Source organism: Mesoplodon densirostris, chromosome 19, assembly GCF_025265405.1.
Source record: "Mesoplodon densirostris isolate mMesDen1 chromosome 19, mMesDen1 primary haplotype, whole genome shotgun sequence".
In the NCBI taxonomy this organism is placed as follows: domain Eukaryota; kingdom Metazoa; phylum Chordata; class Mammalia; order Artiodactyla; family Ziphiidae; genus Mesoplodon; species Mesoplodon densirostris.
In genome coordinates, this window is record NC_082679.1 from 303,571 (window position 1) to 447,749 (window position 144,179).

At 44.6% G+C, this 144,179-nt stretch overlaps 1 protein-coding gene, 1 long non-coding RNA gene and 1 pseudogene across 8 annotated transcripts; 1 reads left to right on the forward strand and 2 right to left on the reverse strand.

The window, feature by feature from the left end:
• The first annotated feature begins 20,035 nt into the window (after positions 1–20,035).
• On the forward strand, positions 20,036–110,541 carry LOC132480645 (uncharacterized). Of its 7 annotated transcripts, none has more exons than XR_009530666.1 (7): positions 66,260–66,776; positions 68,661–68,737; positions 79,985–80,095; positions 83,094–83,170; positions 96,590–96,663; positions 108,860–109,049; positions 109,642–110,541. It is a non-coding gene; the product is annotated as an uncharacterized LOC132480645 (long non-coding RNA). The 7 variants fall into 7 exon arrangements; XR_009530669.1 differs by lacking the exon at positions 109,642–110,541 and adding an exon at positions 109,406–109,613; XR_009530664.1 differs by lacking the exons at positions 66,260–66,776; positions 96,590–96,663; positions 108,860–109,049 and adding exons at positions 20,036–20,226; positions 21,604–21,700.
• LOC132479815 (dipeptidase 2-like) lies at positions 56,841–58,552 on the reverse strand. Its single transcript, XM_060083430.1, is given in 5 exon segments — positions 56,841–56,986; positions 57,201–57,330; positions 57,635–57,761; positions 58,088–58,167; positions 58,412–58,552. Coding segments are annotated over 5 exon segments (624 nt in total).
• LOC132480644 (probable ATP-dependent RNA helicase DDX28) lies at positions 59,712–66,829 on the reverse strand (annotated as a pseudogene).
• Positions 110,542–144,179: the final 33,638 nt, after the last annotated feature.

Sequence of the window (144,179 nt, forward strand, 5' to 3'; positions counted from 1 at the left end):
TCACAAACCCAGAGGCCTCATCCGGAAGGCAGTTCTGCTGTATATACTAAGTTTGGAAATCCAAACTGAAATGGAGCCAAGTGTCTCACTGTATCTTCTCTAAAATTGGTTAAGGAGCAATTAATTACAAACCATATGTAATGAAATGAATGTAGACACAAACATTACAACTTAAACCAAAATTCACTCAAAATTGCCCATAGACAAATTTAAATTGCCAAACTATAAAAATCCTAGACAAAAAAAAGGTAATCTACATGACTTTGGGTCTGGTGACCTTATTCAGAAAACAGGAAGACAAACCACAAACTGCAAGAAACTATTTCCAAAACACATATCTGATAAAGGATTTGTACTCAAATTATGCCAACAGCGCCATTAAAATTTAGTAAAGATTGAAACACACACCTAGCCCAGGAAGATAAACAGGCAGTAAATAAGCATACAAGAATATACTCAAGATGCTGGTGGAATGCATGTACAACCAACTTTGGAAGACAGTTTGGCAGTTTTTTCCAAATCTAAAAAGTCTCACCTTAGGATCCAAGAAGTGTACCTCTTGTATTTAGACAACTGCTTTGAAAAACTGTGTTCAAACCAAAACTAGCATCAAGTAATGCACAGCAGCTCTATTCATAATGGCTAAAAACTTAAGATATCAGGATGTCCTTCTGTAGATGAATTCATAAGCAAATTAGGGCACATACATGTCAAGGGGAGCAGAATACACCACCCCAAAATATGCCCATTTGACAAAAGGATTATTTTGGACTGGTTAATTTAAGAAACAGCAGACCCAGGAGAATCTTTCAAAACCAAGTAGATGGCTTCCCTGGTGGCACAGTGATTGAGAGTCTGCCTGCCGATGCAGGGGACACGGGTTCGTGCCCTAGTGTGGGAAGATCCCACATGCCGCGGAGTGGTTGGGCCCATGAGCCATGGCCGCTGAGCCTGCACGTCCAGAGCCTGTGCTCCGCAACGGGAGAGGCCACAACAGTGAGAGGCCCATGTACCGCAAATAAATAAATAAATAAATAAAGTAGAAAATGCCCTTTTAGGAGGTAAATTTTCATTTATTAAGGATATCTCCATTTGTAAGGGTATGTCCCTCTTTGGACCAGGAATTGAAAGATGACTAAATATCAAGAAAAGTTTGTTGGGACTTCCCTGCTGGTCCAGTGGTTAAGACTCCACACTCCCAATGCAGGGGACCAGGGTTCAATCCCTGGTCAGGGAACTAGATCCCACATGCTGCAATTAAGGGCCTGCATGCTGCCACTAAAGATTACACAGGTTGCAACTAAGACCCAGTGCAGCCAAATAAATAAATGTTTAAAAAAAAAAACAAAGCTTGTCAATGAAATAAGCCTGGATGTAAATCTGTGTAACAACCATACCCTTGTTTACTGGGCTTTGACTAATAACATCCCTTAAATGGCTTCCTCCATTCCCTAACATCTTTCTTTTGTTCTCAGCAGAAGATAGCATTTAAGGTAATGGCTTGGGCCATTTCAGGGAGTGACTCAGTTTTCCTGGGTATCTTTCAAGTATACAGGAGGTACGCATGGTATATATTAAACTTCTGATTGCTTTCTCCAGTTCGTCTCTTTTTCATTACAAGGGAGATCTCAATAAAGAACATAGAAGTGTAGAGGGAAAATTATTTTTCCTCTCATATACATGCAGTGCAATAGTATTCAGAGATATAAAGGAATGGATCATCAACCCATGCAAATATATATAGATGCAAATAACACGTACATTGCTAAGTGAAAGAATCCAGTCTGAAGTGCTACACACTGTATGACCTCATTTATATGACATTCTAGAAAAGGTAAAACTGACACTGGTAAACAGTTTAAGGAATATGTGGTAGAAATAGTCCATATGATACTTTAGTGGTGAATACCTGTCACTATGAATTTGTCTACACCCACAGATTTTTACAACACAACAAGTAATTTACAATCTATTCAAACTTAGCTACTTAGGACATGGGAGTGTCAAAGCCTGGAATACAGAATGTAACAAAGAATCTAACTGTTTCAGAAATGTATGGAAAAACTCACTGTTGGTAGTGGGACAAATGGGCTGACCTAAGTTAACTTTGGAAATGTACAGAATCTGTAGGCCAAAGACAAAATGTGCCATACATACACAGTGGACTCTAAGTTCTTTCCCATGACGGGTAGTAGCTAACAGTACTGAAACTACTATCAGTAATCGAATGCAACAAGCACTGAATTTAATAAATGACAAATGGTGGAAGCCAGGTTTCTTACCACTGGAGTGGGATGTTACAGTCAAACAAAGGGAAAAGGTTACGATATCCATGTCATAACAGATCCGGTTGGAGACATCGGTATAAACTATCTTTAGCCTACACATAGTTCCACATGGATATCTTTATAATTATGTGTATATGCATAGGCTGGGATACATGCATGTATTTCTATGTACTGTCAGCTGAGCATATTGAGCTCCCACATGTAAGTTTTTAATACCATTCTCTAATAAAAGGAACAAGGGCTCTTTGAAGAAAGGGCTGATGCTAGGACTGAGACAGTAAATATATGAAGCAGCATAATCTTAAAATATCAGAAAGTAAAGAAGTACCCAAAATTTTAAAAACCCACAAAAGGAAAATTATGTAAAATGAAAACAGGGGCAAATGGAAAAAGCTCTCAACAGCCAAAGCAAGAATGAACTAAGCAGTCTAATAATGTAGTGCTGGATTATAAACAAAAGTTTACAGTAATCATTCACGTGTCCAAACTGGTAAAAATAAATTACATAGTTTTCGATGAATGGTGTTAAATAGAAATCTCCTATGCACAAAGCTTCTAAACAATTCATATAGACACTCAGCTGTAACACCTCTCTCCTCAAGTGTGGCTTCTGCATTATGACTTCCTCCTAAATAAGACACACAGGATGGACATGGGAAAAAAATTAACCTGTGGGAAAACTTGACAAACACTACTTCAGCTAGGTGACCAAAGTTAAGAATATAAGTGAGAAGTTTCCTTAAGAGCCTGTCCTCTTGATATATAGTGAAGAGGAAGCACTTCACCTCTGTGATCTGCTTTTTCAAAGCCAAGTCTAACCACGACAAAAACACCAAGCAAATCCCAGTGCCCGGCAGTCTATAAAATACCTGACCAGTCCTCCTCCACACTGTCAAGGTCATGGAAACAAGGAGAGTCTGAGCAACTGTCAGAGCCCAGAAGAGACTAAACAGACATGATGACCCCATGTCCTTTGAGACCCTGGAACAAGGAAAGGTATAACAAAGGGAAAGTGAATAGGGACTTCAGTTAATAGTAAAGTATCAGTATTTGTTCATTATTTGTCATGATTCTGTAGAAAATTAGACAGGAAAAAGTAAACGTCAAATAAGAGAAACCTACTGTAACAAACTGGAAACCTAGAGGAAAAGGGGGATTTCTTTGTAAAAACACATTACCAAAATGGTCCGTAAATTAAGGAAAACACAAAAAGGCCAATTAATCACTGAGGAACCTCTTCCTCTACTGGTTATCCTATCACTCTTCCAGGGTTTCCCTCTCCTGGGACAGGGAAGGAGCAGGGACAGAGATGTCTGGCAGCTCCCCTAGTATATGACCCCACTCAGTGTCTTCACCTCCCCCAGCCACGCCTACCCAGTGAGGACACCTGAGGAAGGATCAGGGATTATTGACTCAGATGTATCAACTAGGACTTTTTCTTTTCCCAGCGACTGGACACACGGAAGTAAAATAAATTAGTATTTATTGTAAGGGTAGAAATACATTAATACTTGCAAGTGACAAGTTGAAGAATGGGTTTGGACCTGGCAGTTCCAGCGGCTCACACTGTCTCAGTGTGATCTTGCTTCCCTCCAAACCTTTGTCCCACTCAGTGCCTTTGGGGGACCCCGTTCACAGGCACAGGCTCTCTCACTGCCCTTGGGCCAACAGCAGTTCTAGGCTGACAACCACTCACCATCCATTTTCCGAGAAAGAGTTTCTCCTTTTCTTGGATTCCAAAACGTCATGGTTTTAAATGCCTTTGATCTGGCTTGGTTTGCATTCTCATCCTTGACCCAACACCAGAAGATGGAAAATGGGACTGGCTAGATGTGGGTTGTAAACCCTTCTTCGAGCTGGGTGGAACATGGGGTCATCCTTCTGCAACTGTTTGGACTGGAAGCAGGTGAGATGTAATTCCCAAAGGAAAACTGAGGCACTTGGGCCTGAGAACAGATGTTGGCTGGGAGAAAGCAACAGATTCTAAGTCAATGACAGCTCACTGCACAGCACAGAATCTGACACAAAAGGAAGAAAGGGGTTCACTTAGGGTCAGGGGCTGCAGCTATGTATCCAGTGCTCTTACTGTCCCTCCCAAGACTGCAAGAAGTTCTTTCACTTGCTGAAAAGTCAGGATCATTGGTGGTGGTAAACTCAAGTCTCTTTCCTTGGGCATCAGGTCCTCACATCTCAGAGGCTGGCCCAGGACAGCCCATGTGCCCTCAGAAGACCCACAGGCCTCATTCCTGCCCCTGAGATGTGGGATCCCGTGAGTTATGCCATCTCCCTGGCCATATTAACTACCCATCCCTGAAAAACAATACTGCTCCTTTTCCAGTTTCTTCTCTCTCCTTTTCTAAGGGAAGAAACCAAATGCTAGGGTGGTAAGGAAACTCTTGTGCAATGAAGTAACGGGAAGCTCAAGAATTATTCCATGCCATGGAACCCATAATTGTCAGGCTTCCAGAGGCCACATGGATGCATATGGCTCTCCAAGACAATGGCAGTGTCACTGTAAACCTCCCACTGGGCGGTCCAGGTGCTTCCATATCTTTGATTCTTAATGAATATGCATGTCAAAAGTTTCTAACGACTGAAAGGACAAAGGATTGCAGGGCCATGGTCTACTGTATGGGTGTTGTGTCAGGGACACACTCCAATGTTTAGAGGATTATTACTTCTCTTGGCAGCCTATGAGGCTGTGAGCAGGAGGCCTTTTTCTCAGCCACATGCATGTTAGTAGTTGAAACTTCTCAAAGAAATGTCTACACTGCCCAGGTAGCTCTTGAATTGCCCAGCATCATGGTCAGCTCCGTAACTGTACATGAGGGCCTGACAATGCCCAGGCTGGACTGAGCTAGAGGACCACAGATGCCTGCCTGGATAGTCAGAGGTCAAAGGCTGTCCTGCCTGAGACTTGATGATCTATTCATGCCCACTCAGATGGAACAAAGGATGCCTCCAGGGCGAGGAGGGCCCCACCAGCCCTTAAGAAGGCGGCATCTGGGGGCTGGCAGGTCACTACCCCCAGTCCTGTATAAATCCACACGTGTCCGCTGAGTGCCCTCCTGTCTTGGCTGTGCTGGAACCTGGGGCTGCCCAGGCAGAGTAGGGCCAGCATCACCCTTCCCAGGTAGGAGGGCAGAAGGAAACCATGCATGACTTCTGACACCCTCCCCAATCCTTGACAGAGGTTGAGTTGGATAAGAAACAGTCCGAGACAAGAACAGACATTTCATTCTTCTCTCAGAGCCCAGGACTGGGGGAAGGGATGCCAGAAAACCAGTTATTGACCTCAGCTCCCTGACTCCTGTTTGACCCTGGGCAAGTCCTATCCATTCTGGAGGCTTCAGAGAGAAAGAGAGGGGAGGGCAATGAGGGCCAATTGTGCTTAAACCTACCTCTAACCTTTACCCTAAGAACCCTAACCTCTAACCATAACCCCCTAACAACCCTAGCCCCAGACCCCTAGACCCTTGCCCCGACCCCTAAACTCTAACCCCCGACCCTTTAGCCACAGCCCTCTACCAGGATGCTCCAACAATGACCCCTAACCCTAAACTGTGACCCCTGAACCCTCACACTGACTCAAACCTAGGCCTAAAACCTGGCCTAGTGGGTACCGAGGGATGACTGTATGAACTCTCAAATAAACCAAGGAATTAAATCTTCCTGACCATGAATTTAGCAATGGTTTCTTAGATTTGACAGTAAAGCATAAGAAATGAAAGAAAAAAATAGATAAATTGGATTTCCTCAAAATTACAAACCTTTGTGCATCAAAAGAGGCTATCCAGAAAGGAAGAAGACAGTCCACAGAATGGAAGACAATATTGGCACATTCTATATCTGATAAGACTCTTTACCTAGAATATACCCAGGACTTTTCCAACTCATCAACACAAAGACAACAACATTTTTGAAACAGACAAATGGCTGCATGGACTGCTCTCCAGGCAAGACATACAAATGGTCAACAAGGACATGGAAAGATGTCAAACGTCAGTAGTCATGATGAAAATGTAAATGAAAGCCACAGTGTGATGCCCCTTCACACACACTAGAATAAAAATAAACTTTAAAATCAATTTTAAAATATATAAATAAAAATAACAAATGGCAGCAATGCAGAGAAATTGGAACCCTTAAAAGTTACTTGTGGAGATGCACAATGGTGCAGTCTATGCGTACAAACCTTTACCATTTACTTAAAAATATAAAATATAATTACCATGTGGTTCAACAACTCCACTCCTAGATATATACCAAAAAAATGGAAAACAGGCATTCAAACAAAAACTTGTACACCAATTATTCATAGCAGCACTGTTCACAATAGCCCAGGGTAGAAAAGATTTAAATGTCCATCAGCAGGTAAACGGATAAGCAAAATAAGGTAGATTCATAAGCTACATTATTCTGTCATATAAAGGAATAAAGTAAAATTATACAGCCGCTGTGGAAAACTGTATGGTGGCTCCTAAAAAACATGGATGTGATCCCTTGATTCCACTCCAGGGTGTACACCCAGAATATTAGAAAGCAAGGGCTGGAACAGACATTTGTACCCCATATTCATAGCAACGTTATTCACAATAGCCAAAAGGTGGAAGCAACACAACACATCCTTCAACAGATGAATGGATAAGTACAGTGTAGTATATACACAATGGAATATGACTCAACCTTTAAAACTAAGGTAATTCTCACACATGCTACAATGTGGATGAACCTTGAAGTCATTATGCTAAGTGAAACCAGCCAGACACAAAAAGGACAAATGTTCTATGATTCCACTAGTATGAGGTATCCACATAAGTCAAACTCAAAGACAAAGTAGAATAAGGTTGCCAGGGGTTGAGATGAGTTCGTGTTTAATGGTTACGGTTTCACATGGGGAAAATAAAGCTCTGGAGATGGATGGTGAGGATATTTTTACAACAATGTGAATGTAGTTAATGCCACAGAACTGTGTACTTACAAATGGTTTAAATGGGGCTTTCCCCATGGCACAGTGGTTAAGAATCTGCCTGCCAATGCAGGGGACACGAGTTCAAGCGCTGGTCCTGGAAGATCCCACATGCTGCAGAGCAACTAAGCCCGTGAGCCACAGCTACTGAGCCCTTGTGCCACAACTACTGAAACCTGTGCACCTAGAGCCCGTGCTCCGTAACAAGAGAAGCCACCGCAATGCGAAGCCTGCACACAGCAACGAAGAGTAGCCCCGCTCGCCGCAACTAGAGAAAGCCTGCGTGCAGCAACAAAGACCCGACACAGCCAAAAAATAGAAAATAAAATAAAATAATTTTTTAAAAAGTTTTTAAAAAATGATTTAAATGGTAAATGTTATGTGTTTTTAATCACAATGGAAAAAATGAATGAAATAATGATCAATGTTACAATGTGGATAAACACTGAAAACATCCTAAGTGAAAGAAGCCATACAGAAAAACCACCCAGATCATGCTCATCTTGTACACTTTAAACCCAGCAAGGTTTTTTAAGTGAGGAAAAGCCCCAGTGATGGTTCCAAGAAAAGAAAACTGGATTCAAATAGAAAAATACATTTCCACAAAGTTGGGGCAGCTGGTGAAAGTTGAAGCAGGTCTGTAGATAGGATTATAATGTGGAAACCATAATTATTCCTCATTTGGGGGTTATGTGCTCGTTCCCTGGGAGAGTGGCCCTCCTACTCTCACAGGATAAAACAAACTGGAGTATTTTGTGAATGTGGAAAACTTTATACTGCTATTTAAAGTTTTTTATACACTTGAAATTTACTAGAAAATAAAGTACTTATCAAAACAGCCATGTCATACCATGCCAGAAATACAGACAGAGCTATAGGGACTTGCCTGGGGGCGCGGTGGTTAAGAATCCAACTGCCAATGCAGAGGACATGGGTTCGAGCCCTGGTCCAGAAAGATAACACATGCTGCGGAGCAACTAAGCCCGTGCACCACAACTACTGAGCCTGTGCTCTAGAGCCCGTGAGCCACAACTACTGAAGCCCGAAGCCTAGAGCCCATGCTCTGCAAGAAGAGAAGCCACTGAAATGAGAAGCCCATGCACTTCAACGAAGAGTAGCCCCAACTTGCTGCAACTACAGAAAGCCCACGTGCAATAACAAAGACCCAACACAGGCCAAGAAAATTAATTAATTTAAAAAAATAGAGCTACAGAGCATACAGCACTTCCACTCCTGGGTGTGTATCTCGGGAGAACCATAAACCCATAGGACACAGGCACTTCAACTATTAGTGCAGCCCTTTTGCAGGAGCCTCGACTTGGAAACAATATAAATGTCCTTGGAAGGAAAAAATGGATAAAGATGATATGGTACTTATGTACAATGGAATATTACTCAGCCATGAGATCAATGAAATAAGGCCAGTTGCAGCAACTCAGGTTAACTTAGGTACAATCATTCTAAGTGACATAAGTCAGACACAAAAAGACACTTAGCATAAGATATCACTTATAGGTGGAATCTAAAAATGGCTACACATGAACTAAATTACAAAAGAGAGTCACACATTTAGAAAACAAACTTAAGGCTGCTAAAGGGGAAAGGTGGGGTGGGGTGAGGCATAAACCAGAGGGTTGAAATTAGCACAGATAGGGTTCCAAAGACCAAATAGGTAATTGACAAGACCTACTCTATAGCTCAAAAAACTAGACTGGGCACACTCTAGTCACCATAAAAGAATATATACGACTGGTAAGAATCTGAAAAAGAATTTATGGATGTCTCTCTGTAAGTGAATCAAGTGGATGTGCAGCAGCAAGAAAGACAGCATTGAAAATCAGCTATACCCCATTATAAAAATAAATTACAAAAAAAAAAAAAAAAACAAGGAGAAACTGTTACAAAATTCGTTCAGGAGCTGTGATGAAACCTGCATTGACCCCATCTAGATCCACAGTTAAACGGGACAAGAGCAGAGGGCTCCATCTCTGTCTTTACGTTTACAGTCTAATGCGAGCTCAAGTCATTTTACCTCTGTTCATACACTGCTGATTATTTTCAACAAATCACAAAGATATCGGTGTTTTATACTTACTATTTGGTGCTTGAGCTGGAGTAGCAGGCAGCGCCTTGAGTATATTAATCCTGGCTGAGCTATGCTAACCTGGAGCGCTACTTGGAAATGCCCAAATCTTTAACGTAGTCATAACAGTCCCTGCACTTGTAATAATTTTCTTTATAGTTGTACCCATTATACTGCAGGGTTCAGAAACTGACTTGGGCCACTAATAACTGGGACACCTGAGGTAGCATTTCCCCAAATAAATCATGTAAACTTTTGACTACTTCCCCCACCATTCTTACTCCTACTCATATTACCAATAGTAGAAGCTGGTTCTGGTAAAAGTGGAACTGTATATTCAGCTCTAGCCTGCAATCTGGCCCACGCAGGAGCCTCTGTCGACCTAACCATTTCCTCCTTACCTTTAGCAGGTGTCTCTTCAATTCTTCGTGCTATTTCTTGTATTACTATAGTCTTTAATCCAAAACCAGCAGTCAAATCCCAATACCAAACACCATTATTTGTTTAGTCTTCCCTAACTATAGCCATATTACTATAATTACCACTCTCAGTCCAAGCAGCCAGAATTGCCAGACTGTTAAGAGATAGAAATCTCAACACTACATTCTTTGACCCTGCAGGAGGAAACCGAATCCTATAGCAACACCTAGTTTGATTCTTTGGTCACCCTGAAGTGTGTATTCATGGCCTACCAGGGTTTGTTATAATTTCACATATCATTACATACGATTTAGGACAAAAACTGCCTTTCAGCTATTTGGGAATATTATGAGTCATGTCCACTGGCCTTTTAGGATTTCTCTTGTGGGCCCATCTTATATTTACCATAAGGATAGCTGTCGACTCAGTAGCATACTTTGCATCAGCTACCATAATTACTTCTATCCCTACAGGAGTAAAAGTATCTAGCCGATTAGAAACTCTTTATTTAATTTTTTTATTTTTTTATTTTTGGCTGCGTTGGGTCTTCGTTGCTGCGCACCGGCTTTCTCTCGTTGCGGTGAGCGGGAGCTACTCTTCGTCGCCATGCACAGGCTTCTCATGGTGGTGGCTTCTCTTGTTGCAGAGCACAGGCTCTAGGCATGTGGCCTTCAGTAGTTGTGGCTCACGGGCTCTAGAGGGCAGGCTCAGTAGTTGTGGCGCACGGGCTTTTTGCTCCGCGGCATGTGGAATCTTCCTGGACCGGGGATCAAACCCGTTTCACCTATATTGGCAGGCCAATTCTTTACCACTGCATCACCAGGGAAGTCCCTGATTAGCAACTCTTCACGGAGGTAATATTATATGAGATCCCACTCTATTATGAGTTTTAGGCTTTATTTTCCTTTTTACAGTAGGTGGTTTGACAGGAATCATCTTAGCCAACTCATCCCCAGACATTGTCCTCCAGGATACATACTACGTAGTAGCACACTTCCATGACGTAGTGTCCATGGGAGCAGTCTTCACTATTATAGGAGGCTTCCTACACTGATTCCCACTATTCTCAGCTTACACAGTTAACTCAGCAGTAGCAAAACTCACTTCACAGGTATATTTGTAGTAGTAAATATGACTTCCTGCAGCACTTTCTTGGCCTCTCAGGGAGGTTACTACATTCCTCTGAGGCACACACAACATGAAATATTTTGTCTTTAGGCTCATTCGTCTCAGTAGCAGCAGTAATGCTAATAATCTTCATACTGTGAAAACCATTCGTGTCCAAACGAGAAGTCTCAGCAGTGGAAACTGCTGCTCCTAACCTAGAATGGTTGCACGGATGCCCTCCACCATATCCTATATTTGAAGTCCTACCTATGTAAATGTAAAATAAGGTAGGACTCAAGTCCTTTTCAAGCAGTTTGAAGCCAACAGCATAACAATTATGTCTTTCTCAATAAATGAGATAAAAGTAAAAAGTGATGTAAAATTTTCAAAGTGAAATTATAGGCTAAAATAGTGTATATCACGAAGGCATATCAATTTCATCTAGGCTCTCAAGATACAACGTCACCGATTATGGAAGAACTTTTACATTTTCATCACACACATTAATAGTGATTTTTAAAAGAAGTTCTCTAGTCCTCTATATTATTTCACTAATATTGACAATTAAACTAACTCATATGTGTACAATAGATGCACAGGTAGAGAAAATTTGAACATTTTACCAGCCATTACTGTAATCTTAGCTGCTCTATCATCATTGTGAATTCTTTACATGATACATGAAATCAATTACTCTTCCCAAAGCATAAAAACTATGGGTCAGTAATGATACTGATGCTACAAATACACAGATTATGAAGATTTAAATGTTGACTGCTCTGTAATCCCCACATCAGAGCTAAAACCAGGAGAATAGTGATTAATAGAAGTCAACAACCTAGCACTATAGAGATAGTCATTGAATATTAGTTTCATCTGAAATTGTTGTACACTCCTGAGCTGTTCCTTCTCAGGCCTAAAAAGAGCTGCTCTCCCAGGACGCCTAAATTAAAGAATCCTAATACCGACAGGACCAGGCCTATGTTGTGGACAATGATCAGTAGAGGTCGTTTTCCTGAGGTCAAAGACAGGACAGAGGGATATGGCTGAGATGTGGGGTGAATCTGGAGCCCATGGGGATGCACCCTCCAAGCTCCAGGCTAGGAATGGGGCCTCTGGGGTCCCAGGCCACCCACCACGCCCTCCCGAGCAGCATCTTGGCAACATTCCCTGTCGGTGATGGGGCAGCCCCAGCACTTGTCACGCCCCAATGCTGTGTCCTATGTGGGTCCCCTGCTCTTGGGGCCACACCCACACTCTGCAGGTCCACGCTGCAGGGTCCTTCCTGCCTCAGGAGTACAGACCCCACAGCAAGCAGTTTCCTCCCCAACCAGCAGGAGGAGGGGAGGAGAGCAGGGGCACCAGGGGAATCTCACTCAGACAGCACCCCAGGGGTGCCAGCGGGAACAGTGATGATGCAGATGAGGCACAGACCAAGAGATGGATCCAGAGGACCCAAAAGGCAGCTGGTCAGGTCCTGGCTCATCTGCACCCCAGACACCTTTGTCCCTCATACAGCCCCTTCCTCATACACCCTCTCCTTAAATGCAGATTCTTCAGATGCAAACAGGCAGAGCTTCAGGCTGAAATTCAGCTCTTCCAAAGTGACCCCTCAGCAAACACGGCAGGATTCCACTCCAGTGGGTGCCCTGGAGTCCACAACTCAGGGACTGAAGTGGATATCGGTGCCAGGGGCAGTGGGAGAGAATGGGGAGTGAGACGTTCGTGGTTGTGGAATTTTGGTTTTGCAAGATGAAAAGTCCTAGGAATGGTGGTGATGGCTCCACGAGAAAGTGAATAGATCTGATGCCTCAGAAACGTGCACTTAAAATGGTGAAGATGGTAAAGGGTATGTGACGTGTGTTTTATTTCACTTAAAATAAATTCTTAAAATAATGTCTTGTTCGCTGTGATTCCATTTCGACTCCCCTTCATCACAGATGTCGGAGGCCCAGACACAGTCCCCTACCTTAGGGGCCATCACGGTACCCTCACATGGCACATGGGAGGCCATTCTTAGGGGGGGTTAGTCTGTGCTCACCTGACCTCTGTCCAGGGGGACCCAGGCAGTGGTGACCCCCATAGATTAGACATATGATATGATATGTTATTAATATGATACTACCAAGCATTGTCACTCACCAGAACACAGAGCAGCAACCCACTCAAACATGCCTGACCTCACATGAATGTGAGAAGACTAAGAGAAGAAAAGGTACCACAGGTTAATCAGGTCAACACCCTTAATGCAGAGGTTGGAAATCTCAAAGGGGAAAAGACACACTGCAGGCAAAGAGCACATATGGGCTCTCCCCGTACATGTGATCCTGACCCATGCAGATGTGGTGAGAGCCACACAGTCCCCACACCCTTTACCTGGGGTCGCACGTCCACACTCACCACGGTGACCCCACCTCCCTAGACCCTGCGCCTAAAGTCACACGTTCTCTCTCAACAGGTGACCCCTCCTACCCAGACCTCTCCACCTGAGTCACATGTCCACAGTCCCAGGGTGAACCGCCCTCCCCAGACTCCCCCAACTGGGGTCACACGTGCACAGTCTCCAGGGTGACCTCACCTCCCCAGACCCTGCACCTGGGGTGACATGTCCCCTTGGTCAGGACACCATGGCTCTGCTGGTGGATCCCCTCATGTGGAAACAAGCTGTGTTCCTGGGGCCTCCTGGGATGGGAAAATGTGGCAGGTGGGTCTCCTCTCCCCACACTTGTACCAGAGAAGTCCTCCTCTTTTCAGTTTGATTCTGTTGATTTTACCTGTTTTTAAAGCTTTCATGCTAAAGTTGAACACACTACTTGGTTCTGGCAGGCTCAGTCCTTTCTTGTCTCACACGCTTGTTGAGATAACTCACAGGACAGCAGGGCTGAAAGCAGAGGGGCAGCTCTGGACGCTTCTGAGTAGGGACGGTAGAATGGAATGAGAGCTCAGCAGCAGCCTCAGCTGTTACCCATCGGGCTTTTGCCCGATCTGCGTGCCCTGCAATCAATTCACCAGCTAAACCTGCCTCCCTACGCACCATGCACATGCTGGTGAATTGGAATTATTGCCAGGTAGCCCTCCTGTGGATTCTCCACGAGCCCCAGGGAAGGTGAACCTTACAGGGATTAAGACTAAGGCCCCGACCACAGCACTGACCCTTGGGAGGACCAAGTAACCACACTCAGAAGAGAGGCTGTTACTTAGAGAAGCCCACCTCAGTTCCAGACCCCAGACATTTAAGCACTCACCTTCAGATGCAGGCACGGAGCTTCCCACTCCTGAGGCCAGGCTGGGTTTCTACCCAGGTTCCCATAGTCCTAGCGTACACAGAACATGGTCAGGCCTAAATCTTCTTCTTATAGACAACACATGGTCAGCTCTGAACATAATCAGTAGAAAGGACATGCAGAGGTCTAAATCTACTGTGTAGACAGAACTTGACCATGTTTAAACTAGCTTAGGGCTGATCTCATAGGAGGTACAGATCACACACATGGGTCTCTTATCTTTGGACACCCACATCAGGAAACTGAACAAAATCTTTGTCATTAAACATTTCAACAGGCAAAACCAAAATGTTACCAATATCTCTGGCCACCTGATGGTCAGGATCCATGGGTGAGCCATGAACTTCTGAGAGTGCAGCCCCGTCTGCTGCCAGGACAGACAAGAAGTGGCCTGATTCCAGCCTCCCAAGCTTCCAGAAGGAGGCGGCCGCACTGGAACCCAGGCAGGACAGTCCTGCATGGTCCAGGCCGGGAGATCCGGTCTGTCCATTCCACTGGCCGATTCCGGGCGGGGCGCTCAGGGCCACTGAGAGCCCTGCACTCAGGTCCTGCTTCCCTGCAGCGTGTGCATGTGCATGTGCGTGTGCATGTGTGTGTGCATGTGCATGTGGGTGTGTGTAGAGGGGGCGGTGGCTGACGGCTCCCATGGCTCCCATCCCGGGCACCGCGCTGTCTTCGAGGGGAGTCACGGGGAGAGGTAGGGGCACAGAAGCTGTTGGAGAGGAGAACCCACCGCGGAGCTCCTTGCACACTGGCTCACCCCACCTTTTGACCCGCCTGCCCATCGTGGGCCGCATGTCACCCCCCCAGCCCCCACCCCCGAGGGCAGGGCGCCTGCTCTTTCAAAAGGACAAGGTCTCACATGAAGGAGACCCAGTGGGGACTGTCATGCCCCCACTCCTGATGCTGACTTTGGGAGAATGAACCCCCTTGACTGGGCAATGGGACACTGTGAGGAAAGAGGTGGCGGCCCCATCCAAGTCGGGGCCTGGCTGAGAGATGGGAACACAGGAGCCAAGTGCAGGGCCTGGAGGCCAGGCCAACAGGAGGGGCATCCCCAGCCTTGGCCGGGCTCTCCAACTGTGACATTGTAGCTTTAGGGGACCTGGGGCAGGTGACTGAATGTAATGGGGGTCTAAACTGCACCCTGAATGGGGCTTAAAGAAGGTGTGAAGGATGTTACTGAGACCGTGACAGTCATTGGAAGACAGACTCTGTGTCAGGACATCCTGCTCCATCCATTTAAATCCCTGAGATCTGTGACCTTTACGTGGCTACGCAGGATTGTTAGAGCAGCTGCGTGTGGATATATCTGCAAGTGGTTCCAGCAAACACACAGTTGTGCACACAGGCGGGCACAGCACACACATAAACATATGTAGGTGCACAACACAAATATATTCACACACTAGCATATGAACACACATGCACGCATATGCCCATGCACACACTAACGTGAGCAAGTGCACACTAACTAACGTGTGCAAGTGCACATACCTATGCACATGCACAGCATAGGTATGCAAACAGGCACATGCACACGCATGTACATAGCACACACACAGGGAATAAAGTGAATCCATAAAGTGAGTCCGTAAAGCATTAAGTCCTGAACACAAGTGAAGCTGACATGTATTTTTCCCTTTTCTTAGCTTTGATGTTTTTCACAATAAAAAGCTTAAGGAAAAAGTTAATGGCAAATGACTTTTGATTCATAGGACTTTCTGACGTTATTCCACAAATATTATGACAGGAGAAATGAATGTAGATAGTACATGTGTCCACTAATGGATGAATGGAGAAGAAAAACATGGTCCATCAATACAAGGGAATGTTGTTCAGCCTAAAAGGGAAGGCAATTCTGACACAGGCTGCAGCAGGGATGAACCTTGAGGGCATTAATGCTCAGTGATGTAAGCTAGACACAAACAAACAAACAGTGCTTGATCCATTCATACAAGGCCCCTAGAGCAGTCGGAAACATAGAGACAGAAAGTAGGATGGTGAGTGCCAGGGGCTGAGGGAGGGACAATGGCGACTGAGTATTTAATGGGGACTGTTTCAATTTTGCAGGATGAAAAAATTCTGGAGGGCGATGGCGGTCAAGTTTGCACAACAGTGCGAATTACTTCTGGACCCTGAAATGTGCACTTAAAAACGGTTAAGATAATAAAGTTTATGTTTTGTGTATTGGACCACAATTTTTAAAACTTTTTAAAAAAAACAACAGGAAGTAGTCCGTGAATAACACAAGATGCACAACTTCACTAACAACCGAGGGATTAAAACCATAAGAAAACTACTGTGCACACACCTACCAGAATGGCAGACATGAAGACACAGTATCAAATATCAGCAGGATGTGGAGCAATGGAAAGCCTGGTGCGCAGCGGGGGGTGCAACCACTTCTGAAACAGTCGGGCCTCAGAGAGCGAAGTCCGTGCACACAGACCCACAGTGTTCCTCCCAGCTGAACACAACCCCCCCAGCCCTGCACCAGGACACACGGACATGGACTCTGCAGCCACAGGAGCCAAACCTGAAAGAACCTGAAGACCATCACAAGCAGATGCAGAAATGAACCATGCATGCTCCTATGAAGGAATATCCCACAGCAATGGAGTACATTTTGTTTAAAGGCAGTAAAACTATAAAAAATTATTTTTTTAAAAAAACTACATTCACAAGATGAAAGAATCTATAATTCTGGCACCTAAGGATTGTCGAATGCTCCTAAAAATAGATTGTTGTGGAAACGTTTATTATAAGGAAATTGACATATTCTCTAGGAAGGACGGGGTGAATGGGCCTGCTACATTTTCTACATTGAAGACATATACAGGTTTTGATTCTACTTCTGTTAACTCAAGTGGGGCTTCATTGGATTTCTGCTACCGCGGAGATAATCAAATTCTGGGTAGGGGTCAGGAGAAAACTAGTCATAGGCGTTCTCGTGTAATAATTACTGTTGAAAGTGTAAATGATCCATTTATCAGTAAGACTGAGAGTAGAATAACTGCTACATTACTTCATATGAGAGTGTGTGTGCTACTGTCCCTAGGGCTCCAGTGAATGAGTATTTTGAATGTGAAGCTCATCCAGATCTGAGAATGGAATAAATGGCTAGGGGTGATATGGCTAATATAAATAATATGCCAACATTTATATTAATTAGTGGGTAAGATATGGGAAGAGGAATTCATGTTTTGAGAGCCAGGGTTAAGGTTAGCATTGGGGCAATAATATATAAATTGATGATGTTGATGGACATAGTGGTTCTTTAAGAAGTAATTTGTATGCCTCAGCAATGGTTTGTAATCATCCATGGGGGCTGAGGATTGTTGGCCCTTTCTGGATTTGTATATAGCCTAGGATTTTCCATTTAATTAATATGAGGAATGCTATGGTGAATTAAATTGGGTCATTTGTGAAAGAATGTTGATTATAAACATATTCTTAGGAAGAGGACTTGAACCAGTGCAGATAAAGGTTTCAGTTTTACATAATTACCGGGCTCTGCCACCTTAACAAACATGGTTCTACAGTAGGGTATGTATAAATTAATTGAATGTAGAGTATATCATCATTTAGTTTCCAGACATTTTGTAAAGTAAGCCGTAATGCTCTTGTCCTTTCCTACTGGCAGAAATCTGCAATAGACAGAAAGCAACCAGGATGACTCCAGTCTGAACTCAGATCACGTGAGACTTTAATCGTTGAACAATTAAAAGCAGTTATACCATTGAAATGTCGTGATCCAGCATCAAGGTCATAAACCATATTGCCGCTATGAACTCCAGAATACAATTACACTGTTATCCCTAGTAAAACTTGTTCTGTTGATCAGTGTTTTAGAACAGGTGATAAAGCATTTTGACTAGTTGGTCTAAATTTTGATCACTCAGAGGTGGTTGCTTCTCCAAAAAATAAATGACACACGGGCCCAAGGCGCACCAGCTTCAGTAGTTGTGGCACACAGGTTCAGAAGTTGTAGCCCACTGGCTTAGTTGCTCTGTGGCAACTGGGATCTTCCCAGACCAGGGATCGAACCCGTGTCCCCTGCATTGGCAGGCGAATTCTTAACCACTTCATCACCAGGGAAGTCCCAGAATCGCAGTCTCCCTTTTAGTATACCTTAAGCCCAAAGAATCCATGGAGAATTGTTACAGAAAATAAGACAATAAAATATTGTAAGGACTCTAACAGAAGCATATAGTACACAGTTCATGTAGACACAGCCCAAGCATTTACAAAGTATATTAAAAGGGAGGCTGCAATTTTATTTTATTATTTTTATTATTTTTTAACATCTTTATTGGAGTATAATTCCTTTACAATGATGTGTTATTTTCTGCTTTATAACAAAGTGAGTCAGTTATACATAAGCATATGTTCCCATATTTCTTCCCTCTTGCATCTCCCTCCCTCCCACCCTCCCTATCCCACCCCTCTAGGTGGTCACAAAGCACTGAGCTGGTCTCCCTGTGCTATGCGGCTGAGGGAGGCTGCAATGTTAAAAGAATAAGATAAATTATACCCACAAACTCCCAATCTTTCCTGAAACGTTGCAATCTGGAACCCTATTGTAGGAAGCAGAAGATTCCAGGAGACATTCTACAAATGAAGGACTCTAAACCCTGTGGTTGGATAAGGAATTCTGGAAGGAAGGTATCCTCACCCGAGGAGAGCAGGTTCCTATACTTGTCTAACATCACATACCTGGACAGTTCCCACTGATCTTGGTCCAGGCATTGCCTGTCCTCTTGAGAGAAAACTATGGCCATATCCTGGAATGTCAGCAGTCCCTGAAATTAAAAGTACACATACCGTGTGGCCACGGGAAGAGTTCATAATGTGACCCAAGAAGAAAAGAGCAAGTTAAGAGAACTGGTTTTAATTTAGAAGAGTGTCTTCAATTACCCACTAATATATATGTGTATATATATATATATATATATATATATATATACATTTTTTTTTTACAAAGTAAGTTTCTCTATCTTATTTCTAACTACAAGAAAAGAGTGTGGCATGTGATCCACAAAACCAGTATAGAGACTATACTTATCTGGAAAAGAAATGATAAAATGATGGTTTCAACACAGGCATATGCATTTTTGAGTGTTTTATTTATATCAAATTGGATAAAATGTGTGTATTTCTCAGACACAAGAGACACGTCGAGGCAGGAATGTAACTTTCAACTATTCATGGGTACACAAGGACACTGGGGAGATTGTAAAAGTTCAGATTGTGATTCAGTAGGTCCGGTGGGCCTGAGTTCTATTTTTTTTTTTTTTTTTTTTCTTTTTGCGGTATGCGGGCCTCTCACTGTTGTGGCCTCTCCCGTCGCGGAGCACAGGCTCCGGATGCGCAGGCCCAGCGGCCATGGCTCACGGGCCCAGCCGCTCCGCGGCACATGGGATCCTTCCAGACCGGGGCACGAACCCGCATCCCCTGCATCGGCAGGCGGACTCTTAACCACTGCGCCACCAGGGAGGCCCTGAGTTCTATTTTTTTAACAAGCTCACTTTTAACTAGTGATGCCACAGTCTCTGATTCATTAACGACAATTGTGAATAGCAGAGACATAATTAGAAAGGCAAAAATTCATATTTAATTTTGAACTTAAAGTGTTTTATGGATTTTACACCTTTAATAGGATAGTAAGCACAGCAGCAACAATCATTTGTGAATATTTACTATAGACCGTGTATCTTTCTAACTTTTTAATGTAGGACTCCAGGAAGAAGGCCTGGGCTGCGGTCACAGTGGGCGGGGCCCTCAGGCCGGGCCGCCCCTCCAGGACCCCCGACGGGGCCCTGTGCTCCTGGCGGCTCCCTCCCCCGGCGCCTCCGTCCCTCCCAGAAGGCCTCGGGGCAGAGCGGTCCCACCCACTGCGCCCAGAACGGAGCCCGCGTTTCCGCAGAGCTGGAGCTCCCGGCTCGGGGTCTCTTCCCTCCGCCTTCACGGAACTGCCCCGGAGCCCGCGGCGAGGGCGGCCTCACTGACGCTGCCGGCTCTGGAGGGGCCCCGGAGGCCGAAGCCGCGACAGTCATGCGGACGGCGGGCCGGGTAAGGGGGCGCCGACCTTCCGCCTGGTACGGTGCCCTGGCGGCAGGGCAAGACCAGCTTCTGAGGGGCAGGGGTTCGCTACCACCCGCCGCTGCTGTGCAGAAAGGGCGGCCCCCAGCGTCTGGTCCCGGGAACTTCGGTCCCTCCTCTCGCCCCTGCCCTCGGCCTGGCTCGCGGGGCCTGGGGGGCGTGGGGAGGGGGTCGGCCTGAGTGTCCTGAGGGGAAACGGGGCAAGGGAGGCGCAGGGCCCGGCTGCAGCGTCAGCGCGCCTCCCCCCGACTGCGGGGAAGGCGGCTAAAAACTCCTCCCGAGGCTCGCAGGCCCCTTATTCAGCGGAGTCCCTCTGCCCTCCTTCCTCCCTGAGCTAAAGGACCGGGGGGAGGGGACAGGGCAGGGCACTGGCGCAGGTAATGGGGACCATCAGCAGGTGATTGTTAACTAAGGAAAACCGGCTCTCCCCACGTGAGGAATGCAGCGCTTTTCTTTGTTTGCGGAGATGCCAGAGTCTGGGCTCCCTGAATTCCTTCCTTTCATATGCACCTCAGCGCTCTGGGGCCTGCATTCTGTATTTGCATATCCTGAGATCCTCAGGGCTCGCGGCTCACACTGGAGGGCTGCAAGGGCTGATGACTGTGATATCCTTTGTTTACTGAGATGGCAAGAAATATTCCATTTCTCACAGGCTTGAGGGGCACAGAGTGAAAAGGGTAGGAGAATCTCACTCGGCATGCACTTTGGTTTACATATAGATAATATTCACACTTAACTGTGCTACTAGAGGTTCTCAAGTGTGATCAATTGTACTACTGCCCTCTATGTATTAATTTCATGAATATCATAAGATACATGCCTATAGAATTGACTTAATCCATTTAAATAGGATCATGTTTTTTGTTTTTTGTTTTTTTTTTTTTCTTTTTGCGGTATGTGGGCCTCTCACTGTTGTGGCCTCTCCCGTTGCGGAGCACAGGCTCCGGATGCGCAGGCCCAGCGGCCATGGCTCACGGGCCCAGCCGCTCCGCGGCATATGGGATCCTCCCAGACCGGGGCACGAACCCGTATCCCCTGCATCGGCAGGCGGACTCTTAACCACTGCGCCACCAGGGAGGCCCAGGATCATGGTTTTTAAAGGAAACATAATAGAAATATGACAACAAATCCCTTACCACTAAAGGCTGGGTCTGGAGCAACCTAAATGTTCCATTATTAAAATATTGAAAGATGTATTCAATAGAAATATCAACAAAAATGACAAATGATGAGGGCAGCAGAATGTTGAAATGTTCTATCTTTATCCTTAAAGTGGCAGAACATCATGTATTAGTAGGCGCTGAGGGCAGAAGATGCCTGATTTATACCTTTGTCATATTTGTACAGTTGTTTCAACAAGTAACTTAAAGACCAAATGGAAAAAAAGGAGGTTTGTGCCTGAGATCATGTTGATGTGAAACCAGGGATGGCCACCTTGTCCCAGGTGAGTTAAGTTTACCTGGCAGGTAGACCACAGAGCTCCTGAGAAGCAAGGGTTGGAATTTTTCTGCTGGGTGCCCCTTAGGTTCTGTGACTTGACTGATTGTGAGTCATGTTTCGGGAAAGACCTGATCACAGGAAAAGGGTGGGGAAGAGTGATTTGGGGAGCAGCTAACAACATGCATCACGGCTCATGGCTTGAATGAATTTTAAAGAAACAGGAAAATAAATGCTTCTTATGGAATCAGAGAATGTCCAGCCGGACAATCCCAGAAAATGAGGAACACCCATCCCATTTTCCAGATGAGAAAACAGAGACCCAGAAAGGTGAAATCCCTCACCCAAGTTGCACCCGTCTCTCCTCCCCACTACATGGTTCATGAAAGCACGACTTTTCCTGTCGTGATCACTGCTGAACCCCAAAAAGGACCAGGCATCTAGCCGCTGCTCCAAAAATTTTGGTTGACTGTAGGAACAATGCTATTTCTTTCTTTCTCACTCTTATTCAGGATTGTGCCAAGAACTCCCCAGGCTGCAATGTAATTCGATAAATGTAAATATTAATTGAGTTTTGTTGTGATGAGGACTTAGGCTTTGGAGGTAACAGACTTGGTTCAGATCTTGGTTCTGCCACTCAATAGCTGTTTGGCTTTGGGAAAATTACTAAACCTCTCTGAGCTTATTTCCTCCTTTGTAAAGTGGGGATAAATGTATCTGAGCCAGCAGAGCACCTGCATGAGAGATGTGCACTAAATATTGGTCTTTCTCACTCTCCCACGCCATCTCTGTGCTTCCCAGAGAAGTTGTACAGAAGGATATAGTACTTTTTAAAATTAATTAATTAATTAATTAATTTTTGGCTGTGTTGGGTCTTCGTTGCTGCGCGTGGGCTTTCTCCAGTTGAGGCGAGCGGGGGCTACTCTTTGTTGTGGTGCGCGGGCTTCTCATTGCGGTGGCTTCTCTTGCTGCGCTTGTTGTGGAACACCGGCTCTAGGCACACGGGCTTCAGTAGTTGTGGCCTACAGGTTCACTAGTTGTGGCACATGGGCATAGCTGCTCCGCAGCATGTGAGATCTTCCCTGACCAGGGCTCGAGCCCATGTCCCCTGCGTTGGCAGGCATATTCTTAACCACTGCGCCACCAGGGAAGTCCAATATAGTACTTTATAAAGAGGAGTTTTAATTGATTTCAGATAGTGTACATGTTTCTTGTAGAAAAGATTTTTCCACTATAGAAACATTAACATGCAATACCACTACAAATGCAGTATTCTATGGGTTAGATATTATCAGTAAATTTTATAAGTAATTGGGCAAAGGCCAAAGCACTAGGTACTGGGGAGTAAGAAGTCTCAAGTCTGGGGTGCCCCCCCACCCCAATTTCAAGAGCAGGGTGTGTTTTTCAAATCCATATTTCATCTGGTCTTTGTTTCTCATCCATCCTCTGTGTCTGCCTTTCACAAAAGGCTCAGATCCTCCACTTTCACACCCTCCTGGCTGGCTGTGCTCCAGCTCCCGTCCTGAAACCTCTGCACGCATGGGTGTGTCTGCTCTCCCTGGGCCTCACCAGCTTTGCCAGGGAGCTGCTGTATCGTGCACTGCTAGCTGTACCCCAGAGTGCCTAGACTGTTCTGGTACATGAAGTACACCCTCATCACCATGAGTGCACGCCCATCCCCTTACCTTATATTCTGCCTCTAAGCCAGGCTTGGGGGTGACTAGTGTGCCTTCAGCTATGTGAGGTGCTGGGATCAAAGTGAAGTTCCCAACTTTTGAAGTTGCAGGCTTGAGGGGCACACAGTGATGTAAAGTCGGGTCACCTGACTTAAAGGGGGGGCTGATTGCTTTAAAGCCAGGGCAGCTGGCTTAAACCCTGCGTCCCTCCGCTGCAGGACGAGACCAACTTTGGCGCTGCTCGGGTTTGCTCCAAGCCAGCACTGCTGTGCAGGAAGAGCTTCCAGTAGCGCCTTAGTGCGGGGGGACTTGGTCCGTTGTCTTGCCGCTGCCCTCAGAGCGGGACCACCTGCTCTTCTGGAGGAGAACCAGGGAGGGGGAAGTGCAGAGTCCCGGCTGGAGTTGCGGCACCCCTTGTCTGATGGCAGGGAAGGGGGGCGGGGCTGTGTGGTGTCCTGGGGCTGGACTCACCAGGTCGACTCAGCCTCTCAGCCTCCTAACCTCACCCCACACACCCCACAAGAGTCTCCGATAATATGTAATTGTGCCTTAGGTTCTCGGTCTTCAAACTCATGCCCAGGCTCCCAGGTCCCTTGATTTAGCCAATTCCTCTGTGCTCTTTCTTCTATTAGATACAGACCCAGAGGGAGGGGCTGGGGGATGGGACTGGAGGGACCCCGGCAGCACTGGCCTAGGCTGACTAAAGAGATCCAGGGCCTGCGCTATGACACATGTGCGAGGACCCTTAAGGCGCAATCGAGGGGGCCAGTTAGAGGCAGTCCTTGTTGCCTCAAGTGAGTATGGATCACCGTCGGGTGGGGAGCATGCTGACCCCTGAGAAGTACTGTTAGAAGGATGTGTTCCTCCCTCGGCTTCAAGGACGTGGGTGGGCTTCAGGGCTCCATTTCCCCTCCAGACCTCCAGGGCTGACTGCACCCCAGCGGCCTTGCAGACCTGGCTTCCTGTCCCAGAACTTGCCAGGCTCCAGGAAGAATCCAGACTGCAGAGATGGTGCTTGAGCGCTCCAGCTTAAGAAGTGCTGTCCCGACAGTGGAGGGAGGAAGGGTGAAGGGAGTAGGGGGGTGGGTTTGGGAGGGGTGGCTGCCCTGGGAGACGTTGAGAGAGAAATATCGCCCCCCACACCCCCTGCCCCCTGCAACTGACTGACCCACTGATGCCATAGGATCTCAGGCCCTTTTAGTCAGGGATGCCTCGGTTTCTTTACTCCTGCGTTCAAAACTATGCAAAACCAACTCTTCATCCTCTTGCTGCCTGGCCAGGACTTGTAAAGCACTGTTCTTTTGGAGCACTCGTTCCCTAAACTGCAGTTTGGAGCTGTCCCAGCTATTTAAAGGTGTTCTCCTTAAACTGAGACTAAATCCTACTCTTTTGGAAAAACGCCCTGCACTTCCGAGGAGATCATGTTTTCTGCCCATTCCTTCCTTCTACTTCCCTCTTAAGAAGCCCTGTGCTCAAAGGGCTTGGTGACTTATTTTTTGCTTGATGTCAAAAAGAAACCTTCCCCATGCACCGCAAAAATCTTTCCTGGAGCATAGGTGTTTCAAAACCATGACCGTGTTTTGCAGTCAGTATACACTGGGTAGACTGCCTAGCAGTCCCTCCAAGAGCCAGAGGTGAGCGTAATCAACTTATCTGATTGGATGCCCTTCAAGTTTAGGAAGGTCCCATTCTTATGCCCCAGCAGATAAGACAGGGCCCTGGATGGCTGTGGCTGTGATTAGATAACTTCTGATGATTTTATTTCCCTTACTGAGCTGCTGCTTCTAGGTTAAATTCATTTTATTACCTGTCCTTTTTTTTTTTTTTTTTTTTTTTTGCGGTACTTGGGCCGCTCACTGTTGTGGTTTCTCCCGTCGTGGAGCACAGGCTCTGGACGCACAGGCTCAGCGGCCATGGCTCATGGGCCTAGCTGCTCCACGGCATGTGGGATCCTCCCGTACTGGGGCATGAACCTGTGTCCCCTGCATTGCAGGCGGACTCTCAACCACTGCGCCACCAGAGAAACCCTACCTGTACATTTTTAAAGAAAGACTGAAAAAGTCACTGTAATAGGTCAGGAGTCTGAGCTCAGGGTTAATCAAAGGTACTCACAGGGGCTTCCCTGGTGGCGCAGTGGTTGAGAGTCCGCCTGCCGATGCAGGGGATACGGGTTCGTGCCCCGGTCTGGGAGGATCCCACATGCCGCGGAGCGGCTGGGCCCGTGAGCCATGGCCGCTGAGCCTGCGCATCCGGAGCCTGTGCTCTGCAACGGGGGTGGCCACAACAGTGAGAGGCCTGCATACCGGGAAAAAAAAAAAAAAAAAAAAGGTACTCACAGGGAGGAAGGTGGATAAACATAGGTGCGTAAAATAGGAGGGTTGGCAAGTACAGCCAGGATGACCGGGCTCACTGTGCGCACTAATAAAGGCCAGAATCTCCTCATTTATCTCTGGTGGGAAGTTCTGATGGTTTCTCAGGATCAAACTCAAATCATATTCAAACTAGGGGGCTTCCCAGAAGGCGCTGAAGCACCGGCAGAGCCCACCTGCGCTCCCACCTTGGCACTCCAGGATCAGAGTTGGGTTTGGAGATGGGGTTGCTGTAACCCCAAGGAGGTGAGCAGAGAGGAGGAGTTGATTACCGGTCTCCTCTGACTCTCTGGCCCAAATTGCCTGGCTTCACGGTGGGGGGGGGCAGAGTTTTGCTTTGAGCAACTTATGGGGCACTTCCAGACTGGTGGGGTTGCCCAGTGGCCCGACAGTCTGACAGGCTGGCTGCGGTGTGACCGCCCTTTGTTTCTTCAGAATCTGTTCATCAGGAGGTGCATGGTTGCGGAAGCCCATTCACCGCCCCCCCCCGAGGGTGATGGCACCTTCCCTGGCTGTACCCTATGATCACCAGGTACTTGAAATGAATGCAAGGTTTTTGACTTCAAGGAAGAGCTCACATAACCCCTTCTGCCTCATAATGTGTGGGATTTACTATAATGGAAGGACATTATAAAGAACAGGTAGAAAACTCACCTGTTGGTCTCCATGTAGGAGTTTATTTTGCATGAATCTCTCCTACATGAGTAGATAGCAGAGGTTTATTTTTGTACCCGTGTGTGTAGTTGTGGCAGAGGACATAGGTATGGTGGTTTGAAGCCCTCAAAGAAATATTCTCAGAATTCTCAAGACTTCTCTTGATTGGAACCGAAAGAGACCTGGGAAAGGAGGAAAAGCAAAGGAGGAGGGAGAACGAATGGCTGTTTCTCAGTAAATTCACCTTCCTGGTTGATTTTTCTGTCTTCTCATTTCTTTTAACTTCTATGTATGTCTAATGGAATGATGTAGAAAGGCTGATTTTTATGCTTTAAAAGATTTTACATCACAAAGAAACTAGAAGTGGCTAACAGAACTTATTCACATCAATGTTACATAGAGACTTTGATATTAAATTTGTATACTAAAATGGGTTAATCCAAATTTTCTCTTTCTTTTTGAGTGAATATTTGTAACATATTTTTGTAGATAATAATTTATCCTAGATATACAAAATTGTGAGAATGGGTACCATTTTTCACCACTTAAATGATTTCTTTTAAATGAGTAGATCGTACACTTTAAAGGCCAATGTTGTCTTACATGTTGTTTTTTAATTCCTTGATTTCCAAAACTTGTGTTTATTTAATTGATTTCTATCTAATAATCTGTCTCTCCTTTATTGTTTCTTACTTTATATTTTATTGATCTATAGTTAATTTACATTATTATATTAGTTTCAGAGGTACAACATGGTGACTCATAAATGTTTAGGTTCTTCTCCATTTATACTTATTATAAAAGAGTGGCTCTATTCCCCATGCTATACAGAACGTCACTGTAGATTATTGATTTTATACATAGTGGATTCTTCCTCAGAATCTCCTACCACTATTTTGCTCCTCCACCCTGTCTCTCCCTGCTGGTAACCACTAGTCTGTTCTTTAATCTGTGAGTCTGTTTCATTGTTGTTGTTGTTGTATTCAATGTTTTAGATGCCACGTGTAAGTGATAACCTACCAGGCTTGTTTTCTCTGCGGCTTATTTTACTAAGCATAATACCCTCCAAGTCCATCCATGTTCTTGCAAATAGCAACATTTCATTTTTTGCTGAAGTCATCATAAATATCATTTTTTATCCCCTAACCTATTGATGAACACTTAGTTTGACTCTATATCTTGGCTATGGCAAATAACGCTGTTATGAACATTGGTGTGCAGTTATTATTTTTTTTAAATAGTGTTTTTGTTTTCTTCTGATATACCCAAGAGGGAAATTGCTGGATATTATGGTAGTTCTATTTTTAGTTTTTTGTGGAACCTCCATTCTTCTTTCCACAGTAGCTGCACTACTTCACATTCACATCAGGAGTTTACAAGAGTTTCCCTTTCTCCACATCCTCACTAACCTTTGTTATTTGTGACCTTTTTGATGACAGCCATTCTGACAAGACTGAGGTGATATATCTCATAGTTTTGATTTGCATTTTATTGCCGATTAGCTATGTTTAGCATCTTTGTGCATTCTGGCTGTCTATCTGTATTTTTTCCTTGGAAAAATGTCTATTTAGGTCTTCTCATTTTTTAAAAAAATATTTTGGGTGCAGTTCTGATATTGAGTTGTATGTGCTGTTTCTGTAGTTTAGATATGAACCCTTGCTTGGTCATCTTTTTGGTGTTAACCTCTTATCATGTGCAAATATTGTCTCTCCTTCAGCAGGTTGTCTTTTCATTTTGTCTTTGGTTTCCTTTGCTGTGCAAAATCTTTTAAGTTTAGTGAAGTCCCATTTGTTTATTTTTGCTTTTGTTTCATTTGCCTTAGTAGACTGAACGCAAAACTGTTGCTATCATTTGTGTTGAAGAATGTTCTGTATTTTCCTCTCGGGGTTTTGTGGTCCTACATTTAGGTCTTTATTCAGTTTTGCGTTAATTTTATATACGGTGTGCTAAAATACTCTAATTTTATTCTTTTCCATGTAGCTGACCAGTTTTCCTAGTACCACTTATTGAAGAGACAGTTCTTTCTCCATATTGCCTGCTTTGTCATAAATCAATTAAATATACACGTGTGGGCTTATTTCTGGGATCTCTATTCTATTCCAGTGATCTTTGTGTCTGTTTTTGCTCCGGTCCGATGCTCTTTGATTACTGTCGCTTTGCAGTATAATCTGAAGTAAAGGTGCCTGATGCCTCCAGCTCTGTTCTTTCTCAAGATTGTTTGGCTATTTGGGGTCTTTGTGTTTCTATACATATTTTAAAATTACTTTTTCAAGTTCTATGAAAATGCTTTGGTATTCTGATAGGGATTACATTAAATCTGTAGATTGTCTTTGGCAGTATGGTTATATTAACAGTATTAATTCTTCCAGTCCATGCACCTGCTATATTTTCTCATCTTTTTCTGTTGCCTTCAACTTCTTTCACCAATGGCTGATACATTTCTGAGTACATGTCTTTTACCTGCTTAGGTGTGTTTGTTCTTAGGTATCTTATTATTTTTAGTGTGATTGCATATGGTATTGTTTTCTTAATTTTTTTCTTTCTGACAGCTTTGAGTTTTGTTTTTTTCTTCTTTTTCTAATTCCTTCAGGTGTAATGTTAGGTTGTTTATTTGATATTTTTCTTGTTTCCTAAGAATAAGCTTGTATCACTATAACTTCCCCCTGTGAACTGCGTTGGCTGTGTCCCATAGATTTTGGATCACTGTGTGTTCATTTTCATTTCTCTTTGGTATTTTTAGAATCCCTCTTTAATTTGTTCACTGTTCCTTTCTTCCCCTTTTATTCATCTGTGATGTGAGGACTATCTTTAATATTATGTTTGGATTTCTTTCAGTTGTGTGTGTGTGTGTGTGTGTGTGTGTGTGTGTGTGTGATTATTTAAGTTGCTGAGCTCTTAATTTTACATGGATACTAACAACCCTGCATTGTTACCCTGCTCCCCCACAGTTACTGAATTTGACCTTATATTTTACATCTACTTGTTTTGTGTGTCCCTTAACTTCTTATTGTGAATATAGATGATTTTATTACTGTTTTCTTTCATCCTTCCTATTAGCTGTGTACATGGTTGATTTACTGCCTTTGTTGAATATTTGCCTTATCCAATGAGGTTTTTCCGTTAGTAAGTTTCCTTTTCTAATTTTTATGTTTCAGTCATGGCCTTTTCTTTTTCACTGAGAAAAGCCCCTTTAAGATTTCTCATAAAGCTGGTTTGGCGATACTGTGCTCTTTTAGTTTTGCTTCTCTGTAAAACTTTAGATCTCACCCTCAAATCTGAAGGAGAGCCTTGCTGGATAGAGTATTTTTGGTTATAAGCTTTTCCCTTTCATGACTTTAAATATACCATGCCACTCCCTTCTGGCATGCAGAGGTTATCCTGAAAAGTCAGCTGATAACTTAATGCAAGTTCGCACGTTTGTAACTTGTTGCTTTTCCTTTGCTCCTTTTAATAGTGTCTTTTTATCTTTATTTTTTTGCCATTTTAATTACAATGAGTCTTGGTGTGGTCCTCTTTGGGTTGATCCTGTTTTGGCCTTACTGTGTTTACTGGACTTGGATGTCTGTTTTCTTTCCCAGGTTATGGAAGTTTTCAGCTCTTATGTCTTCAGGTATGCTCTACACTGCTTTCTCTTTCCTTTTTGCTTCCGGGACCAGTATAATGCAAATATTAGTACACTTGATGTTGCACATGTCTGTTCAACTTTCTTCATTTCATTTTAATCTATTGTTTTACAGTTCATCTTCAGTGATTGCCAGTACTCTGTCCTTCAGTTTTCTGATTCATTCCTCTGTGTCATTTAGTCTACAGTAGTTTCCTTTTAGTGTGTTTTTCATTTCAGTTATTGTATTCCTCATCTCTGTTTTGTTGTTCTTTAGTGCTCTAACTCTTTTTTAAGAAATTCTACCTTCTTGCTCTGGTCGTCCATTCTTCTCCTGAGTTCTTTGGTCATCTTTGTAGTCATTACCTTGAACTACTTTTTGAGGAGATTGGCTACCTCCACTTCACGTAGATCCTCTTCTGAGTTCTTTGGTCATCTTTGTAGTCATTACCTTGAACTACTTTTTGAGGAGATTGGCTACCTCCACTTCACGTAGATCTTCTCCTGAGTTCTTTGGTCATCTTTGTAGTCATTACCTGGAACTACTTTTTGAGGAGATTGGCTACCTCCACTTCACGTAGATCTTCTCCTGAGTTCTTTGGTCATCTTTGTAGTCATTACCTTGAACTACTTTTTGAGGAGATTGGCTACCTCCACTTCACGTAGATCTTCTCCTGAGTTCTTTGGTCATCTTTGTAGTCATTACCTTGAACTACTTTTTGAGGAGATTGGCTACCTCCACTTCACGTAGATCTTCTCCTGAGTTCTTTGGTCATCTTTATAGTCATTACCTTGAACTACTTTTTGAGGAGATTGGCTACCTCCACTTCACGTAGATCCTCTTCTGAGTTCTTTGATCATCTTTCTAGTCATTACCTTGAACTACTTGTTGAGGAGGTTGGCTACCTCCACTTCACTTAGATCTTCTCCTGAGTTCTTTGATCATCTTTATAGTCATTACCTTGAACTACTTGTTGAGGAGGTTGGCTACCTCCACTTCACGTAGATCCTCTTCTGAGTTCTTTGATCATCTTTACAGTCATTACCTTGAACTACTTTTTGAGGAGGTTGGCTACCTCCACTTCACGTAGATCCTCTTCTGAGTTCTTTGATCATCTCTGTAGTCATTACCTTGAACTACTTTTTGAGGAGATTGGCTACCTCCACTTCACGTAGATCCTCTCCTGAGTTCTTTGGTCATCTTTGTAGTCATTACCTTGAACTACTTTTTGAGGAGGTTGGCTACCTCCACTTCACGTAGATCTTCTCCTGAGTTCTTTGGTCATCTCTGTAGTCATTACCTTGAACTACTTTTTGAGGAGGTTGGCTACCTCCACTTCACGTAGATCCTCTTCTGAGTTCTTTGGTCATCTTTGTAGTCATTACCTTGAACTACTTCTTGAGGAGGTTGGCTACCTCCACTTCACGTAGATCCTCTTCTGAGTTCTTTGATCATCTCTGTAGTCATTACCTTGAACTACTTTTTGAGGAGGTTGGCTACCTCCACTTCACGTAGATCCTCTTCTGAGTTCTTTGGTCATCTTTGTAGTCATTACCTTGAACTACTTTTTGAGGAGGTTGGCTACCTCCACTTCACGTAGATCCTCTCCTGAGTTCTTTGATCATCTCTGTAGTCATTACCTTGAACTACTTTTTGAGGAGATTGGCTACCTCCACTTCACGTAGATCCTCTCCTGAGTTCTTTGGTCATCTCTGTAGTCATTACCTTGAACTACTTTTTGAGGAGGTTGGCTACCTCCACTTCACGTAGATCTTCTCCTGAGTTCTTTGGTCATCTCTGTAGTCATTACCTTGAACTACTTTTTGAGGAGGTTGGCTACCTCCACTTCACGTAGATCCTCTTCTGAGTTCTTTGATCATCTTTGTAGTCATTACCTTGAACTACTTTTTGAGGAGATTGGCTACCTCCACTTCACGTAGATCTTCTCCTGAGTTCTTTGATCATCTTTGTAGTCATTACCTTGAACTACTTTTTGAGGAGATTGGCTACCTCCACTTCACGTAGATCTTCTCCTGAGTTCTTTGGTCATCTTTGTAGTCATTACCTTGAACTACTTTTTGAGGAGGTTGGCTACCTCCACTTCACGTAGATCTTCTCCTGAGTTCTTTGGTCATCTTTGTAGTCATTACCTTGAACTACTTGTTGAGGAGGTTGGCTACCTCCACTTCACGTAGATCCTCTCCTGAGTTCTTTGGTCATCTCTGTAGTCATTACCTTGAACTACTTTTTGAGGAGGTTGGCTACCTCCACTTCACGTAGATCTTCTCCTGAGTTCTTTGATCATCTCTGTAGTCATTACCTTGAACTACTTCTTGAGGAGGTTGGCTACCTCCACTTCACGTAGATCCTCTTCTGAGTTCTTTGATCATCTTTATAGTCATTACCTTGAACTACTTTTTGAGGAGGTTGGCTACCTCCACTTCACGTAGATCTTCTCCTGAGTTCTTTGATCATCTCTGTAGTCATTACCTTGAACTACTTCTTGAGGAGGTTGGCTACCTCCACTTCACGTAGATCCTCTCCTGAGTTCTTACCTTGTTCCTTCCTTTGGATCGTGTTTCAGTGTCACCTCATTTTTCTTAACTTGCTGTTTTTATTGCTGTGTATGTAGTAGGTTCGTTACATTTCCTGACCTTCGAGAAGTGGCCTTTTGTAGGAGAGGTCCTATGTGTCCCAGAAGCCCACTGTCCCCTGGTCACTAGAACTATATGTTCTAGGTGTACCCCCTATGTTGGCTACTTGGGCTCTTCTATTGTGGTGGGCTGACTGCTGTGGGTGGTCTGGTAGGCTTGGCTGCCCCCAGACGGCTTGTTTGACAGACTCTGTCTTGTATGGAGGCTGTCTGTGCTGCTTGGTGAGGCTAAATCATAAGGCAGTTGGCTGCACGACTCTGTGGGACACCAAATCTAGTGCTGGTTCACTTATGGGTAGAATTGCAGTCCAGGTGATATCAGGGCTAGTGCCCAGTCACTGGGGTGATGCTGGCTACTGGGAGGAAGACACAGGTCCTGAGTTCTGGCTGCAGGGCCCAGGAGTCTCAGAGTTGGTGTTGGATCACTGTTCCTGACACAGCTATCTGCAGGGTCTGGGGTATCCCTAATCTTGTGCTGTCATTCTGATGGGCAGGGTCAAGACCCAAACGAGTCCATGGCTGCTTCTGGCCTGCAAGTGAGTGTTCTGGTCACACAGGCTGCTGGGCTGTGGTATTCCTGGAGCTGGTGTGTGCCTGTTGGTGTATGAGGCTGATCCCACTGCTAGAGCAGATTTGTTGTTGGGTAGGTCCAAGCTCCATCCAGTCCCTGTGCAGTAATCACCTGCCGACGGTGAGACTGATTCCAAGGCCAGAGCCGGCTCACTTGTCAGAGGGGCCAAGGACTCTGGGGCTGGTTCCTCTCCACTGAGGTGTGGAGGCTGGTCCTGGGGCTTTTGGTGGCTGGGCCCATGTCCAGCGGCAGCTGTGCATTGAGAGGGTCTGAAAGCAGCCTGTTTGCTGGTGGATGGGGCTATGCCCCTGCTCAGTCAGTTGCTTGGCCTGCAGCATCCTAGTACTTGTGTCTATAGTCTGGTGGAAATGGGTAGGGCTAGACCCTGAGGCTAAAAAGATAGAGGGAGGACTCTGAAATTACGCTTGCTGGTACCAGTGGCCACGAGGTAGAAGGAGCTCCCCCAAGTGGCTGCTGCCAGTGTCTGTGTCCCTGAGGCTGTGCTGTAGTTGCCTCTGGACTCTCTGGGAGACTCTCCAAGACCAGGAGGTAGGGGTGACCCAGGATCCATTCAAATGACTGCTTCCGTTCTGATTCTCGGGTCATGTGGGATTTTGTGAGCATTTTTTTTTTTTTGCAGTACGCGGGCCTCTCACTGCTGTGGCCTCTCCCGTTGCGGAGCACAGGCTCCGGACGCGCAGGCTCAGCGGCCATGGCTCACTGGCCGAGCCGCTCTGCGGCATGTGGGATTCTCCCGGAACAAGGCACGAACCCGTGTCCCCTGCATCAGCAGGTGGACTCTCAACCACTGAGCCACCAGGGAAGCCCCGTGAGCATCTTTTAAGTGTGGAATCTCTATTTCCCACAACCCTCTGGCTCTCTGAAAATAAGCACCACTGGTCTTCAAAGCCCAACTTTCTAGGAACCCTTCTTTCCAGAACAGGGTCCCTGGGCTTGGGAGCCTGATGTTGGGTTCATACCCCTTGCCACCTGGGTGCACCTCAGAAATTGTAATTATTCTCCCATCTGTGGGCCACCCACCTGGGGGGATGGGTCTTGACTCTGTTGAGATTTTGCCCTTCCTTCCTGTCTTGCCAAGGTGCCTTCCTTATATCTTTAGCTCTAAAACATCTTTTATGGTAGGTCCCGGCCTTTTTCATCAATTGCTGTTCTGTAAACAGTTGTGACTTTGGTGTGCCCATGAGAGGCATCAAGCTCTGGGTCTTTGAATGCTACCATCTTAGACAATCTCTCCACTTCATTCTTAAATCATATGATTTAATTTTTCTTAGTATCTTATTTGACCAGCGACAGTTTAAAATTTATTATCACTCATGTTTACTTCTCCTGTTTTAAAAAAAATTGAATAGTGCATTCATTCATTTTGAAATGAAGGTAGTGACCTGTGAATTTCCATACCTCAAAAATCAAGGGTAGAACAAAAGCATTTTCTACCGGTTTTACCCTCAAACTCTGCACCCCACACCAGACTGGGGATTAACCTCTTGCACCCATGCTCACCTTCTTTTTTTGGACCGTTAACCATCGCTGCATCTGTATGTGTGTTGACAAAGTGAACTCTAGTCTTTCCGGTTTTTGTGTTTTGTTTTTTGGATTAGGGAACAGTCCTACTATCAATGTACATTTACTGGTCTGCTGAAGTTCATATTAAACCTGTCAAGCACATTACCAGAATTGGAATTGCTTGTATATACACTTTGATAAATTTTAGAGACAATGGTAGAACAGAAGTAAATTGTATTTCAAATCCCACAATATTCTCACACCATGAAAACCCTTCCCTTTTAAATATATTTGTGTGTAGTTTATCTTTTCGCCCATACTTTATTTCCCAGAGATGGGTAAGTGTTACGTTTCTTGCTAGCACATTTACGGTATTGTTCAAAGTCAGGCGTTTAGTGATTTAACATGATCATATTTCCATGAACTTGCAAGTACAAGATCTTCTCTCACACTGTCTTTTACTCCCTGCTTTTTTATATTGCCCTCCTAATTCTCAGTCCTGGTTTTTCTTTATGTTCTTCATCAACCTGGATAGGTTATACTATTTTTTCCCTTATTCAAGACCAATAGAATAGAATAGAACACCCAGAAATAAACCCTGATATATGGCCAAATGGGTTTTGACAAGTTGCCAAGTCTTTTCAAAGTAGAAAGGATAGTATTTTCAACAAATGATGCTGAGAAGTCTTGTTGTCAACATGCAAAAGAAGGAAGACGGACTCTTACCTAACATCATATGCAAAAATTAATGAAAACATATCAAAAAACTAAATATAAGACCTAATAAAATAAAAAGTCTTAGAAGAAGACACAGGAGAAGAGCTTCATGACATTGTATTTGGCAGTGATTTCCTCAATATGAAACGAAGGAACAACAAAGGTACAGCTAACAAAAAAATAAACAATTTGCAGTACATATTTTAAAAAATGTGTATCAAAGGAATGTAAACAGAATAAAATGGCAACCCACAAGATGGGAGAAAATATTTGAAAGCCATCTATCTGACAAGAGATTTCTATTCAGAATATACAGAGAACTCCTACAACTCAACAAGAAGCAAACACCCTGATTCAAAAATGGATAAAAGACTTGAATAGATGGTTCTTCAAAAAGATGTACAAATGACTAAGCACTTGAATAGATGCTCCATATCATTAAATGCATGTTTATATATTTGTGTGCATGCATACACACACAAGCACACAGACACATACACAAGCAGAAAACAAGTATTGGTGAGGATGTGAGGGAGTTGGAAGCTTTGTGCTCTGTCAGTGGGAATGTAGAATGATACAGCTGCTTTGCAAAAGAGTATGGCAATTTTTCAGATATTGAAAAATAGAATTACTACATGATCCAGGAAATTTTTACTATGAGGTATACCCAAAGGAATTGAAATCGGGGTCTTAAAGTAATATTTGTACTGCAGTGTATAGAGCAGTAATAATCACAGTAGCTAAAATATGAAAGCAACCTAAATGTTCATCCACTAGTTCCTGGATAAGCAAAGTGTGGTATACCCATATAATACAATATTATTCAGTGTTAAGAAGGAAAACATCTAGGAATATGCTACAACATGGATGAATCCTGAGGAAATTTAGCTACCAAATATGCCATTTTTGTGACTTTTAGTGAGTCATAACAATGCAACTACTTATTTCAATTATATGGGGTACTTAGTGTAGTCAAAACCATATAAATTGGGAGGGTAATGATGCTTTTCAGGTGGTTATGGAACAAAAAGGAAAGTTATGTTTAAAGGATATAGAGTTACAGTTTTAAAATGTAGAAAAGAATTAGAAAGATAAATGGCGATGTTGATCGCCCAATAATATGAATGTATTTAATATCACTGAACGGTGCACTTTATAATAATTAACATGTTATACTTTATGTTATTTGATGTTACTAACATACAAAATTGGGAAAGAATGTAATATCAGGAAAGGGAGTGGCCCTGGGATACAGCAGAGAGTAATCAGAAGGGTGAGACACTGCATATGTTGAAGAAGAAGAGCTGAGAGTCTTCATTGGACAGAAGAGACTTTATACAAAAGAAACAAAATTCCTCTGAGGGCGTATTAAATAGATATCTGTGGGTGTACTGCTATCTCCCATGGGTTATCTTTAAGAGTCTTTAATAAAGTCCATAAGGCTTGCTGAGGCTTTTTTAAAAACTGGATTCCCTAGGAGATAATTAGAGGGTGGTACTTAAGTCTATGTCTAAGTTGACAGATTTTGCAGGGAAGACGAACCTGAGAACAGTGGAGGTCCTGAGAGTGTAAGTACATGGAAATTGGAAAAAATAATAATAAAGGGAATTAGGAAAACTTTTGACTTCGAAGGTCATGTATTACTGAGTCATACCTGAGGTTTCTAAGGAGTTATATACACAGTTGCTATTTGGATTGCTTGTTGATGAAGATCAGTGGAAAAACTAGAGTCGTTTCCAAGTGTAGGTAAGATATAATGAGAGGATGGAGGTGGGAAGTAGGGAGGCCCAGACAAAAGTGGGAAGGTCATACTGGGCCAAGATGGTGGTAACATCCAGCAGTACAGATGGTAGGGCAGACTGTGGTTTCATCTTTTTTATTTCGGCTCCCCACCTCATCCTTAATAATTCTTTGGGAATATTTCATTGCTCTGTGATGCAGGTACAGAATTCGAGTGAGGAGACTACACCCTCAGCATCCAGCTGTCTGAGTCCTCAGTGTGCTTCAAATGATGGAGAACTATTGCTGCTTTATGAGAAGAGTTAGTACCTCGTAGCTAAGCTTTAGCTGGAGCTTATGCAGGATTGATTCCAATTTATATATACTGTTGGCATGGAGGTTCCTCCTCCTCTTTTCTTGACCATTATGAAATGAATCTATATTTCTCAATATTTGTGTATATCAGATAAATACATGAAGTAAAGGAATCTTATATATTGCTCCCTGCATAGTTTGCTCTTTCTTGTTTCTCTTTTACCTTTACTAAATTAGCACAGTGAGAGACCGTGCAGTGTTCTAATCAGGAGAGATTAGAACATCATATTTCTAGAGAGGTTGGTTGGACAGAGCAGGGGTCCCAGTGAGAATCAAAGCTTCTGTTTCTACTTGGAAGTGTACCTGTATAGAGTAGAGGGCTCCAGGAAATATCCTAGAATATTGCAATGTCCCTGCGGGAGATCATTAAGAGAGGCAGGATCTGGTCCCAGATCAGTGTACTATGACATGTTTGTCAGTCATCTGGTGTGAGATTCTCAGAGCCAATCCCGTATGGTAAAGCTGAGTGCAGAGTATGAAGAACCTGTGAAAGCCTTTGATTGAATGTTAAAGATGAAGCTCTGATTTTGGGGAGAATTTTCTTACCTGACTGAATGTCACCCTTCTGTGGGGATGAGATTCTGTGCTTTTCTTCTCTTGATGACCACTGACTGAAAGTCATTAGAGGATCATGTCTAGACAGCATTCTTTATTTAATTTCTTAAAGAAGAAAACATAGAAAACATTTTTATCCACTTTCAAATTGAGGGTCAAGGGGAATGACATCAGTGAAAATGTCAGAGTAGGGAGCTCTAGCTTGTGTCCATCACCAGAAACACTGACATACGTGGTAAAACCTGTCAGAATGATCTTATCAACACATGTAAGTTTTCTTTTCTTTTCACCCTGTAGATTTATCTTTCACTGAAACTTAACTTACTACAAGATGTGGAGAATAAACAGGGAAGTAGAAACTGCATTTCCTGATGAGAGAATCACTAAGTCACATTAGTTGTTCTGAGCTATGTCTTACTCACTGTGACTGTAATTAAAACAAACAAACAAAACACTTTTTTTTGTTAAGTCAGTTCTGACATTTCCTCGTTAAAGACAAGGTAACAGATACAGATTTAGATCTACCAGAATTGAGCAAAATGTTGATTGTACCTGTGCTGCATATATGAGCATGACCTGCTACAAATCTTCATTATACTTATTGCCACAACTGACAAATTCAGTTTGGCCACTCCTGATATGTTGCATGTAAGGAATGCATAGGACACTAACCCCAGCTGGTCACAGGTAAACTCTGCCACGTGGATTACTGCATGTTTTCCTGCTGGAAGACCACACATTCTCGAGTATCATGACTGCAGAGTATGTGGGCTCTTCTTTTTTCTGGATAAAGGTTAGATAATCACCTAATTTTATGAGAAATATATAAATTGTATTTGCATATTCTTCAGGTTTTTATTTATCCATTCTCTTTCAAGTCCTAAGTGCAAATATTAAAGTGATTTCCAAGAGGGTGGTAAATAAGACAGCTACGTTTATGCTCCAAAATTAGCAATAAAGCATAATACAATTGTAAATGCATTAATGTGTGATTAATATGTAGATACTATGTAAATGCAATTTTAGTAATGCTTTGTGGAGAGCTTCAGAATCTGGGTATTTAAAAAAAAAGAAGAAGGAGTTTTTGAAACTCTCAGGGAATTATATAGAAGTCTTTGTGTCTATAATTATCAATCTGGAATAATGCATTTTCTCAGAAATAAACTAGGCATAAAATTGTAGGAAAAAACTTCATGAAATGAAAGAGCATGTGAGATGGGCATACAAGAAAAAGAATATTGGGCCTCCCTGGTGGCGCAAGTGGTTGAGAGTCCGCCTGCCGATGCAGGGGATACGGGTTCGTGCCCCGGTCTGGGAGGATCCCATATGCCGCGGAGCGGCTGGGCCCGTGAGCCATGGCCGCTGAGCCTGCGCGTCCGGAGCCTGTGCTCCGCAACGGGGGAGGCCACAACAGTGAGAGGCCCGCATACCGCAAAAAAAAAAAAAAAAAAAAAAAGAAAAAGAATATTCTCAGAGAATAATGAACAGTGTGAAGTTCAGCAGAAGTGTAATACAGATTCAAAGAGTAAAACTTTGGAGAGCCTAATTATGAGTTCCTCATATTGCATCTTTGGAGAGACGGTAGTCATTTGAAATATGATGTTATAAGATGACGTTAACATACTTAAATACTTTCGTTTAGAAATGACCACTTAGAACCAGAATAAATGAAAGAGAGCACAAAATTATGTTTTTGTTGATTTTTGAAGATCTCAGGTGAGTGCTGATAATTTAAATATATATGATGTCAGGCTTCCCTGGTGGTGCAGTGGTTGAGAGTCCGCCTGCCGATGCAGGGGACACGGGTTCGTGCCCCAGTCCAGGAAGATCCCACATGCTGCGGAGAGGCTGGGCCCGTGAGCCATGGCCGCTGAGCCTGCACGTCCGGAGCCTATGCTCCACAATGGGAGAGCCCACAACACTGATAGGCCCGCGTACTGCAAAAAAAAAAAAAAAATGGTGTCTTTCACTACAAAATAAAGGAGCTGTGGAGGATTCCTGGAATGAATGTCAATATTATGACAATAGTATGAGTGTGTTTCATGTTTGGTAATTACAATCATTGTTGCTTTTGCTGTGGTCATCCATTTACAATGTTTGGTGTCAGTTGATTTTTCTCTTGTAAAAATAAAATGCAGTCTGTGTGTGTGGAAAAAAAACATACATGATGTCGTGATAAAGTTGTATGTAATTTGAGATCTGGCAAAAAGCATTTCTTTTCTGTAATGCTAGGATGCTATTTGGACATTTTTGCAAGAAAGAGATTTCAGGATGTAAATCTCGTGTCTCTAAGGTGGGAAGCCAGTTCATGGTGGAACATTCTATTAAACTTGTGTGAGTGCAGAAATATTTCTTTGGAAGAAAGAGGTCATGAATCCCTTTTTAACAGTTAGTGGTTTATAGTATACTGAATGAGCAAAATGGGTATTTCTGAACTTTAGAAAAAAAATATAGTTTTTCTGCATTTATATTATGCAGCTGATATAGAATATCAAAAATTCTTTATTTTGAAAAACAATGTAATCAATTTGACATAATTCATATATATTGAACCTGTGGTACACACACACAATAAAACATACATTCAAAAAATCTTTTTCACTTCAGAAATATTTTCTAGTGTAGTTGATTTACAACGTTGTGGTATTTTAAAATACATGTTTATTAGAGTATAATTGCTTTATAACACTGTATTCGTTTCTGCTTTACAACAAAGTGAATCACCTATATGTATACGTATATCCCCATATCCCCCCGTCTTGAGGCTCCCTCCCAGACTCCCTATCCCACCCCTGTGGGGGACATAAAGCACCGAGCTTATCTCCCTGTGCTATGCGGCAGCTTCCCACTAGCTCTTTTACATCTGGTCGTGTATATATGTCAGTGCTACTCTCTCACTACGTCCCTGTGTCCCCTTCAGCCCTGTGTCCTGAAGTCCGTTCTCTACATCTGTGTCTTTATTCCTGCCCTGTCACTAGGTTCGTCAGTACCATTTTTCTGAATTCCATATATATGTGTTCACATACAGTATTTGTTTTTCTCTTTCTGACGTACTTCACTCTGTATGACAGACTCTAGGTCCAACCACCTCACTACAAATAGCTCAATTTTATTCCTTTTTATGGCTGAGTAATACTCCATTATATATACAGGCCATATCTTCTTTCTATATTCATCTGTCGATGGACATTTAGGTTGGTTCTATGTCCTGGCTATTGTAAATAGTGCTACAGTGAATATTGTGATACATGTATCTTTTTGAATTATGGTTTTCTCCAGGTATATGCTCAGTAGTGGGATTGCTGGGTCATATGGTAGTTCTATTTTTAGCTTTTAAGGAACCTCCATATTCTCCATAGTGGTTGTATCAGTTTACATTCCCACCAACAGTGCAGGAGGGTTCCCTTTTCTCCACACCCTCTGCAGCCTTTATACATTATTGTATTAATTTCTGCTGTGCAGCAAAGTGATTCAGTCATATATATATATATATATATATATATATATATATATATATATATATATTCTTTTCCATTATGGTTTATCACAGGATACTGAATATAGTTTCCCCTGCTGTACAGTAGGTCTTTGTGGCTTGTCCATCCTATGTAGAATAGTTTGCTTCTGCTATTCCAAAACTCCCAATCTTTCCATCACTCTCTCCTTGGCAACCACAACTCTGTTTTCTATATCTGTGTGTTTGTTTCTGTTTTGCTGACATGTTCATTTGTGTCCTGTTTTCGATTCCACATGTAAGTGATATTATATGGTATTTGTCTTTCCCTTTATGACTTACCTCAGTTAGTATCATTATCTCTATGTCCATCCATGTTGCTGCAAATGGCATTATTTCATTCTTTTTTATGTCTGAGTAATATCTATTGTATACGTATACCACACTTTCTTTATACATTCATTTTTTAATGAACATTTAGGTTGTTTCCATGTCTTGGCTATTATAAATAGTGTGTCTATGAACATAGGGTTTTATATTTTTTTTTGAATTATAATTTTGTCTAGATATATGTCCAGAAGTGGGATTGCTAGATCATATGGCAACTCTCTTTATAGTTTTTTTGCAGAACCTCCATACTGTTTTCCATAGTGGCTGCACCAACTTACATGGCCACCAACAGTGCTGAAGGGTTCCCTTTTCTCCATACCCCATCCAGCATTTGTTAATTGTAGATTTTTTTTAATGATGGCCATTCTGATCTGTGTGAAGTGATACCTCATTGTAATTTGGATTTGCATTTCTCTAATAATTAGTGATGATTAGCATCTTTTCATGTGCCTATTGGCTATCTGTATGTCTTCTTTAGAGAAATGTTTATTTAGGTCTTCTACCCATTTTTCCATTGAGTTATTTGTTATATTGTTATTGAGTTGTAGGAGCTGTTTGTATAGTTTGTAAATTAAGCCGTTGTCAGTCTCATCATTTGCTAATATTTTCTCCCAGCCCATAGGTTGTATTTTCATTTTGATTATGGTTTCCTTTGCTGTGCAAAAGCTTATAAGTTTGATTAGTTCCTGTTTCTTTTTTGCTTTTACTGTAAGTCCACTACGTATGAACAAGTTCTGTTCCAAGAGTGCGTTTGTAAGTCCATCTTGTTTGTAAGTCCAACAAAGTTAGCCGAGGTACCCAGGTTACACAGTCGGCTATATGGTATTGTACCATAATAGGTTTATAATACTTTTCACACAAACAGTATATAAGAAACAAACACAAAAACAAAGAAGACATTTTTAGTCTTACAGTACAGTAACTTGAAAAGTACAGTAATACAGTACAACAGCTGGGATACTGGGGCTGGCATCGAGGGAACAGGCGAGAAGAGTTACTGATTGGAGGAGGGGGAGGAGGTGGGAGGTGGTAGAGGTGAAGGAGTATCAGCAGTGGGAGACAGGGGGCAAGCTCCAATTTCACTCATACCTGACATTGATGACACAGGTTCTGGTTCCTTGCTGGATTTAATTCGATCTACCCTCTTGAAAAAATGATCCATTGATGTCTGGGTCGTAGCTCGTTTCTTCTCATCATAGATGATGACATGGTAGCACTGGTTTGCGTTCTGAATGGCTGCTGCCACCTTTGGGTTCCATTGTAGGTCCGAGCCCTGTGCCTCCAAAACTAACAGTGCCTCCTCAAATTTAGAAGATGCCCTTGGCATTTTCTGTGTCGTGAATCTCTTCAGTTCTTCAGTTACTTCTTCTTCCTCCTGTCCCTCTTCATCCTTTCTCTGCGCCTCCAATTCCATCAGTAAGCTCCTCGTGTTGCACAGCAAGGAGTTCAGTGAAATCGTCCTCTTGCAGATCTAGCTCCAGCTTCTCACTGAGGGTCACTACGTTGCTGAAGACCTCTTCAGACTTCTGATCTGCCTTCTCAAGTCCACAAACATCATGAACAAACTGTGGGCAAAGGTTCTTCCAATCCCCATTCATGGTGACCAACATACACTCACACCATGCAAAGTCAATGTTTTTTATGGCCTTGTAGATGTTATAGTCCTTCCAAAATTGTCCCTAGGTTCTTCCTGATTTCTCACTTACCTTTACTGCCTGACAAAAAGTGTGACATAAATATTATTTCTTGAAAGTCGCTATAACTTCCTGGTCCATAGGATGGATGAGCAATGCAGTATTCGGTGACAGATGCACTACTTTGACGTTGGGAAAAGTCATCCATGAAAGGGGCGTGGCCCAGAGCATTGTCAAGCAGCAAGAGAATGTTTTTCTGGGACGTCCTTCTCCGAGCAGTATTCCTCTACATCTGGGATAAAGTGTTGGCAAAACCAGTCCTGGAACGTGGCCTGTGTAATCCAGGATTTGGGGTTACACTTCCACACAATAGGAAGAGAGTCATTGGCTATGTTTTTAAGGGTTCTTGGGTTCTCTGAATGATGAACTAAGAGAGGCTTCAGCTTCATATCACTGGAAGAATTGCCACCAAACAACAGTCAGCCTATCTGTTGCTGCTTTACAGCCCGGCATCAACTTTTCCTTCTTACTGATGTAGCTTCGGTCTGGCATCCTCTTCCAGTACAGTTGTGTCTCATCCACATTAAACACCTGGTTGGGTAAATGCACACCATCATCAATAATTTCTCAAAGTGTTTCAGGAAGTTCCTGGACAGCTACCCTATCTGCACCTGCTGCCTCTCCACTTACTTTTACCTTGTTGAGGTTGGCTCTACTCTTGAACCGATGAAACCAGCCATGGCTGGCATTAAAAAATATGCCCTCTGATTCTTTCCCGTGTTTCTTCTTCAAGTCTTCATAAAGGCTTTTAGCTTTCTCTTGAATCACCATAAGCTGAGCAGGATTTAGCGCTGATGTTGATCCTGCACCTGCACACTGAGAAGTTTCTCCATCTCCTCCATCACTTTTCCGTGCTTCTTTGATATTTTGTCATGAGCATTGAATATTATATTGGCTGTGGGTTTGTCATAAATAGCTTTTATTATGTTGAGATGTGTTTCCTTTATACCCATTTTGGTAAGCGTTTTTATCATGAATGGATGTTGAAGTTTCTCAAATGCTTTTTCGGCATCTATTGAGATGATCATTTTTTTGTGTTTTTCCTTTGTTGATGGAGTGTTTCATGTTGATTGATTGGCATATGTTGAAACAACTTTGTGACACGGGGGTGAATCAGATACGATCATGGTGTATGATCCTCTTATGTGCTGTCAGATTCGGTTTTCTAATATTCAGTTGAGAATTTTTGCATCCATATTTATCAGAGATATTGGCCTGCAATTTTCTTTTTTGCTAGTGTCTTTCTCTGTGTTGTTTTTTTTTAAGTCTTTATTGAATTTGTTACAGTATTGCTTCTGTTTTATGTTTTGGTTTCTTATTTGTGAGGCATGTGGGATCTTAGCTCCACCACTAGGCATTGAACCCACACCCCCTGCACTGGAAGGCAAAATCTTAACTGCAGGACCACCAGAAAAGTCCCCATCTGTGTTTTTTTATTTTTCAGTAAATTTTTTTATTTATTTATTTTTGGATGCATTGGGTGTTTGTTGCTGTGAACGGGCTCTCTCTAGTTGTGGCGAGTATGGGTTACTCTTCGTTGTGGTGTGTGGGCTGTTCACTGCACTGGCTTCTTTTTTGCAGAGCATGGGCTCTAGGTGCGTGGGCTTCAGTAGTTGTGGCTATCAGGCTCAGTAGTTGTGGCTCGTGGGCTTTAGAGCACAGGCTCAGTAGTTGTGGCACACAGGCTTAGTTGCTCCACGGCATGTGAGATCTTCCCGGACCAGGGCTTGAAACTATGTCCCCTGCATTGGCAGATGGATTCTTAACCACTGTGCCACCAGGGAAGTCCCCCCCATCTGGTTTTGATATCAGGGTGATGGTGGCTTCATAGAATGTCATTGGATGTATTCCTTAATCTTCAATCTTTTCGAAGAGTTTGAGAAGAATCAGTGTAAGTTTTGCTTTGTATATTTGGTAGAATTTGCCTGTGAAACCATCTGATCCTAGATTTTTGTGGGTAGGGAGTTTTTGTAAATTACAGTTTCTATTTTGCTTGTAGTGATCAGTCTGTTCAAGTTATCTATTTCTTCTTGATTCAGTTTTGTTTGGCTGTAAAAAACAACATATATTTTTAAGTTATGTTAGCAGCTAAATACTTACCATGTATTAGACCACAAAAGAGCAGAGAAAAAAATATTAAAGTATTTTTTCAAATAGAAAAAGTATTGAAATATTTTTAAGAAATTGGGATAATAGTACTAGTTACAATAATGACAAATTGTTCTGAAATTAAACACTACTTTATCTAAGATGCATATCATATGCTTATCGTTTTACTGTTTTTAAATACATGGAATGTTTTCACCTTTCTAAAGTAATTATTTTATTTTACCTGTATATTGGGAAAAAATTTTAGTTGCACATAATATAAAAAATTACACTTTAATAGGAGACATTAATCCATTTACCTTTGCTGTAGTATTGAAAATACTTAGGTTTAGAGTTACCATGTTATTGAGTACCCTTTTTTATTTATTTATTTATTTATTTATTTATTTATTTTTTGCGGTACGCGGGCTTCTCACTGTTGTGGCCTCTCCCGTTGCGGAGCACAGGCTCCAGACGTGCAGGCTCAGCAGCCATGGCTCACGGGCCTAGCCGCTCCATGGCATGTGGGATCTTCCCAGGCCAGGGCACGAACCCACGTCCCCTGCATCGGCAGGCGGACTCTCAACTACTGTGCCACCAGGGAAGCCCTATTTATTTATTTTTAAAGAGACTTAATTTGGGGGAGGTATAAATTATTTATTTATTTATTTATTTTTAGCATCTTTATTGGACTATAATTGCTTTACAATGGTGTGTTAGTTTCTGCTGTATAACAAAGTGAATCAGCTATACATATAAATATATCCCGATTTCTCCTCCCTCTTGCATCTCCCTCCCACCCTCCGTTTCCCACCCCTCTAAGTGGTCACAAAGCACTGAGCTGATCTCCCCATGCTATGCAACTGTTTCCTACTAGCTATCTATTTTACATTTGGTAGTATATATAAGTTAATGCCACTCTCTCACTTCGTCCCGGCTTACCCTTCCCCCTCCCCATGTCCTCAAGTCCATTCTCTACGTCTGCGTCTGTATTCCTGTCCTGCCCGTAGTTTCTTCCCAACCATTTTTTTTCTTTTTTTAGATTCCATATATATGTGTTAGCATACAGTATTCGTTTTTGTCTTTCTGACTGACTTCACTCTGCATGACAGACTCTAGGTCCATCCGCCTCACTATAAATAACTCAATTTCATTTATTTTTATGGCTGATAATATTCCATTTTATATTGAAGACGTGCAAAATCTTTTTTATCCATTCATCAGTTGATGGACACTTAGGTTGCTTCCATGACCTGGTTATTGCAAATAGAGTTGCAATGAACATTGTGGAACATGATTCTTTTTGAATTATGGTTTTCTCCAGGTATATGCCCAGTAGTGGGATTGCTGTGTCATATGGTAGCTCTATTTTTAGTTTTTTAAGGAACCTCCATACTGTTCTCCATAGTGTCTGTGTATCAATTTACATTCCCACCAACGGTGCAAGAGGGTTCCCTTTTCTCCACACCTCTGCAGCATTTATTGTTTGTAGATTTTTTGAATGATGGCCCTTCTTACCTGTGTGGGATGATACCTCATTGTAATTTTGATTTACAATTCTCTAATGATCAGTGATGTTGAGCATTCTTTCATGTGTTTCCTGGCAATGTGTATATCTTCTTTGGAGAAATATCTAATAGGTCTTCTGCCCATTTATGGATTGGCTTGTTTGTTTCTTTGATATTGAGCTGCAGGGGGTGCTTATAAAGTTTGGAGATTAATCCTTTGTCAGTTGCTTCATTGGCAAATATTTTCTCCCATTCTGGGGGGTGTCTTTTCATCTTGTTTACGTTTTCTTTTGCTGTGCAAAAGCTTTTAAGTCTCATTAGGTCCCATGTTTTTATTTTTATTTTTATTTCCATTTCTCTAGGAGGTGGGTCAAAAAGGATCTTGCTGTGATTGATGTCATAGAGTGTTCTGCCTATGTTTTCCTCTAAGAATTTTATAGTGTCTGGCTTTACATTAAGTCTTTTATCCATTTTGAGTTTATTTTTGTGTATGGTGTAAGGGAGTCTTTTAATTTAATTCTTTGACCTGTAGCTGTCCAGTTTTCCCAGCACCACTTATTGAAGAGGCCGTGATTTCTCCATTCTATATTCTTGCCTCCTTTATCAAAAATAAGGTGACCATATGTGTCTGGGTTTATCTCTGGGCTTTCTCTCCTGTTCCATTGATATATATTTCTGTTTTTGTGCCAGTACCATACTGTGTTGATTACTGTAGCTTTGTAGTATAGTCTGAAGTCAGGGATTCTGATTACTCCAGCTCTGTTTTTCTTCTCAAGATTGCTTTGGCTGTTCGGGGTCTTTTGTGTTTCCATACAAATTGGGAAATATTTTGTGGTAGTTTTCTGAAAAATGCCATTGGTATTTTGATAGGGATTGCATTGAATCTGTAGATTGCTTTGTGTAGTATAGTCATTTCACAGTGTTGATTCTTCCAATCCAAGAACATGGTATATCTCTCCACCTGTTTGTGTCATCTTTGATTTATTTCATCAGTGTCTTATAGTTTTCTGAGTAAAAGTCTTTTGTCTCCTTAGGTAGGTTTATTCCTAGGTATTTTATTCCTTTTGTTGCATGGGTAAATGGGAGTGTTTCCTTAATTTCTCTTTCAGAGTTTTCATCTTTAGTTTATGAGAATGAAAGGGATATCTGTACATTAATTTTGTATCCTGCAGCCTTACAAACTTCATTGATTAACTCTAGTAGGTTTCTGGTAGCACCTTTAGGATTCTCTATATATAGTATCATGTCATCTAGTGGCAAACAGTGACAGCTTAACTTCTTCTTTTCCGAGTTGGATTCCTTTTATTTCTTTTTCTTATCTGATTGTTGTAGGTAAAAATTCCAAAAGTGTGTTGAATAATAGTGGTGAGAGTGGGCAACGTTGTCTTGTTCCTGATCTTAGTGGAAATGGTTTCACTTTTTCACCATTGAGAACAATGATGACTGTGGGTTTGTCATATATGGCCTTTACTATGTTGAGGAAAGTTCCTTCTATGCCTACTTTCTAGAGGTTTATCATAAATGGCTGTTTAATATTGTCGAAAGCATTTTCTGCATGTATTGAGATGATCATATGGTTTTTATCCTTCAGGTTTTTTAATATGATGTATCACATTGATTTGCATGTATTGAAGAATCCTTGCATCACTGGGATAAACCCAGCTTGATTATGGTGTATGATCCTTTTAATGTGCTGTTGGATTCTTTTTGCTAGTATTTTGCTGAGAATTTTTGCATGTATGTTCATCAGTAATATTGGCCTGTAGTTTTCATTATTTGTGACATCTTTGTCTGGTTTTGGTATCAGGGAGATGGTGGTCTCATAGAATAAGTTTGGGAGTGTTCCTCCCTCTGCTATATTTTGGAAGAGTTTGAGAAGGTTAGGTGTTAACTCTTCTCTAAATATTTGATAGACTTTGCCTTTGAAGCCATCTGGTCCTGGGCTTTTGTTTGTTGGAAGATTTTAATGACAGTCTCAATTTCAGTGCTTCGGATTGGTTTGTTTATAGTTTCTATTTCTTCCTGGTTCAGTCTTGGAAGTTTGTGCTTTTCTAAGAATTTGTCCATTTCTTCCAGGTTGTCCATTTTACTGGCATATAGTTGCTTGCAGTAACCTCTCATAATCCTTTGTATTTCTGCAGTGTCAGTTGTTACTTCTCCTTTTTCATTTGTAATTTTATTGATTTGAGTCTTCTCCCTTTTTTTCTTGATGACTCTGGCTAATGGTTTTATCACTTTTGTTTATCTTCTCAAAGAATCAGCTTTTAGTTTTTTTGATCTTTGCTGTTTCCTTCATTTCTTTTTCATTTATTTCTGATCTGACCGTTATGATTTCTTTCCTCTGCTGACTTTGGGTTTTTTTGTTTGTTTCTTTCTTTCTCTAATTGCTTTAGGTGTAAGCTTAGCTTGTTTATTTGAGATGTTTCTTGTTTCGTGAGGCAGGATTGTATTGCTATAAACTTGCCTCTTAGAACTGCTTTTGCGGCATCCCATAGGTTTGGGGTCGTCATGTTTTCATTGCCATTTGTTTCTAGGTATTTTTTAATTTCCTCTTTGATTTCTTCAGTGATCTCTTGGTTATAAAGTAGTGTATTGTTTAGCGTCCATGTGGTTGTATTCTTTTACAGATTTTTTTCCTGTAATTGATACCTATTCTGATAGCGTTGTCGGAAAAGATACATGATACAATTTCAAGTTTCTTAAATTTACCAATGCTTGATTTGTGACCCAAGATATGATCTATCCTGAAGAATGTTCCTCAAACACTTGAGAAAGAGTGTATTCTGTTGTTTTTGGATGGAATGTCCTATAAATATCAATTAAGTCCATCTTGTTTAATGTATCATTTAAAGCTTGTGTTTCCTTATTTATTTTCATTTTGGATGGTCTGTTCATTGTTGAAAGAGGGGTGTTAAGTCCCCTACTACGATTGTGTTACCTTCGATTTCCCCTTTTATGGCTGTTAGCCTTTTCCTTATGTATGGAGGTGCTCCTATATTGGGTGCATAAATATGTACAATTGTTATGTCTTCTTCTTAGGTTGATCCCTTGATGATTATGTAGTGTCCTTCTTTGTCTCCTGTAATAGTCTTTATTTTAAAGTCTCTTTTTTCTGATATGAAAATTGCTACTCTATCTTTCTTCTGATTTCCATTTGCATGGAATATTTTATTCCATCCCCTCACTTTCTGTCTGTATGTGTCCCTAGGTCTGAAGTGGGTCTCTTGTAGACCGCATATATACCGGTCGTGTTTTCAGATCCATTCAGCCAGTCTGTGTCTTTTGGTTGGAGCATTTACTCCATTTACATTTAAGGTAATTATTGATATGTATGTTCTTATTACCATTTTCTTAATTGTTTTGGGTTTGATATTGTATGTCTTTTCCTTCTCTTGTGTTTCCTGCCTAGAGAAGTTCCTTTAGCATTTGTTGTAAAGCTGGTTTGGTGGTGCTGCATTCTCTTAGATTTTGCTTGTCTGTAAAGGTTTTAATTTCTCTGTCGAATCTGAATGAGATCCTTGCTGGGTAGAGTAATCTTGGTTGTAGCTTTTCTCCTTTCTTCACTTTAAATATGTCCTGCCTGTCCCTTCTGGCTTGCAGAGTTTCTTCTGAAAGATCAGCTGTTAACCTTATGGGGATTCCCTTGTATGTTTTTTGTTGTTTTTCTCTTGCTGCTTTTAATATTATTTCTTTGCATTTAATTTTTGAAAGTTTGATTAATATGTGTTTTGGCATGTTTCTCCTTGGGTGTATCTTGTATGGGACTCTCTGCACTTCCTGGACTTGATTAACGATTTCCTTTCACATATTAGCGAAGTTTTCAACTATAATCTCTTCAAATATTTTCTCTGTCTCTTTCTTTTTCTCTTCTACTTCTGTGACCCCTATATTCAAATGTTGGTGTGTTTAACATTGTCCCAGAAGTGTCTCAGATTGTCCTCAATTCTTTTCATTCTTTTTTCTTTATTCTGCTCTGTGGTAGTTATTTCCACTATTTTGTCTTCCAGGTCATTTATCCATTCTTCTGCCTCAGTTATTCTGCTATTGTTTCCTTCTAGAAAATTTTCAATTCCATTTACTGTGTTGTTCATCATTGTTTGTTTGCTCTTTAGTTCTTCTAGGTCCTTGTTAAACATGTCTTGTATATTCTCCATTCCAGTTCCAAGATTTGGGATCATATTTAGTATCATTACTCTGAATTCTTTTTCAGGTAGACTGCCTATTTCCTCTACATTTGTTTGGTCTGGTGGGTTTTTACCTTGTTCCTTCATCTGCTCTGTGTTTCTCTGTCTTCTCATTTGGCTTTGTGGACGGTGTTTGGGGTCTCCTTTACGCAGGCTGAAGATTCGTAATTCCCGTTGTTTTTGGTGTCTGCCCCCAGTGGCTAAGGTTGGTTCAGTGGGTTGTGTATGCTTTCTGGTGGAGAGGACTGGTGCCTGTGTTCTGGTGGGTTTGTCTGGATCTTGTCTTTCTGTTGGGCAGGTCCGCATCCAGTGTTGTGTTTTGGGGTGTCTGTGACCTATTAAGATTTTAGGCAGCCTCTCTGATAATTGGTGGGCCTGCATTCCTGTCTTGCTAGTTGTTTGGCATTGGATGTCCAGCACGGGATCTTACTGGTCTTTGAGTGGAGCTGGGTCTTAGCATTGAGACGGATATCTCTGGGAGGCTTTCGCCATTTTGATATTACAAGGTGCCCAAGGTCTCTGGTAGACCAATATTCTGAACTCTGCTCTCCCAACTCAGAGGCACAGGCCTGACACCCGGCTGGAGCACCAAGACCCTCTCAGCCACACAGCTGGGGGTGAGAGCAAGAGCTAGCTTTGGTACATCTCAAAGAACACCAATGAGATTCACTCACCATTTTCTCTCCATCAGTGAAGAAAACAAAATTCAGTGTTCGGTGAGTCAGCCACCTTGGTAGCCAGCCTCCAAGAAGGCCCTAATCATACCCTAATTATCTCCCAGTCATCATGCACCTGTGTGCCTCCTCACAGTTGAAAAGGGCTGATGTTTTAACTAATAAGACATTGCAGAAATGACAAAGTGCAGCTTCCAAAGGTATAAAAGATATTGAAGCTTCTGCTTTGGTTTCTGCTAGATCACTCATCCTGGGGTAAGCCAGCTGCCATGTCATGAGGACACTCAAGCAGCCCTAAGGAGAGATTCATGTGGCAAGGAGCTGAGGCCTCTTACTTACAGCCACATGAGTGAGTCATCTCACCAGTCACAATACTTAATTTTATTTATTTATGGTTGTGTTGGGTCTTCGAGGCTGCACAGGGTTTCTCTAGTTGTGTCGAGCAGGGGCTACTCATCATTGTGGTGCATGGGTTTCTCCTTGCTGTGGTTTCTCTTCTTGTGGAGTATGGGCTCTAGGTGCATGGACTTCATTAGTTGTGTCATGCAGGCTCAGTAGTTGTTGCTTGCAGGCTCTAGAACGCAGGCCAAGTAGTCGTGGCACATGGGCTTAGTTTCTCTACAGCCTGTGGGATCTTCCCAGACCAGGGATTGAACCCCTGTCCCCTGCATTGGCAGGCAAATTCTTACCCACTGAGCTACCAGGGAAGTCCAGTGTGCTCTTTTTTAAACCTAGTCTGTTTTCATTATTTTCTATCTTAACTGTTCTATATTAAATAAAAAATAATAATACTCCTTTCTACCCCTCCTCTTTGAGGATGATATATGAAGAAGTATGTCTTATTTATTAATCTGAAATTTTCACCTTACTTTTAAGAAGTAATCACAGTGTCAAGTATTTAATACCTTTCACTTCCACCTTGAAAAGCATGGATATTAAAGTGCTAATATAATTACCTTCCCTAGTCTATCATTTTTACTTTTTGTTATGTATAAAAAACAACTAAAAATATGCATGGTTTGTAAGGAAATGACAAATTTCAGAAAATTCAGAATCTGCATACACTCTATACGTAGCTTCCAGATACAGACACAGAAAATTGCCAGATACTCAGAGCCCCCCTTGTCCAATTCTAGTGACTCCCCTTAAGGTTTAATATTGTTCTGGTATCTAACAAAAAGATCACTTTACCTGTATTTTGTATTTTATATAAATGTAATGGCACAGTAAAATCACTTTTGGATTGGGCTTTTTTATTTTATGTTGTTTATGAATACGCCTATATGGTTGCCTGTTGTTGTTGTCATGCACTGACACTGTTGCAAAGGATTCCATAGTGTAAATATTTAACTATTAATTAATTTTTTCCAAAATGTATTACAATATGAGTGATTTTCAGTTTGGGTCTATTGAGAATTGCACTGGTATATACATACTAGAACTTGAGCTTTGGTGGTATGTGTATAAATTATTGTTCAATATACATGTAGTAGTAAAATTTTTGACTCATAGCTTTCATCTGTTTATCTTTTAAGATACTTCTAAATATTTTCAAAACATTTGTATGATTTTTCATCCTCAGCAGCAGTGAATGAGATTCAAGGATTACACACATTCTTGTCAAACTTGATAATACCTGTCATTTTCATTTGAACTTTCTGGTTGGTGAGTGATAATTCCAGGTATGACTTTTTTGCATTTAATTGACTACTAAGAAGCCAAGCATCTTTTGATATGTTTACTTAACGTTCTGTACTCTCTTTCTTGAAATATCTTTTGGTATATTTTTCCCATCTTTGTTATTACATTATCTTCTTATTGAAGACTTTTTTTTTTTAACATCTGAAGACTTCCTATTTAGGAGTTTTAAATATATACTTGATATAAGTTCTTCTGTCTTTCTGTCTTTCCTCTTTCTTTAGATGAGTGTCAGTTTTTAATGTTAATAACATCTAATTTGTTATTTTCCTCTATTTAGTCTTATTTCTATTTATTTATGTAATCTTATCTGTTGCAGAACACATTATATATTGTAAACCACAAATATGTTTTCGTTTCTTCAATAAATCTAATTGTTAAGCTTTAAATTTAAGTTAACTTTCTGAACTAAATATTTTGTATCATAGTGAGCATTAATTTGTCTGTGACAGCTGAAAGGTTACATTTATTCAGAAAATGTTGTATTCAGCTTTCTTTTCATTTGCTCCTACTTCTTATTGATTCACAGAGGTAAACATCACTTCATCCATGGATCTGACTTTTCTTGATTTCTCATGGTCATTCTCATTAATTCTTCTTGCCTCATGAAATCTTTAGGCATTGCATTATTCCACAAAAGCAAAAAGCTTCCTTGGGCCTTTTTCCTCAGAAGATTGATTATTTCCACATTTTAAATGGGAGATTGCAATAAGTTAGGAGAAAATGCCACAGGGGTCTCTCTCTTTTTTTTTTCTTTCACATCTTGTATCAGCCTCTGCTTGCACTCTGTGTGCAAAGATTTTTGTACAACACAGTGATAGAAGTGCCAGGTGTTTCTCTCCTTGGGGCAAAAGACAGATTAATTACCTGACAAATAAAATAAAGACAGTGTCCTTCTCTGTTCACATGTTGGAAAGGATTGCTTGCATCCTAATTTAAAAGTTTCAGGTGAGTGAAGCTTAAGATTCCAAAGCTTTAATCCATATTTGCACCATGCACAGCATCCAACAGGACTGCTTTACATAACCCCATGAGACTTTTGTGTGCAAGTGAAATAGATAAAAATATAAAACTATTGCTGTCTTTTTGGGTCATAAAAAAGATTTTTTGTCTCATTTAAAATATTTTTTTTCTAAAATCCAAAAACGTGTCAGGCTAAAATATTGGAATTTCAAATATGGTAAAACCCCTTTTGAACGATGCGAAGTGTGACTTCTTTGTAGTGCTGATTTGCATTGCCCACTTGCTTGGTTGGCCAAAAAGGGCCTACGCGTTTTTTCCTGAATATATTCAGGAAAAAAAAACGTATGCCCATTTTGGCCAACTGCATCATTGTCGAAGTTCTGCCGCTTTTCATGTGCTTTAAAGGCGACTCCGATCTACCTCTTGAAAACGGTTTCCTGCAATTCTGCCTTGTTTTCAAATCCTCTTCGTTGCCTTACCTCAATAAGGTACGAAAGTTATCATTTATTATCCTGCAGGTTTGTGAATTTTAGTGCCTCTGAGATTCATTTTTCAACTCGCCTTTTTGGGAGCTGGCCTCCAAACCGCAGGATTGCTTCAGGCCCTATTCTGGTTCCGGGGGGCAGGCAGAGCCTTTGGTTAATTCTTCTTCCTGATTGGAAATTAGAGTGACATGTGTCTGTCCAAACACCTAGAGCTGATCTCTCATTGGTTCCCCCTCTACCCGTTCAACCTCTGGACAAATTGCAAACTGTACGAAACAGGAGGTTAAAGGTGCTGATTCTCCAAGTGGGGAGATTGTTGGTAAAGCAGCTGGAATGGTGAACCCGAGCACCACGAGATGAAAAATGAGGTGCGTTTTAGAAACGTTTCCTGATCATATGGTGTACCATCCTCTGGGTTTCCCATGCATGTTTTAGCTGTAGGAAGATTCCCTTGAACCTGGAGATTTCTGACCCATGGAATGGGTAGCACGCAGTATTACTTTAAAGGGTCTGCATTTGCTCACGCAACCTCACCAATCCGGTCTCCCCCAAGAGTGTCCAGCCTTATGTCTCTTCCAGCTGTGGGTCTAGATGTGGTCAATCCAGGTTGCACCACAGCCACTGAATGAATTTTGTAAGAATTTCTCTCTCTTTCACTATCTTTGCTTTTTTTTGTAATTTGTATTTATAATGGGATTTAGCTGATTTTCAATGCTGTGTTTGTGCCCCTTTACACCCACTATATTCACTTACCAAGAAATATCAATAAATACTTTTTAAGATTCTTACTACGCGGATATATTCTTCTGTGGTGAATAAGGTGTGTTGAGTCCAGTTCACTGAGCAATGAGTATGTCTTCTCTATTACATATTTGGTTGATTGAACGGTATCTGTGCTAATTTCAAACTGTTGTTTTATGCATCACCCCACCTCACCTTTCCCCTTAAGCAGCCATAAGTGTGTTTTCTAAATGTGTGACTCTGTTCTGTTTTGTAATTTAGTTCATGTAGCGATTTTTACATTCCGTCTATAACTGATATCTTATGATAAGTTTCTTTATCTGTGTGACGTATTTCTCTTAGAATCATCGTACCTAAATCCACTCATTATGCTGCTACTAGCCTTAGGACATTGATTTCATGGCTGAGTGATATTCCATTGTACATAAGTACTACAACTTGTTTATCCATTTTTCTCTTTCATGAGATACTTAAGATGTACCCGAGTCGAGGATTTTGTGAGCACAGCAGCCCTAAAATTTGGGGTGCCTGTGTCCTGTCGATTTTTGGTTTTCTCAAGATATAAGCCCATGAGTGGAAGTGCCCTGTGCTCTGTAGCTCTGTTTTTTAGATGTTTTAGGAAACACCATACAATTTTCGAGAGTGGCCGTTGGCAATTTATATCACGCCCTTCAGCGAAAAAAAGCTCCCTTTTCTCCTTGACTTGCCCTGCATTTCTGGTTTTTACACTTTTTCAGCATGGCCCTTTTGACCAATGCCTAGTGAGACTTCTTTGCAGTGTTGATTTGCATTGCCCACTTCTTTGGTTGGCCAAAAAGGGCGAATGCGTTTTTTCCTGAATATATTCAGGTGCTCACCAGGGCATGTAGCAGGTGTGGGTGAGTGTCACGTAGCGCACACCCAGCGCATAGAAGGTACGCAAGATGGAGAGGCTACTGTCCAGTGAGTGCCCGCCCTCCACACCAGTAAGGCAAGCCAACTTCCGGGTATTGTTGAGAGCTGGGGGCACATAGGTCAGATGATCATTTTCAGAGGCAGGGGTAGCCTACTGAAGTCCCTAACACCCACTACCACCAGTCTGTTTACCTTTTTTTTTGGCCGTGCCACGCAGCATAAGGGCTCTTAGTTCCCCCACCGGGAATCAAACCCGACCCCCCTGCAGTTGAAGCGTGGAGTCTTAACCTCTAGACTACCAGGGAAGTCCCCCGTCTACCTTTAACTGAGGTCACAAGCTCTAGCTCAGAATAGGAGGCACACATGAGGTGGATGAGGTCAATTTGTTCCAGGATGAGGCGCACAGCATCCCGTTCGTGGGTCTGGCATGGGACGTAGGCTGACCAGAACTGAGGGAAGGCCAGGGCTTAGTTTGGGCTTTGGAACTCCTTGGGCTTCTCATAGCCTCCTCAGCTGGCACAGCACTTACTGTGCCCAGAAGTCACATGTAATGCGTTGCTTTTTCTGTGGTACTTGGAAGCCCGTCAGGTGGGCTCACTGTGACCCCTGTAGCCCCCAGCATCCATGGCATGGCACTTTCTAGGTCACTATGGTAACTTCGTTCCAATGTGACTAACCTGTGGCCTCTGTGGCCCCCAAACTGCCCCACATTCCCCAGCAGCCATGGTGGCACCTTGTGTGTCCCTTTGGTACCTGGCCACCCACGAGACCATCTTTCAGCCTGTCCAAGCTGGTCTAGCCATGGCTGAAATTGCGCAGATTACCATGGTATAGCCCATTGTGGTAAAACTGCCTCAGGACCAGGGGCATGTTGTTGTGGCTGGAGGGAGGTCAAGGCAAATGGGTGGGCTCCTTAGGTCTTGGGATCGGGCAGGACACATTGCCTGGCCTGGGCCAGCCTGGGGGTCCCCCACCTCACACTGTCACACAGACTATACTAGGAGCAGCTGAGGCCTGGGCTGAGGGTTTCCCACCAGGGAGGGGATGACAGAGAAGGGGAAGGGCATCCATAGATGATGGAGAGGACATCCAGGGGTGGTGTGAGGGAGCCTCCCCAATAGCGCTACATGCTCCGGACCTCCTCCTCTGCCCAGGGCCAGGCTAGGCCCCCACCGGCCCCCAGCAGCCCGCACACACTGCAGCCACCCTTCCACAAGCGGGAAGTCCCGCATCAGGGCCCGCGTGCGCTCCCGCGGACTTGGGGTGCTGGAGGTGCCCAGCGTGGTCTGCACGAGGGTTACCGGTCACAGCAGCAGACCCAGCAGGAGCAGCAGGCACAGCAGAGGCCACTGGCTGCGTGCACGGGGAACTTCGAGGCCCCCGGGCCGCAAGCTGCGCAGGGCAAGGCAGGCGGGCAGAGGCGGGTCTGAGAGGGGCGGGCGATGGGGCTCTGCCCGTCGACACAGGCCACCCAGCGGCGCGGCCTCGCGAGGGGGGCGGGGTGAGGGAGGGGATACAGAGTCACAGGACCCTGCGACCCGTGTGCGGAGAGCCGCGATCCGGATCCGGGAAGCCCGGCAGCCACAGGGCGGCACTGCCCTCCCACCCCCTGCTCAGAGGCAGCTCCCGCGGGCTAAGCTGGCCTCTGCTGAGAGCCCACTCGCCTCCCATCGCGGGTTTCCTCCGCCCCCGCCCCTCTTCCCACACCCACTGCTCCGAGGGGGCGCCCTAGGGTGTTCTCCCCCGCCTCTAACCTTCCTGTCCAAAATGGGGTGCTTCTCTCAGAGGGCCACCTGCAGCCCGTGGCCTCCCGGGAGCACACCTCGTCCCCATCTGCCTGCAGCCGGCCCTGCCCACCCCGAGGGCTGCGTGCGAGGGTCTCTGTGGCCACAAGTGCTCTGGGCTCCCGGTTTCCCGGTACTGGGCCATGGGGGCTGGTGTGGGGGAAGAGATAATTTCTGGAAATGGGGGGGTAACCTTGTGAGCTCTGGATTCAGGAGGGGGCCCTCTGCCCCCGACCTTCTCTCTCCTCCTACTTGACTCCCCAACCTGCATGACCATTCTCTGGGGACTTGAACCAGCGCCTGAGAACTATCAGGAACCTCCCCCACTTCTGTCAGCCAGCCTCAGGAGAGCGCCCTCAGGAGCTGCTATACCTCCCCAGGGCCTGAATAGAGGGACTTTTGGGATGTGAACTGAACAACCTTCTGGGGAGAGTCAACACCCTTTTACTCAACAGAGCAGGAACTCAGTCAGTAGGCTATTTGTGTGGAAGGAAATGAAGTCGCTTCCATGGCAGAAGAGCCCCCGCCGCAGCAACCTTCGTCCCAGAGCTGCTGGCTGACCTTCTGGCCAGGATCCCTCCTACCTCAGCGTGGAAGGCCCGGCCTCGTGGAGAAGTGTAGGTTCTGAAGAAAGACCTGGCACCTGGGCTCTGCTGCTACACTTGCCTTATCTCGTGGCCCTTGTGGCTCTAGCTTTCCCAGAAACCTCAAGGGCTAAGTGCCTGTGCTTGCTCAGAGGCCGCACGCCATTCCCCATTTCCAGCCTCAGGCCCTCCCGCTAGCTGCCTCCTCTAGGGACCCCCTCCCCCCGACACACACACACACACACACACGCACACTGGGGATGTGCCTTCTCACAGCAGCTCAACCACTGAGATGATTTAGGGACTGTGCCCAAACTCCTGCATCCCCAGCCTCTCAAGTTTTTGCTCTGATCCCTGGCACCCCCTGGAGCTGTTCCACCTTTGGAACCTTCCCCAGGTGGCAGGAGTGCCTAGCACAGGGCTAGTGACCTAAGTCTGAGCACTGGCGACCCTACAAATCTGTTACAGAAGAACATTTTATTGAGCAGTAAGGGACGCCACTGGGCACGGAAAGGCCTGGCAATAAAGGAGCATGTGAACCTCGGGGCGGGGTGCGTGCTGCTTGACTCTCCATCCTGTTCTTGCTTCAGGGAGCAGGGCTTCCTCGGCCTCTCTGTCCTGCCTCCTGAGACCCCAGGCAGGAGGCTCTTTGGGAAGCCACAGATTGCTGCTTTCAGTTTCAAAAAGCCCAGCTCCCCACTGGTTTGTGGTGGTGGCCGCTGACAATGGCTCAGGGCAGGAGCCCATGTGGTAGACTGCTAAGGCTTCTCTGCACCCTGTCTCTGCTCCTGCATCCTCCTCGGCTCGCAGAGTGCAGACTTCACTTTCTCCAGCTCACAAAGGGGCCCGTAAGGATTGAGCAGAGGAATGCCAGGTTTTCTTCCAGGCCAGCTTCCGCCCTGGGATGTTCAGGGCAGGCTCTCATTTCAAACCTCACTTTCTGAGGCTCCTGGCTTATGGCCATTTAGTGTGCAGGGAGGCTCCTGGCTGAGGAAGGCTCAGACAGAACGACGCAGGTTCTAATCTGTGGTAGTGGGCAGTGGGGGGGCGGGAGGGGTCACTGCAGGAAGAGGCATTCGCTGTCTTAGGCAGTTAAACCATTGCCCTGTCTTCAGAATGGTTCAGCCAGCAAGATTCTGTGGAGTCCGCCTCCTGGCACCATGCTACAGTCGCCGGATTTTGGGTCTGGAGCAACCGAGATCTTCGTCCGACTCTTCTGGAGTGTGCTTTCTCTCGGGAGCACATCTGGGGACTGGCTTCTCGGCTTCCGCCTTTGCTGGCATGGCCAAAGGAGCATCCCCGTAGGCCCGGTAGCCACCAACCAGGCAGTATGTCTCCCCATGCCAGCCCAACTGCGTTTCTCCACACCCTCGGTTGAGGACATGGTAGTGACCAGGTTTAGGAGGAGAAATGGGAGCCACAGCTGCTGCAAAGAAAATCAGAACTGATCAGTCACTTCTGCTGTACACAGTCTCCTGCCAGAATTTCCCTCTCTCATGTCTCTCCCAGTTTCTGGCTGAAGACCTTTAATCTACTTGACATCCAAAACACAGACTTGGCCCATCACCTCTCTGAGTCCCTAGAGAAGGGACACTGGCTGCAAAAGCAATTTCTAGAGCCTACGGCTGCATCAGGTGAGGTAGTCTCTTCACCGTTGCCAGGGAAAACAGTAGAACCCGAAAGAAATTGCAATCATGATCCTCTCCATCTCTCCCTTCCACAACAGAGAAAACATTTCTTGCAGTGTGTCACTTCTCAGGCTTTAATGGAAACGTCTTTCAAGTTTTGGAAAAAGATAATCTAATATAAATTGGTTAAGGACCCCTCCCGCTTTGGCAACCCCTCTTGGGCCCCATTTATAATGCCTGTTACAACCACACTGAACTCTAGCCCTCTGATACTTTTATCTAGATTAGAACAAGGCCAAATACTGAGGCAGAGTGATCAGGAGACTCAGAACCGGGTTCTGGGTACCAAGTGTAGGCTCACATCCACCCAGCCTCCTGGGACACCATCTGCTCAGCCCTCCAGTCTCACTAGCACTTCATCACCCCCCTTGGTTCTTCCGGTCTTCCCATGAATAAGGCACCACCCTCTCCCCTAGTACTCAGCAGCTCAGTATGGGATGTGTCTGAGGGGACCGATATAGATGTGTACATGACAGCACAGAGGTGCCTGGGTTTGAAGGTGCGGTTCAAGAGTGGCCCTCTTCCTCAAGCTGCTCCGTTTACTACCTGCCAAGAAAAATGCACTTGCCTTTTGCTAAGAGGCCAATCAGGAAAGGGTCTGAATGGAAGCATCCTGTAGCCCAAAGCAGAAGGCAACATTTATAAAGATCAGAAGCTTCCTGAACACTAGTTCAGGGATGACCTTTCACTTGTCCTCAGCAGTGAGCACTGTGGGACCCTGAAGGTGTCCCAGGTCACTGGTATTACTTACAGCTGGGAAAGTGCTGAGGTTTACGTAGTGGGCAAGCCCCACAGGAACATGTGGCAGCCAGGTGAGGTTGTGTGTACACCATGCCTCTTCTACAGGTGCTCGGTCTCAGTGTACCTGCTGCACTGCCCAGCCAGGGAACAGAGCACAGGTTTGAGTAAATATAGACGATCCGGTCAGACATTCTCTCTCAGACAACCAAAGAGATTGGTATCTGGTGGAGAACTGGTAGGGCAGTTTCTCTGAGGGCAGCACGTTTCCATAGTTACGCTGCCATGGAAACTGTGAGAAGGCCTGTGAGGTCATCACTACCTAGTGAGGTCATAATAAGGAACCTGTGACTTGCGGGTCAGGCTTCAGGAGGAGGGGCAGTTTTGTGGAGGAGAGCAGGGTGGAGGCAGAGGTACTCTGCCTGGTCCCTCACCCCTGGGCTTCCCCACCCATGCCCTAGTCTAGCAGACACCCCACGTGGGGCGTGCAGGTGGGCTGGTACAGCCCCAGGGGCCCCAGGAGGGCAAGAAAGACCCACATTCTGAAATTGGCTTGAGAGGCAAGATTAACGTTAAGAGACAGCTAGGTTGTATGGCACTGACCCTAAGAGGCAGAGAATTGTGTGGACTGGGGAATCAGGGAAGGCTCCTTGGCAGTGGGCCTGAAGGACAAGTGAGATTTGGACCCATGGGGAAGAGAGGGAAGACATTCCAGTTTGGAAGAATACAAGCAAAGACACACTCTTCTCGACCTTGTCCTGCCCCAAATATAAATTCATAGAACCCTCACATTTTTACACCTGAGGGCTTAGAAAAACCAAGATGTTAAGGAGCCTACCCAGTGTTACACAGCTAGTGGAGAGGGGTTCTGCTCAATGGTTACGTTCGTGTCGGGGCTCCGGATTTACAGCTGATAGGAATGTGAGGACGAGCTCATGCCGTTTCAAACATTTCCAAGTGATACTGAGAGAGATGTTAAAGGTGCAAAATGAGGGTGCTGAATGACCTCACAAAGTGGGAATGCTGGGCCCATTTTAATATGAAATTCAAAACAAATTCATGACAAAAGGACATAATACAAAATGACAACATAATCATTACACTCCCCTCTCCCCTAGAAGTAAAAATCATTATAATCCTCTCTCTCTCCACCATGAAAGGATGAGATAAAGGCTCAGCAGCAGCCCCCGTGAAAATCATGGTCAACACTGTGAAGAGGGGTTAGTAAGACAACTTGGTCCGACTCAGAGAAGGAAGGAGACAACTCTGCCCTTAGCCTGATCAGGCCCACAGGAAGGAACCACACTTGGGGCAGCTTTTGACAGTGTGGCAATGAGAGAGAACCTTCTTTAGGAGGGGACTCCCTGTTGCCGACCTTGAAAAAGCAAAGATGGGACCTTCGTTTACTGGGGCTGTTGCAGAGGGGATGTGCCCAGGAGGTAGAGACTGCTTGGACTACCCTTTTAGAGGTTGGGCCACCCTGGTCGAGAACCACAGCACCTTCTATCCCTAAACTGCTTGAATCAGTGGGTGCCCGTTAGGACAGACGAAGTCAGGCCTCATTGGAGCAGACTGCCTTTGGGAGTGGTAGAAGGTAAAATGTGAAGGGGAATGCTCTGGTGGAGGTTTGTCATGGCAGGTGGGCCAGCATGAGACCATTCAGAATCTCCAAGGCTCCAGAGATTACTTTGCTGGGAGCATCCCTCTGATGTGGTGTGGGGACTCCTACCTTAACAGGACCTGGCTGGGCATCTGGGGGAGGCAGAATAAACGGTTTATTAACTTAAGAGAGCGAGAGAATCACCTGGGGGGTTCCACCAAACCACTTAAAAAGCCTTGTACCTGGATTCTTGAGCCAACCCTCAGAAAACTTATCTAGATCTGGAGTAGGGCTCAGGAAGCTGCACTTTTTTTTTTTTTTTTTTTTTTGCGGTATGCGGGCCTCTCACTGTTGTGGCCTCTCCCGTTGCGGAGCACAGGCTCCGGATGCGCAGGCCCAGCGGCCATGGCTCACGGGCCCAGCCGCTCCGCGGCATATGGGATCCTCCCAGACCGGGGCACGAACCCGTATCCCCTGCATCGGCAGGCGGACTCTTAACCACTGCGCCACCAGGGAGGCCCAGGAAGCTGCACTTTTAATAAGCTTCCTGGGCAGTCCCACCACAGTGGTCCATGGATAGAGAGACCAAATTATTGTGTATTCTCGGTTGCTTTTGGGAGTCAAAGTGGTCAATATAAAAAACTGCAGCAGGCATATGTATAAACAGGGAATATTCAAGGCAAGCAGAGGTGTATAGTTATTCTATGCATGAATCAGATTTGAGAAAAGCTAGCCTGGTGGTTAAAGAACACAACCCTGAGGACAGACAAACCAGATTCTTTCCTACTGACTTGTGTGATTTTGACCAAGTTCTTTTATCCTTCTGACTGTTTCTTCATATGGAAAAGAGCTATGACTGTACATTTAGCACAATATTCTCTTTCGGCAAAGGTTGCTCTGGGTCCATTTGTGTTCTCTGCAACTTAACCCTTTCCAGTGCACAAGCATTTTTAAGTTGTTTGGTGAAGTATTACATTTGACTTTCAACAGTTCATTACTTTGGGCAAAGCTTATATAATGCTGCAGAGACTAGAACATATGCAGAGATAGTGAGAGGATGTTATAAGCTTATTCTGCTGGTTTATAAAAAAGTTTAACCTTTTTTTCTCTTCCTCCACCTGCCACCAAGAGATGAGAAAGAAGGCAGAGCCTGGAAATGCACACCAAGCAATATTTCTGTGTCAGTTTGCCTTTTATTCCTCTGCCAGTACTTCCCAGAGAGATTTCACCAAAAGTGCCTAAGCTTGCCATGGCCATTGTTGTGAAGAAAATTTCTCTTTATTGCTAGTCACATCCCCTTTTCCTTCTCCTGGAGGCTTAATGGATGTTTGGGGGCAGGAAACGAAATTTAAACTAAAACATCAATTGAAAGAGCCTTCGTCCTAAGTGTGGTAGTTTGGAGTGTGAATCTTCTCAGGGTCTACTGAATTCTGCCCCAGTGGACACTGTTATTAAGGGGCACCCATAGAAACATCGCTTATTGTTAGAAACCATGACATAATACAGAGCCAAGATCGACATTATTCTTCACGTGAAAGACTACAGAGAGCCAAGCTCAGTAGTTCACCCTCAAGTGTTGGCCAGCAACTTACCTTTTGAAGCCAGACAGCAGCCCGGGTCTTCAGAAGGTGACTAGGCAGCCCAGAGCACCCTACTGACAAGTGTGCTCACCCATCCAGCACAGAGGGAAAGGTCCCTGTTATGGCATCATATATAAGCCTGCTGCAATAAGGTTTGCTGGTGCAAAGGCTCTCTCACTGAGGACCCCAGTCCTGGAAGGCTTCTCCTCTGGCGAGCTGCCAGTTCAATCTTCTGAGCCAGGCTCACGTCCCACGGATAGGTCACAAAGCTGATGACAGTAACTGGCACCTCGATCCCCACCCGGCCCACCCTCCCTGCTCTGTGGATGTAGTCTTGCAGGGTGAGAGGGAAATCATAATTGATGACTAGCTCCACCTGGGTGCTGTCCAGGCCCTGAGAGACAATGTCTGTGCAGAGAAGAATGTCTCGGGAGCCCTTCTGGAAGGACTGGAAGATGCCTGCTCTCATTGAGGCTGGCATTTGTCCCTGCAGTCTTAAGTGTTGGATTTTGTGGTCATCCAGAATATATACCCCAGCCAGTTCACAGTGCTGTAGCAATTACAGAACACCAGAACAGTTCCTGCGGTGCCAGTCCTATATGCTCTGTCATGCTGCCTAAGGATCTGTACCAACCCAGTCACCTTCTCTGTTCCCTTCGGGCTCATGAATGTCTGTCTGACATGAGGCATGATGCAGTGGAGCTTGTAACTGGTAACGGGGGTTAGAGAGTCTAAGCTGGCAACTTTACTGAGCAGCTGGCCTCCACCTTCGGGAAATGTGGCACCCACCAGCACTAACTGAGCTTTGGGATTGAAGGGGTCTTTTAAGTCAGCTGGGCCTTCTGCTATATGGCTCCCCTCCAAGATGTAATCCACCAGTTCCAGGAAGATTTCATCCAAAAGCATGTCTGCATCATCCAACACCAAGAAGGAGAGCTGCTCCAGGCTGATCAGTTGAGTTTTCAGGGCCTTCCACAGAGCCCCCAGAGTGGCCACCAGAATATCTGCGGGAGGTTGTTTGGACAGTTGCAGCCTGATCCTCCTCATGCCATGGCCTCCCCCTAACTCCAGCACCTGGAAGTCCAAGGAGCTGCCCAAGGCCTGGGCCACGACACACACCAGTTCGGCTAATTCTCGAGAAGGCACAAGAACCAGGCCTCGAGGAGCAGAGATACGCCAGGGGTCCAGCCTTGGCTGGCCCAACAGCCGTTGAAGGAGAGGTAGCATGTAGCTGAGAGTTTTGCCACTGCCGGTTTCTGCGGCGAAGAGAATGTGGCTGCCGCGAAGAAGTGGGGGAATGGTACTCGACTGCACGTTTGTGGGCCGAACAACTTCAGGAGCAGCCTCCTGTAGCGCGCTCAGAACGGGGAGCTCCAGACACACTTCAGTGCAGCTGCCCTTGGGCGAAAGGTTCCGCAGCGCAGGAGCCTCATGTTGCACGCACTCGATGGAGAAATGGTCCGCGTGGGTGCACCGATTCCTCCAGCCCCACGAAGAGAGTGGCGCGGGTTCCAAGAGCCTAGCGTGAGGTGAGCCGGCTGGTTCAAGTCGGGTCGCCGCACTGACATCAGCGTCAGCCCAGGACGCGCCAGCATCGGCCGCGGGGGGGCTACGCTGGCCGCTCTGCCGCTCTTCCTGCCGCCGCTGTAGAGCCCGCGGGATGCGCACCACGGGCAGGGGCTCGATGGGACCGCGGACCGTCAGGTCCCGGCGAGGCGCCAGAAGCAACCGAGCCGCGAGCGACAACAGCCGCAGCCGCCGTGCGAGAGCCATACACCCCTTGTTGCGGGAGAGGCGCACGACAGTGACGTCACAGGCGCGCCAAGGCCTCGCGGACGGTGGCCGGCGCGGCTCAGTAAGGCCCGCGGACTCGGCGAACTGTGTGGAAGGAGCGGGATCTGTAGAGCTCAGCAGCGGCGAGGTCTGTAGGTCCGAACCGGGGATGGTGACTCCAGACCCCCGCCAACCTTGGGGAAGGGTGCGCGGCTGAGGCAGGACCGGGGTCCGGCGATGCGCGGCGATGGGGCCCCGGCATTACGAACCAGGAGGGCGGAGGGCTTCTGGCGATCCGATGTCCGATCCCTGCCGTGCTCTTTTGTCGCCCTCACAGCTCCTGTCATGGCTTGGCCAGTTCGGGTCTCCCCCTGTGACTTATGATGAGGGTGCGGCGATGTTTTCCCAGATGTGGTCCCCGTGTAAGGTCTTTGAATACAAGTATTTATTGAGAGTCTGAGTGAATGGGTCGGGCCTGGGGGCCGAGACCAGGAGTCCGGAGTCGTAGGTCCAGGCTCACCCTTCCCTTAGAGCTCCCCAGAGAGCTGAGGGCCCCGAGGGCAAGCTGATGGCTTTCAGCGTATCTTCTCTTCAGTCAAGAGAACTCATCTCTTGGTACTTTTCCCCCTTTCTTTTCAGCTGAGGTTCATTCTCCCCTCCCTTGTCACCCTTTCCAAATTCTCATCCTGAACCCACTGCTTTCTTGGGTAGTTCACCTCCAACGGCTTTCCAGTCAGATACCTCAATTCCGTAAACGGCAGAGAGGAGGGTCCTGCTACAGGTTTGTGTCTTGTCTCACAAAGCCACGGTCAGGCAGAATATTTTACTTTAGTTCAGTTGTTCAGTTTGCCAAAAAGCCTTAGACAACAGGTACTTCCTGAACGGATACCGAAAATGGGTGTCCGATCATTTCGGTAATTTCCAGTGTCTTGGGTAGGAGATAAGGTAAACGTGGATTAATCACCTGGGAGGTTCTTAACATCTGGCGAAAGAGTTTTACTTTCATCAGATACCGTTATAGAGATAAATACTATCAAATTTCAAATAGCATTTTGATACACGATAGACGTTCTGGAGAGTTGAATGCTAAGCCAGCAGAGGAGAGGGTTTTGAGTCCTCATGGGTGAACAGAGTCATTGGAAAGAGCAGTGGCTCCTGAGTGAGGGTGATTTTGCCATCACCCGTCCTCCAGAACGTTTGACAATGGCTGGAGACAGTTTTCTTTGTCACATCCGGGGTGTGGGGGCGGGTGGGGCGGTGCTGCAGACATCTAGTGGGTAGTGGCCAGGATGCTACTACATATCGTACAAGGCATAGGACAGCCCTCCCCACCACCCCAAAAGAATTATCTGGCCCAAAATGTCAATAGTGTGCTATGGAGAAACCTTGGATAGAGGCTGAGGACTGAAGAGAGGCTGAGGTTCTCACATGTACTCTCCCATCAGGTTGTCAGTCACATTTGCCAGACCCTTGTGTGGCCCTGCCCCTTTCCTAGAATCTGTAGCAGGCACACTGATGCCATTGCTTGTCATGGCCTTGGGATGAGAAAACCTTGGGGGCTCCTCAAAGTCATAAACACAGGAAGGAAGGAGTGATTTAGGAGGGTGACGTGGGAGAAGAGAGCTTTAGGAAGAACAAAATTGTCCTCATGTGTTTGGGAAATGTGCCAGATGGAAAAGAGATGAGGTGTGCCATGGGGTGTACCATTGCAGAAGGCAGACTGGGACTGATGCGTGACAGGGAGTCAGATTCTGAACTTGATGTAGACTGCTGTAGCAACTAGAAGTGCCTAGACCTGTCTAGACGGTGCTGGGTTTTCTGTCACTGCAAAGTTCATGTATAGGCTGATGACCAGTGACTGGTGATATGCAAGAGGGGATTTCATATAAAGGATGCTCTAAGATATTGTGATTCTACACCACTTTTACGATTCTTTCCCAGAACTCGGAGCTCCTCGTTCGTTAGCTGAAGAGCTCCTTGGATGTCTGCTCTGACAAGTTTCATCCATTTACATGTGCCACTCATTTTTCAGGTACAAAACAAAGAATCGCTTTGCACAAAGCCAGAAGGGATACACTGAAAGAATGATCAGAAAAGAATAATACATAGGTAAGCATTTACATTGACTTTCTCCACATATTTGAGACAGGGTAGGGTAGCTGGTTAGTGGCTGCTTTCTCGTGCTCGAGCCCTTACAAAGTGAATCTCCTCAGCATGTCATAGAGATTGGAGCCTGTCTGAGCCTGTGTGTCTCTGCCCGTGGCCCCTAGTTTCTTCGTGTCATTACTTTAGATACTGTGTAAGGCCCTTCTCTTTTCCTCCGATCACAGCAGACATTGAGTAACCTCTAGTTCTGACTGAGATGCATATTTCACATTATAGTACTTTGAAATGAGAAAGGTTTACCTATTGTGGAAACAAATGTAGGCTCCTGGGAATGTTCGTGTCACATGGTAATGTTTTTCCCAGGGCTGCCATGGTAACTGATGTTGCCTGGTTACTCCCTAAGTTTTGAAAAGAATGTCTCCTTGGATCTCAGGTGATAGTGGTACATTCTTTCCTTCATTTATTCATTCAGTATATATTTTCTGAGCACCATGTATGTCCCAGGTACTTTTCATATGGACAGTGAGTGAAACAGACAAAATTCCTGCCCTAGTGAAGTGTATATTCTGATTAAAATGGGGTGAGGGCTGGCCATTGGTAGTTTTAAAAATCTCTCCAGATGATTCCAATGTACAGCTAGGTTTGAGAATCACAGTTATAAGTGAAGCACTTTGGGAATTGCAAAGGCATTGCAGAAATAAAAAGTGGCTGGCTATTCGTATTCCTTCGCTATTCCTGCATTCTCCTGCCTGCATCCGGACTGTTGTACAAGTGCCGATCATTTTCTTTTCAGCCCTTTTCGCTGTTTGCCTAGACCCTTTATCCCTCTTTCTAACCTAACACCCTACCTCCTTCTGGTCTTCCAACCTCCAGTCCATCATCTGTTTGGGATTTATCCTAAAGTTGGTGGGAAGCCATTGCAGGGTATAAACAGGGAAGTGGTGTTAGCAGAGATGCCTTTTTCAGACACCATACTGGCTATTGTAAGAGAATGGATAGGAGGGGGCGGGAGAAGACTTGGGGAGACTCATTAGGAGACTGGCTTTGTGCACAGGTGGAGTAAAGCAGGCACGTTAGAGTCATATTTGGAAGGTTAGTGATGGCTTGGAGGCGAATAGGAGTAAGCGATGAATTGGATGTGGGGAATGTGGGTTAATGGTGTGTAATTGGGTAAATGGAGGTGCTACTTACTGAAATGGGAAAAATTTTCTCCCCACATATTGGCCTGATAAACACCTTCTCACCCTTTAGACCTTGAATCAGAGATCCTTTCTTTTTTTATTTTAATATATTTTATTTTATTTCATTTTTATTTGGGCTGCGGTGCCGGCTTTCAGGATCTTAGTTCCCCAACCAGGGTTTGAACCCAGGCCCCCTGAACTGGAGGCACAGGGTCCTAACCAGAGGACCACCGGGGAATTCCCAGCAGAGATTTTTTTCTTTGTTTGTTTGTTTTTTTTTTAATATAAGCTTTAATTAATCAATTTTTGGTCGCGTTGTGTCTTCGTTGCCGCGCGTGGGCTTTCTGTCGTTGCGGCGAGGAGGGGCTACCCTTCGTCGTGGGGCACGGGCTTCTCACTGCAGGGGCTTCTCTTGTTGGCGGAGCACGGGCTCTATGTGCGCGGGCTTCAGAAGTTGTGGCGCACGGGCTCAGTAGCGGTGGCTCGTGGGCTTAGTTGCTCCGAGGCATGCGGGATCTTCCTGGAGCAGGGAGCAAACCCGTGTCCCCTGCATTGGCAGGTGGATTCCTGTTTTTGTTTTTGTTTTGTTTTGTTTTAAACATATTTATTGGAGTATAATTGCTTTACAATGGTGTGTTAGTTTCTGCTGTATAACAAAGTGAATCAGCTCTATGCATACGTATATCCCCATATGCCCTCCCTCTCGAGTCTGCCTCCACCCTCCTGATCCCACCCCTCTAGGTGGTGGCAAGGCACTGAGCTGATCTCCCTTTGCGATGCTGCTGCTTCCCACTACCTAGCTGTTTTACATTTGGTATTGTATATATGTCAGTGCCACTCTTATTACTTCATCGTAGCTTACCCTTCCCCCTCCCCGTGTCCTCAAGTCCATTCCCTACGTCTGCGTCTTTATTCCTGTCCTGCCCCTAGCTTCATCAGAACTCTTTTATTTTTTTAGATTCCATACATATGTGTTAGCGTACGGTATTTGTTTTTCTTTCTGACTTACTTCACTCTGTGTGACAGACTCTAGGTCTATCCACCTCAGTACAAGTAACTCAATTTCGTTTCTTTTTAAGGCTGAGTAATATTCCATTGTATATGTGTGCCACACCTTCTTATCTATTCGTCTGTCGATGGACACTTGGGTTGCTTCCATGTCCTGGCTATTGTAAATAGTGCTGGCTGGCGGATTCTGAGCCGCTGCGCCACCAGGGAAGTCCACAGAGATTATTTTTTGAGGGAGGCCCTCCTCAACCCCCATCAGTCTCTTCGCTGCTGAGCTAGACTCCTACAGCCTTACATAAGTGCTCCATCACAGCACCATGCACACTTTTATTTTCACACATATCTGTAGGTTCCCTTTCTATAACCCTCTGTTCTATTGAACCTTACCCTCCTGCCTCATCTTTTGGTCTCTAGTGCCTAGCAGTGCTTGGCATATCTTAGGGGCTCAGTAAGTGTCCGCTGAATAAATAATTGGAGACGGAGTACGAGGCTTAGGAAGGTTGATCAAGGCTTTGTCTTCTACACGTGGAGTAGGAGATGCCCTTAACACATCCGAGTGGGGATGTGTTTTGAGCAGTTGGTGTGAGGTTGGGATGCCTTTGGAGATGATCGTGGCCAGTATTTTATACCATGGGAGTGAATAAATTTGTGGGGCAGGATGTGTGAAATTAGCAGGGAAGAGGGCCCACGACTGAGGAGCAACCTCAACATGTGAGGGCAGGAGGTGAAACCAGGAAAAGAGACTGCAAAGCAGGGGTAGAGAGAAAAACTGGGAGAGTGTGCGGTCGACGAACCCAGGGAGGAGAGAGAGCAAGCAAGAGGGGAGGCTTCACCGTGCCATGTGCTGCTAGCAGAACATGATTGAGGACAGGTCAGTGTCTCATAGATGGAGCCACTTCGAGGTAATTGGTGACTTGAATCAGAGCGGTTTGGGGAGAGTGGCAGAGGGGGAGGGCATGCCGGAGTGGGCTGAGTAGTACAAAGGTAGTACCTCTGAGAAGAGCATCCTTGGCAAGCTTTGTGGTTTTTAGGAGGGACCGCGTTTGCTTAGAATAAATAAATTAACAGTTATCTCTGGGCCACGGGATTTGGATTTTCTTCGTTTTACTCCTGTTGCTCTACCTTCAAAATATTTTTAGAATGTGACCACTTCTCGCCACCTCCCCTACTATCTCTCCGTCCTGAGCCACCATCATCTCTGACATCGGTGGCAGAAGAGCCTTCTGATGATCTGCCAGTGTCTACCGTGGCCCCCACAGTCTGTTTTTCATACAGCAGTCAGCGTGATCATGGGGAATGTGATCAGTCGTGCCACTCCTCTCCTTAAAACCCTTCACTGGCTCCTATCGTGAAGAGCTAACACAGCCCGCAGAGCGTCCGACAAGGCCATTCGGGGTCCGACCGCTGTGTCCTGCCTGCTCACTGCTCTCCATCCATTGTGTATCTGACTTCCGTTACCCTCTTCTCCTTTCTGTGCTGCAACCACAGTGGCCTCCTTCCTGTTCTTCTAACCCACCAGACAAGCTCCTGCCCCAGGGTCTTTGCACCGGCCCTTACCTCTCCTGTGCACTCTTCCATTAGATACCAACTTGGCTAACTCAAATCTCTGCTCAGATGTCATCTTCTCATTGAAGCTTATCTGGGCTTCCCTATTTAAAATTTTAACCTATGGGGATGAGGTGGGGTGGAAATGGGTGAGGGTGGTCAGAGGATACCAACTTCCAGTTACAAAACACATACATTCGGGGATGTAATGTACAGCATGGCAACTATGGTTAACAATACTGTATTGTATCTTTTTTCATTTCATTTATTTATTTGTTTGTTTATTTTTGGCTGTGTTGGGTCTTTGTTGCTGCACGTGGGCTTTCTCTAGTTGCGGTAAGCGGGGGCTCCTCCTCGTTACGGTGCGCAGGCTTCTCATTGTGGTGGCTTCTCTTGTTGCAGAGCACCGGCTCTAGGTGCGTGGGCTTCAGTAGTTGCAGCACGTGAGCTCAGTCGTTGCAGCACGTGGCCTCAGTAGTTGTGGCGCATGGGCTGTAGAGAGCAGGCTGAGTAGTTGTGGCGCACGGGCATAGTTGCTCCTCGGCATGTTGGATCTTCCCGGAGCAGGGCTCGAACCCGTGTCCCCGGCATTGGCAGGTGGATTCTTAACCACTGCGCCCCCAGGGAAGCCCAACCTCTCATTATTAACTCAATGTATTAACTCAATTTTGGCTATAATTAGTGCAGTTTCTATTATCATTAATGAACTGGGGGAAGATCGGGTGGTTGTCTAAGTAGCCTGAACTGACTAGAGAGAAAGTCCCTGAGGCACAGGGGAGGAGGTGTGCCCACATCCAGAGCAGTCTAGCCATTGGAGGTCCATGGCTCATTAAGTAGCCTGAGATTCTGGTCTGTGTCCAAACAGGTACAAAGATCATTTGTGATCTAGGCATGTCCTCTTCTTGGGCATCTGAACCAGAATTCCCTGAAAGATCCCCAGGTGGTACTCAGTGGGTCAGGATGTGGATGGAGGTGAGCTACACAGAGGGAACCGAGTAAGGTCCACCCCCCCGCAGCCAGAGCCACCCACTGTCTTCTTCCAGTGCTGAGGCAAGCCACCTGGGTTTCCTCAGGCCACTGCCAACAGGTCTTCCTTTAGTATCCGGTGTCTAAACTGCAGGGTCCCCCACCAAACCCCAGTATTGGGAGCCTGCACCACAGACCCCACCACGGAGATGGACACTCATGTTGATTCCATTTCTAAAACATTTATTTTCAGGAAATGTTTGTGCTCGTATGCAAGGAAACTCTGTGGGGTATCTGTGGCTGCCAAAGTGACATCTGGCAGGATTAACTGGATCACCAGAACCAAACAGTGAGGACTGGGAAAGCGGCAATAACTGTGAGGCCTGGGCCCATGTGGGGGCAAGATTTTGAGAATGACCACTTAGGTGACAACATGGGATTCCCACGAACCGCAGCTCTGGTTAGTTTCTGGTCTGGAGCCAGATCCTCTCTCTGATGCAGACGTGGGAGGACGGAGCAGCAAGAGCTGCCCAGCTGCTCATCTGGGAACTCATCCTCCAAGCGACTCTGTCCCTCATCCTCCTCCCGTACCTGGAGGCGGCAGTCAGTGGGCAGCACCTCTCACAGCACCCCCGCGGACACCTGCTCAGACCACCTGCTCAGAGCTACTCTTTTGCCCAGCCCAGCATACCTGTTCCACCTGTCTGAAGACCCGCCGCCCCTTTCCTCGAAGCACACCCCAGAGCTCTTCCTCACTCCAGCCACGCCCCAGCAACTCCTCTATCAGTACCGGGTATATGGACACATCCTCCAGCCCCTGTGGGAACCTGTGTGGCCGCCAGCCAGCCAGCTCTTGGGCCCCAGACCTGTTCCCTGGTCCTGAGTCAGAACCAAAGCCCTATGTGTCCAGGGTCCACTGAACCCCAGCCTTGGTCAGATATGGAAAATGGAAACTTGGAGAGAGTAAATGATTCACTCCTGCTCTTCATCCTTCAGAGGAAGACCCCAAAAGCGCCTCGACTATTCATCAAAAGTCATTGAGTTGTACTGTTAAGATCTATGCCTTTCACTGAATGCACTTTTTGCCTCCATTTATAAAGAGAAGAAAAGCTTTTTAAGAACTGGGTTGAGCCCCCTGCATGCACAGACCCAACCGCAGGCAGAGAAGATAGTCAGCCCAGCCCAGACCTTGCTAAGAGTCTTCTCAGAGGCCATGGGTCTGGTCTGCTGGCACTGGATGGGCGCAGATGCTGGGCAGTTGATCTCTGTGTGGTGTTTTAGACAAATATGATGACCTAGAGTAGGGTCAAACAGACAGGAGAGCCCAGGAAGCAGACCCTGGGAGAGGGGAGATACCATTTGGGCCAGCACACCTGAGGCTATGGTCAAGGCCATGAGGACCACAGTGTGGTGGGCACAGTGGCTGTGAAAGCCCCACTGCTGCCTAGCCAGCCCGAGACAAGCCACGGGGAAGCACCCACCGGCCAGCCCCGTCATAATCTCCGCCGATCCCGATGAACTTGCATCCAATGACTGCCCTGATGTGGTCGAAGTGATCTGAAGAATGGAGAGTCAGCAGTGTGGGGCTTCCAGGGCAGGGGTGGGGTGATGACTGACCTCTGTTAATTCCCCTTTTTGCAGCCTGTAGGCCAAACAGGCCAGTTCCTTCATGGCCTGGCACCGAGAGTACCAACTAGAGGGCCCTGAGGTTTGATCTGAAGTGATCCCAGCTGGCTCTAGAACTGGACTTCAGATTTGGAGTGGACCCCAGAGCCCCCTGTTTGGGCCATTTCCCACCCAAGATTCACCCTGCCTCCCAGTCTCCTTGAGAACCTGTGGGGGCTCCTTTCCCCAGGTGTGGAGGATGAGAGAGCAACAAGAGTACAACTGGTGAAGACCCCAGAAACCTAAGGAGCTGTCCAGTCCCTTGGCCAGAGGTAGGGGCAGTGTGCTTTAGGAGCCCCTGCAGAGGCACAGATGGGCAACACCCGGGCTCTGTGTCTGACAGCCTCCCTGATACCCATCATTATCACAGTTTTGATTCCATGGCTCCAGTTCCACATGGCACCAAGGTGCTGTGTACCATCCATTATTGGGTTTTTGGGAGCTGTACCTATTGCCAACAGGTGGGTCAAACCACTGGGGCTCTTCTGAAGTCCTCCCCAAATTTGGACCCAGCTTCAGCTCCAAATCAGAGTTTTCAGAGAGCCCAGGGCGAGGCTCACCAGCCCCAGTAGACACGTTGGCTAACGGTTGCACTGCAGCACCCGCACGGACAAGGACAGCATCACGATGCCACCGTTCATCTTCTGCGGGGGCGGACCGGTGGACAGTCAGCTTGGCCCCCAGCACAGCCACCTGCCTGTTCACTCTCTCGGCCCCTGTGAGAAAGGTGTTCAGCCCTTGCCTTGAGGTCAGAGTCGTCTCCTCTCTGGGTTTGTGTGAATGGAGGAGCCGCAGCCCGGGTCTGGGTGGTGTCTTGGCCCTGGGTTTCCGGGTTTGGAGTAGTATCTTACCACCTAGACCGCCACCTAGGGCTCAAGAGTTCAGGGGCTGTGGACCGTGGGTTTTGGGGGCAGAAGATATTTAACCTGGGGTTTGAGGAAATTGAGGGAGAAGAGGCTCAGGTTCAAGGGCTCCTGGTTTGAACCTCTTGCTTTAGGGATTAGGGCCAGGGCAGTCTCTCACGAGAAGCTGCAGGATATCATCAGGAACATTCCGAGTGTTCCTGCACACGCCCCGGGCCGCTGAGTGGGAGAAGATGACAGGTGCCTGTGACACTTCTAGGGCTCGCCGTGCCACAGCATCCGAGACATGGGACAAGGCCACCATCATGGCCAGGCGGTTCATTTCTGCCACCACCTTCTACAGGAACAGGATGGGGAGAGGGCATCAGGGCTGCATTTATCTTGTGTGCATTTATCTGTAGGGAACAGGCGGGGCTGTACATTCATGTGGGGCAGGGTATGGAACCCGGGTACTTACCTTGCCAAGCCGGTGAGCCAACTGACATTGCTGTAGAAGGGGTGGATACCCTTTGCTGTGCTCTGTGCCCTGCAGGATGGCCAGGAGGCAGTCTGACTGGTGGCCATGACTTTGCTACAAGAGCCTAGAAAGAGGTTCTTTCGAACTGTCTACACCTGCAACTCCCTGGTGCAAGAGGAGGGACCCAAACTGGGCTGTGCCTGGCAGTAGGAGGGCCCTTCTGGGGACTCAGTCTTGACTATATTCAGGAAAAAAATGCATACGCCCTTTTTGGTCAACTGCATCATTGTCGAAGTTCTGTCTCTTTTCACTTGCTTTAAAGGCCACTCCAATCTACCTCTTAAAAACTGTTTTCTACAATTCTGCCTTGCTTTCAAATCCTCTTCGTTGCCTTCCCTCAATATATTTTTGGACGATAGTTGTCCTTTATAACTGTACAGGTTTTTGAATTGCAGTGCCCCTGAGCTCCATCTTTCAACTCGCTTTTTTGTGAGCTGGCTGCAAAACCGCAGGATTGCTTCAGACGCTATTCTGATTCCAGGGGCAGGCTGAGCCTTTGGTTAATTCTTATTCTTGATTGGAAATTAGAGTGACATGTGCCTGTCCAAACACCTAGAGCTGGTCTCTCATTGGTTCCCCCTCTCCCCGTTCATCCTCTGGACAATTTGCAAACTGTACGAAACAGGAGGTTAAAGGTGCTGATTCTCCAAGTGGGGAGATTGTTGGTAAAGCAGCTGGAATGGCGAACCCGAGCACCACGAGATGAAAAATGAGGTGCGTTTTAGAAACGTTTCCCGATCACTGGGTGTACCATCCTCTGGGTTTCCCATGCATGTTTTAGCTGTCGGAAGATTCCCTTGAACCTGGAGATTTGGGACCCATGGAATGGGTAGCACACAGTATTACTTTAAAGGGTCTGCATTTGCTCACCCAACCTCACCAATCCTGTCAGACCCAAGAGTGTCCAGCCTTATGTCTCTTCCAGCTGTGGGTCTAGATGTGGTCAATCCAGGTTGCATCACAGCTCCTGAACGAATTTTGTAAGAATTTCTCTTTCAGTATCTTTTTTTTCTTTTTTCTTTTTGTAATTTATATTTATAATGGGGTTTAGCTGATTTTCAATGCTGTGTTTATGCCACTTTACACCCACTTGATTCACTTACAGAGAGATATCAATAAATACTTTTTAAGATTCTTACTACGCGGATATATTCTTCTGTGGTGAATAGGGTGTGTTGAGTCCTGTTCACTGAGCAGTGAGTAGGTCTTGTCTATTACATATTTGGTTGATGGAACGGTATCTGTGCTAATTTCAAACTCTTGTTTTATGCATCACCCCACCTCATCTTTCCCCGTAAGCAGCCATAGTGTGTTTTCTAAATGTGTGACTCTGTTCTGTTTTGTACAGTTCATGTGTAGAGATTTTTACATTCCATCTATAAGTGATATAAGTTTCGTTACCTGTGTGACTTATTTCTCTCAGTATCATCGTACCTAAATCACTCATTATGCTGCTACAGGCCTTAGGACATTGATTTCGAGTGATATTCCATTGTACATAAGTACCACAACTTGTTTACCCATTTTTTTGTTTCCTGGGATATTTAAGGTGTACCCGAGTCGAGGTCCTTGTAAGCCGAGCAGCCCTAAACTTTGGGGTGCCTGTGTCCTGTCGATTTATGGTTTTCCGAATATACACGCCCATGAGTGGAAGTGCCCTATGCACTGTAGCTCTGATTTTTAGATGTTTTAGGAAACACCATACACTTCTCCAGAGTGGCTGTTGGCATTTTACATCCCGCCCATCAGTGTAACAAGGCTCCCTTTTCTCCATGGCTTGTCCTGCATTTCTGGTTTTTACACTTTTCCAGGATGGCCCTTTTGACAGATGCGAGTGAGACTTCTTTGTAGTGCTGATTTGCATTGCCCGCTTGCTTGGTTGGCCAAAAAGGGCGTATGCGTTTTTTACTAAATATATTCAGGAAAAACTCATAGGCCCTTTTTGGCTAACTGCACCATTGTCTAAGTTCTGCCGCTTTTCATGTGCTTTAAAGGCGACTCCAAACTATCTCTTGAAAACTGTTTCCTGCAATTCTGCCTTGCTCTCAAATCCTTTTCGTTGCCTTACCTCAATATATTTTTGGAAGATTGTTATCATTTATAACCCTGCAGGTTTGTCAATTGCAGGGCCCCTGAGCTCCATTTTTTAAGTCCCTTTTTTGGGCACTGGCCACAAAACCCCAGGATTGCTTCAGGCCCTACTCTTGTTCCGGGGTGCAGGCTGAGACTTTAGTTAGTTCTTCTTCCTGCTTGGAAATTAGAGTGACATGTGTCTGTCCAAACACCTAGGGCTGGTCTCTCATTGGTTCCCCCTCTTCCCGTTCATCCTCCGGACAAATTTCTAACTGTTCGAAACAGGAGGTTAAAGCTGCTGATTCTGCAAGTGGGGAGCTTGTTAGAAAAGAGGCTGGAGGGGTGAACCCGACTACCAGGAGAGGAGGAGATGAGGTGCCTTTTCCAAACTCTTCCGGGTCAAAACGGTGTACCATCCTCTGGGTGTCAGGCATGTTTTAGCTGTAGGTAGAGTCCCTTTCATGTAAGGAGGACACCAGGGATTTTTCCAAATCAGTGTCTCCCCGAACCCCAAACTGGGAAATTTTTAAGCTATGGGTACACGTATGTCCATTAAGGGCCTTAGGCAGTAGTCAGAGTCCGAGCTCAGTTGATTGAAATCTTCAGGGTCAGAAGCGCTCACCGGGCCTCCCTGGTGGCGCAGTGGTTGAGAGTCCGCCTGCCGATGCAGGGGATACGGGTTCGTGCCCCGGTCTGGGAGGATCCCATATGCCGCGGAGCGGCTGGGCCCGTGAGCCATGGCCGCTGGGCCTGCGCATCCGGAGCCTGTGCTCCGCAACGGGAGAGGCCACAACAGTGAGAGGCCCGCATACCGCAAAAATAAAAAATAAAATAAAATAAAAAATAAAAAAGAAGCGCTCACCATCGGCCTCCCTTAGGTTACATTTTATCTGTCATTGATACGTGATGTAGATATAGATATGTATTCTTTTTCAGATGATTTCCCCTTATAGGTTATTACAGAATATTGAATGTTGTTCCCTGTGTTATACAGAAGTTCCTTGTTGATGATCTATTTTATACATAGCAGTGTGTATGTGTTAATCCCAAACTGTTAATTTATCCCTCCTCCCGCGTTTTCCGTTTGGTAATACGGTATAAGGTTTTATACTTCTCGGAAATGGGGGAGCTGAAAGAGAGGTCTCATTTTCAGTGGAAAAGCATTCAAAACAAGATTGAAGCTTCAGCCAAGATTATTAGATGTCCATCCTTGGAAAGATATCACGTCATTTCTCTAATATTGACCTGACAAATAAGACAAACCCCTCTACTGAACTTGCTTATAATAAAGTGATGGAAATATCAAATGGAAGTCTTAGAAACATCTTATTTTACCCGAGCCTTATACACTGCTCTACGTTCATTACAGTTTGGCTCACACATCTGTTCATTGAAGTTACAATGTTCTCAATTTCTGTTACTGATCCTTCAGAGCGGACCCCAACAAGGGTCCCCCTGCCCAGTGTCGTTGGAGCCAAAAGAACGAGACTGAGTTTGGTTCAGAAGCAAAGGAAACTTTATATTTTGATCAGAGAATGGACAGGTGAGAGCGTGCACTCCCCCGCGGGCTGTGGGCGGGGCTGCTTTGTAGGGATCCCGGCAGCGGGAGGGAGGGGGCGGAGCTCTCGAGGGCCGGGTTGGCTGGAGCTCAGGCTCTATGTCGCGGAGTCTGCAGGGGCCCCGCGAGCTGAGGTGTCGGCCCAGACATTCTGCACTAGGAAATCGGGTCTGAAGTGCCGGGTGTAGGACCTCTGCATGTGGAAACCTAGGAGCACGTGAAATTAGACAAAGCACAAAGGAAAAAAAGGTTAGACTTTATTTTATTGCCCAGATTCTAATTTTATCTCCCAGGAATTTTGAATGGGCTTTGCCGGAGACAAACACCTCCTCTGCTTTTTGTCCCGTTCCTCACTCTTGGGGTGCTGAGGGTGCAGACCCCTCTTCTGTAAGTGCTTCGTGCTGAGTTGGGAGTCCTCATACCCGGGGGGAGGGGCAGGACTTCTCCCCACCAGCCTCCAGGTGAGGTTGATTGTCCCAAGGGCTCCTGCCTCACTGCTTGTCCGCCTGAGCACCAGCATTGGAAGTGTTATAGATTCTAATGACCTCTAAGGGTCCAGGAAAGAGATGCGCAGAGACGCTGGGGGGGGGGCAGGTTTCACCCCGCCCCACATTTGTTCGGCCACCTTAGGCTGACGGTTTCTGCCAGCCTAGATGCTCTGACCAGTAGTCTGTGCTTTCTTCAATTAGGCCCCTCAATTAACGTACAAACAGCACCAGGTGTCGGAGCCCTGCCTGCTCAACTCCCAGACAGTCCAGGGCCGGTGGTGATCCAGGACCATGACGGCCACTGAGTCAACGGCCTTTTGAAGTAGCCAGGAGTCCAGCCGGACTCATTGGCCGCCGTCACCGCGGTGTCTGTAGGCTTTTCTATGGTGACAGCGTGATATACGGTTCCCCCGCCAAGCTTATTAGCTCCCCTCTGGGTGCAGTAAGTCCTGCAAGCAGTAGTCTGCTCTTTCGGGGCACACTCTTGTTTTCTGAGAGAAACTCCAGGTCAAGTGATGGTCACACGAGTCGTCATTGGGGCCCGTTGCCCCCGGTTGTCTCTCTGGAGGTTGAAGTTGGAGGGCCTCCTCTCTCGAGGTCTGTGTGTCCACCGAGCAACCCCTGCAACTTCAGGGCATGGTGGGTGGTTAGGATCACCACGTGGGGTCCTTTTCCCTTGGGAGGGAGCTGGCCTTGCAGGCTGCTGATTTCCAGGTTTTTAGATACCCCCAGTATCCTGGCCGGATGGGGCGGCGGGCCAAGCCCTTTGTGCCGTAGTTTCTCCTACCTGGAGGGCATTCTTTCGTTGTTCCATTTCAAGTGATCCCAGTTTTTGCACTAATACTAAAAGGGCGATTCACCTTCGACCGGGAATGTAAAGGTCAAAGGGTTCAGCTAAATTAGGGAGTTCCAGGGCAAGGGTCTGAATTGACTGCTCTTTCCATTCTTGAAAGGCTGCTTCTGGGTTCTATTCAAAAGGATCATCATCTTTTCCTGTCAGTGTTTCATATAGAGGCCCAGCTATTAGACTGTAGTTAGGGATCCAGATGCAGCAAACCCCGGCCTCCCCAGGAACCCCTAAGCCGTCTTCTAGTTTTAGAAGGGGTAAGGCTGCAAATGGCTTCTTCCCTTTCCTGGGATGGGCTTCTCCGACCTTCTGTGAGAATGAAGCCCAGGCAGGTCACCTTAGCCTGTGATATTTGAGCCTTTTTCTTGGACACCTTCTATCCTTTATTGGCTAGGTAGTTCAGAGGCCTCCTTAGTAGGGCTGGCGATCAGAATGTCGTCTGCATATTGAAGGAGGGTTCCCTTCTCCAGAGGTAGAACTTTTAGGTCTTTAGCTAACGTTTCCCCAAAGATGGTGTGGGAATTTTTGAACCCTTGGGGCAGGATGGCCCAGCAGTATTGATCTTGTTGTATGTTGTGTCCTGCCACTCACAAGCCAAAATTTCTTGTGACTCTGGGAGTAATGGAATACAGAAGAAGGCATCATTGAAGTCTAATACAGAATACCATGTCCTGGTGGATGGGATGGTAGAATGACCAGCAGGGTGTAGGAATTAGGAACTACTGGATGTATATCCTCGGTGGATTCATTGACTGTCCTGAAGTCCTTTACCAGGTCACCAGCAGCCCACGGGGCTCTCGTGGTCAGGCCCCTCCCAGAACACGGAGCTCCCCTGGGCAGGTACCCAGCAGCCCACGGGGCCCTCGTGGTCAAGCCACTCCCAGGATATGGAGCTCACCTGGGCAGGTACCCAGCAGCCCACGGGGCTCTCATGGTCAGGCCCCTCCCTTGATACGGAGCCCCCCTGGGCAGTTACCCCGGCAGGGCTGGGCACACAGGAACCATTCACATAGACGTCACTGCAGAGCACCCCCAGCTCACCTGTTGGTCAGAGCTGACCCAGAGCACCTCAGAGCAGGACTTTACCTAACAAGCAGTACCTCCTACAGGTCTGTGACCCTGGGCTTCACTCTGTGCGGCCTCCCTCCGCCTGGTCTTCCAGAGGCTTCCACTGCAGCCGGGGCACCAGGCCTCTGTCTCCACCCACCACCCCTCCTCTCCCTGACTCCTGGGTTCTTCTCATTAGGAGAGGGTCTTTTCGAAGTTGTCTCCCACTCATGGGCCAGATAAAATGATTAGAAAACAAGCTAGGGCTGCAGCCCCTTGTCTATCCTGACTCTCAGGAGCCCACACCTGTTCTTTGGACCTGGCCGGTGCAGCAAGGCCCATTTCCTGCAACCGTGAGCCCCTGAGGGGCGAGGATTGGCTGACCTGGGCAGGCTGACCCTGCCGGCTAGCCCTCCCCAGGTGTGCCTGGGTTGAGGTCAATATAAACATCCCTCCAGGCAGCAAGAGCCCCTGCAGCTGTGCCTGACGCCATATTCTCTGCCCCGTCAGCAGTGTCGGGGCTGGGCTGGTGGGAGGGAGTGAGGGCCCACGGCTTTGTGGGTAGCCCAGTGTGAGTGGGGTTCTTCTGGACTTTCCGCAGGAGTTTCCAGGCTGCCACCTGCTAAAGAAGAGGATGTGTCACCCGTACCTGTCGCTGGAATTTCTCCCCGGGCAGAGGTAGGAAGGGAAAAAAGCAGTGGGGGCCGGGACAGGAGGGGTACCTCAGGCAGGGAAGTGGAAAGCTTCCAGAAGAGCGCCTGGGGCCAGGACCGTCCTGGCTGGCCTGCAGGCACCAAGTCGGCCTGCGTGCTGTCGCTGGTGTGGCTCCACGGCCCTTCCTCTAGGCTTTCAAGTCCTTGCCCACATTCAGGTGTTTTACCTGGGAAGGGTGGGAACAGTTCAGCAGCAGCTGGCCTGGGGCTCAGCTCACGTTTACTCAGAGACGCCTCGGAGCGGTCCCCCAGCTTTGCAATGAGGACGCTCCTTGCGGGGGTGCTGCTGGCTGCATGGGAGACGATTCTCCACCTGTGACCAACTTCAGAATTGTTTACCACTGGAGCAAGTGCCCTGATAGGGTTATCCTCTGTATGACTGGTGGGTTCTGTTTGTTTTTTTTTTTCCTTTTTTGGTTCAAGGTAGGTTTTATTCCTCTTTTTATATTTATAGATACAAGCATGGAAATAATCCATTCATATAAATACGTCTATGTGAACGAAAGAACATTTTTTCTGTTTTATTTTTTTAATATTATTTATTTTTTTAACTTTGAATTTTATTTTATTTTTTATACAGCAGGTTCTTATTGGTTATCTGTTTTATACATATAAGTGTGTATATGTCAATCCCAGTCTCCCAATTCATCCCACCACCACCACCCTGCCAGTTTCCCCCGTTGGTGTCCATACATTTGTTCTCTACATTTGTGTCTCTATTTCTGCCTTGCAAACCAGTTCATCTGTACCACTTTTCTAGGTTACAGATGTATGCATTAATATACGATATTTGTTTTTCTCCTTCTGACTTACTTCACTCTGTATGACAGTCTCTAGATCTATCCACGTCTCTACAAATGACCCAATTTCATTCCTTTTTATGGCTGAGTAATATTCCATTTTATATATGTACCACATCTTTATCCATTCGTCTTTCTGTGGGCATTTTGGTTGCTTTCATGACCTGGCTATTGTAAATCGTGCTGCAATGAACATTGTGGTGAATGTGTCTTTTTGAATTATGGTTTTCTCTGGGTATATGCCCATTAGTGGGATCGCTGGATCATATGGTAATTCTATTTTTAGTTTTCTAAGGAACCTCCATACTGTTCTCCAAGGTGACTGTATCAATTTACATTCTCACAAATAGTGCAAGAGGGTTCCCTTTTCTCCACACTGTCTCCAGCATTTGTTGTTTGTAGATTTTCTGATGATGCCCATTCTAACTGGTGTGAGGTGATACCTCACTGTAGTTTTGGTTTATATTTCTCTAATAATTAGTGATGTGGATGGAGCAGCTTTTCATGTGCTTCTTGGCTATCTGTATGTCTTCTTGGGACAAATGTCTATTTAGGTCATCTGCCCATTTTTGGACTGGGTTGTTTGTTTTTTTACTGTTGAGCTGCATGAACTGTTTATATATATTGGAGATTAATCCTTTGTTGATTCGTTTGCAAATATTTTCTCCCATTCTGAGGGTTGTCTTCTCGTCTTGTTTGTAGCTTCTTTTGCTTTGCAAAAGCTTTCCGGTTTCATCTGGTCCCATTTGTTTATTTTTGTTTTTTATTCCATTACTCTAGTAGGTGGATCAAAAAAGATCTTGCTGTGGTTTATGTCAAAGAGTATTCTTCCTATGTTTTCCTCTAAGAGTTTTATAGTGTCTGGTCTTACATTTCGGTCTCTAATGCATTTTCAGTTTATTTTTGTGTATGGTGTTAGGGAGTGTTCTAATTTCATTCTTTTACATGTAGCTGTCTATTTTTCCCAGCACCCCTTATTGAAGAGACTGTCTTTTCTCCATTGTATATCCTTGCCTCCTTTGTCATAGATTAGTGGACCATAGGTGTGTAGGTTTATTTCTGGGCTTTCTTTATTTTTTTTCTTTTACACTTTTATTGGAGTATAATTGCTTTACAATTGTGTGTTAGTTTCTGCTGTATAAAAAAGTGAATCAGCTATATGTATACATATAACACCATATCTCCTCCTTCTTGCATCTCCCTCTCATCCCCTTATCCCACCCCTCTAGGTGGTCACAAAGCACCGAGCTGATCTCCCTGTGCTATGTGGCTGCTTCCCAGTAGCTATCAATTTTACATTTGGTAGTGTATATATATTCATGCCACTCTTTCACTTTGTCCCAGCTTTCCCTTCCCCCTCCCTGTGTCATCAAGTGCTTTCTCTACGTCTGTGTCCTTCATCCTTTCCTGCCCCTAGTTTCTTCATAAAGTTTTTTTTTTTAGATTGCATATATGTGTGTTAGCATACGGTATTTGCTTTTCTCTTTCTGACTTACTTCACTCTGTAGGACAGACTCTAGATCCATCCACCTCACTACAAATAACTCAATTTCCTTTCTTTTTATGGCTGAGTAATATTCCATTGTATATGTGTGCCACATCTTCTTTATCCATTCATCTGTCGATGGACACTTAGGTTGCTTCCATGTCCTGGGTATTGTAAATAGAGCTACAATGCACATTGTGGTACATGACTCTTTTTGAATTATGGTTTTCTCAGGATAAATGCCCAGTAGTGGGGTTGCTGGGTCCTATGGTAGTTCTACTTTTAGTTTCTAAGGAACCTCCATACCATTCTCCCTAGTGGCTATATCAATTTACATTCCCACCAGCAGTGCAAGAGGGTTCCCTTTTCTCCAATAAATGCCTCTCCAGCATTTATAGTTTGTAGATTTTTTGATGATGGCCATTCTGACTGGTGTGAGGTGATACCTCACTGTAGTTTTTATTTGCATTTCTCTAATGATTAGTGATGTTCAGCATCCTTTCATGTGTTTGTTGGCAACCTGTATATCTTCTTTGGAGAAATGTCTATATAGGTCTCTTGCCCATTTTTTGATTGGGTTTTTTGTTTTTGTGCTATTGAGCTACAGGAGTTGCTTGTAAATTTTGGACATTAATACTTAGTCATTTGCTTCATTTGAAAAAATTTTCTACCATTCTGAGGGTTGCCTTTTCGTCTTTTTTATGCTTTCCCTTGCTGTGCAAAAGATTTTAAGTTTCATTAGGTCCCATTTTTTAATTTTTTTTTTTTCTTTTTGCGGTATGTGGGCCTCTCACTGTTGTGGCCTCTCCCGTTGCGGAGCACAGGCTCCGGATGCGCAGGCCCAGCGGCCATGGCTCACGGGCCCAGCCGCTCCGCGGCATATGGGATCCTCCCAGACCGGGGCACGAACCCGTATCCCCTGCATCGGCAGGCGGACTCTTAACCACTGCGCCACCAGGGAGGCCCCCATTTTTTAATTTTTGTTTTTATTTCCATTTCTCTAGGAGGTGGGTCTAAAAGGATCTTGCTGTGATTGATGTCATAGATTGTTCTGCTTATGTTTTCCTATAAGATTTTACAGTGTCTGGTCTTACATTTAGGTCTCTAATCCATTTGGAGTTTATTTTTGTGTATGGTGTTAAGGAGTGTTCTAATTTCATTCTTTTACATGTAGCTGTCCAGTTTTCCCAGCATCACTTATTGAAGACAGTCTTTTCTCCATTGTATATCCTTGCCTCCTTTGTCATAGATTAGTTAACCATAGGTACATGGGTTTATCTCTGGGCTTTCTGTCCTGTTCTATTGATCTGTATTTCTGTTTTTGTGCCAGTACCATATTTTCTTGATTATTTTAGCTTTGTAGTATAGTCTGAAGTCAGGAAGTCTGATTCCTCCAGCTCTTTTTTTTCCCCTCAAGACTGCTTTGGCTATCCGGGGTCTTTTGTGTCTCCCTACAAATTTTAAGATTTTTTGTTATAGTTCTGTAGAAAATGCCACCGGTAATTTGATAGGGATTGCATTGAATCTGTAATTTGCTTTGGGTAGTGTAGTCATTTTCACAATATTGATTCTTCTAATCCAGGAACATTGTATATGTCTCCATCTGTTTATATCATATTTGATTTCTTTCACCAGTGTCTTATAGTTTTCTGAGTACAGGTCTTTTACTTCCTTAGATAGGTTTATTCCTATGTATTTTTTTGTTGTTGTTGCAATGGTAATGGGATTTTTTCCTTAATTTCTCTTTCTGATCTTTCATTGTTAGTGTAAAGGAATGAAAGAGATTTCTGTGCATTAATTGTGTATCCTGCAACTTTACCAAATTCATTGATTAGCTCTAGTAGTTTTCTGGTGGCATCTTTAGGCTTCTCTATCTATGGTATCATGTCATCTGCAAACAGTGACAATTTTACTACTTCTTTTCCAATTTGTATTCCTTTTATTTCTTTTTCTTCTCTGATTGCTGCAGCTAGGACTTCCAAAACTATGTTGAATAATAGTGGCGAGAGTGGACATCCTCATCTTGCTCCTGATCTTAGAGGAAATGCTTTCAGTTTTTCACCATTGAGAATGATGTTTGCTGTCAGTTTGCCATATATGGGCTTTATTATGTTGAGGTAGGTTCCCTCTATGCCCACTTTCTGGAGAGTTTTTATATAAATGGGTGTTGAATTTTCTCAAAAGCTTTTCCTGCATCTATTGAATGATTATATGGTTTTTATTCTACAATTTGTTAATATGGTGTATCACATTGATTGATTTGTGTATATTGAAGAATCCTTGCATCCCTGGGATAAACCCCACTTAATCATGGTGTATGATCCTTTTAATGTGTTGTTCGATTCTGTTTGCTAGTATTTTGTTGAGGATTTTTACATTTATATTCATCAGTGATATTCGTCTATAATTTTCTTTTCTTGTAGTATCTTTGTCTGGTTTTCGTATTAGGGTGATGGTGGCATTATAGAATGAGTTTTGGAGTGTTCCTTGCCCTGAAATTTTTTTGAAGAGTTTGAGAAGGTTGGGTGTTAGCTCTTCCCTAAATGTTTGATAGAATTCACCTGTGATGCCATCTGGTTCTGGGCTTTCGTTGGAAGATTTTTAATCACAGTTTCAATGTCATTACTTGTGATTGGTCTGTTCATATTTTATATTTCTTCCTGGTTCAGTCTTGGAACTGACTAAGAATTCTTAGAATTTGTCCATTTCTTCCAGGTTGTCCATTTTATTGGCATAGAGTTGCTTGTAATAGTCTCTTATGATGGTTTGTATTTCTGCAGTGTCTGTTGTAACTTCTCCTTTTTCATTTCTAATTTTAATGATTTGAGTCCTCTCCCTGTTTTTCTTGAGTCTGGCTAAAGCTTTATCATTTTTGTATATCTTCTCAAAGAACCAGCTTTTAGCTTTATTGATCTTTGCTCTTGTATTCTTTGTTTCTATTTCATTTATTTCTGCTCTGATCTTTATGATTTCTTTCCTTCTACTAACTTTGGGTTTTGTTCTTCTTTAGTTTCTCTAGGTGTAAGGTTAGATTGTTTATTTGAGATTTTTCTTGTTTTTTGATGTAGGCTTGTATTGCTATAAACTTCCCTCTTAGAATTGCTTTTGCTGCATCGCATAGGTTTTGGATCATCGTGTTTTTGTTGTCATTTGTCTCTAAGTAGTTTTTGATTTCCTCTTTTATTTTTTCAGTGATCTCTTGTATTTAGTAACGTATTGTTCAGCCTCCATGTGTTTGTGTTTTTTACGTTTTTTTCCCTGTAACTGATTTCTAATCTCATAGCATTGTGGTCGGCACAGCTGCTTGATGTGATTTCAGTTTTCTTAAATTTACGGAGGCTTTATTTGTGACCCAAGATGTGATCTATCCTGGAGAATGTTCTGTGTGCAGTTGAGAAGAACGTGTAATCTGCTGTTTGGGGATGGAATGTCCTATAAATATCAATTAAATTTATCTGGTCTCTTCTGTCATTTAAAGCTTATGTTTCCTTATTAATTTTCTGTCTGGATGATCACCATTGGTGTAAGTGAGGTGTTAAAGTCCCCCGCTATTATTTTGTTACTGTCGATTTCCTCTTTTATAGCTGTTAGCAGTTGCCTTATGTATTGAGGTGCTCCTATGTTGGGAATATATATATATTCCAGAGGTCTCTTAAGGTGTCTTCATTTATTTACATTCTTTTTCTTTATTCTGTTCCATGGCAGTGATTTCCACCTTTCTGTCTTCCAGGTCACTGATCCGTTCTTCTGCCACAGTTATTCTGCCACTGATTCCTTCTAGTGTATTTTTCATTTGAGTTATTGTGTTGTTCATCTCTGTTTGTTCTTTAATTCTTCTAGGTGTTTGTTCGTTAATTCTTCTAGGTCTTTGTTAAGCATTTCTTGCATCTTCTTGATCTTTGCCTCCATTCTTTTTCTGAAAGGTTGACTATCTCCACCGCATTTCGTCTTTTGTCTGGGGTTTTATCTTGTTCCTTGATCTGGTGTAAAGTCCTCTGCCTTTTCATTTTGTCTGTCTTTCTGTGAATGTGGTTTGCCTTCCACAGGCTGCAGAATTGTAGTCCTTCTTGCTTCTGCTGTCTGCCCTCCAGTGGATGAGTCTATCTTAGAGGCTTGTGCAAGCTTCCTGATGGGAGGGACTGGTGGTGGGTAGAGCTGGGTGTTGCTCTGGTGGGCAGAGCTCAATAAAACTTTAATCCACTTGTCTGCTGATGAATGGGACTGGGTTCCCTCCCTGTTGGTTGTTTGGCCTGAGGCAACCTAGCACTGGAGCCTACCTTGCTCTGGGTGGGGCTAAAGGCTACACTGGGAGGGCTTGTGCCAAGGAGTATTTCCCAGAACTTCTACTGCCAGTGTTGTTGTCCCCACGATGAGCCACAGCCACACCCCGCCTCTGCAGGAGACCCTCTAAAACTAGCAGGTAGGTCTGGTCAGTCTCCTATGGGGTCACTGCTCCTTCCCCTGGGTCTTGATATGCACGCTACTTTGTGTGTGCCCTCCAAGAGTGAAGTCTCTGTTGAGAATCTGAGTCTCTGAGTGGAGTTGAGACTCTGAGACTCTGAGTGGAGTCACACAGACTCTGGGTCCTGTGACGCTTCGATGCTTTGTGGTTCTAGAAATCCTATAGGAGATGGTCCAAAGCAGGTGAAGCTAATGCTGTCAGTAGCGATGGTGAAGCCAAAGATCCGCAGTTCTGACTAGAGGTGCCGATGTACATACAGAACAAAATCATCTCGTGTTAATGTAGTTCAGGCACGTTTAAGATGAATGCAGTCATGTTAATACCTAACATATTCTATCCCGTGCCTCCCCTCAGGGACCCCCTCCTCAGTTCCTGAGGCTCCTGTAAGTCATGTACAGGGGAATGGAGAGTGGGATCTGTCCAGTCTGAGCTCTGAGTTTCCCTGTGTGTATCTTAGGATACTTTGTATTTCTGTGGTGTCTGTTGTAACATCATCTCTTTCATTTCTGATTTATTTTGGCCCTCCATTTTTAAAAAAACATACTACTGTTGTCTTTTATTCTTTACAGAAGCTTAATAAGTGTTAGATCTACTACCCTTACTCTATGTGTACTTTTTGCAGTGAGATTTTTACTTTTGTTTGTTTTCTTGTTACTATCAATAGTTAGTCAGACTTCTTTTAAGCTACCTTCAACATTGCTTATAAAGCTGCTTTATTAGTGATGACAGAGCCTTAATGGAAGTCGTGTTCTGGTTGTAAATTAGAATGCACTGTGCCAGCAAAAAGCCCCTTAAGTTTAGGTCTCATTACTTCTTGTTCGGTTTTTTTTTTTAATTATTTATTTATTTTTGGCTGTGTTGAGTCTTTGTTTCCGTGCGAGGGCTTTCTCCAGTTGCGGCAAGCGGGGGCCACTCTTCATCGTGGTGCGGTGGCCTCTCACTGTCGCGGCCTCTCCCGTTGCGGAGCACAGGCTCCAGACGCACAGGCTCAGTAGTTGTGGCACACAGGCTTAGTTGCTCTGCGGCATGTGGGATCTTCCCAGACCAGGGTACGAACCCGTGTCCCCTGCATTCGCAGGCAGACTCCCAACCACTGCACCACCAGGGAAGCCCCTCTTGTTCTTTTTTTAATTTAATTTTTATTTTTTATCAAAGCAAATTTGATTAAAATGTTTTGTTTGTTCTAGGTGTGCAACATGTGGTTCTTTTACAAATATACATATATCTATACTTCTTCGGATCATTTTCCCATGTAGGTTATGACACAATGTTGAGTAGTCTTCTCTCGGTTTTCCGTGGGTCTTTGGTGATGATATATTTCACATGTGTTTCTATATCTGTGTTAACCCCAATATCCTAATGTATCCAATCCTCACACGTTTCCATTTGGTGAACCATAAGTTTGTTTAATGAATCTGTGATTGCCTTTCTTTGTGGAAATACCTTCATTGGTATCAATTTTTAGCTAACACCTGTAAGTGATATTATAGAATATGTGTCTTTTGCTTTCTGACTTAGTACACTTTGCCAGATTACCTCTAGAATCATCTATGGTGCTCCAAATGGCATTGTGTCATTTTTTTCCTTGTCTAATATTCCATCTGTACATGTACCAGTTCTTCTTTGTCCACTCACCTCTTGATGGACTTTTTGGTTGCCTCCATGTCTTGGCTATTGTAATACTACTGCAATGCAGATTTGCCTGCCTGTGTCTTTCCAATTCTGTCTTCTTATGTTATAGGCCCAGGATCGGGCCTCCTGTATCATATGGTAGCTCAGTGTTTACCTTTTAAAGGCACCTCCATTCTGTTCTCATTAGTGGCTCTTTCCAGGTTACGTCCCACTTAAAGTGGAGGGTATGCATTTGTCCACAACACCTTCAGCATTTATTGTTTGTAGTTTCCTTGCTGATGGTTATTCTGACTGGTGTGAGCTAATATCTCTTTGTGGTTGGATTTGCATGTGCCTAATAATCCATTGAAATTTAGCTTTAAGGCATGTCCTTTCTTTTTCAAACTGTGAATAGAGCTTACCTCTTCAAATTCTTTTCTTGAGTATGTGCCACATTTTGAAATTTCTTGGCCATTACTTCCCTCAAGACATTTTGAGGGCAGGTTTCATATTCAGCCCTGCAGTACTTGTGCACATGAAGCGATCCTTAGCACAGGTTTTAAAGCTTCTGTTGCAGGTAACGGCAAGAGGGCAGAAGCATTTCTGTGTTCCCCACCCTGGTAACTAGGGAAACAGACCTTCCTGCCAGCGGTGTTCATCAGTTATAAATTAGAGTAGAATGTGCCCGGATAAACCCCCAAATGGTTATGTCTCCATACTTATGTTGTGTTTTAAATTTAATTTATATTTTTCATTGTAGTAATACTCCATCGTGTACATGGACCACTTCTTCGTTGTGCATTCCTCTGTTGATGGACATTTTCATTGCTTCCAAGTGTTGGCTATGGTAAATATTGCTGGAGGACAGGATTGCCAGCCTGTGTCTTTTTGATTCTCATCTTCTCAGGTGATAAGCCCAGCAGTGTGTATGCTAGATGGAATGGTAGCTCAATGTTTACCTTTTCAAGGCACCCGAATTGTTTTCATTAGTGGCTCTTACCACGTCCAACATACAACCGAATGTACGCCTTTCTCCACAACCCCTTCAGCATTCATTGTTTCCAGAAATTTTGCTGATAGCCATTCTGACTGGTGTGAGATGATAAATTTTTGTAATTTGCATTTGCTGGTCTTTAATAATTACTAATGTTCAGCATTTTTCCAGGACTTTTCCTTTTCTTTAAAAAAAAGAGAAGAAAAAATGTGTGAGTCCAGTCAATATACCTCTTGAAATTGTCTTCTTGGAATGTTGCCTTCTTTTGAATTTTTTGGTCGATTTTTGACCCCAGGACTTTTTTGAGAGCAGGTGTCATTTACAGGCCTGCAATGATTGTGAATATTTGGTGACCATTAGCACTGCGTTTAAAGCTGCTGTTGAGGGAAACGGCCACAAGGCGGCAGCATTTCTCCATTCCCAAATCTGGTTATTAGGATAGCAGAGCCTTTCTGGAAGTCGTGTTCCTAGTTTGTAAATTAGAATGGAATGTGCCAGGAAAATCCCCCATAAGTTTATGTCTGATTACTTCTTGTTCGTTATTTTAATTTTTTTTATCGGGGTAATGATTAGAATATTGTTTGCCCTAGGTGTACACAATCTGGTTTATTTAGACATTATATATGTCTAGTCGTGTACAGAACCTCTTCCCATGTAAATTATTAGAGTGTTCCATACACCTCCCTTGCTATATGGTCGGTCGTTTTGTTATATGTATTTAATAGGTATTTGTATACGTATGGTAAAATTAATCTTAATTTATCCATTCCCCCACCTTTCCTTTTAGATGAGCACAGTTTGTTTTCTAAGTCTATGAGTGTCTTTCTCTGTGGAAATATGTTCATTTGTGTCAGTTGTTAGATAACACCTATAAATGATATCATAGGATATATGCCGTTAGCTTTCTAACATACCTCATGTTCTGTGATTATCTCTAGGCTCATCTGTGGTGCCTCAAAGAGCAGTGTTTCATTGTTTTCCATGGCTAATATTCCACTGTGTACATGGACCACTTCCTCTTTATCCATTCATCTGTTGGTGGACATTTTGGTTGTTTTCATGCCTTGGCTATTGTAAATATGGCTGCAGTGCAGCTGCTGCAGCCTGTGTCTTCTCGATTCTGGTCTTCTCAGGTGAGAGGCCCAGTGGTGGGCCTGCTGCATCGAATGGTGGCTCAATTTTCACTTTTAAACGCAACTCCTTTCTGTTCTCATTATTGGATGTTACCACTTTACATCTCACCAGCAGCTAGAGGATACACAGTTCTCTAAAACCCCTTTAGCATTTATTGTTCATAGACTTTTTGCTGAAGGTCAGTCGACTAGTGTGAGTTGAATCCATTTTGTAGAAAAGATTTGCATGAGTCTAATAATTCCTGATGTTGAGCTTTTGTTGATTTTCCTGTTTTTTAAAAAAGAGTAAAACTTACCTCTTCATACTATCTCCTTGAAAAATTTGCCTGTTTTGAATTTTTCTGGCCATTCCCTAGCTCAGGATACTTTTTGAGGGCAGGTGTCCTTTACAACCCTGAGACCTTATGAATGTTAAGTGACCATTAGCTGTGGACTTAAACCCCTCTTGCGGGAAATGGCCACAAGTCAACAGCATTTCTACATTTCGAACTCTGGGTTTTTGGGCAACAGAGCCTTCTTGGAAATCGTGTTAGGAGGCTGAAAATTAGAGTAGAATGTGCCAGGGCAAATCCCCAAGAGCTTATATCTCCTTATTTCTTGTTTGTTATTTAAATTTAATTTTTATTTATTATTAAAGCAAATTAGATAAAAATGTGTTTTTCTAGGTGTACAGAGTTTAGTTTATTATGTCTATGTATCTGTCTATTCATCTTTGGGTCCTTTCCCATGTAGGTTATTACAGAGTGTTGAGTAGACCTCTCGGTATTCCATAGGTATTTTGTGATTATATATTTCATATGTATTAGTACATGTCTGTTAACCCCCATATCCTAATTCATCCATTTCTTACACCTTTCCATTTGCTTAAACATAATTTTCTTTTGTTAATCCATGCGTGTCCTTCTCTTGGAAATAAGTTCTTGGGTATCAGTTTTTAGGTAATACCTAGAAGTGATGTCATAGGATATTTGTCTTTTGGTTTCTTTCTTTCTTCAAGTTGAGTGATAATGTTAAGGTCCTTCTATGGTGGTGCAAACGGCACTGTTTCATTCTTTTCCATGGCTAATATTCCATTGTATACGTGGGCCTCTTCTTCTTTGTATGTTGTTCTGTTGATGGACATTTCGGTGTCTTCCAAGTCTTGGCTATGGTAAATGTTCCTGCAGTGCATGATTGCCAGCCTGTGTCTTTTTGATTCTGCTCTGGTCAGGTGATAGGCCCATCAAAGGGCCTATAAGATCACATAGTACCTCAAGTTTTTCGTTTAAGCACACATCCATTCTGTTCTTGCTACTGGCTGTTACCAGTTTACATCCCCCCAACAACTAGAGGGTATACAGTTCTCTGAAAGCTCTTCAGCATTTATTCTTTGTAAACTTTTTGCTGATGATCATTCTGACGGCTGTGAAGTGAACGTTTCTGTAGATTGGATTTGAATGGCTTTATTAATTCCTGATGTTGAGCATTTTACCATGCCTCTTTTTCTTTCAACAAACAAAAAGAAAGAAAGACAAAGTTTGTGTAACATAAGCCTGTTGAAATTGTCTTCTTGAAATGTTGATGTCTTTTGAATTTTCTGGTCGATTTAGGAAACAACTATATGTGATATCATAGGATAGGTGTCCTCCGCTTTCTCACTTACTATCAGTTGCGTGATTACCTCTAGACTCATCTACCGTGCTGCAAATGGTATTGTTTCATTTTCTTTCTTGGGTAATATTCCATCTGTACATGTACCAGTTTTCTTTGTCCACTCATCTGTTGATGGACTTTTTGGTTGCTTCCATGTCTTGGCTATTGTAATACTGCTGCAGTACAGATTTGCCTGCCTGTGTCTTTCCAATTCTGTCTTTTTACGTTATAGGCCCAGGAGTGGGCCTGCTGCATCCTATAGTAGCTCAATGTTTACCTTTTCAAAGCACCTCCATTCTGTTCCCATTAGTGGCTCTTACCAGGTTACGTCCCACTTCAAATTGAGGTTATGCATTTCTCCACAACGCCTTCAGCATTGACTGTTTGTAGTTTTTTGGCTGATGGTTATTCTGAGGGGTGCGAGCTGTTACCTCTTTGTGGTTGGATTTGCATGTGTCTTGTAATCCCTTGAAAGTGAGCTTTCAGGCATGTCCTTTTATTTTTCAAACTCTGAGTATAGCTTACTTCTTCAAATGGTTTTCTTGAAGTTATGTGCCACATTATGACATTTTTTGTCCTTTACCTGTGTAAAGACATTTTCAGGGCAGGTTTCATTTACAGCCCTGCAGTAGTTTTGCATATGAACTCACCATTAGCACAGATTTTAAAGCTGCTGTTGCAAGTAAGGGCCAGAGAGCAGCAGCATTTCTACGTTCCCTACTTTGGTACCTAGGGAAACAGCCCTCCTACCAGTGGTGTTCCTCAGTTATAAATTAGAGTGGAATGTGCCCTGATAAACCCACAAAAGCTTATGTCTCCTTACTTGTGTTTGTTTTTTTAATTTAATTTATATTTTTTAGTGGAGTAATATTCTATTGTGTACATGGACCACTTCTTCGTTGTGCATTCCTCTGTTGATGGACATTTTCGTTGCATCCAAGTGTTGGCAATGGGAAATATTGCTGGAGTGAAGGATTGCCAGCCTGTGACTTTTTGATTCTCATTTTCTCACGTGATAGGCCCAGCAGTGGGTATGCTTAATTGACTGGTAGCTCAATGTTTACATTGCAAAACACCTCCATTGTGTTTTCATTAGTGGCTCTTACCATGTCCCACTTAGTACCAAGGGTAAGCATTTCTTTTTTATTTTTTATTTTTTGTTTCTGCTTTATAACAAAGTGAATCAGTTTTACATATACATCTGTTCCCACATCCCTTCCCTCTTGCGTCTCCCTCCCTCCCACCCTCCCTATCCCACCCCTCCAGGTGGTCACAAAGCACCGAGCTGATCTCCCTGTGCTAGAGCTGATCTCCCTGTGCTATGCGGCTGCTTCCCAAGGGTAAGCATTTCTCGAAAACCCCTTCAGCATTCATTGTTTGCACAATTTTTGCCTATGGCTATTCTGACTGGTGTTAGCTGACAGGTTTTTGTAAATTGGATTTGCATATCTTTAATAATTCCTCGTGTTCACCATTTTTCCAGGCCTTTTTTTTTGTATTAAAAAAAAAAAAAGTGTGTTGGGCTTCCCTGGTGGAGCAGTGGTTGAGAGTCCACCTGCCGATGCAGGGGACACGGGTTCATGCCCCGGTCCGGGAAGATCCCCCATGCCGCGGAGCGGCTGGGCCCGTGAGCCATGGCCGCTGAGCCTGCACGTCCGGAACCTGTGCTCCGCAACGGGAGAGGCCACAACAGTGAGAGGCGCGTACTGCTAAAAAAAAAAAAAAAAAGTGTGAGTACGATATACCTCTCGAAATTTTCTTCTTGGACGGTTGCCCTCTTATGAATTTTTTGGTCGATTTTAGATCCCAGGATTTTTTTTGAGGTTAGGTGTCATTTACAGGTCTGCAATGATTGTGAATATTTAGTGACCATTAGCACTGGGTGTAAAGGTGCGGTTTGGGGAAACGGCCACAAGGCGGCAGCATTTCTCCATTACCAAATCTGGTTACTAGGGTAGCAGAGCCTTTCTGGAAGTCGTGTTCCTAGTTTGTAAATTAGATTGGAATGTGCCAGGAAAAACCCCTATGAGTTTATGTCTTATTACTTCTTGTTCGTTTGTTTTAGTTTTTTAAATCGGGGTAATGATTATTCTTTGTCCTAGGCGTACACAATCTGGTTAATTTGGACACTATCTATGTCTATTCATGTACAGAACCTCTTCCCATGTAAATTATTACAGTGTTCCATAGACCTTCCTTGCTATATGGTCAGCCTTTTTGTTATATGTATTTAATTCGTATTTGTATACGTATGATAACCCTAATCTTAATTTATCCATTCCCACCACCTTTCCTTTTAGATAAGCATAGTCTGTTTTCTAAGTCTGTAATTGTCTTTCTCTGTGGAAATATGTACATTTGTGTCAGTTGTTAGATAACACCTATAAGTGATATCATAGGATATATGGCTTTTGCCTTCCGAGTTACCTCATGTTCCGTGATTATCTCTAGGCTCATCTATGGTGCCTGAAAGAGCAGTGTTTCATTGTTTTCCATGGCTAATATTCCATTGTGTACATGGACCACTTCTTCTTTATCCATTCATCTGTTGGTGGACATTTTGGTTGCTTCCATGTCTTCTCTATTGTGAATATGGCTGCAGTGCAGCTGTTTCAGCCTGTCTTCTCGATTCTGGTCTTCTCAGGTGAGAGGCCCAGCGGTGGGCCTAATGCATCGAATGGTAGCTCAATTTTTACTTTTAAACGCAGCTCCTTTCTGTTCTTATTACTAGCTGTTACCACTTTACATCTCACCAGCAGCTAAAGGGTACACAGTTCTCTAAAACCCCTTCATCATTTATTGTTTGTAGACTTTTTGCTCGAGGTCAGTTGACTGGTGCGAGCTGAATCCATTTTGTAGATTAAATTTGCATGAGTCTAATAATTCCTGATGTTGAACTCTTATCGATTTTCCTGTTTTTAAAAAAAGAGTGAGTAAAACTTACCTCGTCATACTATCTTCTTGAAAAATTTGCCTGTTCTGAATTTTTTTTTAATGTTGAGCCTTCTTTTAATTAATTAATTATTTATTTTATTTTTGGCTGTGTTGGGTCTTCGTTTCTGTGCAAGGTCTTTCTCTAGTTGTGGCAAGCAGGGGCCACTCTTCATCGCGGTGCACAGGCCTCTCACTGTCGTGGCCTCTCTTGTTGCGGAGCACAGGCTCCAGACGCACAGGCTCAGTAGTTGTGGCTCACGGGCCCAGCTGCTCCACAGCACGTGGGATCTTCCCAGACCAGGGCTCGAACCCGTGTCCCCTGCATTAGCAGGCAGATTCTCAACCACTGCGCCACCAGGGAAGCCTGCCTGTTTTGAACTTTTTTGGCCATTCCCTAGCTCAGGATATTTTTTTAGGGCAAGTGCCTTTACAGCCCTGAGTCCTTATGAATGTTAAGTGACCATTAGCTGTGGGGTTAAAGCTCGTCTTGCTGGTAACGGCCACAAGTTGGCAGCATTTCTACATTTCGAACCCTGGGTTTTTGGGCAACAGAGTCTTCCTGGAAATCATGTTAGGAGGCTGAAAATTAGAGTAGAATGTGCCAGGGCAAATCCCCAAGAGCTTATATCTCCTTACTTCTTGTTTGTTTTTTAAATTTAATTTTTTTATTTATTATCAGAGCAAATTAGATAAAAATGTTGTGCTTGTTCGATGTGTACAGTATCCAGTTTTTTATGTCTATGTATCTATCTATTCATCTTTGGTGCTTTCCCATGTAGGTTATTACAGAATGTTGAGTAGACCTCTCTTGGTATTCCATAGGTATTTTGTGATTATATATTTCATATGTATTAGTACATGTCTGTTAACTCCCACATCCTAATTCATCCATTCCGTACACCTTTCCATTTGGTTAAACATAATTTTGTTTCCTGAATCCATGCCTGTCCTTCTCTTGGAAATAAGTTCTTGGGTATCAATTTTTAGGTAACACCTAGAAGTGATGTCATAGGATTATCAGTCTTTTGGTTTCTTTCTTACTTCAAGTTGGGTGATGATCTTAATTTCTCTCTATGGTGGTGCAAACGCACTGTTTCATTCGTTTCCTTTCTTTTTTTTTTAAAGAAGATGTTGAGGGTAGGAGTTTATTAATTTATTTTTGCTGTGTTGGGTCTTCGTTTCTGTGTGAGGACTTTCTCTAGTTGTGGCAAGCGGGGGCCACTCTTCATTGCAGTGTGTGGGCCTCTCACTATTGCGGCCTCTTGTTGCGGAGCACAGGCTCCAGACGTGCAGGCTCAGTAGTTGTGGCTCACGGGCCTAGTTGCTCCATGGCATATGGGATCCTCCAAGACCAGGGCTCGAACCCATGTGCCCTGCATTAGCAGGCAGATTCTCAACCACTGCGCCACCAGGTAAGCCCTGTTTCATTCTTTTCCATGGCTAATACTCCATTATGTACATGGACCTCTTCTTCTTTGTGCGTTGTTCTGTTGATGGACATTTTGTTTTTGGCCAATTCCTGGCTACTGGAAATGTTCGTGCAGTGCAGTACTGCCACCCTGTGTCTTTTTGTTTCTGCTCTCTCGGGTGTTAGGCCCATCAAAGGGCCTACCAGATCACATTCTATGTCAATTTTTACGTTTAAACGGACATCCATTTTCTTCTCACTACTGGCTATTACCAGTTCACATCCCCCAGCAGCCAGAGGGTACACAGTTCTCTGAAACCCCTTCAGCATTTATTCTTTGTAAACTTTTTGCTGATGATCATTCTGATGGCTGTGAGGTGAACCGTTCTGTAGATTCGATTTGCATGGCTTTATTAATTCCTGATGTTGAGCATTTTTCCATGCCTCTCTTTTATTTTATACAAACAGAAAAATGAAAAGAGACAAAGTGTGCGTAAAATATGCCTTCTTGAAATGTTGACGTCTTTTGAATTTTCTGATTGATTTATGACGCCAGGATTTTTTTTTTGATGGCAGGTGTCATTTACAGGCCTGCAATTATTTTGAATATTACGTGACCATTAGCGCTGGCTTTAAAGCTGCTGCTGTGGGAAACGGCCAAAAGGCGGCAGCATTTCTCCATTCCCAAATCTGGTTGCTAGGGCAGCAGAGCGTTTATGGAAGTCGTTTTCCTAGGCTGTAGATTAGAATGGAATGTGTCACGAAAAAGCCCCTTAAGTTTATGTCTCTTTACTTCTTGTTCGTTTTTTTAATTCAATTTTTATTTTTTATCACAACGAATTTGATTACAATGTTTTATTTGTTCTAGCTATGCGTGATGTGGTTCTTTTACACATATACATATATCTATTCTTCTTCGGATCCTTTTTCCATGTAGGTTATGACACAATATTGAGTAGTCTTCTCCTGGTATTCCGTAAGTCTTTGGTGATTATATATTCCACATGTGTTTGTATATCTCTGTTAACTCCAATATCCTAATGTATCCAATCCTCACACCTCTCCATTTGTTGAACCATAAGTTTGTTTAATGAATCTGTGATTGCCTTTTGCTGTGGAAATATCTTCATTGGTATCAGTTTTTAGCTAACACCTATAGGTGATATCATATGATATGTGTCTTTCATTTTCTGTCTTACCACAAGTTGCGTGATTACCTCTAGACTCACCTTGGGTGCTGCAAATGGCATTGTTTCATTTTTTTTCCTTGGCTAATATTCCATTTGAACAGGTACCAGTTCTTCTTTGTCCACTCAATTGTTGATGGACTTTTTGGTTGCTTCTATGTCTTGGCTATTGTAATACTGTGCAACACAGATTTGCCTGCCGGTGTTTTCCCAATTCTGTCTTCTTAGGTTATAGGCCCAGGAGTTGGCCTACTGAATCTTATGGTAGCTCAATGTTAACCTTTTAAAGGCACCTCCATTCTGTTCCCATTAGTGGCTCTTACCAGGTTACGTCCCACTTCAAATTGAGGGTATGCATTTCTCCACAACCCCTTCAGCATTTATTGTTTGTAGGTTTTTTTGCTGTTGGTTATTCTGAGGGGTGCGAGCTGATACCTCTTTGTGGTTGGATTTGAATGTGTCTCATAATACTTTGAAATGAGCTTTCAGGAATGTCTTTTTATTTTTCAAACTCTGAGTACAGCTTATCTGTTCAACTTCTTTTCTTAAAGTATGTGCCACATTTTGAAATTTTTGCCCTTTACGTGCGTCAAGACATTTTGAGGGCAGGTTTCATTTACAGCCCTGAAATACGTGTGCATATGAAGTGACCATTAGCACAGGTTTTAAAGCTGCTGTGGCAGTTCACGGCCAGAGGGCGGCAGCATTTCTACGTTCCCCACTCTGGTAACTAGGGAAACAGACCTTCCTGCCAGTGGTGTTCTGGGTTATACATTAGAGTGGAATGTCTCCGGATAAACACTCAAAATCTTATGTATCCTTACTTATGTTTGTTTTTGAAATTTAATTTTTATGTTTTATTGGAGTAATATTCCATTGTGTGCATGACCACATCTTCTTTGTGCATTCCTATGTTAATGCACATTTTCGTTGCTTGCAAGTGTTGGCTATGGTAAATATTGCTGGAGTACAGGATTGCCAACCTGTGTCTTTTTGAGTCTCATCTTCTCAGGTGATAGCCCCAGCACTGGGTATGCTTGATTGAATGGTAGCTCAGTGTTTACCTTTTCAAGGCACCTCCATTGTGTTTCCATTAGTGGCTCTTACCATGTCCCACTTAGCAACAAGAGTACGCATTTCTCGAAAACCCCTTCAGCATGCATTGTTTGAACAATTTTGGCCAATGGCCGTTCTGACTGGTGTAAGCTGATAGATTTTTGTAATTTGGATTTGCATGTCTTTAATAATTCCTAATGTTCAACATTTTTCCACACCCTTTTCTTTTCTATAAAAAAAAAGAAAAAAGTTTGAGTACAATATACCTCTTGAAATTTTCTTCTTGGTAGATGGCCCTCTTTTGAATTTTTTGGTCGATTTTCGACCCCAGGATTTTTTTTTTTTGATGCCAGGTGTCATTTACAGGCCTGCAATGATTGTGAATATTTAGGTTGTAAATTAGAATGGAATGTGCCAGGAAAAAGCCCCTTAAGTTTATGTCTCAATACTTCTTATTAGTTTTTTTGATTTAATTTTTATTTTTTACCACAACAAATTTGATTACAATGTTTTGTTTTTTCTAGGTGTGCATGATGTGGTTCTTTTACACATATACATACATGTATTCTTCTTTGGATCCTTTCCCCATGTAGGTTATGACACAATCTTGAGTAGTCTTCTCTTGGTATTCCATGGATCTTTGGTGATTACGTATTTCACATGTGTCTGTATACCTCTATAAACCCCAATATCATAATGTATCCAATCCTCACACCTTTCCATTTGGTGAACCATAAGTTTGTTTAATGAATCTGTGGTTGCCTTCCTCTATGGAAATATCTTCACTGGTATCATTTTTAGAAAACAACTATATGTGATATCATAGGATATGTGTCTCTTTCTGACTTACTACAAGTAATGTGATTACTTCTACACTCATCTACGGTGCTGCAAATTGCATTGTTTCATATTTTTCCTTGGCTAATATTCCGTCTGTACATGTACCAGTTCTTCTTTGTCCACCCATCTGTTGATGCACTTTTTGGTTGCTTCCATATATTGGCTATTGTAATACTGCTGCAATGCCGATATGCCAGCCTGTGTCTTTCCGATTCTGTCTTCTTAGGTTATAGTTCCAGGAATGGGCCTGCTGGATCATATTGTAGCTCAATATTTACCTTTTAAAGGCACCTCCATTCTGTTCTCATTAGTGGCTCTTTCCAGGTTACGGCCCACTTAAAGTTGAGTGTATACATTTCTCCCCAACACCTTCAGCATTCCGTGTTTGTAGTTTTCATGCTGATGGTTATTCTGACTGGTGTGAGCTGATACCTCTTTGTGGTTGGATTTACATGCGTCTAATAATCCGTTGAAATTGAGCGTTAAGGCATATCCTTTTTTTTCAAACTGTGATTACAACTTACTTCTTCAAATTTTTTCTTAAAGTATGTGCTACTTTTTGAAGTTTTTTGGCCATTACCTCCCACAAGACATTTTGAGGGCTGGTTTCACTTATAGCCCTGCAGTACTTTTTCATATGAAGTGACGATTAGCACAGGTTTTAACGCTGCTGTTTCGGGTAACGGCCAGAGGGTGGCAGCATTTCTACATTCCACATGCTGGTACTAGGGAAACAGACCTTCCTGACAGTGGTGTTGCTCTGTTATAAATTAGAGCGGAATGTGCCCGGATAAACCCACAAAAGCTGATGTCGCCTTACTTATGCTTGTTTTTTTTTTTAATTTAATTTATACTTTTTAGTGGAGTAATATTCCATTGTGTACATGGGCCACTTCTTCTTTGTGCATTCCTCTGTAGATGGACATTTTTGTTGCTTCCAAGTGTTGGCTATGGTAAATATTGCTGGAGTACAGGTTTGCCAGCCTGTGACTTTTTCATTCTCATTTTCTCAGGTGATAGGCAAAGCAGTGGGTATGCTTGATTGACTGGAAGCTCAATGTTTACCTTTTCAAAGCACCTCCATTGTGTTTTCATTAGTGGCTCTTACCACGTCCCACTTAGCACCGAGGGTACGCATTTCTCCACAACCCCTTCAGCATTCATTGCACAATTTTTGCCGATGGCCATTCTGACTTGTGTTAGCTGATAGGTTTTTGTAATTTGGATTTGCATGTCCTTAGTAATTCCTAATGTTTAGCATTTTCCCACACCTTTTTATTTTCTATTTTTTTTAAAAAAAATAGTGTGAGTAATATATATCTCTTGAAATTTTCTTCTTGGAAGGTTGCCGTTTTTAAATTTTTTAGTCGATTTTCGACCCCAGGATCTTTTTTGAGGGCACGTGTTATTTACAGGCCTGCCTGCAATTATTGAGAATATTTAGTGACCTTTAGCACTGGGTTTAAAGCTGCTCTTGTGGGAAACGGCCACAAGGAGGCAGCGTTTCTCCATTACGAAATCTGGTTACTAGGGCAGCAGAGCTTTTCTGGAAGTCGTGTTCCTAGCTTGTAAATTAGAACGGAATGTGTCAGAAAAAAGCCCCTTAAGTTTATGTCTCATTACTTATTCTTCGTGTTTTTACTTTAATTTTCATTTGTTATCAGAGCACGTTTGATTACACTGTTCTGTTTGTTCTAGGTGTGCAAGATGAGGTTCTTTTACACACACACACACACACATATATATATATATATATATATATATATATATATATATGTATTCTTCTTCAGATCCTTTTCCCATGTAGGTTATGACACAATGTTGAGAGTCTCTTGGTATGCCGTAGTTCTTTGGTGATTACGTATTTCACATGTTTTTGTATATCACTGTTTACCCCAATATCATAATGTATCCAATCCTCACACCTTCCATTTGGTGTACCATAAGTTTGTTTAATGAATCTGTGATAGCCTTTCTCTGTGGAAGTATCTTCATTGGTATCAATTTTTAGGTAACACCTATAAGTGATATCATAGGAAAGGTGTCTTTCACTTTCTGACTAACTACAAGTAGCGTGATTACTTCGAGACTCATCTATGGGCTGCAAATGACATTGTTTCATTTTTTCCCCAGGTAATATGCCATCTCTACATGTAGCAGTTCTTCTTTGCCCACCCATCTGTTGGTGGACTTTTTGGTTGCTTCCATATCTTGGCTATTGTATTACTGTGCAGTGCATATTTGCCTGCCTGTGTCTTTCCAATTCTGTCTTCTTAGGTTATAGGTCCAGGAATGGGTCTGCTGGATCATATGGTAGCTCAATGTTTACCTTTTAAAGGCACCTACATTCTCTTCTCATTAGTAGATCTTTCCAGGTTACATCCCTGTTAAAGTTGAGGGTATGCATTTCTCCACAATGCCTTCAGCATTCAGTGTTTGTAGTTTTCTTGCTGATGGTTATTCTGACTGGTGTGAGCTGATACCTCTTAGTGGTTGTATTTGCATACGTCTAATAATCCGTTCAAATTGAGCTTTAAGACGTTCTTTTTTTTTTCAAACTGTGATTACAGCTTACTTTTTCAACTTGTTTTCTTAAAATATGTGCCACATATTGCAAATTTTGGCCATTACCTCCCTCAAGACATTTTGAGGGCAGGTTTTATTTCCTGCCCTGCAGTACTTGTTCATATGAAGTGACCGTCAGCACAGATTTTAAAGCTGCTGTTGCAGGTAACGGCCAGAGAGCAGCAGCATTTCTGTTTTTCCCACTCTGCTACCTAGGGAAACAGACCTTCCTGCCAGTGGTGTTCCTCAGTTATACAGTAGAGTGGAATGTGCCCTGATAATCCCCAAAAGCTTATGTCTCCTTGCTTATGTTTGTTTTTAAAATTGAATTTATATTTTTTATTGGAGTAATATTCCACTGTGTACACGGACCACTTGTTCTTTGTGCAGTCCTCTGTTGATGGATATTTTCATTGCTTCCAAGTGTTGACTATGGTAAATATTGCTGGAGTGCAAGTTTCCCAGCCTGTGACTTTTTGATTTTCATTTTCTCAGGTGGTAGGCCCAGCAGTGGGTATGCTTGATTCACTAGTAGCTCAATGTTTACATTTTCAAAGCACCTCCATTGTGTTTTCATTAGTGGCTCTTACCATGTCCCTCTTATAACTGAGGGTACGCATTTCTCCACAATCCCTTCACATTTATTGTTTGCAGCATTTTTGCTGTGGCCATTCTGACTGGTGTGAGCTGATAGGTTTTTGTAATTTGGGTTTGCCTGTCTTTTAAAATTCCTGAAATTTATCATCTTTCCAGGCCTTTTTCTTTTCTGTTAAAAAAAAAAGAGAGAAAAAAGTGTGAGTACAATATACCTCTTGAAGTCTCTTGTTGAAAGGTTCCCTTCCTTCAGAAAGTTCTGGTAGATTTTGGTCCCCAGGGTATTTTTTTCAGGGCAGGTTTCATTTACAGGCCTGGAATGATTGCAAATATTTAATGACCATTAGCACTGGGTTTAAGCTGCTGTGGTGGGAAACGGCCACAAGGCAGCAGCATTTCTCCTTTACCAAAACTGGTTACTAGGGTAGCAGAGCCCTTCTGGAAGTCGTTTTCCTAACTTGTAAATTTGAATGGAATGTGCCAGGAAAAACCCCCATAAGTTTATGTCTCATTACTTCTTGTTTGTTTTTTTAATTGGGGTAATGATTAGAATGTTGTTTCTCCAAGGCCTACACACTCTGGTTCATTTGCACATTATATATATATATATATATATATATATATATCTATTCATGTACAGTACCTCTTCCCATGTAAATTATTACATAGTGTTCCGTAGATCTCCCTTGCTATATGGTCAGTCTTTCTGTTATATGTATTTAATATGTATTTGTATACATATGGTAAACCTAATCTTTATTTCTCCATTCCCACCACCTTTCCTTTTAGCTAAGCATAGTTTGTTTGCTACGTCTGTGAGTGTCTTTCTCTGTGGGAATATGTTCATTTGTGTCAGTTGTTATATAACACCTATAAGTGATATCCTAGGATATGTGTCTTTTGCTTTCCGAGTTACCTCATGTTCCGTCATTATCTCTAGGCTCATCTATGAGCACTGTTTCATTCTTTTCCATGGCTAATATTCCATTGTGTACGTTGACTTCTTATTCTTTGTGCGTTGTTCTGTTGATGGACCTTTCGGTTTCTTCCAAGTCTTATCTATGGTAAATGTTCCGCAGTGCATGATTGCCAGCCTGTGTCTCTCTGATTCTGCTCTGCTCAGGTGATAGTCCCATGAAAGGGCCTACCAGATCACATACTACCTCAATTTTTACGTTTAAACGCACATGCATTCTGTTCTCACTACTGGCTATTACCAGTTTAGATCCCCCAGCATCCAGAGGGTACACAGTCCTCTGAAACCCCTTCAGCAATTATTGTAAACTTTTTGCTGATCATCATTCTGATGACTGTGAGGTGAACGTTTCTGTTGCATGGCTTTATTAATTCCTGATGTTGAGCAGTTTTCCATGGCTGTTTTTTTTAACAAGAAAAAAAAAGTGTGCATGAAATATGCCTTTTGAAATTGTCTTCTTGAAATGTTGACGTCTTTTGAATTTTCTGGTCGATTTATGACGCCAGGATTTTTTTTGACGGCAGGTGTCATTCACAGGCCTGCATTTATTTTGAATATTACGTGACCATTAGCGCTGGGTTTAAAGCTGCTGTTTTGGGAAACGGCCACAAGGCGGCAGCATTTCTCCATTCCAAATCTGGTTGCTAGAGCAAAAGAGCGTTTCTGGAAGTCGTGTTCTAGGTTGTAAATTAGAATGGAATGTGCCAGGAAAACGCCCCTTAAATTTATCTCTCAGTAATTCTTGTTCGTTTTCTTAATTTAATTTTTATTTTTTAACAGAGCAAATTTGATTTCACTGTTCTGTTTGTTCTAGGTGTGCAAGATGAGGTAAAAGTACACACACACACACACACACACACACACACACATATTCTTCTTCAGATCCTTTTCCCATGTAGGTTATGACACAATGTTGAGTAGTCTTCTCTTGGTATGCCATAGGTCTTTGGAGATTATGTATTTCACATGTGTTTGTATATCTCTGTTGAGCCCAATATCGTGATGTATCCAGTCCTCACACTTTTCCATTTGGTGAACCATAAGTTTGTTTAATGAAGCTGTGATTGACTTTCTCTGGAAATATCTTCATTGGTATCAATTTGTAGGTAACACCTATAAGTGATATCACAGGATATGTGTCTTTCACTTTCTGACTTACTACAAGTGTGTGATTACTTCGAGACTCATCTATGGTGCTGCAAATGACATTGTTTCATTTTTTCACTAGCTAATATTCCATCTCTACATGTAGCAGTTCTTCTTTGTCCACCCATCTGTTGGGGGACTTTTTGGTTGCTTCCATGTCTTGGCTATTGTAATACTGCTGCAATGCAGATTTGCCTGCCTGTGTCTTTCCAATTCTGTCTTCTTAGGTTATAGGTCCAGGAATGGGCCTGCCGGATCATATGGTAGCTCAATGTTTACCTTTTATTTTTATTTTTTTGCGGTACACGGGCCTCTCACTTTTGTGCCCTCTCCCGTTGCGGAGCTCAGCGGCCATGGCTCACGGGCCTAGCCGCTCCACGGCATGTGGGATCTTCCCGGACCGGGGCACGAACCCGCATTCCCTGCATCGACAGGTGGACTCTGAACCACTGCGCCACCAGGGAAGCCCAATGTTTACCTTTTAAAAGCAGCTCCATTCTGTACTCATTCGTGGCTCTTTCCAGGTTACATCCCCCTTAAAGTTGAGGGTATGCTTTTCTCCACAACACCTTCAGCATTCAGTGTTTCTTGTTTTCTTGCTGATGATGGTTATTCTGACTGGTGTGAGCTGATACCTCTTTGTGGTTGGATTTGCATGTCTAATAATCCGTTCAAATTGAGCTTTAAGGCATTTCCTTTTTTTTTTTCAAACTGTGATTACAGCTTACTTTTTCAACTTGTTTTCTTAAAGTATGTGCCACATATTGCAAATTTTGGCCATTACCTCCCTCAAGACATTTTGAGGGCAGGTTTTATTTCCTGCCCTGCAGTACCCACAGTGCTCCTCCCAGCTGAACACAAACTCCTCAGCCCTGCACCAGGACACACGGTCATGGACTCCGCAGCCACAGGAGCCAAACCTGAAAGAACCTGAAGGCCATCAGAAGCGGATGCAGAAATGAACCATGCACGCTCCTAGGAAGGAATATTCCACAGTAATGGAGTACATTTTGTTTAAAGGTAGTAAAACTATAAAAATTATTTTTAAAAAAACTATATTCACAAGATGAAAGAATCTCATGGACACAATGCTGAGCCATCAAGAGCAATAAAGCAGCAAGCACGGTACACCCCCTTACAGACTTTGGAACTAGGCAAAGTTGGGCTGCATTGTTTAGGGATGCGTGCTTATGTGTAAACTATGAGGACAAGTCACTGACGCAAAATCAGGAGAACAGCTACCACACAGTGGGGAGGAGGCTGGGACGAGGGAAGGGCACTCCTGGGTGTCCACTCATCATGTTCTGTTTCTTTTTTTTGTTTTTTGCGGTACGCGGACCTCTCACTGTTGTGGCCTCTCCTGTTGCGGAGCACAGGCTCCAGACGCGCAGGCTCCGCGGCCATGGCTCACAGGCCCAGCCGCTCCATGGCATGTGGGATCTTCCCGGACCGGGGCACGAACCCGTGTCCCCTGCATCGGCAGGCGGACTCTCAACCACTGCGCCACCAGGGAAGCCCCATGTTCTGTTTCTTGATGTTTATGATTATTCTTTACATGTATATAACCTAATCCTTAATATGTACTTACAGTTTATCATTATTCTTTATTAAGAAGGGCGTCCAAAGTAGAAGGAGACCTGCTTCTCCCAAGGAAGAAAAGGAATAGTTTCTACCAGTGAAATCGCGATACCATGGCTGCTTCAACCATCAAGCCTGACAACAACTCCCCTGGGAGGGGCACCGGGGCCACGACACTCAGAAGGAGGCTCTGGGGCCTCAGTCCTGGGTCACTGCCTCTGAGGAGCCCACGGCACCTGGTCAAAGTTCTCAGTCATTCTGTGCACGACCCTTTTGCCTTGGCTGCTCTGGCACAGCTCGGCCGGCACCGTCGCCGGGAGAAAAAGAAGAAACGTGCAGAAGAGGGAACCGGGCTTCAAGCTGACCCACCTCCTTCTACGGAGACGATGCCACACTCCCTAAGAGAGGACAGCAAGGCCAAAGAATCCAGCCTCTCTGCCTGAGGCCTGGCCACACTAGCGCCCCACGCTTCTGATGCCACAGGGAGAATTTCGCTAGGTGACCTCAGACCACCTGGTTGGACACATGGGGCTTTCAGACACGCAGGTCCTGTCCGACCCCGCACCTCTGGGGTCACAATCTGGAGGTGGGCCTGGAAGCCTCCAGGTTTTTGCTTTTGATAACATCTTTGTTGACGTTGAATTTCTTTACCACACAGTTAGTTAACCCATTTTAAGTATTAAGCTCAGTTGTGTTTTGCATACTCACAGGGTTGTGCAGCCACCAGCACAAGGCACTTGACAAATTTCCATCATCCCCCCAGAACCCCACCCTTTAGAGGTCACCCCTCATTTCCCACAGCCCAGGCATCCCCAGTCCACTTTCTGTCTCTGTGGGCTTGCCTGTTCTGGATGTCTCATGTAAGCGGAATCCACTAAGTGTCTTTTTCTGTCTGGCCTCTCTCACTGAGCATCATGTTTTCGAGGTTCATCCACATCAGAGCCTGTGTCAGTGCTTCACTCCTTTCCCATGGCTGAGTCGCCCTGACCCTCTCTGCTTTTAACTCTATAATTAACTGTGTCTCCCTGCCTGCACCGCACGCAGCTGAGGAGGATTTCACCTTCTGTCATTCTTGGGGTGTAAGCTGAACTTTGAACCAACACCAAGGGGTCCTGTGCAGAGGCTGAGAGCCCAGCCCCACACGATGCACAGTTGCCCTGTGTGACCAGAGCCCAGGAGGAAGGGTGAGATTGGCCTGCCCATTCACAGGACCAGCGTCCTACGGTCTCATGGGAAACCAACTCGCTCATCAGCGTCTCGTGAGAGCTGCTCCCCACCATGCCACGCGGGCAAGACAGGCTGGTCAGGGGCCACGGTGCTGCCTCCAGCTCAGGCCCACTCACACTAACTGTCTAGTTGGCAAGTGCCGAGGCTCCAGGGGAGGGTCCTTCCTGCTTCTTCCAGCTTCTTGGGGCTCCAGGCATCCCTGGGCTTCTGGCTGCATCCCTCCCACCTCTGCCTTCATCTTCACATGGCTTCCCCCATGTCCGTGCCTCCACTCATCGTATAAGCACGCAGTTACACAGGATTGGGACCACCCTAGGGCCCCTGTCTCACCTAGTTACACGACCAGGCCCTGCTTCCAAATGAGGTCATGTCCTGAGCCCCTGGGGTCAGGACATGGATGTCCCTTTCCCTGGGGGGTACACAATCCCGCTTCAGTCTGAGGTAACAGTAATGTTGCCCAGGAAACAAGCCAGCCCCTTACCTAAGCCAGCCCCTCGAAGAGGTCTGAGCCTGCCTGGTCTCCTGGAAACTGACTGGGCAGGAGAGTGTGGCTCAGGACCCGAGTGGGAAGGACACCGGGAAGCTCCCGTGTGAGGCTCCTCTTCGCAGCAGCAGCACTGGACCAGCTGATGAGGTCCGGCAGGGCAACCCCGAGCTCTTTAGGGGACTCGACCCACGTGGACTGGGGGCGACAGGCAGCAGTGAGTGGGCGTGTGATGAAGTGTATGTGACGGGCCTGCAGTGAGCAGGTGAGCACGTGTGTGTGTGACATCAGGCACACGTGACGGGTCAGCAGTGAGCACACATGTCTGAGATCAGGGGCGGTACACACTCACGTGACCAGGTTCACGTGGCATCTTAGCGGGCAGGGCACCACAGGGCTGCAGTGCTGCCACGGGCTCGAGCCACCCACCCAGCCTGGTGTGGAGCATCCCTCCCCCACCACGTGCCCCAGCAGCTCCCACGTCCGCAGCCGCGCAGTGGCTGCACCTGCGCAGAGTACTTCGCCTGGGCAAGTACTTCTTGAAGAGGGTCACCTCCGTGGTGACGGCGACCTTCCTCTTCTGCTGCTTCAGTGGGGGTGCCCCTGCCAGTGCCTGCTTGTACCAAGGCATCCGGGCCGCAGAGGGCTGGTCTCTGCACCTGAGACCAAAGAGAAGGACTTGAGGGGCTGCGCTTTCTCCCACCAGGAGCCGCATTTCCAGGGGGACCAGCGGGGGCATTTCAGACACACAGGGCCGGACATTCTGGTTCATCTTCCCCCAACACGGTGGGCGAAAGGACAGCCACGTGGGACCTCAGACCACGTAGGACAAGGCGCGTGTCGAGGACCAGTGAGTGTCCGTTGTTGCAGCACGTCCATCCTCCATCGGCCGGCCCCCCTCCCCCGAAGGCTGGGTCTATTAACACAGGGGACCCTGGAAGGGGGTTTTCTGTGTGGCTGGCTCACTGAAGCTGGGTGTTTGGGGGACATGGGGCAGTCTGCAGTCTTGGTGAAGACGTTCTCTCCGGGGAAATGAGGCGGACACTCAGTCCCCGGTCTGTGGATGGTCTAGTCCTCTGGGTGTCATGTCTCTTCTTGGGGGTCACTGGGGCTTTCTCCTCACCCCGTGGGGTACAGGAGGGGAGGGATGGACACGTCCTGGGCTCAATGCACCTGGGCTCCTGGGGAGGACCTCCCCGGCCAACATGTTCACAGGCCTCAGTCACCCCTGCTCGACACCCCCTTCAGGGACTCGGCAAGTGGACCTGCCCTGTGAAACGGGGCGCCTGGGTCGGGGGGCTGGTGGGTCCCTTCTCAGATAGCCATACTCAGGTCTCGGGGTGGGTGCGGTGGCCTGTGGCCACTCGCCAAGGTCACCACGCCGTTGCGGCTCCTTTCTGGGGTCTGAGATGCCCCAGAGGTGGCTGGGGGAGGGGCGGAGGTCGCTGTGACTGGGACTTGTGGGACGGAGGTCCTGGACCCTGGGTCCCTCCCCGAGGAGGAGTGGGGGTCATGCCCAGAGAGGGGAGGCCGGTGACGGTCCTGGGTGTCAGCAAGCACAGCGCCGCGCCCCGCCCCGCAGGCCGGGTGTGTGATTCCTGCGGTCCCGGCACAGAACACCAGACGGGGCGTGGGGTTGGGACAGGGGACGCTTCCTCTCAGGCCTGGAGCCCGAGGTCAAGGTGCTGGGGGCCCGCTCCTCCGCGGGATCTGGGGTCAGTCGGTCCCAGGCCACTCCCAGCCCCATCTCCGTCTCTGCCATGACATCGCCTTCTCCCCCGTGTGTCTGGGCCCAAATGCCCCCCATGAGGACGCCTGCACACAGGTCAGTGACCTCGGCTCACCCCGGGCAGCTCTGCGGTGGCCCATCTGCACACAAAGCCCCATTCTGAGGTCCCGGGGAGTCCGTCTTCCGGGGCCTCTTGAGGTGAGAATCCTCGTGGTCGACACAGCTTGTGGGGGCGTGGGGGCCCCCCAGGCCGGAATCCAGGAGCCTCACGGAGGAAGTGGTGTCCTGACTCAGGGAGGCCGAGGGGCGGTCAGCCCTGCCCTCCGGGGAGTGGGAAGTCCCTAGAGGTCCGGGCCGGAGCTGGCAGGGGGACGCGGCGGTCAGAGGCGGGCGGCCTGGGCTGCGACGGGCGGGGTCGCTTAGGGGCAGGGGCACGGGGGCCTCAGGGATGCCCTCTGTCTGCTCCTACGAAGGCGGCCGGCCGCGGGCTCCCAGCCAGGTTGGGCCAAACGTGGAGCGGTTTGAAGACACCCCCCAGGGCCGCCTTCGAGAAGTGCCTTGTGCCTGGGGACATGGAGCCTCCAGCCTGCCGGGGAGTGTGCGGGCTGGTGGCACGTGGGGCTGCATCAGGGCCCTGAGCTCCAGGCCTCACCTGGTCCGGGACGGAGGGCGGCTGCCCAGGGCCCCCTGCTTCGGGCACCGCCCCTGGGCTGGGTGGGGCCAGCGGGGCCCCTGACCCGTCACTGCAGCCAAGCTGAGGCTGCTGAGCAGCCAGGGCCAGAGCACGGCCTGTGGGTGGGATGTGCATGGGGAGGCCCCATCAACAGAGGCGGGTCATCCACTGGACATAGGACAGGAGCGAGCGGGACAGCAAGGCAGCCGGACGCCCAGCTCGGGTGGGGAGGCGGCTGCGTGTCCTCCATCTTCAGCAACCAGACGTGTTGTAGAGATGCTCGTCCAGATACCGAGGGGCTCTTTCCTCTGATGCCTCGTGTCTCATCATCTGGCAGGTGTGAGGGTCCTGGGGCGACCGTGACAACATGCCGGAAGCCGGGGGGGTCACAACAGCAGAGATTTCTCTCTCGCAGCTCTGGACGCTGGAAATACACAATGAAGGTGCGGTTGGTTCCTTCTGGAACTTCAGGGAATCTGCCCTGGCCTCTCCCAGCTTCTCTGGTCTCCAGAAATCCTTGGCGCCTCTGTACTTGGGGCTGCATCACCCCCATCTCTGCCTCAATCATCACGTGGCTTCTCCTCTGTGTCTGTGTCCAGATTTCCCTCTTCTTATAAGGACACCAGCTGCTGGATTTAGGGCTCTCCCTAATCAAGCATGACCTCATCTTAACCACGTCTGCAGAGACCCTGTTTCAGAAATAAGGCCTGATGCTGGGGACAGAATGGATATAAACTGGGGGCGGGGGGACACTGCCGAACCCACAGTAGTAAGTGAGGTGTCAGCGGATGGAGGGAACGAGAAGTGCCCACCGAACTGACAGGGCATCATGAGACCGAAAAGCGAGGCAGGCAGCTCCAGGTAATTAATGGATCCGTTTATTATTGGGTAGTTTACTCACAGGGTGGGACTGGGATGAGGTGGACAGCGATGGGAAGCGTGTGCCGCCGTGCTCTGCATGGCCAAGGGGTCACCGGGACAACTTATGGTTAACTTGTGGGCGGGGTGTGCTTGGAAACAGGACATACATTCCTAAGTCAAGGTTCATGAATGGGTAACTGGCCTCATGGGCGCTGGGAACACGTCAGTGAAGGTCTTCCTTGTTTGGGGACTAACAAAGCATAGAGGCCACCTGGTCCTGATAATTACTAAACGGCCTCTATTAACTAGAAAAGCCTTGAGGACAGAAATGATCGACCATACAGTACAGTCCTGGGTAAGGTCAGCGGAAGGACAAGCCCAGGATGGCATCAGTTATGCTAACAGCCTTACATGGCGGGGAGGCAGGCCTGGGGAAGGTGTGGGCTTGAGTCCCACAGGTGCCCCAGAGAAATGGACGTGGGCCAGGCAGTGGGGTGGGCCTTGCACCTCGAATGGGACAGGGACGTGGCCCTAAGAAGTGACCTGACACTTGTTCGTAGGGACCCCTCTGTTCAGGGTGGACACGCCTGTGTCCAGGGTCACGTCCTGCTGCATGGGGCCCGACCTCTGCGTGACCTCTGCGGGCCGTCCTGAGTGGGAGTATATTGTGTCAGGAGCCTCAGGCAGGACACATCCTCCGGGTTTGGGGAGGACCCCAGGAGGCCTTGGAGGTCAATTCTGGTGGGGGAGGGGCGAGGGTTCAACTCTGCCACCGTAAGGGCGGCGTCCACACATGGAGGGGGCAGTGTTATCAGTTTACCTGAGAAAACACACTTTCAGGTCCCCCGTGCGTTACGGGGAAATCCTGTCTCTAACATGCGGGTGTTCAGGTAGCTGGAAGTGCTCCGGCCTTACTCTGTGGCTGGGCCCGTGCTCCTGCAGCTCCCGAGGACTGACTGCAGCGCCGTTGGCTTCACCTGGCAGGTCCCACCCTTGGGGCGAGGGAGATCGGGCCACGGTCCCGGTGTCCAGGGCTGCAGTCAGGCAGTGCCCGGCCACCGGCCCCATGGGACTGTTCACAGTGCAATGACAAATCCAAACGGATTCTGTCCTGTGCTGCTGGGGATGAGCCCTGGGTCTGCCTCTGGACCGCCCCTGTGTGGGGTTGTTCATGCCCGCATTTACACTCCACGGCCCCCACGAGGTCACCCGGGGTCCCAGGAATCACCTGGGCAAGCAGACAGGGTCTCCTGGCAGAAATGGAAATTCCCTGAGGTGTCAAGTTGTTGATGTGATGAATTTTGGTTTTTTTAATTGTGATTAAAATTATGCAACATAAAATTCACCATTTACCATTAACTTGAACAACTCAGTGGTATTGATCACACTCACAGTGTGGAGCCAGCACCACCACCCTCTGGGTGTAAAACATTCTCATCCCCCAGAAAGGAGACCCCTCCCCCCCAGCCCTTGGCAACACTAACCCACTTCCTGTCTCTGTGGCTTTGCCTCTAATGGACATTTCATATAAATGGAATCATACAGTTTGTGGCTGTTCTTGGCTGAATGTTGTGTCCCTCCAAAATTCACATGTTGAAATCCTTACCCCCAAGGTGATGGTATTAGGAGGTGGTGCCTTTGGGAAGTGATTAGGTCATGAGGGTGGAGCCCCTATCATGGGATTAGTGTCCTTATAAAAGAGACATTACAGAGCTCCCCCACATCTTCTCCGTGTGAGGACACAGGGAGAAGATGCCACGTACAACGAAGAAGAGAGCCTCACCAGAACCTGACCGTAGTGGCACCCTGATCTCTGACTTCTGTCCTCCAGAACTGTAGGAAACACATTTCTGTTGTTGAAGCCCCCAGCCTGGTAGTTTCTTATGGCAGCCCAAGCAGACTAAGACAGTGTCCTTCTGTGTCTGGCTTCTCTCGCTGAGCATTGTGTTCTCGAGGTTTGTCAACATTGTAACGAGTGTCAGTGCTTCACTCTTTTTCATGGCTGAGTAATAGTCTATTGTGTGGATGGACCACATTGTGTGTATCTGTTCTCTATTTACCAGTTGATGGTCATTTGGGTGGTTTCCACATGTTGGCTGTTGTGAGTCATGCTGCTATGAACATGCATGTACAAGTGTTTGTGTGGACGTGTGTTTTCCTTTCTCTTGGGTTTATACGTAGAAGTGGGATTGCTGGGTCTTGTAGTGACTCCATGTTTGACATTTTGAGGAACTGCCAGACTGTCTTCCAAAATGGTGGCACCATTTCACATTCCCACTAGCGGTGTTTGAATGTTCCAATTTCTTCCCTTTTGATCGTCTGTCTTTTGGAGTCTAGCACCTTAGTGGGAATGAAATGCCATGTCCTGGGTGTTCTGTCAGCCCATCAGACCCTCACCCCTTTTATATCAAGTACTTTGTAATGCTCCCCTCACTTTCTGAAATCAGATGCAGAGACTAGATAATCTCTCTACCCATATAACTTAAGTATAATTATGTATATGTGTGTATGCATCTCTAGTTACAATAGAAATAAAGATAAACACATTTTATTGAAATAATACAAAACTTAATAGGTGAATGCTTGGCTTCAGCTACACTAAGTTTATTCTGACTGGTGTTTATTCTGACTAGTTTATTCTGATGTTTATTCTGACTGGTTTGAGCTGATACCTCTTTGTGGTTGGATTTGCATGCATCTCTTAATCCCTTGAAATTGAGCTTTCAGGCATGTCCTTTTCTTCCTCAAACTGTGAGTACAGCTTACCTCTTCAAATTGTTTTCCTGAAGTATGTGCCACATTTTGAAACATTTTGGCCATTACCTCCCTCAAGACATTTTGAGGGCAGGTTTCATTTACAGCCCTCCAGTACTTATACATATGAAGTGACCATTAGCACAAGTTTTAAAGCTGCTGTTGCAGGCAACGGCCAGAGGGCGGCAGCATTTCTGCGTTCCCCACTCTGGTAACTAGGGAAACACACCTTCCTGCCAGTGGTGCTCCTCGGTTATAAATTAGAGTGGAATGTGCCCGGATAAACCCCCAAAAGCTGATGTCTCCTTACTTATGTTTGTTTTTTAAATTGAATTTATATTTTTTATTGGAGTAATATTCCATTGTGAACATGGACTACTTCTTCTTTGTGCATTCCTCTGTTGATGGACATTTTGGTTGCTTCCATGTCTTAGCTAGTGTAATACTGCTGCAGTGAACATATTTCCAAACAGAAGGACACTCACAGACTTAGAAAACATACTATAGTTATCTAAAAGGAAAGGTGGAGGGGATGGGTAAATAAAGATTACGTTTACCATATTATACAAATACATATTAAATACATATATCACAAAGACCGACCATTTAGCAAGGGTGGTCTACTAAACACTCTGTAATAATTTACATGGGAAGAGGATCTGTACATGAATAGATAGATATATAATGTGCAAATGAACCAGATTGTGTACACCTAGAACAAACAATATTGTAATCATTACCCCATTTTAAAAAATTACAACAGCGCACAAGAACTCACGAGTCATAAACTTATGGAGGTTTTTCCTGGCACATTCCATTCTAATATACAACCTACGAACACGACTTCCAGAAAGGCTCTGTTGCCCTAGTAATCAGATTCGGGAATGGAGAAATACTGCCGCCTTGTGGCCATTTCCCACAACAGCAGCTTTAAAACACGGTGGTAATGGTCACTAAATATTCACAATCATTGCAGGCCTGTGAAAGACACCCACCCTCTAAAAAAGTCCTGGGGTCGAAAACTGACCCCAAAATTCAAAAGAGGGCAACCTTTCAAGAAGACAATTTCAAGAGGTATATTTTACTCACAATTATTTTTAACAAAAAAGAAAAAGGCGTGGTAAAATGCTGAACATTAGGAATTATTAAAGACATGCAAACCTAAATTACAAAAACCTATCGGCTCACACCAGTCAGAATGGCCATCAGCAAAAATTCTGCAAAAAATAAATGCTGGGGCTTCCCTGGTGGCGCAGTGGTTGAGAGTCCGCCTGCCGATGCAGGGGACACGGGTTCGTGCCCCAGTCCGGGAAGATCCCACATGCCGCGGAGTGGCTGGGCCCGTGAGCCATGGCCGCTGAGCCTGTGCGTCCGGAGCCTGTTCTCCGCAACGGGAGAGGCCACAACAGTGCGAGGCTCACATACCGCAAAAATAAAAAATAAAAAATAAAAAATAAATGCTGAAGGGGCTGTGCAGAAATGCGTAACTTACACTGGCAGGAAGGTGTGTTTCCCTAGTTACCAGAGTGGGGAATGCAGAAATTTTGCCGCCCTCTGGCCGTTACCTGCAACAGCAGCTTTAAAACCTGTGCTAAGGGTCACTTCATATGCACAAGTACAGGAGGGCTGTAAATGAAACCTGCCCTCAAAATGTCTTGAGGGATGTAATGGCCAAAATATTTCAAAATGTGGCACATACTTCAAGAAAACTATTTTAAGATGTAAGATATACTCAGTTTTTTTAAAAAAGGACATGCCTGAAAGCTCAATTTCAAGGAATTATGAGACACATGCAAATCCAGCCACAAAGAGGTATCAGCTCACACCAGTCAGAATAAACTTCAGCAAAAAACTACAAACAATAAATGCTGAAGCGCTTGTGGAGAAATGCATACCCTCAACTTTAAGTGAGATGTAATCTGGTAAGAGACACTAATGAGAACAGAATGGAGGTGCCTTTAAAATGTAAACATTGAGCTACCATATGATCCAGCAGGCCCACTCCTGGGCCTATAACCTAAGAAGACAGAGTTGGCAAGACACAGGCAGGCAAATCAGCATTGCAGCAGTATTACAATAGCCAAGACATGGAAGCAACCAAAAAGTCCATCAACAGATGAGTGGACAAAGAAGAACTGGTACATGTACAGATGGAATATTAGCCAAGGAAAGAAATGAAACAATGCCATTTGTAGCACCATAGATGAGTCTAGAAGTAATCACGCAACTGGTAGTAAGTCAGAGAGCAAAAGACACATATCCTATGATATCACTTATATGTGTTACCTAAAAATTGATACCAGTGAAGATATTTCCACAGAGAAAGGCAATCACAGATTCATTAAACAAACTTACTGTTCACCAAATGGAAAGGTGTGAGGATTGGCTACATTAGGATATTGGGGTTAACAGAGATATACAAACACATGTGAAACATATAATCACCAAAGACCTATGGAATACCAAGAGAAGACTACTCAACATAGTGTCATAACCTACATGGGAAAATGATCCGAAGAAGAATAGATATATGTATATGTGTAAAAGAACCACATCTTGCACACCTAGAACAAACAAAACACTGTAATCAAATTTGCTGTCATAAAAAGTCAAAATTAAGGGTCTTTTTCCTGGCACATTCAATTCTAATTTACAACCTAGAACACGAGTTCCACTAAGGCTCTGTTGCCCTAGTAACCAGTTTTGGTAAAGGAGAAACGCTGCCGCCTTGTGGCCTTTTCACACAACAGCAGCTTTAAACAGCGCTAATGGTCACTTAATATTCAAAATAACTGCCAGCCTGTAAATGACACCTGCCCTCAAAAAAATTTCTGGGGTCATAAGTCGACCAAAAAATTCAAGAGACGTCAACATTTCAAAAGACATTTTCACGAGGCATATTTTACGCACATTTTGTCTCTTCTTTTTTTGTTGCTGTTTAAAAAAAGGGCATGGAAAAATGCTCAACATCAGGAATTAATAAAGACATGCAAATCCAACGTACAAAAACGTTCACCTCACAGCCGTCAGAATGATCATCAGAAAATAGTCTACAAAGAATAAATGCTGAAGGGGTTTTAGAGGACTGTGTACCCACTAGTTGCTGGTGGAATGTAACCTGGTAACAGCCAGTAGTGAGAACAGAACGGAGGTGCGTTTAAAGGTAAAAATTGAGCTACCATGTGATCTGGTGGGCCCACTGATGCGAATATCACCTGAGTAGACCAGAATCAAAAAGACACAGGCTTATATGTATAACTGATTAAATTTGTAAAATAAAAATAATAAAAATAATAATAATAAAAAAAAAAAGACACAGGTTGGCAATCCTGCACTTCAGCCACATGTACCATAGCTAAGACTTGGAAAAAACCGAAATGTCCATCAACAGAAAAATGCACCAAGAAGAAGTGGTCCATGTACACAATGGAATATTAGCCGTGGAAAAGAATGAAACAGTGCCATTGGCAACATCATAGAAGGATCTAGAGATAATCACCCAACTTGAATGAAGAAAGAAACCAAAAGACAGATATCCTATGACATCACTTATAGGTGTTACCTAAAAATTGATACCCATGAAATTATTTCCAAGAGAAGGACACGCACGGATTCAGAAAACCAAATTATGTTTAACCAAATGGAAAGGTGTAAGGAATGTATGAATTAGGATATGGGGGTTAACAGACATGTACTGATACATATGAAATATATAATCACAAAATACCTATGGAATACCAAGAGAGGTCTACTGAACACTCTGTAATAACCTACACGGTAAAGGATCCAAAGATGAATTGATCGATACATAGATATAATGAACCAGATTCTGTACACCTAGAACACACACAACATTTTTATCAAATTTGCTCTGATAATAAGTAAAAATTAAATTTAAATAACAAACAAGAAGTAAAGAGATACAAGCTCTTGGGGGTTTGCCCTGGCACATTCCTCTCTAATTTGCAGCCTACTAACACGATTTCCAGGAAGGCTCTGTTGCCCAAAAGCCCAGAGTTGGAAATGTAGAAATGCTGCCGCCTTGTGGCCGTTTCCCGCAAGAGCGGCTTTAAACCCACAGCTAACGGTCACTTAACACTCACAAGGACTCAGGGCTGTAAAGGACACCTGCCCTCAAAAATTGTGCTGAGGTAGGGAATGGCAAAAAAACTCAACATACAGCAAATTTTTCAAGAAGATCCTATGAAGGGGAAAGTTTTACTCTTTAAAAAAAAGGAAAATGAATAAAAGCTCAACATCAGGAATTATTAGACTCATGTAAATCTAATCTACAAAAGGTTTCAACTCACACCACTGGGAAGACCATCAGCAAAATGTCTACAAACATTAAATGCTGAATTGGTTTTTGAGAACTGTGTCCTATCTAGCTGCTGGTGAGATGTAAAGTGGTAAGAGCCAATAATGAGAACAGAAAGGAGTTGCATTTAAATGTAAATACTGAGCTACCATTCGATCCAGCAGGCCCACCTCTGGGCCTCTCACCTGAGAAGACCAGAATCAAGAAGACACAGGCTGCAACAGCTGCACTGCGTCCATATTGTCAATAGCCAAGACATGGAAGCAATTAAAATGTCCATCAACAGGTGAATGGATAAAGAAGAAGTGGTCCATGTACACAGTGGAATATTAGCCATGGAAAACAATGAAACACTGCTCTTTGAGGCACCATAGATGAGTCTAGAGATAATCACAGAACATGAAGTATGTCAGAAAGGAAAAGATACATATCCTATGATATCACTTATAGGTGTTATCCAACAACTGACACAAATGAACACATTTCCACAGAGAAAGACACTCACAGACTTAGAAAACAAACTATGGTTATCTAAAAGGAAAAGTGGGAGGAATGGATCAATTAAGATTAGGTTTACCATACGTATACAAATACATATTAAATACATTTATGAAAAAGACCGACCATATACCAAGGGAGGTCTACGGAACACTCTAATAATGTACATGGGAAGAGGATCTGTACATGAATAGATATATATAATGTGCAAATAAACCAGATTGTGTACACCTAGAACAAACAATATTGTAATCATTACCCCGATTAAAAAAATTAAATTAGGGCTTCCCTGGTGGCGCAGTGGTTGAGAGTCCACCTGCCAATGCAGGGGACACGGGTTTGTGCCCCTGTCCAGGAAGATGCCACATGCTGCAGAGCGGCTGGGCCCATGAGCCATCTTGTCTGGAGCCTGTGCTCCACAACGGGAGAGGTCACAACAGTGAGAGGACCACGTACCGCAAAAAAAAAAAAAAAAAAAAATTAGAACAACGGACAACAAGTAATGAGACATAAACTTATGGACGTTTTTCCTGGCACGTTCATTTCTAATTTACCACCTAGGAACACAACTTCTAGGAAGGCTCTTCTGCCCTAGTAACCAGATTTGGGAATGGAGAAATGCTGCTGCCTTGTGGGCTTTTCCCACCACAGCAGCTTTAAACCCAGTGCTAATGGTCACTTAATATTCATAATTATTGCATGGCTTGTAAATGACACCTGCCCTCAAAAAGTGTCCTGGCATATGTAATGGCCAGAAAAAAATTCAAAGCAGCTAAAATTTTTCAAGAAAATAATTTGAAGACGTAAGTTTTACTCACTCTATTTTTTTAAATAAAAGTACATGGGGGGCTTCCCTGGTGGCTCAGTGGTTGGGAGTCTGCTTGCCGATGCAGGGAACGCGGGTTCATGCCCCGGTCCGGGAAGATCCCACATGCTGCGGAGCGGCTGGGCCCGTGAGCCATGGCCGCTGAGCCTGCGCGTCCGGAGCCTGTGCTCCATCCACAACGGGAGAGGCCACAACAGTGAGAGGCCCACGTACTTCAAAAAAAAAAAAAAAAGTACATGGATAAAAGCTCAATATCAGGAATTATTGGTCGCATGCAAATCCAAACTACCAAAAGGTATCACCACCCAACATTCAAAATGCCATCAGCAAATATCTACAAGCAAGAAATGCTGAAGGATTTGTGGAGAAATGCATATCCACTATATGCTGTTGGCTGGATATAAACTGGTAACAGCTAATAATGAGAACAGAATGAAGCTGCGTTTAAAAGGTAAAAATTGAGCTATCATGATCCGGCTGATCCACTAATGGGCCTATAACCTAAGAAGACCAGAATCGGAAAAACACAGCCAGGCAAACATGCACTGTAGCCATATTTACAATAGCCAAGACATGAAAGCAACCTCTATGTCATCAACAGATGAATGGATAAAGAAGAGGTGATAAATACGTACAATGGGATACTGCTCAGCCATAAAACAGAGTGAAATAATGTCATTTGTATCTACATGGTGGACTTAGAGATTATCATATTAAGTGAAGTCAGACAGAGAACGACAAAGAACATAGGATATCACTAATATGTGAAATCTAAAATGAGACACATATGAATCTACAAAACAGAAACAGACTCACAGACATAGAAAACAGACTTGTGGTGGTCAAGGGGAAGATGGGGGAGGGACGGATTGGGAGCTTGGGATTAGCAGATGCAAACTATTATATACAGGATGGATAAACAACAAGGTCCTACTGTACAGCACAGGAAACAATATTCAGTACCCTGTAATAAACCATATGTATGTATGTAATAAACAGTATGTGTGTGTATATATATATATATATCTGAATCACTTTGCTGTACAGCAGAAATTAACACAGCATTGTAAGTCAACTATACTTCAATGAAATAATTTTTTAGAAAACTAGGTTGATATTATACCATCAATTAGTGTGAAGACACTTTTATAAAGTAGGCCTTATTTTTCTTGTCCTTTCATCCTGGGTCAAATGTATAACAGATAGAAACTAACCAGGATTACTCCATTTTGAACTCATATCACACAGAACTTTAATTGTTGAACAAACCATTAATACTAATTACACCATGGGATGTCCTGATCTAATATCAAGTTTGTAAATCTGTATCAAGCCTGCAGAATCCACTAAATTTGGAAATTCAAACTGAAATGAAGCCAAATATCCCATGACTTGTCCAAAACTAGTCCTACGACAATCAACTGGAAACCATATGCAATTAAGTGAATGTAGACAGAAACAACTATACCCTTCCTTTTTGTTCCTTTTAGATGAAGGTGGTATTTAAGGTGATGTCTTGGGCCATGTCAGGGTGTTACTCAATTTCCTGGGAAATACATATACATATGGGAACATATGTATATGTATAACTGCTTCACTTTGTTATAAAGCAGAAACTAACACACCATTGTAAAGCAATTATACTCCAATAAAGATGTAAAAAAAAAAAGCATCCTTAGTGAAAAAAGCCATACAGAAAAGGCCACCCAGATCCCATACTCATCTTGTCTGCTTTAAATACATCAAGGTTGTCCAAATGAGGGGAAAACTCAGTAACGGTTCCAGAAAAAGAAAACTGGATTGGGATGGAAAAAGACATTTTCATACAGTTGGCACAACAGGTGAAATTTGAAGTGGGTCTGAGTATTAAATTATAATGTAGACATCATGATTTCCTCATTTAGGGGTTATGTGTTGATTCCTCAGGAGAGTGTCCCTCTCCCTATCCCATGACTTCTCCAAAACTAGTCATGGTTTTGTGAGAATTTTGTGTGAAGTGGCAAATGTGAGTACTCTTGCCATTACTGAAACTTTTCTGTACATTTTAAATTACCGGAAAGTAAATTACTTTTCAAAACAACCATGTCAGTACTATGCCAGAAAATCAGATAAGGCAGTCAACAAACTTTGTTATAGAGGCCAAGACTCACCCAGACAAAGTTCAACCAAAACTGTGACTGTTATTTCCTTTGTAGGAGTCCACATAGTATTAAGAGGCACAGTGGATGGGGCTTCCCTGGTGGTGCAGTTGTTAAGAGTCCGCCTGCCAATGCAGGGAACATGGGTTCAACCCCTGGTCTGGGAAGAGCCCACATGCCACAGAGCAACTAAGCCCATGGGCCACAACTACTGAGCCTGCGCTCTAGAGCCCATGCATCACAACAAGAGAAGCCACTGCAATGAGAAGCCCACATACTGCAATGAAGAGTAGCCCCCGCTCCCCGCAACTAGAGAAAGCTCGCGTACAGCAACGAAGACACAACGCAGCCAAAAATAAATAAAATAAATATTTTTTTTAAAGTCACCGTGAGAGGAGTATATTAGTAGCTACCAAGTCTTGGGTCCTGCGGATTACCTGGGATGCAGTAGAAACAGTGAGATTTTAGCATTAAAATTTTTCACATTCAAAAAAATGTTAAAAAAATAAATTCAGTAAAGTTGCAAAATATGGAATCGATATGCACAAATCAGTTTTGTGTCTATACACTTAACAAACCATCAGAAAGAAAAATTAAGAAAACAATCCCATTTACAACTCCATCAAAAAGAACAAACTATTTAGGAATAAATTTAACCAAGGACATGAAAGACCTATAATCAGGAAACTATAAAGCACTGATAAAGAAGTTGAAGACACAATAGAAAACAATACTCCATGCTCATGCATCAGAAAAATGACTATTAGTAAAATGTTTATTCTGCCCAAAGCCATCAACAAACAGAACCAGGAAAACTAGACACCAGACTCCAAAGAACGACACTTGTCACCATCTACACTGCACATAAAACTAACTAAAAGCCCACAGTATTCCACATTAAACCCTTTCTCTCCTGAGTCCCCTGAAGATGCACCCCACCTACCCCGCAGTCAGCTGCACAGGAAGATTCTCCACACTTGCTCGTCTTTTCCTCTCGTGACATCTCCTCACCAGTGGGTCCTGAGAAAAGCCAGCTCCAGTCAATATAGACACTGCCCCGTGGTCCAGAAACCTAAGCCCTGACAGGAGACAAAGCTCCCGTCTGCTTGTCACAGAGCAAAGTCTGTGGGCCGGATGCACCTGTGCCCCCAGGGTCAGACAGGTGTGTTCATTGCCCCCTGTGGGACATCAGAGAAGTGCCGGGAGCGCCGCACTCACAAACCCAGAGGCCTCATCCCGAATGCTGTTCTGCTGTATGTACTAAGTTTGGAAATCCAAACTGAAATGGAACCAAGTATCTCACTGTATCTTCTCAAAACATGGTTAAGGAACAATTAATTAGAAACTGTCTGTAATGAAATGAATGTAGACACAAACTTTACAATGTAAACAAAAATTCACTCAAAAGTTCCCATAGACAAGTTTAAATTACCAAACTATAAAAATTCTAGAAGAAAAAAGAAAATCTGGGACTTCCCTCGTGGCGCAGCAGTTGGGAGTCTACCTGCCAATGCAGGGGATATGGGTTCAAGCCCTGGTCCGGGAGGATCCCACATGCCACAGAGCGGCTGGACCTGTGTGCCACGACTACTGAGCCTGCACTCTAGAGCCCACAAGCCACAAAGACTGAAGCCTGCGTGCCTAGAGCCCGTGCTCCACAAGAGAAGCCACCACAATGAGAAGCCCACGCACCGCAACAAAAAGTAGCTCCCCGCTCACTGCAACTAGACAAAGCCCACGCACAGCAACGAAGACCCAATGCAGCCATAAATAAATAAATGATTTTAAAAATAATAATAAATAATTTTTAAAAAGAAAAAAGAAAATCTAGGACTTCCCTGGTGGTGCAGTGGTTAAGAATCTGCCTGCCAATGCATGGGACACAGGTTCGAGCCCTGGTCCGGGAAGATCCCACACGCCGCAGAGCAACTAAGCCCATGCGCCACAACTACTGAGCCTGTGCTCTAGAGCCCACGTGCCACAACTACTGAAGCCAGCACACCTAGAGCCCATGCTCCACAATTAGAGAAGCCACCGCAATGAGAAGCCCACTCACAGCAACAAAGAGTAGCCCCCACTCGCCGCAACTAGAGAAAGCCCACGTATAGCAACGAAGACCCAACACAGCCATAAATAAATAAATAAATAAATAAAATTTTTTAAAAAAGAAAATCTACATGACCTTGGGTCTGGTGATGTGTTTTTTTTTTTTTTTTAGTTTCTGCTTTATAACAAAGTGAATCAGTCATACATATACATCTGTTCCCATATCCCTTCCCTCTTGTGTCTCCCTCCCTCCCACCCTCCCTATCCCACCCCTCCAGGCGGTCACAAAGCACCAAGCTGATCTCCCTGTGCTATGCAGCTGCTTCCCACTATCTATCTACTTTACATTTGGTAGTGTATATATGTCCATGCCTCTCTCTCACTTTGTCACAGCTTACCCTTCCCCCTCCCCATATACTCAAGTCCATTCTCAAGCAGGTCTGTGTCTTTATTCCTGTTTTACCCCTAGGTTCTTCATCACATTTTTTTTCTTAAATTCCATATATATGTGTTAGCATATGGTATTTGTCTTTCTCTTTCTGACTTACTTCACTCTGTATGACAGACTCTAGGTCTATCCACCTCATTACAAATAGCTCAATTTCATTTCTTTTTATGGCTGAGTAATATTCCATTGTATATATGTGCCACATCTTCTTTTGGTGATGCGTTTTAAACACACAACACCAAAAGCCAATCAACAAAAGAAAAATAATTGATAATGTGGACTTTATAAAATTAAAACTTTCTATTCTATGAAAGAACTTATTCAGAAAACCAAAAGACAAACCACAAACTGGAAGAAACTATTTCCAAAACACATATCTGATAAAAGGTTTGTACTCAAATTATACCAAACAATGCCATTAAAATTTGGTAAAGATTGAAACACACACCTGACCAAAGAAGATAAACAGATACTAAAAAAGCATACAAGAATATACTCAAGATGCTGGTGGAATGCATGTACAACCAAGCTCGGAAGACGGTTTGGCAGTTTTTTTCAAATCTAAATAGTCTTACCTTAGGATCCAAGAAGCGTACCTCTTGTATTTAGACAACTGCTTTGAAAACCTGTGTTCAAACAAAAACTAGGATCAAGTAATGCACAGCAGCTCTATTCATAATGGTTAAAAGCTTAAAGATATCAGGATGTCCTTCTGTAGATGAATTCATAAACAAATTAGGGCACATCCATGTCAAGGGGAGCAGAATACACCACCCCAATATATGTCCCTTTAACAAAAGGATTATTTTGGACTGATTAATTTTAAAAAGAGCAGACCCAGGAGAATTTTTGAAAACCAAGTAGAAAATGCCCTTTTATGAGGTAAATTTACATTTATTAAGGATATCTCCATTTGTAAGGGTATGTTCCTCTCTGGACCAGGAATTGAATGATGACTAAATATCAAGAAAGACTTGTCGGGACTTCCCTGGTGGTCCAGTGGTTAAGACTCCACACTCCCAATGCAGGGGCCTCAGTTCGATCCCTGGTCAGGGGGCTAGATCCCATATGCCGCAACTAACCCCTGGTGCAGCCAAATAAATAAATATTTAAAATTTTTAAAAAAAGCTTGTCATTGAAATAGGTCTGGATGTAAATCTGCATAACAACCATACCCTTGTTTACTGTGCTTTGCCTAAAACCTCCCTTAAATGGCTTCCTCCATTCCTTAACATCTTTCTTCTGTTCTTAGCTGAAGGTAGCCTTTAAGGTAATGGCTTGGGCCAGACTAAGTTTTCCTGGGTATCTTTCAAGTATACAGTAGGTATGCATGGTATATATTAATCTTCTGATTGTTTTTCTCCAGTTCGTCTCCCTTTCATTACAAGGGGGATCTCAATGAAGAACACAGAAGGGTAGAGGGAAAATGATTTTTCCTCTCCTATACATGCAATGCAATAATATTCAGAGATATAAAGGAATGAATCATCAACCCGTGCAAAAAAGAATAGATGAATCTAACACTTATATTGCTAAGTAAAAGAATCCAGTCTGAAGTGCTACACACTGTATGACCTCATTTATATGACATTCTAGAAAAGGCAAAACAGACATGGTATGCAGTTTATGGAATATGTGATTGAAAGGTCCGTATGATATTTTAGTAGTGAACACCTGTCACTATGCATTTGTCTACACTCACAGACTTTTTTTTTTTTTTTTACAGCCCAACAAGTAAATTATAATCTATTCAAATTTAGTTACTTCGGATATGGGAGTGTCAAAGACTGGCATACAGAATGTAACAAACAGGGCTTCCTTGGTGGCGCAGTGGTTGAGAGTCCGCCTGCCGATGCAGGGGACGCGGGTTCGTGCCCCGGTCCGGGAAGATCCCACATGCCGCGGAGCGGCTGGGTCCGTGAGCCATGGCCGCTGAGCCTGCGCGTCCGGAGCCTGTGCTCCGCAACGGGAGAGGCCACAACGGTGAGAGGCCCGCGTACCGCAAAAAAAAAAAAAAAAAAAAAAAAAAGAATGTAACAAACAATCTAACTGATTTAGGAAAGTATGAAAAAAACTCACTGTTGGTGGTGGGACAGAATGGGTTGACCTAAGTCAACTGTGGAAATGGGAGGACTCCGTAGGCCAAAGGCGAAATATGCCGGACATACACAGAGGACTCTGTAAGCTCCTTCCCATGGGGAGCAGCAGCTCACAGTACAGACACTACTATATCAGTAATCGAACGGAACAAGCACTGAACTTAATGACAAATGGTGGAAGCCAGGTTTCTTAACCACTGGAGTGAGAAGTCACAAACAAAGGAAGGTTACAATATCCATGTCATAACAGATCAGGTTGGAGACATCGGTATAAACTATCTTTAGCCTAACAGAGATACACATAGATCCACATGGAAATCTTTATAATTATGTGTATATGCAGAGGCTGGGATACATGCATGTATTTCTATGTACTGTCAGCTGAGCATATTTAGCTCCCACATGTAAGTTTTTAGTACCATTCTCTAATAAAAGGAACAAGGGCTCTTTCAAGAAAGGGCTGATGCTAGGACTGAGACAGTAAATATATGAAGCAGCGTAATCTTAAAATATCAGAAAGTAAAGAAGGACCCAAAATTTTAAAAACCCACAAAAGGAAAATTATGTAAAATGAAAACAGGAGCAAATGGAAAAAGCTCTCAACAGGCAAAGCAAGAATGAACTAAGCAGTCTAATAATGTAGGGCTGGATTCTAACCAAAAGTTTACAGTAATCATTCACGTGTCCAAACTGGTAAAAATAAATTACATAGTTTTCGATGAATGGTGTTAAATAGAAATCTCCTATGCACAAAGCTTCTAAACAATGTATATAGACACTCAGCTGTCCATCAAGGATGTGAAGCTAACCCCTCTCTCCTCAAGTGTGGCTTCTGCATTATGACTTCCTCCTAAATAAGACACACAGGATGGACATAGGAAAAAATTCACTTCACTGTGGGAAAACTTCACAAACACTACCTCAGCCTGGTGACCAAAGTTAAGAATATAAGTGAGAAGTTTCCTTAAGAGCCTGTCCTCTTGCTATATGGTGAAGAGGAAGCACTTCACCTCTGTGATCTGCTTTTTCAAAGCCAAGTCTAACCACAACAAAAACACCAAGCAAATCCCAGTGCCCGGCAGTCTATAAAATACCTGACCAGTCCTCCTCCACACTGTCAAGGTCATGGAAACAAGGAGAGTCTGAGCAACTGTCAGAGCCCAGAAGAGACTAAAAAGACATGATGACCCCATGTCCTATGAGACCCTGGAACAAGGAAAGGTACAACAAAGGGAACAAGAATAGAGACTTCAGTTAATAATAAAGTACCAATATTTGTTCATTATTTGTGATGATTCTGTAGAAAAATAGACTGGAAAAATTAAAAGTCAAATAAGAGAAACCTATTGTAACAAACTGGAAATCTAGAGGAAACGGGTGATTTCTTTGTAAAAACACATTGCCAAAATGGACCCTAAATTAAGGAAAACACAAAAAGGCCAATTAATCACTGAGGAACCTCTTCCCCTACTGGTTATCCTATCATTGTTCCAGGCTTTCCCTCTCCCGGGACAGGGAAGGAGCAGGGACAGAGCTGTTTGGCAGCTCCCCTAGTATATGACCCCACTCAGTGTCTTCACCTCCCCCAGCCACGCCTACCCAGTGAGGACACCTGAGGAAGGGTCAGGGATTATTGATTTCGATGTTTCAACTAGGACTTTTTTTATTCTCAGCGACTGGACACACTTACTGAAGTCAAATAAATTAGTATTTATTGTAAGGGTAGAAATAATTTAATACTTGCAAGTGGCAAGTTGAAGAATGGGTTTGGACCTGGCAGGTCCAGTGTCTCACACTGTCTCAGGGTGACCTTATTTCTCTCCAAACATTTGTCCTGCTCAGTGCCTTTGGGGGACCCCATTCACAGGCACAGGCTCTCTCACTGTCCTTGGGCCAACAGCAATTCTAGGCTGACAACCACTCACCATTCTTTTTCCAAGAAAAAGTTTCTCCTTTTCTTGTGTTCTAAGAAAAGTCATGGTTTTGAATACCTTTGACCTGGCTTGGGTTTCACTCTCATCCTTGACCCATCACCAGAAGATGGAAAATGGGACTGGCTAGATGTGGGTTGTAAACCCATCTTCGAGCTGGGTGGAACATGGGCTCATCCTTCTGGAACTATCTGGACTGGAAGCAGGTGAGATGTAATTCCCAAAGGAAAACTGAGGCACTAGACTTGGACATGAGGACAGATGCTGGCTGGGAGAAAGCAGCAGATTCTATGTCCATGACAGCTCACAGCACAACACAGAATCTGACACAAAGGGAAGAAAGGGGTTCACTTAGGGTCAGGGGCTGCAGCTACTCATCCAGTGCTCTTACTGTCCTCCCAAGACTGCAAGAAGTTCTTTCACTTGTTGAAAAGGCAGGATCATTTTTGTTGGTAAACTCAAGTCTCCTGCCTTGGGCATCAGGCCAGGCCTTCACAGCTCAGAGGCTGGCCCAGATCAGCCCATGTGCCCTCAGAACATACACAGACCTCATTCCTGCCCCTAAGAGGTGGGAGCCCTTGAGCTATGCCACCTCCCTGGCCATATTAACTTACCCATCCCTGAAAAACAATACTGCTCCTTTTCCAGTTTCTTCTCTCTCCTTTTCTAAGGGAAGAAACCAAATGCTAGGGTGGTAAGGAAACTCTTGTGCAATGAAGTAACGGGAGGCTCAAGAATTATTCCATGCCATGGAACCCATAACTGGCAGGCTTTCCAGAGGCCACATGGATGCATATGGCTCTCCAAGACAATGCAGTGTCAGTGTAAACCTCCCATTGGGAGGCCCAGTTTCTCCCATAACTTTGATTCTTAATGAATATGAATGTCAAAATTTCTAACAACTTGTTCTAAATTATTACACACACTTTTTATTGGTAGACTTTACTTGACCTAGTCATTATGTCATAATATTTCATTGTGGTTTTTAATTTGTATTTCCCTGATGATGGGGGAAGTTGAACACCTTTACTGGTTTATTGGTTCTTTGGATTTTCTTCGCTGTGAAAAGCCTGCTCAAGTCTTTTGCCAATTGTTCTATTGGGTAGTCTGTCTTACTGATTTGCTTTTCAGAAATACTGTATTATATTCTGGGTACTAGTTTTGTGCCATGCAACTATATTACAAATATATCATCTTCCATTGTGGGTGTCTTAATTTTCATTTCCTTTGTGGCCCATGAAGTTCAACATCTTTGGATATTTAGTAAGCATTTGGACATTCTCTTATGTGAAGGGTTCAACTCTTTTTGTACAGTTTTTTATGTGTTGTGTAATTTGCAAGAGATTACTGATTTGTAAGAGTTTTTTTTAATATATCATGGGTATAATTTCTTTGTCAGATAAATATACTATAAATATATTTTTCTGCCCATGGGCTGCTTTTAGACACTATTATGATTGTCTTGATGAACATAAATTCTTAATAAAATTCCATTATAATTTTAAAAAATTTTTCTAACACCTAAAAGGACAAAGGATTAAAGGGCCATGGTGTGCTGTATGGTTGTTGCGTCAGGGACACACTCAAATATTTAGAGGGTTATTACCTCTCTTGGCAGGCTATGAGGCTGTGAAGGCTGGGAAGGGGAGGCCCTTTTCTCAACCACATGGATGCTGGTAGTTGAAACATCTCAAAGGAATGTCTACACTGCCCAGATAGCTGTTCCATTGCTCAGTAGCATGGTCAGCTCACTAATTGTCTGTGGGGTCTTGACAGGGCCCAGGCTGAACTGAGTTAGAGGACCACAGATGCCTGCCTGAATGGTCAGAGGTCAAGGACTGTCCTGCCTGAGACTTGATTGTCTATTGCTACTCACTCAGATGGGACAAAGGATGCCTGAGCCCCAGGAGGGCCCCAGCAGCCCTCAAGTAGTCAGGGGGCTGGCAGGTTGCTACACCCAGTCCTGCATTAATCCACACATGTCCACTGAGCACCCTCCTGTCTGGGCACTCTGCTGGAACTGGGCCTGCCCAGGCAGAGCAGGGCCAATACCACCTTTCCCAGATGGGAGGGCAGGAAGGAACCAGGCATGACTCCAGACACCCTCCACAACCCGTGACTGACATCGAGTTCAATGTGAAACACTCAGAGACAGTACAGACATTTCATTCGTCTCTCAGAGCCCAGGACTGGGGGGTAGAAAGACAGTGGTCCAGCTCAATTCCCTGACTCATGTGTGACCCTGGGCAAATCCTATCCATCCTGGAGACCTCAGAGAAGAGAAAGGAAGGGCAATGGGGCCCAGTTATGCTTAAACCTCACCCTAACCCTAAGGAACCCTAACCTCTAACCCTAACACCCTAATCCCAGACCCCTAGACCCTCTACTCTGACTCTCAAACCCTGACCCCTGGCCCTTAAACCCTGACCTGACTCAAACCCCAGACCTAAACCCTAGCCCAGTGGATACCGAGGGATGATGGTACTCTGGAATAAACCAAGGGATTCGTGACCTTTCATTTAGCAATAGTTTCTTAGATCTGACACTAAAACACAAGCAATGAAAGAAGAAAACAGATAATCTGGAGCTCCTCAAAATTACAGACCTTGGTACATCAAAAGAGGCTATCCAGAAAGTAAAAAGACAGCCCACAGAATGGAAGAAAACATGGGCACATTATATACCTAATAAGAGTCTTTATCCAGAATATACCAAGAACTTTTCACCACGCAGTAAAAGGGCAACCCAATTTTTGTAATGCACAAAGGACTTGCATGGACTGTTCTCCACACAAGGCATATAAACGGTCAACAAGCACATGAAAAGATGTCAAACATCAGTAGTCATGATGGAAATGCAAATTAAAACCACAATGTGATAGCCCTTCACACACACTAGAATGGTTATATTAAAAATAAATAAAAATAACAAATGTTGGCAACAATGTAGGGAAATTGGAACCCTTAAACTTTACTTATGGAAATGTAAAATGGTGCAATCTATGTGTACAAAACTTTGGCATTTCTCAAAAATATAAAAATGTAATTATCATGTTTCAACAACTCCACTCCTAGATATATACCCAAAGAACAGAAAACAGTGTTCAAATAAAAACTTATATACCAATATTCATAGCAGCACTGTTCACAATAGCTCAAGGTAGAAACAATTAAAATGTCCACCAACGGGTGAATGGATAAGCAAAATAAGGTAGATCCATAAGCTGCATTATTCTGTCATATGAAGGAATAAAGTAAAATTGTGCAGCTGCTGTGGAAAACAGTATGGTGGCTCCTCAAAAACTTAAACATGGAATTAACGTATGATCCCTCAATTCTGCTCCAGGGTATACACCCAAAATATTAGAAAGCAAGGACTGGAAGAGATATCTGTACCCCACATTCACAGCAAAATTATTCACAATAGCCAAAAGGTGGAAGCAACACAAGTGTCCTTCAACAGATGAATGCATAAGTACAGTATAGTATATACACAATGGAATATGATTCAAACTTTAAAACTAAGGTAATTCTCACACAGGTTGCAATGTGGATGAACCTTGAAGTCATTATGCTAAGTGAAACAAGCCAGACACAAAAGGACAAACATTCTATGATTCCACTAGTATGAGGTATCCAGATAAGTCAAATTCAAAGACAAAAGGTAGAATAAGTTTGCCAGGGGTTGAGGGGAATAAGTGTTTCATGGTTACAGTTTCACTTGGGGAAAATGAAAAAGTTCTGGAGATGGGTGGTGAGGATGTTTTTACAACAATGTGAATGTATTTAATGCTATAGAAGTGTATACTTAAAATGACTTACATGATAAATGTTATGTGTTTTCAATCACAATGAAAAAAATGATACATATTACAATATGGATAAACACTGAAAACATCCTAAGTGAAAGAAGCCATACAGGAAAATCCACCGAGATCATACTCATCTTGTACACTTTAAATCCATGAAGGTCTTTAAAATGAGGGAAAGCCCAGTGATGGTTCCAGGAAAAGAAACCTGGATTAGAATGGAAAAAGACATTTCCACAAAGTTGGGGCAGCTGGTGAAAGCTGAAGTGGTCCTGTGGGTAGGATTATAGTGTGGACACCATAATTATCCCTCATTTGGGGGTTATGTCCTGGTTCCCTGGGAGACTGGCCGTTTTGGCTAAAACACACTGCAGTATTTGGTGTGAATGTAGAAAACTTTGTACTGTTACTTAAAGTTTAAACATTTGAAATTTACTAGAAAATATCTTCCAATACAACCATGTCAGTAACATGCCAGAAAATCAGAGACGACATCAAACATTGCTAGAGAGGCCAAGACTTACCCAGACCAAATTCAAGCAAAGTGGTGATGCTAATCACTTTGTCCACATAGTATTGAGAGGCAGCGTGGGAGATAATATTAGGAGCCACTAGGTCTTGGGTGCTGTGGATGACCTGGATGGAGTGGAAAACAGTGGGACTTCTGAATTCTAGGTTTCTACATAAAACCACCAAAAAAACTGTCAGAACTAAGAAAATGAATTCAGTGAAACCACAGGATCATTTGTGATTCTGTACACTAATAATGAACTATCAGAAAGAGGAATTAAGAAAACAACAATTCCATTTATAATCTCATCCCCCAAAAAACTAGGAATAAATTCAACCAAGGGCTTGAAAGACCTGCACACTGAAAACTAAGACATTGATGAAAGAAACTGAACAGACACAAATCAATAGAAAGATATCCCATGCGCATAGGTGAAAATATTGTGAAAACGGCCATGCTACCCAAAGCAATGTACACATACACGCAACCACCACCAAAATTTCAATGACATTTCATAGAAACAGAACAAACAATCTTAACATCTCTGTGGAGCCACAAAGGACCCAGAAGAGCCAAAGCGACCCTGAGGCAGGAGAACAGGCTGGAGGCATCTCGCTCCCCGACTTCACACTTCATTACAAAGCTACAGTCCCAAAAAAGTGTGGAATTGGCCCCAAAACAGGCACACGGACCAGAGGAACAGAGCAGAGAGACCAGGAATCAACCTACAGGTATGTGGTCAGTTCATTCATAAGAAAGGAGCCAAGAACATACACCAGGGAAAGGACAGTCCCCTCAATGAACGGTGCTGGGAAAACCGGACACCACACGCCAAAGAACAACACTGCACTCTGTCTACACCACACACAAAAGGGGCCAAAGACCCAGTTTTCCACATCAAGCCCCTCCTCTCCTGGGTCCTCTGAGGACAGTTACCCTCAGCGGTCAGCCACGCACAGGAACTTTCTCCCCACTTTTCCTCACCTTCTCCTTCAGTGGCATCACCTCCTGGCAGGTCCTGAGGAGACCAGGCTCCTGTCAGCATGAACTGGACCCCACGGTGTCCCAAAGCTGAAGCCCCAGCGGGTCCTGAGGAGACGGGGCTCCTCTCAGCATGAACATGACAGCATGATCTGAACAGACGTCCCGCCGAAAAAGATACACAGAGAGTGAAAGTCATACAGAAACACGCTCAACATCATACACCACTAGGGAATCACAAATTAAAATCATGAGATATCACAGCACACCTGTTAGGACTGCTAAGTTCCCAAAATAGGACAATACCAATTGCTGGAGGGTGAGGAACAAGAGGAACTCTCCCTCATCGCTGGGGGGATGCATGTGCAGCCACTTTGTAAGACAAGTTGGCAGTTTTTTCCAAAGCTAAACAAGTCTCACGTTGGGATCCAACAATCGTGTTTCCAGTATTTAGGCAACTGCTTTGAAAATCTATGTCCAAATGCAAACAAGGGTGCAATTATTCACAGCAGCACTTTCATAATGGCTAAAAACTTGAAGAAATCAGGATATCCTTCAAAAGATGAATGCATAAGCAAATTGGGGTACATCCATGTCAAGGCGAGTAGAATATGCCACCCCAAAGTATGTCTCTCTGGCATAAGGATTATTTGTCTGCTTTAAAAAAAAAAGGCTTCCCTGGTGGCTCAGTGGTTAAGAGTCCACCTGCCAATGCAGGGAACACGGGTTCGAGCCCTGGTCCAGGAAGATCCCAAATGCTGCAGAGCAACTAAGCCTGTGCACCACAACTACTGAGCCTGCGCTCTAGAGCCCGTGAGCGACAACTACTGAGCCCGTGTGCCACAACTACTGAAGCCCGCATGCCTAGAGCCTGTGCTCCGCGACAAGAAGAGCCACCACAATGAGAAGCCCATGCACCTCAATGAAGAGCAGCCCCTGCTCACCACAACTGGAGAAAAGCCTGCACGCAGCAACGAAGACCCAATACAGCCAAAAATAAAATAATAAATTTATTTTAAAAAATCTCAGGGGGCCTCCCTGGTGGCGCAAGTGGTTGAGAGTCCGCCTGCCGATGCAGGGGATACGGGTTCGTGCCCCGGTCTGGGAGGATCCCATATGCCGCGGAGCGGCTGGGCCCGTGAGCCATGGCCGCTGAGCCTGCGCGTCCGGAGCCTGCGCGTCCGGAGCCTGTGCTCCGCAACGGGGGAGGCCACAACAGTGAGAGGCCCGCATACCGCAAAAAAAAAAAAAAAAAAAAAAAAAAAAAAATCTCAGAAAACTGAGATTGCCGTTTTATGAAAGACATTTACAATAGAGAAATCTCCATTTATAAGGGTATGTCCCTCTTTGCACCAAACATAGACGGATAATTAAATCTTAAGTAACTCTTTTCAATGGGGAAGTCCTGACTTAAATGTGCAAACAGTCATACCCTTGTTTACTGAGCTTTGCATGATAAGTGGTCTTCCCCCCTTCCCCAGCATCTTTCTTCTGTTTTTAGCTGAAGACGGTATTTAAGGGGATGGTTTTGGTCATTTCAGGGAGTGACTCAGTTTCCGTGGTATCCCCCCTGTATGCAGGAGGTATACATGTTATTAAATTTCTGCTTTTCTCCTGGTAATCTGTCTTTTATTACAGGGGCAGGGGGGCCTCAACCAAGAACCTAGAAAAGTAGAGGGAAAATTGCTTTCCCTCCCATACACATGCAGTGGAATCCTACTCAGCAGAAAGGAATGCACCATCAACCTATGGAAAGACATGGATAAATCTTCAGTATATACTGCTAAGTGAAAGAATCCAGTCTGAGGAGGCTGCACACAGTATGACCCCATTGATGACATTCCGGGAAAGGCAAAGCTACATAGATGATAGCAGATCATGGGGTGGGGGGTTTGAAGTATTCCACGTGATACTCTAGGATGGATACCTGTCACTATGCATTTGTCTAAGCCCACAGATATGTGTAGCCCAAGGGGCCAATCATAATCTGTTCAAATTTAGTTATTTAGGATGTAGGAGTGTTGCAGGATGGAATACATAATGTCACAGAATCTAACTGTATTAGAAATATATGGAAACAACTCAGTGTAGGGGATGGGGTAAAAGGTGCTGACCTAAGTTACCTTTGGAAATGAATGGAATCTGTAGACTAAAGGCAAAATGGACCCTATATAAACAGTGGGCTTTATTCTACGAAGTTCCTTCCAGGGTGTAGTAGCTAACAATTCTGAAACCTCTGCACATGTAACCTGGAAAGGAGCAATGCACAGATAAATGGCAGGTCGTGGGAGCCAGGCTCCTTGCTGTGGGAGCGGGAAGTTACAGATAAGCAAGGGGAGAGCCTCTGCCCTTGTAATCCTGGATCTGGGCTTCCTGGGAGGATGCTGACTGGCTGTGACGTTGACAGATCTTCACGCTGGGAAGACCCTGCAGACATAGGAACTTCACGCCCCATCTTTCCACCCATACCTGCTGGAAACACTCAGCCCTCCATAATCAGTCAACTGCAGCGTTTAAGACATTTTCACCCCCAGGCAGATAAAGGAGCATGAGGGTCTTGCTTACCACTAAGCTGTCCCAGAATCCACGCCCTGGGTGTGGAGCTAGGATGGGGGTTCCTGGGCCTCTGAATCCAGGCCCTGGGGGTGGAGCCAGGTTGAGGGTTCCTGGACCTCTGAATCCAGGCCCTGGGGGTGGACCCAGGTTGGGGGTTCCTGGGCCTCTGACCAGCAGGTGAGAGGAGGGAGGAAGACCGGTCCTGAGGACAGAGGTTCCCTCAAGTCTGTGAGCCCAGGACCCTCGATGGGGTTCATTCCCAGTGAGGACATGGGCGGGGCCTGCAGTGGTCCTGTGTCCCCCTGGACCCCTTTGATGAAGCCACGGCAGCACTGGGCCCGGACGTCCCCTGGCGGTGTCTCAAGCTCTGACACAGCGGTTTTACAAAGGAACAAGAGGATGGAGCCGAGCCCCTGACGGCCACTCCTTTCTGGCTCTGAGTTGCTTCCACCAGGACCGCAGTCACCTGCACGTAGCCTGCTGTGACCTACCTGCCCCCACTGGCCTTTCCTCTCCCTCCCTGCGATGATTCCAGTGACATTTCCAGCCTGGACCCCTCCCCCAGGCCAGACGCCTCTGTCCAGCCACTGCACCCCCATCTCACCTTGGGGGCTAACAGGGCCCTCAGAGGACTGGGATCCCGCAGCTCCCCACACCCAGGAGCAGCCCCACCTTCCCAGGTTGCTGAGCCCAGGCACCGGGTGTAACCGAGCCGGACCCTACAGGGCCTTCCCAGGACAGAGCCCTCCCCCACGTCCTCTGCTGTAGGTCCTCTCTGAAGTACCCGGATAACAGCGTCTGACGCACGCTTCCTCCACCACCAAGTGGAAGAAATTAACTACTTGATGATCATGAACAGGTAGCCCCGGAGCTTCTGGTGCCTAAGAATTTATAATGTTAACCGCCTGTTACCTCACCATCAGCCAGAGAATTATGCACCAGATGATCACATACCCTGCGAACCCCCTCCTTCACTTGGCCTTTAAAATTGCTTTACTGAAATCCTTCAGAGAGTTCGGGGTTTTAGAGCACAGGCCACCTGGCCTCCTTGTATTGGCACTTGTACAATTAGAGCTGCGCTTTCCTTCACCACACCCGGTGTCAGTAGACTGGCTTTACTGCACTCGGGCAAGCGGACCCACGTTTTGCTCGGTAACACTGGGGTCTCCCAGGCTCCCACCCTCCTTGTGCCCCACTGACTGTCATCTGCTCCTCCAGAGTCTTGTTGCAGCAAAAATAGAAATGAAGTTTTCCCTCCCCTGAGAACAAGGAAAACAAAGGGAACAGTGAACAGGCTAGAGAAGAAACACAACCTGGCCTGAAAGAGTTCATCACTCCTTGTTTTACTTTGTCACTCATTTGTAGTAACTAGATTTGTACTTTACAAAGCTAACCTCACTCCCTGACACTATGTAATTTACATTCGGCCCCCATCACCCCTGACTCTGTGTGAGTTACATCCCCTGCCTCTCACTCCCTGACCTTATTATGTCCAGCACTTACATTCTATACGCCCCTCATAACAAGTCACCCCCTATAGTTTTTCATTTCAGAAACAAGGTCACCGGCCGATAAACCTGAGGCAAACGGATGCAATTACCAGACTGCTGGACCCCAATTACCGGGCGGCCTGACGCCAGCTATGACTGTTTTGAAACAATGCAAAGGAAAGGAGGAATGCAAGACCTTCACTACTTTGATCCTCATCCTATACCCCGGACTGCGAGAGCCCCACATATAAAATCTTCCCTGATTCTCAAGGAGGGGGTGCCCAGTTCTTGAGGCGCTAGCCAGCTGTGTCTTCCCTGCTGCCTGGCAGAAAAATAAAGCCATCTCTCTCTTCCTCCAAAATCCCTGTCTCTGTATTTCTGCTCGGCCTCAGTGCACAGGGAAGCTGATATTTCGACAACAGTCTGTAGCCAGTTCCCACACTAATTCCCCTCTACACCCACAGCCCTGGCCCAAGCCCGATCTTGTGCCTGGTTCCTCCATCAGGCCTGACAAAACTCCCTGCCCCCACGGTGCATCTCACATCCCACCCCAACGTGGTCTTCCTGAAGCATAAACGAGACTGACTCTCTCCCACCTGCAATCCCCCAAATGTTTCCCCACTTTCGCTAGGGTATCTGCCGGGAGAGACATCTGCAAAGGCCCTGAGGGTCCCCGGCATCCCCACTAGGCTGCTGGCTCCTGGGTTCCCTGACAACGAGCACCTCAGCAAGCCAGGAGACACGGCAAGAAACCCCAGAACTGCTCACCTCTGGAGGGGACTGGCACTGCCACGGCCTGATCAAAGAGAGCAGAGAAGTGTTCCCCAGCTGGGACACAAACTGCACGAGTGGCCTCTCCTTGAGCCATTACATCACCTCGTGTGACTTGAGGGAAGGAAGGAATGAGGCACCCTTGGTTCCTAAGGAGGATGGTATAGGCTCAGCCACGTCCCCCCAAATCCACATGCTGAATCCCTAACCCCCAGGACCCCAGGATGTGGCTGTATTTGGAGATGGGATTTTTAAAGAGGTGATCAAGGTAAAAATGAGGTCACTAGGCTAGATCCTAATCCAATAGGATTGATGTCCTACAAGAAGAGATTAGGACACAGATAGGCACAGGGGGAGACCATGTGAGGAGCCGGGGAGAAGATGGCTGTCTAAGCACCAAGGAGAGAGGCCTCAGGAGAAATCAGCCTGCAGACACCTTGATCTCAGCATCCAGGACTGGGAGATAGGTCTGTTATTCAAGTGGCCCAGTCTGTGCTTTGTTACGGGGGTCCTGAGCAGACTCACACGCAGGGTAACTCAGGACTCACACTGGACAGAGCCCACTCTCCATTCCCCTGTACATGAGTTACAGAATCCTCAGGAACTGAGGAGGGGGTCCCTGATGGGAGGCACAAGATAGAAGATGCTAGGCATTAACATGACTGCATTCACGTTAAACGTGCCTGAAGTCCATTCACACGAGATGGTCTTGTCCTGTATGTACATCGGGACCTTCAGTCTGAACTGCAGATCTTTGGCTTCACCACCTCCACTGAGGGCATTAGCTTCACCTGCTGTGGACCGTCTCCTATAGGATTTCCAGAACCACAAAGCATCAAAGCTTCACAGGACCCAGTGTCTGTGCGCTACCATCCAGGTGACGCTCACAGCAGAGCTGCACAGCTGCCCATCAGAACCCATTTCCCTTTTTCCTGTTCACGGCTACCCTGCACCTCCCAGCCTTTCCACCCCTTCCAGCTGCGGCGTAGTGTCTCGTGTTACCAAGGGAAACGGGTGGAGGTGGTGAGAGCCTTGGCCAGCCTGCATCCTAGGACGGAGGGCATGATGCCCACCTGGTCACCCCACCCTGCTGGTTGGAGCCCTCACCTGGAAGCAGGGAGGAGAAACAAGGGGGACAGAGTGGACCTGACACCCACCTGCCCTGGACTCTCACAAGAAGGGGACAGAGATCTTGAGCTTCAGCCCATTTTTGGGAGACACTTTGTTCCAGCAACAAACCTTTGCCTTAAAAGCCAAGGTGCTGGGACTTCCCTGGTGGTCCAGTGGTTAAGATTTCGCCTTCCAATGCAGTGGGTGCAAGTTCGATCCCTGGTTGGGGAGCTAAGATCCCACATGCCTTGCGGCCAAAAACCAAAACATGAAACAGAAGCAATATTGTAACAAATTCAATAAAGACTTAAAAAAAAAGCCAAGGTGCTTTACAAACCCCTCCCCAGCTGTCACAGAGAGTCAGGCTTCATCTCATCACACTTTTCTCAAACCACAGCTCATGCTGAGACCACCTCTCAGGTGATGGTGCTTCAGAGCAGCCCCTTTAAAAGATCCCTGGAGGGGCTTCCCTGGTGGCGCAGTGGTTGAGAGTCCGCCTGCCAATGCAGGGAACACGGGTTCGTGCCCCGGTCCGGGAGGATCCCACATGCCGCGGAGCGGCTGGGCCCGTGAGCCATGGCCGCTGGGCCTGCGCGTCCGGAGCCTGTGCTCCGCAACGGGAGAGGCCACAACAGTGAGAGGCCCGCGTACCGCAAAAAAAATTAAAAATAAAAAAAAAAATAAAAGATCCCTGGAGTTCAGCTCTCCCCGCCCTGCCTTCAGTTTAAGGGAGAAGTTTCCTTGACAACCTTAACAAACCTGCTCAGTTTCCTTGACAAACAAGCTTTGCAAGTTCCCAAGCTCTTCTCCTTCAAACGTCCCTATTCTAGAGGCTGGATGAGCCTAAAGCGACAGTGCTGTCATCATGTGCCAGAGTGACTCCCCCAAGCCCGTAGTTATTGGTTACATGATGCTATTGATGATGAAACCCCAGAAGAGCCAGCTTTGCAGTATAACCATTTCTGGACTCGGCACTGGGTCCCTTTCCACGGGCAGAGCGGAGTGGCTGTTTCCACGGGCCCCGTGGTGGAAGAGCTCACCTAATGCAGCCAGGACTTCATCCTTTCCAGGTGATTCCAGGGTCCTCACCCTGCCCAGACCCCACCCACATGGCTGCTGTCTGTGCCAGTCTATACGGGACCTTGGTTACCTCCTAAAATGAGGGTTATTTTATACACAGGTAATGGGATGAATTCTGGCCCCAAAAGATGTGCCCCCCAGAACACGTAAACAGGACCATATCTGGGAAAAGCGTCTTTGTATATGTAGTGAAGGATCTCGAGGTGAGGTCAGCTTGGGTTAGGGTGGCCCTC